The sequence below is a fragment of the Oncorhynchus clarkii genome, chromosome 26 (assembly GCF_045791955.1).
Source record: "Oncorhynchus clarkii lewisi isolate Uvic-CL-2024 chromosome 26, UVic_Ocla_1.0, whole genome shotgun sequence".
NCBI lineage: Eukaryota > Metazoa > Chordata > Actinopteri > Salmoniformes > Salmonidae > Oncorhynchus > Oncorhynchus clarkii.
This window is the reverse complement of record NC_092172.1, coordinates 30741638-30875823: the sequence shown is the minus strand read 5'-3', so window position 1 is coordinate 30875823 and position 134186 is coordinate 30741638. Positions and strand designations below refer to the sequence as shown.

The window sequence follows — 134186 nt, the reverse complement described above, 5'->3', positions numbered from 1 at the left end:
TTTTAGGGTTGGTCAGGACGTGAGCTGGGTGGGCATTCTATGTTGGATGTCTTGTTTGTCTATTTCTATGTCTGGCCTGATATGGTTCTCAATCAGAGGCAGGTGTTAGTCATTGTCTCTGATTGGGAACCATATTTAGGTAGCCTGGGTTTCACTGTGTGTTTGTGGGTGATTGTCCTTGTTCCTGTCTGTGTTAGTTTGCACCAGTTTAGGCTGTTTTGGTTTTCACATTACGTTTATTGTTTTTGTACAGTTTGTGTATAGCCACGCAATAGCCACGCTGCATTTTGGTCCAACTCTACTTCACCTATAGAAAACCGTTACACCTCCCTCCTAGACCGACCTATCAGGTCTTTGTGTTCCTCTTCTGAGCCGAGCCCCCAGAACACACACACACACACACACACACAGCTCTCTTAAAACACATTGACACAAAACGCATCTCTTGCAGTCCAAGAAGTCTACAATGAAATGAAGCCTTGATTTCTGTTGTTCTACATTCTTAAAAGGGAAATTCCACCAATTTTCAACCTATCTCCAATACCAGTGTCTACATATGTTAAAACTGCACATTTCTACATTTTGTAGAATAAAATAAAGTAAACAAGTTCTACTCGATGACATCATCAAAATTGAAAACAATTGAAAAACATTGATTTTCAAACACTAAGATTCACGGTGATATGGGGAGCAAGAAAACACCCTTCCACTGAGCACACCGGGCAATTCCAATGTGGATAATTGGGTAATATTTGGTTGAGACATTGATCAATGAGATTGCAATTTATATTCACCCACTCAAAAAGAAAGCCATAAGTTGAGTTTCCAATGTGTTTTCACTATGCTTTCAACCATCTAAAAGCACAACCAAACAATGTCAGATTTTTGGTTTAGTTATCACCAAAATGTCTATCACTGCACTTTTAACCATTTAAAAGCACAGCAAAGTTCAAATGAGAATACAATGTCAAATATTTTGTTTATTTATACAACAGATTGTGTTTATCCCTGTGCTTCATCTAATAGCAGAACCAAATGACCTGGATTACAGTTGAGATTACATTCAAAGTACATGGTGCAAGTGATCAACGCTGTTTGAGATTCTGCACAGATTATTACAGCAATTGTGAAGATCTCCACAGACCTGAGAATACCTCTGCATGCTATCTTCAACATGCATGCTTTATATGATTGAATAAGAAGAAGTGCATATTTACAGTAACCTCTAAATGTGGCCATGGATGTGCTACTCACTTTAAGGTTAAACGTTAGGTTAGATTGTAAAATAGCCTTACATTTATGCTATTTACTGCAGTGGTTCCAAACTGTAGGGCACAGTTTTTTTTTTAATGAACTCAGTCCAGCTTTCAACTTACTCTAGAAGGTTGTAATAGTAGAATGCACAAGGTGCAATTTTGAAATTGAAGTGCATCATCAGTTATCCTCCCTCTTGTCATGTCAGGCAATGGGCTCCCAAGTGGCTCAGCGGTCTAAGGCACTGCATCTCAGTGGTAGAGGTGTCACTACAGACACTGGTTAGATTCCAGGCTGTATCACAACCGGCCGTGATTGGGAGTCCCATATGGCGGCCCACAATTGGCCCATCGTCGTCCGGGTTAGGGTTTGGCTGGGGTAGGCCGTCATTGTAAATAAGAATTTGCTCTTAACTGACTTGCCTAGTTAAATAAAGGTTAAATAAATACCTGAGAGAACTATTTCTAACTTGTCAGAAATGTCCAGCTCAACCAGCCCATGTCAGCTAGGTTTCTCAGCCAACAGATTTTGTTGTAATGTTTGAGTCACTCATATCACATGAATAAACATTAGACATAGCAAAATGTATAGCAAGAAAATAAGCTTTAAAACGGCAACATTTTCTCTCCAAGGGGTGTGAACAGTTTGAGTCACGAACAGTGCTTGTTCCCATAGACATAGATGTGGCCGGCCACATGGATTCATGTCTCCATCTCATCCAAAAATGTAAGTGAAAGAATAAGACTAAATCAACCTTTAAATTCCCTTTAATTTGATGTAGTCCCATTCTTTCACTTTGGTTTTTGGTTGAGATGGAGACATGAATCCATCATATCAATTATTCATTTGAAAACAAACTGGAATTGAAGATGGATAGTCACATCTGTGCCACTGACTTAGTCTAAGCAGAGGATACATCTTCAAATGTTGATTTAGGTTGCGTTGACAACCAAACACAATATCACTAAATATAATGTTTTGAAATAATAAACCCTAGGCTATTGAATTGTCTAATTTTAGTTAAATTGAAACAATAGCTGTTAATGACTTTGCTAATGCTACATAGTCCTAAATAGTGTCACGGCTTTCTTCTGTTGAAGGAGAGGCGGACCAAAACGCAGCGTGGTTATTGTGATACATCTTTAATAAGGATGAAAATAGAACAATATACAAAAAAAAAAAAGAAAACATGAAAAACCAAAAACAGCCCTATCTGGCGTAACAAACACAAAGACAGGAACAATCACCCACAAACCCCAACACCAAACAGGCTACCTAAATATGGTTCCCAATCAGAGACAATGACTAACACCTGCCTCTGATTGAGAACCATATCAGGCCCAAACACAGAAACAGACAAACAAGACATCCAACATAGAATGCCCACTCAGATCACACCCTGACCAAACAAAACATAGAACATACAAAGCAAACTATGGTCAGGGTGTGACAAATAGTATCATTAATGACATATGATTGATACATTATGGTCACATGTAATTTCCTCTCTTAAACCTACCCTTTAGAATGGGTTCAATAGCAACAGTGAATCTATTTAGTTTTTAGTTGGAGAGCTTTCAACAATCCTTCTCACGATAGCACATTGGTAATAGTCAGTGACAAATATCATAAGTAACCAGTGCTGGGCATGGTTAAAACCCTGGATTGGATTTCTTCCCTGTACTATCTCATCTGGTGTGATGAAATAATCCTCGTTCTGTGCATCAGTTTACACATCTAAATGTACAGTATCTAGCTATATGTGATGATGGCATACACTTAAACACTCCATGCGTGGTGTAACCTATAATTTAGCCCAAACAACTACCTCTTTCCCAACTGTATTTAATTAATTAATTTATTTTGCTCCTTTGCACCCCATTATTTTTATTTCTACTTTGCACATTCTTCCATTGCAAAACTACCATTCCAGTGTTTTACTTGCTATATTGTATTTACCTTGCCACCATGGCCTTTTTTGCCTTTACCTCCCTTCTCACCTCATTTGCTCACATTGTATATAGACTTGTTTATACTGTATTATTGACTGTATGTTTGTTTTACTCCATGTGTAACTCTGTGTCGTTGTATCTGTCGAACTGCTATGCTTTATCTTGGCCAGGTCGCAATTGTAAATGAGAACTTGTTCTCAACTTGCCTACCTGGTTAAATAAAGGTGAAATAAAAATAAATAAATACATAAAAAACTGTTCCAGAGTCAAGTTATGCCCAGTTGGAGTCATTGTGTAGTGAGTGAGAGATTGCAATACACCTTGTTCTGCTTGGCAACAAACTTTTTTTTAAATTATGTGAGTAGATCTGCCCTCTGCTGGGCAATATTGAGACACCACTAGTGACATGAACTTGATGAGGCTTGCCTTGCTGTCACCCGCTTTAAAGGTACAATATGCAGAAATCGCTTCACCATTTCCTGGTCGCGAAAACTCTAATAATTTTCCTAATTTCAGTTTGTGAATCATTGTACAATCTAAACAGTTGTGAAATATATTTTCAATAACCCAAAATGTTCTATGTTCAGCTGTTTGAAGCTGGTGTACAAAACCAAAAGTAAAAGATGCAAAAATGAAACATAAGAACGGGAAGCGTAGAAATGGCATACATAGAACATATCTACTGCTTGTTAGAATTGCTTTCAATTATGACAAATCTATAACTCACATTTCTATGTAAATTTCATGGTCAGCACAAAAACTTATATACTCATCTTTAATAGACCTCAACTTGTCTTTCTTTTCCCTCAAACTCAATTAAGCCAAAACCACGCCTGTTATCAGAGAGGCGTTCTACAAGGCTTTGAGCGCTCTCCAAGTCCGGAAGTGAATATGCGACATTTTCAGTCACTAATTAATAACATTTGCCCTTGTATTTCAAGATTAAAAAATATAATAAAATAATGTAGTGGACAGAGCTAGCCATTAAAATCAGATTCAATGGATGTAGCATAGCGTATTCGACTGAATTGATTAGCTCAAATATTTTAGAATAATAAGCATATGCTTTTACCTGATAATAGACTACAAATGATAATATAACTTCAAATGTCGAGCTAGTAACATTAAGTAGCCTAGGTAAACTTAGCTGACCTTCAATTGAGGGAATTCAGCAGAGTTCTGAGACATGTTTACAAGTCATTGAAACTCTGAAAATGAATACGTGGGCAAATGTTACCAAACATTATTATAATAGGACTGCATTATGGTAGGCAGCTAATTGTTAAATTACATTTTTCATCCTTACCTTGGAAGGCAACTGTCTCTGCACTGATCGCCTGTGAGTGAAACAACGCTAGCTAGCCAATGGGAGCGTAGCAGAACCCCCTCGTAATAACGGGCGTAGTTTTGGCTTAACTGCGTTGGGAAAAAGAAAGACGCGAGCTCACCTGCTTGAAGACCTAAAACCCGGAAATTAGTTACCATTCATATGGCGAAAATGAATGAGGAAAGAGTAGGCTTTTGGGATAAACGCGAAAATAAGGTCTGAGGTTAATACAGGCTTAGGATATCATATACGTTTTGTTCTACGAGATAATATTAGTCAGTTAACATTACCTTTATTAATTATGAAGCATTTATGTGCTTTTTCAAATGCTCAACATTGGAAAAATGGCCCATTTATATTAGTAAAAAAAACAACAAAGAAGCACGAGAGTTTCGCAAGAATTGTCTGTTTTTTCTTGAATAAGTCTGCTTTTATGTAATATTGTGAACATTGAACACTATATCCCAGAAAGCCTTGCGCCAAGGCAAAGCAGGAAGATATTTTTTCGTCTGCAACTTCGTGAATTTAGCCAGAAGGTATGTCTCTTTTACCTTCTTTTTTTACACCCACAAATCTATCTAATTAATTTAAAGCACATTTGAAGTTAGTTCCAACCTTCAAAGTTCACAGCTACGTGTAGATGTATTTCCAAAATCGGTCCTCTTTCAAGTTTCAGAGTACAGTTTACTGATTTAGCAACCGGTAGCGGTTAGCTAGCTAACTTACTTAGCTGTCAGTTTGAAAACCACAACCTCGCTCTTTCCTGCTTGTGTCTTCAGGCCGCTCTGCGCTAGAGAAACCCTGAAATAAGTTGAATCTTCTTGGCCTATTTCAATTTGGCAATGAAATAGCTATTGAGAGTAAGTATCTTCTACTGTAAGACTTTATCGAACTAGTGGCAGTACTACAAATATGGTCCCTCCCTAGTTAGTGAATTGTTTGTAATCAATACAACCCACAGTTCAGTGTCATTTGGTTAATATCTGAGATCAATGGTTCTAAACCTGTTTGGGCTTCAATGTCATTAACAACACCTTAGATCATTGAAGTCCATACAAGTATTTTTAGCTACTCAACAACACTTATCCTGGTCTTTAATTAAACATGTAAATAGTTAGTGGATTTGTAGACTTCTCTAGTTTGTAGTAGAGATTGTAAAAACACTATAGTAGAGAAGATGGTATCGAGTAATGACATTGTCTCAGTCTCAACTGTTCCAGGGTGAAATGAATAGCCTAGTTCCCTGAGTAAACAAAAGTATTTTATTCTAACTCAATCACCACCATCTGTGGAGGGTGAGGCAGAGGCGTCTGAGCTCACACTGCTCTGGGTATTTTTATAAAGTGGTCATGTGAAACTACAGACAACAAATGAGAGATGTCTACTGTCTTGTCTTCCTGGGCCACAAGATGAAGGGCTGGTCTGTGTCTATCGAGTCATGGTTTATCCTCCACTATGGGTAGCACTATTATAGAGTGGTATTTATTAGACTGTTTTACAACTGAGAAGACGGCATGTTATTAAATATAGAAGAATACAAGTTTTGAATGTTGAAAACTGACCATCTGGACCAGTTAAACTTGCAATGAAATCTATCTATGCCAGATTTTTTCCCCCAGTGTTGGTGGTAAGGGTAGCATGGGGCGGGGGGACGCACTGCTGCTAAATTAATATAATTGAAATAGTGTATGCTATTTTACTGTCCATCGCTGTACTTTCACTCGGTCCCCCCTCAGTCTCCTAGTGTGATATTGAAGGGTTTTGCTAGGAAACATTTCAGGGGAAATATACAGTTTTTCTAGTAGGCAGGTACAGTAATGTGTTACTGGTGCTTGGTGCATGTTGCTCGAGTTCCTTCCTCTTATGACTTGGTTAGTTTCTCTCTTTTCCAGACCCACCTCTGTCCTTTTTATCTTTACCACAACTACCAATGCAACACTGTCTAGTTAGAATACCATGCTACTACTAGGACTACATAGCCAGGTCACAGAATCTTCTGTCCATCACCAAATTTCACTTGATATTTAACATAACTAATGCAAAAATTTGTCAACTGTTCTCTGATTCTTTGTGTCCACAGGAGTGTGTTGCTCAGGCCCTGGGGAGAGTGGTCTGTGTCAGTGTGTGTTACAGAAACACCAGCAGTGAGTGTATGTCTGTCTGTAATCTGCTTCCGCCGGCTGTTTGTGGCATCGGCTGTGAAGTGAACAGGAAGACAGAGGGTTGAAAAGAGAGAAAAAGAAAGAAAGAGAAGAGAGAGGAAGCTGCCGTCAGCATGACTGAGTTCTGGGTGTGTTTCAGCTGCTGCATTGGAGAGCAGCCTCAGCCTGTGAGTACACACACATACATACACACAAGAAATCACTGTTTTGTTTACTCCTGATCTTTCAGTCTATGAAGTGTGGACACTAAAGGTCAAGGTCCTAGATACTGAAATAGAACCAGGCCTTCTCATCTTCTGTACTTCTTATCAGCCTGTGTGTGAGTGTCTGTTCATAAAGCAGTTGACTGTTGTTGCCTTTAGTAATACTACAATTTCATTAATGCTTTACAGAAGAGGCGGCGGAGGATAGACCGTTCAATGATCGGAGAACCAACCAACTTTGTTCACACAACACACGTAGGCTCAGGAGACATGGGCGTTGGGCTCTCATCAGTACGTACTGACCACCTACCCTCACACAGAAAACAGAGCCTTATGTCATATCAACTAGGTAAAGATTCCAAGCAGTTACAAACCGTTATCCAAGTCTTCTGTTCATTATGACTGTGTGTATGTATAGGTGAACTCAGTTCAGGCCCAGATGAAATCTAAAGGAGGTTATCAAGGAGGGTCTGAGAGCAATCAGGAATAATGAGGTGAGACACTTGCTGTTATAATGTGTTACTATTGTGTTACTACTGTAATATCAACGTGTTATCAGTACTGTGTTAATACTATGATCTCAACGTGTTATCAGTACTGTGTTGCTACTGTGATATCAGTACTTTGTTACCGGCCAACAGCTCTGCACCCCCCGCAGCAACTGGCCCAAGACCCCCCCCCCCCCCCCTCAGCTGGGCTAGACAATCTGGACCCTCTCTTTCTAAAATTATCCACCGCCATTGTCGCAACCCCTATTACTAGTCTGTTAAACCTCCCTTTCGTATCATCTGAGATTCCTAAAGATTGGAAAGCTGCCGCGGTCATCCCCCTCTTCAAAGGGGGAGACACTCTAGACCCACACTGTTACAGACCTATATCCATCCTGCCCTGCCTTTCTAAAGTGTTCAAAAGCCAAGTGAACAAACAGATCACCAATCATTTCGAATCCCACCGTACCTTCTCCGCTGTGCAATCTGGTTCCTGAGCTGGTCAAGTGAGCACCTCAGCCACACTCAAGGTCCTAAACGATATCATAACCACCATCGATAAAAGACAGTACTGTGCAGCTGACTTCATCGTCCTGGCCAAGGCTTTCGACTCTGTCAATCACCGTATTCTGCCAGGTCGCAGTTGCAAATGAGAACTTGTTCTCAACTAGCCTACAGTGAGGGAAATAAGTATTTGATCCCCTGCTGACTTTGTACATTTGCCCACTGACAAAGAAATGATCAGTCTGTAATTTTAATGGTAGGTTTATTTGAACAGTGAGAGACAGAATAACAACAAAAAAATCCAGAAAAACACATGCCAAAAATGTTATAAATTGATTTGCATTTTAATGAGGGAAATAAGTATTTGACCCCTCTGCAAAACATGACTTAGTACTTGGTGGCAAAACCCTTGTTGGCAATCACAGAGGTCAGACGTTTCTTGTAGTTGGCCACCAGGTTTGCACACATCTCCGGAGGGATTTTGTCCCACTCCTCTTTGCAGATCTTCTCCAAGTCATTAAGGTTTCGAGGCTGACATTTAGCAACTCGAACCTTCAGCTCCCTCCACAGATTTTCTATGGGATTAAGGTCTGGAGACTGGCTAGGCTACTCCAGGACCTTCATGTGCTTCTTCTTGAGCCACTACTTTGTTGCCTTGGCCGTGTGTTTTGGGTCATTGTCATGCTGGAATACCCATCTACGACCCATTTTCAATGCCCTGGTTGAGGGAAGGAGGTTCTCACCCAAGATTTGACGGCACATGGCCCCGTCCATCGTCCCTTTGATGCGGTAAAGTTGTTCTGTCCCCTTAGCAGAAAAACACCCCCAAAGCATAATGTTTCCACCTCCATGTTTGACGGTGGGGATGGTGTTCTTGGGGTCATAGGCAGCATTCCTTCTCCTCGAAACACGGCGAGTTGAGTTGATGCCAAAGAGCTCAATTTTGGTCTCATCTGAACACAACACTTTCACCCAGTTGTCCTCTGAATCATTCAGATGTTCATTGGCAAACTTCAGACAGGCATGTATATGTGCTTTCTTGTTTTCTTGTTGACTATGGTCCCAGCTGCCTTGAGATCATTGACAAGATCCTCCCGCGTAGTTCTGGGCTGATTCTCATGATCATTGCAACTCCACGAGGTGAGATCTTGCATGGAGCCCCAGGCCGAGGGAGATTGACAGTTCTTATGTGTTTCTTCCATTTGCAAATAATCGCACCAACTATTTTCACCTTCTCACCAAGCTGCTTGGCGATGGTCTTGTAGCCCATTCCAGTCTACATTCTTGTCCCTGACAGCCTTGGAGAGCTCTTTGGTCTTGGCCATGGTGGAGAGTTTGGAATCTGATTGATTGCTTCTGTGGACAGGTGTCTTTTATACAGGTAACAAACTGAGATTAGGAGCACTCCCTTTGAGTGTGCTCCTAATCTCAGCTCGTTACCTGTATAAAAGACACCTGGGAGCCAGAAATCTTTCTGATTGAGAGGGGGTCAAATACTTATTTCCCTCATTAAAATGCAAATCAATTTATAACATTTTTGACATGCGTTTTTCTGGATTTTTTTAGTTGTTATTCTGTCTATCACTGTTCAAATAAACCTACCATTAAAATTATAGACGGATCATTACTTTGTCAGTGGGCAAATGTACAAAATCAGCAGGGGATCAAATACTTTTTTCCCCTCACTGTTCCTGGTTAAATAAAGGTGAAATAAAACATTCTTATTGGCAGACTCAACAGCCTTGGTTTCTCAAATGATTGCCTCGCCTGGTTTACCAACTACTTCTCTGATAGAGTTCAGTGTGTCAAATTGGAGGGCCTGTTGTCCGGACCTCTGGCAGTCTCTATGGGGGTGCCACAGGGTTCAATTCTCAGGCCGACTTTTTTCTCTGTATTTATCAATGATGTTGCTCTTGCTGCTGGTAAATTGTAATTATTTCGCCACTATGGCCTATTTATTGCCTTACCTCCTTACTTCATTTGCACACACTGTATACAGATTTTCTATTGTGTTATTGACTGTACGTTTGTTTATCCCATGTGTAACTCTGTGTTTTTGTCGCACTGCTTTGCTTTATCTTGGCCAGGTCGCTGTTGTAAATAAGAACTTGTTATCAACTGGCCTACCTGGTTAAATAAAGGTGAAATAAATAAAAAGACTACTGTGATATCAACGTGTTCAGTACTGTTACTACTGATATCAACGTGTTTTCAGTACTATTGCTACTGATATCAACGTGTTTTCAGTACTGTGTTGCTACAGTGATGTCAACGTGTTATCAGTACCGTGTTGCTACAGTGATGTCAACGTGTTATCAGTACCGTGTTGCTACAGTGATGTCAACGTGTTATCAGTACCGTGTTGCTACAGTGACGTCAACGTGTTACCAGTACCGTGTTGCTACAGTGATGTCAACGTGTTATCAGTACCGTGTTGCTACAGTGATGTCAACGTATTATCAGTACCGTGTCGCTACAGTGATGTCAACGTGTTATCACTACTGTGTTGCTACAGTGACGTCAACGTGTTATCAGTACCGTGTTGCTACAGTGATGTCAACGTGTTATCAGTACCGTGTTGCTACAGTGACGTCAACGTGTTATCAGTACCGTGTTGCTATAGTGATGTCAACGTGTTATCACTACCGTGTTGCTACAGTGATGTCAACGTGTTATCACTACCGTGTTGCTACAGTGATGTCAACGTGTTATCACTACCGTGTTGCTACAGTGATGTCAACGTGTTATCACTACCGTGTTGCTACAGTGATGTCAACGTGTTATCACTATCGTGTTGCTACAGTGATGTCAACGTGTTATCAGTAGTGTTGCTACAGTGATGACGTGTTATCAGTAGTGTTGCTACAGTGATGTCAACGTGTTATCACTACCGTGTTGCTACAGTGATGTCAACGTGTTATCACTACCGTGTTGCTACAGTGATGTCAATGTGTTATCAGTAGTGTTGCTACAGTGATGTCAACGTGTTATTAGTACCGTGTTGCTACAGTGATGTCAATGTGTTATCAGTAGTGTTGCTACAGTGATGTCAATGTGTTATCAGTACCGTGTTGCTACAGTGATGTCAATGTGTTATCAGTAGTGTTGCTACAGTGATGTCCGCGTGTTATCAGTAGTGTTGCTACAGTGATGTCAACATGTTATCAGTAGTGTTGCTACAGTGATGTCAACATGTTATCACTACCGTGTTGCTACAGTGATGTCAACATGTTATCAGTACCGTGTTAACATGCTCCTTGTGTCTACGAAAGCTTCATTCAACGTAAATTTGCCAGCTGCATATACACTGCTTTACATGAATGTGATGTGTATTATTTGTCCACAGACCGATAAGAAGCCTGTGCTAACTACTGCTGTAGATCTGAAGAGGAGGCGTTGTAAAGACTCTTACCTGAACCAGACAAAGGACCAAACAATGAAACCACCCAGGAACGTGTATATAATTCATTTATATTAAATCACTGCTATCTGTCTGTCTGCCATGCTGTTGCACTGTAATAGTAGAAAACGGATCACAATCGTGTGTGTGTGTGTGTGTGCGCCTGTGTGAACAAATGTTTTACTCAACTGTTCAGGAGTGTGTGGTCGTGTTTTTAGGCCTTGCCTGTATTTATAGTCGGATTTGTGGAAAAATTACCTTTCATGTGGTGGCTGGGCCATTGTGGAGATATGAGGCACATGATTAGTAGTATCTGCTTCATTATCAAATCATAAACTACAGACTTGAAATGTCTATCTGTTTGTGTCCCAAATGGAACCCTAGTCCTTATATAGTGTGCTACTTTTGACCAGAGACACATGGGCCCTGGTCAAAAATAGTGCACTACATAGGGCATAGGTTGAAATTGGGGACAGAGACCATGTTAACCGCTTTATTCTGTTAAACATCCCATGTTCTTTGAGTTGCCTTCAGGAGTAAGTAAAGAATGCTGTTTTCCAATAAACTTGAAATGTGTAGGTAGGGCACACTGGACCATTTTGTTTCTTGTACACTTGTTCAGAAGCTTTTAAGCTTTTGTATTGATTTCGGCCAATGTGTTTTTATACATGTAGTATTTTTCTCATTCATTAGCTAGAATCTTAATAAAAAAATGTTCTATGCCATCTTAGAGAAGTCTTTCTTTGTCAGGTTTGACTAGCTATATATGATCGTCCTCTCCTGGAACACTCAAATGGCACCCTATATTCCCTATATAGTGCACTACTACCATATGGACCCTGGCCAAAAGTAGTGCACTATAAAGGAAATGGTGCAATTTGGGAAACATAATCAGTTTAATGACCCATCACTATGATAAGTAGATGTTATTAACACTTACCCCCTTCCATGGTCAATATGTGGACAAGGAGAAAATCTTGTCGTTTTGACCCGCCTCCTCAAAACCCATTGGAGAAGGTCAGAGAGTAGGGACCCTGGGCTTTCTCGTCCAATGGATTTTGAGGAGTCGAGGAGAGGACGCAAGGAGTATGCATTTAGATTCTACCACTGTCATCTGGCATGACTTTGACATTTGACTCACAAACCAGAGACAGGCTGTGGGTTGAAATGCTGCATTCAAAACAACTGGGATCTCAGGGATCTCTCACTTCTGAATGGTCAACCAACTTGGAATTCCATGTCGGAAACTAGGCCATCTTTCTAGAGCTCCTTCTTCTGACCTGAAGATCACTGACGTCATGATTTGACAGCGTTTTTTCCCCAGTTGTCTTGAAAGCACAATAATCATAGTCATTGGTTGTAATGGATGCCTTAGTTTCCCTCTACACTCACAAACAGAAGGTGTAACCAGACACATCACAGGTGAACTATCTTGGGTTAGTTATAATTACCTTCGGTAAACTTGAAGACAGTTACATAAACATTTCCCATGATATTGAAACTGAGAAGAGATATTGACATCTAATGATACGGAAACAATGAAAGCATTGATAAAATGCAGTGCATGTCAGCGTTTGCCAAGATTTGGTCAGCTATCACGAGATCCACCAGCATGAGGAACCGGAAGGGAATGGCTAACTAAAAAACGATGATGCGAGTACAATAAAAGGGACGATATTGAAACTAATGGTGTGCCAAACCACCGATTATAGTTTTTTTTTCTTGTGAATACGATTTTTACTCAATTCCGTATGTTACCGACATGGCAAAAACTCCGTGGATTATTATTTTATCAGTCATTCTCCGGTCATCTCAGGTAAAATAGGCAGTTAGCTGTTATGCTAGCTAAAGCTAGCTAGTTAGCTCACGGTATTTATCATAACAGTACAGAGATAGATGTAGCTAGCTAGCAAGCAAGCCAGGTCCAACTATGTCGACAACTATGTGATATTTATTTCACAAATAATATTGACAACTGGATAATATCACCTTTACAATTGTCATTTCGAGTGTCTATCCTGTTAGGCAAGTTTGCCATGTTAATGTAGCTAGCTAGCCAATCGCCACCAGCTAAGTTTGGCAGCTGAGTTCTTTCATGGCTTGTCTATGGGGAAGTACCCAACTTTCCAGGCAAGCTTCAGAGTGGAACAGATACTGACAGTGTAATGAAAAAGTGTTACACAGCTAACACTGATCAGTCTCTGAACAAACGATATGTTGTTGTTTCTTATACTTTGTTTACTTTGAAATACATGTTGGTTGTATGTATTTCACTTAGTTACTGTTTTTATTCCACACAGGTGATCTGTCAAGAGGCAATCTTGCACATCTCAAATGGAGCCACAGATAAAGAATACTGCCTGGTCTACAACTCCCTATGGACCAACCTGTCACTCTCACTCAGCGCTGCTGTAAGTCCAGTACAACAACGTCACCATTCTGATATTCAGCTGCCCTATGCCCCCATTTGCTCCAGCTTCAACTGTGTTAGAGTTTAGTATCTGTTGGTGAACCCACAGAACTTTGTGAACCTCACCTGACATCCAGCCTGCTGTTAGGTGGCTCTGGGATTCAGCCTTGCTACAGTGACAATACATCATAGCTATTAATATATGGATTGTCTAACTGTACCTGTTGTCCTGTGTTAGACTGCGTATCCCCTGGTGAACTTGTCGTCCAGGCTACTGTGTAGCTCTGCAGGGGTGAGCCCAGCCATAGTGAGAGGCAAGGCAGTGGTGGTCATGAGAGGGGGGTGTAACTTCAGCCAGAAGGCTGAGATAGCCCAAGACCTGGGGGCTGCCGCTCTGATCGTTGCCAGCACTAAACCTATGGTAATACTTTGATAATGGATCTACAATGTATTTACAATATATCAATAGTGTTACCTCCAATGTGTTTATGATGCAACACTTAATTTACATCTATGGCATAACATGATAGGCCTACATCTTTGTGTGTTCTTTTTAAGACGTGTTTTGTTTTATCTCTCATTTGATTGCTTCTAAAGAGTCCCCCGGGAGCCAATGTGACAGAGTATGAGAAGGTCCAGATTCCGCTGGCTCTGATGAGATACATGGACTTCCTGGACGCACAGAATGTGAGTTCTCTGATACTGTAGGTCCTCTGGTATAGAGGTCACTACAACTCACTATAAGATATGGTATAGTGCTTATTCATGCCTTCTAATTGACTTGTCATCTACAGTATTTCTTTCAATCAATAAGAATAGACACGAGACACTAGTGTGTGTGTGTGTGTGTGTGTCTCAGGTGTGTTAGTGTTTGATCTCTCTGTGTTTCTCCAGGTGTTTGGTGAGGAGATGCAGGTTAGGCTGTATGCCCCGGCGGTGCCTGTGTTTGATGCCAGCATTGTGGTCATGCTTCTCATAGGAGTGGTGACTGTTGCTCTGGGAGGCTACTGGAGCGGAGCCTGTGAGAGGTCAGACACACACAGGTTTCTTTATTTCCTTCGGAAAGGACAGCCATGCATGCTGTCCACTCTTCAGCCACTCTACACTCTGTGTAACAGTATGTGTGTTGTGTGTGTCTGTGTGTCAGAGAGAGGCTGAGTGCGTCTCGAGGAAGAGGAGGAGAGGAGAAGAGTGACAGTGGGGACTTGGCTCTGTACTCTCCCCTAAAGGTGGTCATTTTTGTAGGTCTGATGTGTCTGATGCTGGTACTCATGTACTTCTTCTACAAGTACCTGGGTGAGTCTTTCACTCTGGACAAACACTGATTAATACATTTTCATAACGTATTACGTTTATTAACAGTTTATTAACAGTTTTATATGCAAAGCAAACATACCACCCCAGAAGTTGTTAGACACTCAGTGATCGTCTCATAATGAGTTCGTTCAGGAGTATTTTGACACTTAGTGTGTGTGTGTGTTTTCCAGTGTATGTGATCATCGCCATATTCTGCTTAGCGTCAGCCACCGCCCTCTTCAGCTGTCTGGACGCCCTGTTGGACCTGGCCAAGTGTAGCCCCATGAGGTACACATACACACCACACACAGAGAGTCACCATTTTCCTGGGGTTTTCATCCCAATTCAAAAAAAAAAATCCCCATAACAACATAGTCCCCCCCCCCCCCCCCCCCCCCCCAAACAATGAAAACAAAGTATTGTCTGACAAATGTCACAGCTCGTTACAATCATGGTATTTACAGAGACTCAAGGTTTTCTATAGTAACAACGTACAGTATGATTTCACTGTTCCACATACATCTGTCCTCCCTGTCTGTTTCTCTGTCTGTTCCATAGACATCTGTCCTCCCTGTCAGTTTCTCTGTCTGTTCCATAGACATCTGTCCTCCCTGTCTGTTTCTCTGTCTGTTCCATAGACATCTGTCCTCCCTGTCAGTTTTTCTGTCTGTTCCATAGACATCTGTCCTCCCTGTCTGTTTCTCTGTCTGTTCCACATACATCTGTCCTCCCTGTCAGTTTCTCTGTCTGTTCCACATACATCTGTCCTCCCTGTCAGTTTCTCTGTCTGTTCCATAGACATCTGTCCTCCCTGTCAGTTTCTCTGTCTGTTCCATAGACATCTGTCCTCCCTGTCTGTTTCTCTGTCTGTTCCACATACATCTGTCCTCCCTGTCAGTTTCTCTGTCTGTTCCACATACATCTGTCCTCCCTGTCAGTTTCTCTGTCTGTTCCATAGACATCTGTCCTCCCTGTCAGTTTCTCTGTCTGTTCCATAGACATCTGTCCTCCCTGTCAGTTTCTCTGTCTGTTCCATAGACATCTGTCCTCCCTGTCAGTTTCTCTGTCTGTTCCATAGACATCTGTCCTCCCTGTCTGTTTCTCTGTCTGTTCCATAGACATCTGTCCTCCCTGTCAGTTTCTCTGTCTGTTCCATAGACATCTGCCTTCCGTCTGTTCATCTGTCTGTCATAAACAACTCATAGGTCATAGTTTCATATGGAAGTTTTGAGAAGTAAAAAATAAAGAAGTGAATCAGACACATACCAGTCTCCTTGAACATCTCTCTCTCTCACACACACACACACACACACATGCAGACCTTTCTGTGGTTGCTTGCGGTCTTTCTCTCTTCTCTCATGTGTGTTGTGTTCTTCCAGTGTGACGGTCCTGGGTGGGAGTGTATCTGTGAGGTCGGTGCTGCTGTCTGCTGTGTGTGTCACTGTAGCCGTGGTCTGGGGAGTCTACAGGAACGAGGACAGGTACTGTCCGTCTCTCTCTCACGCACACACACTGACACACACACACACTGACACATCCCTTGGGAATTCTGTGGGTGGGACAGGAAGCAGGAAGTGGTGTTTGGGGTGAGGGAGTCTGGAGGACTCGGACGTCATCAGCAGAGTAGAGGTGTGTTGTTGCTGTTAGTTTTAGTTTAGTTCAGCATCACTCACTGCCTCATTGACTCTGACTACTGTCTCTGAATGTGTCTCAAATGGTTGGTATAGTGCTACTTATGCTGGTCAAAAGTAGTGCACTTGTAGGGTGCAATTTGAGACTCACATTCTGACAGACAGAAACTCTTAGTCTCTCTAATTTCCAATAACAGAATAACATCATGGTGGGTAATGTTTGTGTGTGTATTCATACAGGCCAATGACTGTCCTTAGACCTTAGCACAGTAGAAGTATTAGTGGACAGGATAATTAAATGTCCCCAGTCTACAACAGCAACACACGGTCCACAGCTAATCTCCTATGAAACCTTTCCATGAGCGAAAGCATGGTGGATAATTCTAATGTTCTAGAGAATGTGGTTTCACTTCCCTTTCCACCCCCACACATTATAACTCACTCAGATTATACATTTACTCATTCACTGGATCTTTACTTGGAAAATGCTCCCATTTTTGCATTTATAAAACTCAAACTAAAACTAAACTAACAATGAATTCCTGGGCCATTTCAGGGTCAAGCACAGGAACCATTGTCAATGGTTGTCCTCATGTTTGTGAGGATGCTAAGCTTGACATGCACTTTATAACCTTTTTCTTTATTCCCTTTATTTAATCAGTTTGGTTATATTTAATAGTTAGTTGACAGGCTGAAGTGTGTTGTTGAAAAAAATGAAGACTTGTACTCTACTTTATTGGCAGGTGGATCTGGATCCTGCAGGACCTCCTGGGTGTGGCCTTCTGTCTCAACTTCCTGAAGACCATCTCACTGTCCAACTTCAAGGTGAAATCATCACTCTGACCCTCTGATTTCTCATCTTCAGTCACAAAGAGGGCCACTCTCTGGCTGAGGTTGGACACGTCCATAGAAATAGATCACAACTTGGAAATAAACTGTTTTTACATTGACATACACATTGAGGACTTCCACCATTTTAAAGTAGTCAACTGGGTGGGATCAGCCAATGAATTATACTTGTGAGCAAACATTCCATAACTGCAGGTGGCAGTAGATCACCAACCTTGACTTTATACCTGTTCAGACAACACACTCCAAGTAGCAGTATGCACCATTTCAGTCTGTTTACCAACTCATAGAAGTAGTAGAAGAAAAAGTACTACTTCAAAATGGAGATGGCCTCAATGGCGCTGCCTATACTCTCACAGACGCCATAACGGGTCAGGTAAAAATATGTTGTCTAACTAAGTCTATGGACACGTCTCTAAACATCTGTTCTCTCTTTCCCTCTCTCTTTCTTCTCTCCCCCCCTCACCTCTCCCCCTCACCTGTCTTCCCCTCAACTGACTTCCATTCCATCCCTCCTCCACCCCCCCTCTCTCTCCCCCTCACCTGTCTCCCCCTCACCTGACTTCCATTCCATCCCCCCTCTCTCTCCCCCTCTCTCTCCCCCTCTCTCCCCCTCACCTCTCCCCCTCACCTGTCTTCCCCTCAACTGACTTCCATTCCATCCCTCCTCCACCCCTCACCTGTCTTCCCCTCACCTGTCTTCCCCTCACCTGTCTTCCCCTCATCTGTCTCCCCCTCACCTGTCTCCCCCTCAACTGACTTCCATTCCATCCCTCCTCCACCCCCCTCTCTCTCCCCCTCTCAGATCTGTGTGATCCTGTTGAGTCTGCTGCTGTTATATGATGTGTTCTTTGTCTTCATCACTCCTCTGTTCATGCCGGTGAGTCACTTTCCCCGTTAAATACAGGGCAATGTTATTGTCCTATTTTTTTTACTAGAAAGGTTAAATACATTGTCCCACGTTTTAAATGTTTTATATTTACAGAATGGAGAGAGCATCATGGTCCAAGTGGCCCTGGGTCCAGATGCAGCAGGAGAGAAGGTAACCACTCATCTGTCTGCCTGTCTGTCTGTGCCTGCCTGCCTGCCTGTCTGCCTGTATGTCTCTCTCTCTGTGTCTGTCAACTTGAATCTTCAATCTGTGAATGTTAAGATGGCTTGATTAACAATCAGTAGGGTCAGGAGTTTTCCTTGACTGAGTGTTCCCCGACCCAGTAAACACTCCTGCCCCTAACTAGAATCAGGCTACGTAGCTGGGATCTCCTCTGCTGTGTACCGTTGCAGCATTGTGGTGTAGATTAGATTCCCCTCTGGGTCTGAATGGCTGACTGTCTGAGGATGCATCCCAAATGGCACCCTATTCCTTACCTAGTGCATTACTTTTGACCAGAGCGCTATGGGCCCTGATTAAAAGTAGTGCGCTATGTAGGGAATAGACTGCCATTTGGGATGCAAACTGACTGCGTCTGGTTGGGGTGTTCTGTCTCGACGCAGGGTAACACGGTGGAGGTGCCAGCCGAACCCTCGACTCCATATGAGAAAGTAAGACCCCAGCTTTACTACTCAGCTTCATATGTACTGTTAATTATCATATCAATTCATCTCTTTACTACACAGCTTCATATGTACTGTTAATTATCAATTCATCTCTTTACTACTCAGCTTCATATGTACTGTTAATTATCATATCATCTCTTTACTACTCAGCTTCATATGTACTGTTAATTATCATATCATCTCTTTACTACACAGCTTCATATGTACTGTTAATTATCATATCATCTCTTTACTACTCAGCTTCATATGTACTGTTAATTATCATATCATCTCTTTACTACACAGCTTCATATGTACTGTTAATTATCATATCATCTCTTTACTACTCAGCTTCATATGTACTGTTAATTATCATATCATCTCTTTACTACACAGCTTCATATGTACTGTTAATTATCATATCATCTCTTTACTACTCAGCTTCAAATGTACTGTTAATTATCATATCATCTCTTTACTACTCAGCTTCATATGTACTGTTAATTATCATATCATCTCTTTACTACTCAGCTTCATATGTACTGTTAATTATCATATCATCTCTTTACTACACAGCTTCATATGTACTGTTAATTATCATATCATCTCTTTACTACTCAGCTTCAAATGTACTGTTAATTATCATATAATCTCTTTACTACTCAGCTTCAAATGTACTGTTAATTATCATATCATCTCTTTACTACTCAGCTTCATATGTACTGTTAATTATCATATCATCTCTTTACTACACAGCTTCATATGTAATGTTAATTATCATATCATATCATCTCTTTACTACACAGCTTCATATGTACTGTTAATTATCATATCAATTCATCTCTTTACTACTCAGCTTCATATGTACTGTTAATTATCATATCATCTCTTTACTACACAGCTTCATATGTAATGTTAATTATCATATCATATCATCTCTTTACTACACAGCTTCATATGTACTGTTAATTATCATATCAATTCATCTCTTTACTACTCAGCTTCATATGTACTGTTAATTATCATATCATCTCTTTACTACACAGCTTCATATGTACTGTTAATTATCATATCATCTCTTTACTACACAGCTTCATATGTACTGTTAATTATCATATAATCTCTTTACTACTCAGCTTCATATGTACTGTTAATTATCATATCATCTCTTTACTACTCAGCTTCATATGTACTGTTAATTATCATATCATCTCTTTACTACACAGCTTCATATGTACTGTTAATTATCATATCATCTCTTTACTACACAGCTTCATATGTACTGTTAATTATCATATCATCTCTTTACTACACAGCTTCATATGTGCTGTTAATTATCAATTCATCTCTTTACTACACAGCTTCATATGTACTGTTAATTATCATATAATCTCTTTACTACTCAGCTTCAAATGTACTGTTAATTATCATATCATCTCTTTACTACTCAGCTTCATATGTACTGTTAATTATCATATCATCTCTTTACTACTCAGCTTCATATGTACTGTTAATTATCAATTCATCTCTTTACTACTCAGCTTCATATGTGCTGTTAATTATCATATCAATTCATCTCTTTACTACACAGCTTCATATGTACTGTTAATTATCATATCAATTCATCTCTTTACTACACAGCTTCATATGTACTGTTAATTATCATATCATATCATCTCTTTACTACACAGCTTCATATGTACTGTTAATTATCATATCATCGCTTTACTACTCAGCTTCATATGTACTGTTAATTATCATATCAATTCATCTCTTTACTACTCAGCTTCCTATGTACTGTTAATTATCATATCATCTCTTTACTACTCAGCTTCATATGTACTGTTAATTATCAATTCATCTCTTTACTACTCAGCTTCATATGTACTGTTAATTATCATATCATCTCTTTACTACTCAGCTTCATATGTACTGTTAATTATCATATCATCTCTTTACTACTCAGCTTCAAATGTACTGTTAATTATCATATCATCTCTTTACTACTCAGCTTCATATGTACTGTTAATTATCATATCATCTCTTTACTACTCAGCTTCATATGTACTGTTAATTATCATATAATCTCTTTACTACACAGCTTCATATGTACTGTTAATTATCATATCAATTCATCTCTTTACTACACAGCTTCATATGTACTGTTAATTATCATATCATCTCTTTACTACACAGCTTCATATGTACTGTTAATTATCATATCAATTCATCTCTTTACTACACAGCTTCATATGTACTGTTAATTATCATATCATCTCTTTACTACTCAGCTTCCTATGTACTGTTAATTATCATATCATCTCTTTACTACTCAGCTTCATATGTACTGTTAATTATCATATCAATTCATCTCTTTACTACACAGCTTCATATGTACTGTTAATTATGATATCATCTCTTTACTACTCAGCTTCATATGTACTGTTAATTATCATATCAATTAATCTCTTTACTACACAGCTTCATATGTACTGTTAATTATCATATCAATTCATCTCTTTACTACTCAGCTTCATATGTACTGTTAATTATCATATCATCTCTTTACTACTCAGCTTCATATGTACTGTTAATTATCAATTCATCTCTTTACTACTCAGCTTCATATGTACTGTTAATTATCATATCATCTCTTTACTACTCAGCTTCATATGTACTGTTAATTATCATATCAATTCATCTCTTTACTACACAGCTTCATATGTACTGTTAATTAATAAAATCAATTCATCTCTTTACTACTCAGCTTCATATGTACTGTTAATTATCATATCAATTCATCTCTTTACTACACAGCTTCATATGTACTGTTAATTATCATATCAATTCATCTCTTTACTACTCAGCTTCATATGTACTGTTAATTATCAATTTATCTCTTTACTACTCAGCTTCATATGTACTGTTAATTATCATATCTCTTTACTACACAGCTTCATATGTACTGTTAATTATCATATCATCTCTTTACTACACAGCTTCATATGTACTGTTAATTATCAATTCATCTCTTTACTACTCAGCTTCATATGTACTGTTAATTATCATATCATCTCTTTACTACACAGCTTCATATGTACTGTTAATTATCATATCAATTCATCTCTTTACTACTCAGCTTCATATGTACTGTTAATTATCATATCATCTCTTTACTACACAGCTTCATATGTACTGTTAATTATCAATTCATCTCTTTACTACTCAGCTTCATATGTACTGTTAATTATCATATCAATTCATCTCTTTACTACTCAGCTTCATATGTACTGTTAATTATCAATTCATCTCTTTACTACTCAGCTTCATATGTACTGTTAATTATCATATCTCTTTACTACACAGCTTCATATGTACTGTTAATTATCAATTCATCTCTTTACTACTCAGCTTCATATGTACTGTTAATTATCATATCATCTCTTTACTACACAGCTTCATATGTACTGTTAATTATCATATCAATTCATCTCTTTACTACTCAGCTTCATATGTACTGTTAATTATCATATCATCTCTTTACTACACAGCTTCATATGTACTGTTAATTATCATATCAATTCATCTCTTTACTACTCAGCTTCATATGTACTGTTAATTATCATATCATCTCTTTACTACACAGCTTCATATGTACTGTTAATTATCATATCATCTCTTTACTACTCAGCTTCATATGTACCGTTAATTATCATATCATCTCTTTACTACTCAGCTTCATATGTACTGTTAATTATCATATCATCTCTTTACTACTCAGCTTCATATGTACTGTTAATTATCATATCAATTCATCTCTTTACTACACAGCTTCATATGTACTGTTAATTATCATATCAATTCATCTCTTTACTACTCAGCTTCATATGTACTGTTAATTATCATATCATCTCTTTACTACACAGCTTCATATGTACTGTTAATTATCATATCATCTCTTTACTACACAGCTTCATATGTACTGTTAATTATCATATCATCTCTTTACTACACAGCTTCATATGTACTGTTAATTATCATATCATCTCTTTACTACTCAGCTTCCTATGTACTGTTAATTATCATATCATCTCTTTACTACACAGCTTCATATGTACTGTTAATTATCATATCAATTCATCTCTTTACTACTCAGCTTCATATGTACTGTTAATTATCAATTCATCTCTTTACTACTCAGCTTCATATGTACTGTTAATTATCAATTCATCTCTTTACTACTCAGCTTCATATGTACTGTTAATTATCATATCTCTTTACTACACAGCTTCATATGTACTGTTAATTATCATATCAATTCATCTCTTTACTACACAGCTTCATATGTACTGTTAATTATCATATCATATCATCTCTTTACTACTCAGCTTCATATGTACTGTTAATTATCATATAAATTCATCTCTTTACTACTCAGCTTCATATGTACTGTTAATTATCATATCATCTCTTTACTACACAGCTTCATATGTACTGTTAATTATCATATCAATTCATCTCTTTACTACTCAGCTTCATATGTACTGTTAATTATCATATCATCTCTTTACTACACAGCTTCATATGTACTGTTAATTATCAATTCATCTCTTTACTACTCAGCTTCATATGTACTGTTAATTATCATATCAATTCATCTCTTTACTACTCAGCTTCATATGTACTGTTAATTATCAATTCATCTCTTTACTACTCAGCTTCATATGTACTGTTAATTATCATATCTCTTTACTACACAGCTTCATATGTACTGTTAATTATCAATTCATCTCTTTACTACTCAGCTTCATATGTACTGTTAATTATCATATCATCTCTTTACTACACAGCTTCATATGTACTGTTAATTATCATATCAATTCATCTCTTTACTACTCAGCTTCATATGTACTGTTAATTATCATATCATCTCTTTACTACACAGCTTCATATGTACTGTTAATTATCATATCAATTCATCTCTTTACTACTCAGCTTCATATGTACTGTTAATTATCATATCATCTCTTTACTACACAGCTTCATATGTACTGTTAATTATCATATCATCTCTTTACTACTCAGCTTCATATGTACCGTTAATTATCATATCATCTCTTTACTACTCAGCTTCATATGTACTGTTAATTATCATATCATCTCTTTACTACTCAGCTTCATATGTACTGTTAATTATCATATCAATTCATCTCTTTACTACACAGCTTCATATGTACTGTTAATTATCATATCAATTCATCTCTTTACTACTCAGCTTCATATGTACTGTTAATTATCATATCATCTCTTTACTACACAGCTTCATATGTACTGTTAATTATCATATCATCTCTTTACTACACAGCTTCATATGTACTGTTAATTATCATATCATCTCTTTACTACACAGCTTCATATGTACTGTTAATTATCATATCATCTCTTTACTACTCAGCTTCCTATGTACTGTTAATTATCATATCATCTCTTTACTACACAGCTTCATATGTACTGTTAATTATCATATCAATTCATCTCTTTACTACTCAGCTTCATATGTACTGTTAATTATCAATTCATCTCTTTACTACTCAGCTTCATATGTACTGTTAATTATCAATTCATCTCTTTACTACTCAGCTTCATATGTACTGTTAATTATCATATCTCTTTACTACACAGCTTCATATGTACTGTTAATTATCATATCAATTCATCTCTTTACTACACAGCTTCATATGTACTGTTAATTATCATATCATATCATCTCTTTACTACTCAGCTTCATATGTACTGTTAATTATCATATAAATTCATCTCTTTACTACTCAGCTTCATATGTACTGTTAATTATCATATCATCTCTTTACTACACAGCTTCAAATGTACTGTTAATTATCATATCATCTCTTTACTACTCAGCTTCATATGTACTGTTAATTATCATATCATCTCTTTACTACTCAGCTTCATATGTACTGTTAATTATCATATCAATTCATCTCTTTACTACACAGCTTCATATGTACTGTTAATTATCAATTAATCTCTTTACTACACAGCTTCATATGTACTGTTAATTATCAATTAATCTCTTTACTACTCAGCTTCATATGTACTGTTAATTATCATATCAATTCATCTCTTTACTACTCAGCTTCATATGTACTGTTAATTATCATATCAATTAATCTCTTTACTACACAGCTTCATATGTACTGTTAATTATCATATCAATTAATCTCTTTACTACACAGCTTCATATGTACTGTTAATTATCATATCAATTAATCTCTTTACTACACAGCTTCATATGTACTGTTAATTATCATATCATCTCTTTACTACACAGCTTCATATGTACTGTTAATTATCATATCAATTCATCTCTACTACACAGCTTCATATGTACTGTTAATTATCATATCAATTCATCTCTTTACTACACAGCTTCATATGTACTGTTAATTATCATATCAATTCATCTCTTTACTACACAGCTTCATATGTACTGTTAATTATCATATCATCTCTTTACTACTCAGCTTCATATGTACTGTTAATTATCATATCATCTCTTTACTACACAGCTTCATATGTACTGTTAATTATCATATCATCTCTTTACTACTCAGCTTCATATGTACTGTTAATTATCATATCATTTCATCTCTTTACTACTCAGCTTCATATGTACTGTTAATTATCATATCATCTCTTTACTACTCAGCTTCATATGTACTGTTAATTATCATATCAATTCATCTCTTTACTACTCAGCTTTTTATGTACTGTTAATTATCATATCAATTCATCTCTTTACTACACAGCTTCATATGTACTGTTAATTATCATATAAATGAATCTCTTTACTACACAGCTTCATATGTACTGTTAATTATCATATCAATTCATCTCTTTACTACTCAGCTTCATATGTACTGTTAATTATCATATCAATTCATCTCTTTACTACACAGCTTCATATGTACTGTTAATTATCATATCATCTCTTTACTACACAGCTTCATATGTACTGTTAATTATCATATCAATTCATCTCTTTACTACACAGCTTCATATGTACTGTTAATTATCATATCATCTCTTTACTACTCAGCTTCATATGTACTGTTAATTATCATATCAATTCATCTCTTTACTACACAGCTTCATGTGTACTGTTAATTATCATATCAATTCATCTCTTTACTACACAGCTTCATATGTACTGTTAATTATCATATCATCTCTTTACTACTCAGCTTCATATGTACTGTTAATTATCATATCAATTCATCTCTTTAGTACACAGCTTCATATGTACTGTTAATTATCATATCAATTCATCTCTTTACTACTCAGCTTCATATGTACTGTTAATTATATCAATTCATCTCTTTACTACACAGCTTCATATGTACTGTTAATTATCATATCATCTCTTTACTACTCAGCTTCATATGTACTGTTAATTATCATATCAATTCATCTCTTTACTACACAGCTTCATATGTACTGTTAATTATCAGATAATCTCTTTACTACTCAGCTTCATATGTACTGTTAATTATCATATCATCTCTTTACTACTCAGCTTCATATGTACTGTTAATTATCATATCATCTCTTTACTACTCAGCTTCATATGTACTGTTAATTATCAGATAATCTCTTTACTACTCAGCTTCATATGTACTGTTAATTATCATATCAATTCATCTCTTTACTACACAGCTTCATATGTACTGTTAATTATCATATCAATTCATCTCTTTACTACTCAGCTTCATATGTACTGTTAATTATCATATCATCTCTTTACTACACAGCTTCATATGTACTGTTAATTATCAGATAATCTCTTTACTACTCAGCTTCATATGTACTGTTAATTATCATATCAATTCATATCTTTACTACACAGCTTCATATGTACTGTTAATTATCATATCATCTCTTTACTACTCAGCTTCATGGTTTAGAGCTATATGTTGTTAGTTTTACAAAGACATTGTTTAAAAACAATGACGTAAAACAGCCATTTATGTTATGCTGCGGTAAGACAGTTCTACTAATTTCATAAGGTTAATTCTTATTCTTGTATTCTTCAAGAATAAATGGGCATTTATATCAATATTGGAGATTGTTCCTTGCTTTGGAAATGTAAACATATGTTTACTATGCCAATAAATACCCTAAAATTGAAATGGAATTGAATTGAGAGACAGAACACACAGTACATACCAACCAACTGTCACATGACCGGCTCTTATGTCACAGCTGTGTTAACGTCTGATTCGTCATGTGTAGGGCCAAGGGTTTTATCAAGTAATCCTGGCTCTAACAAACTTTATGATACTATTATACAATATTACACAATCTCAAGTCATTGCATTGTAGCTTAAGTGTTTAAGTAATGAGAGGGCTTGATCTAAATTTAATTAAACATTGATTTATTTGTTGTGTGATTTGGTGATGAACTGATTGCTTTCCTGTGTGTCTCATGTTCATGTCATTAACAAACCCTACGGCTTGACAGTTGGCATATTGACATTACATGTATGTCTGTTTTCTGTTTTGTAATGGAAGTACTGTAATTGGTTTTGATATAGAATCTATCATAGTGAATCCTCAGTATGTCTCTCTGTGATTGATTTGAGTTTTAGTTAAGTTTTGGTTGAGCTTTAGTTAACTGTTAGTCAATTGTTATTTAACAGAGTGTTAGATGGTTTTTATTTAATCATTAGTTGACCGTTAGTTGACTGTTACCTGTGTTGTCTCCCTGGTAGCTCCCGGTAGTGATGCGTGTTCCACGGTTCTCTGCGTGGACACAGAACCTGTGTGGCATGCAGTTCTCCATCCTGGGCTATGGGGACATCATCGTACCAGGTGAGATAAACATGCTTGCATCCCAAATGGCATCCTATGCCCTATATAGTGCACTACTTTTGACCACAGCTAGGGTTGCAAAGGGGGGGGGGGGCGGTATATTACTTTAAACTTGAAAAGTTTACATTTTTATTTTATCAAATACCATCTAGTGGGCTTTTTGGGTACTTCAGATTATATATATACAATAAAATATATACAATGACAAAATAGAATGACAACTATAAAACATTATCCTAAATATGAACCATCAACTTAGTGAATACCATTAGTGTTTATCAGGAGGGTTTCAGCATGAAATATCCTTCTATTTATTTAACTATGCTAATATGTCTTTGTTGTCAATGTTTTGGCGCCAAACTGGTGACAGTTGTGAAGAAAGTCAATAGTTGGAAGAGTTGCAGAGTTAATTGAAAAAAAATGCCATTGTTGTTGAAATGCTTTTCTCATTATTATTATAATTTTTTTCTTGAACTATATGGTCTATCCACTGGAAACTCATGGACAATATGGACACAGAAAAATTACCATAGATTACCTATTAATTACCAAAATGACAGATTCTGGTAACTTTGGTAAATTACCGGTAGCTTTGCAACAATAACCAGAGCCCCTATGTCTCCATGTTTCTAGACAATGATCTAAGGTCAGTATTATGCTTCCCTCTATAATGGTTATAATTAGGATGTGTGGAGTGTAAGCTGATGTGTAAGCTGATCCTAGATCTGTTTATAAGGTAATTTTCTTCCTGGTGCGATCTAAAGCTTCAGAATCAGCTCCATCTTCACACCCTTCTGTTCTGCCTTCTCATTGGACGATAGCTTCAGACCTTCATATATTATGTTTGCTGATTTGTCCAACAGGTCTTCTTGTGGCCTATTGCAGCAGGTTTGATGTGTGGGTCAACAGCCCCAAGAAGATCTACCTTTTCTGCTGCTGCATAGGTAACGACATGGACATGATCAATATGTTACTGATCATTATCATTATCGTGTTGATCATCTCCTCTCCATCTTCTCTCCACCCCTCCCCCAGCCTATCTGTGTGGTATGGTTTTGACGTTTGCGGTGATGTTGGTGACTAAGATGGGGCAGCCAGCCCTGCTCTACCTGGTTCCATTCACCCTGCTAGGATCTGCACTGTTGGCCTGGAGGAGAGGGGAGATGAGGCAGTTCTGGAACGGGACCACATACGAGGTGAGAGGACAAGACACTTTTCCTTAGCTGGTGGGGATTCTATTTATTTGATTACATTTATTCAAATATTTGATAACTTCAAAGGGTTTGGGCCTAATTCAATTTGAATTCACACAACTCAGGAAATTAATTTAAATTTGATTATACATGTTTTTGTTCTCATTATGTATTTCTAATATGGAGGGTTGTTATACAGTAGTGTGTGATGTAATGATGATGATTTAATCTCCATCAGGTGTTGGACTCCACCAGGGAACCCTTACTGCCAGGTGTGCTTTCACCCCCTGACCTCTAACCCTGAGGCCAGTAAGGGCTACTCACGCACTCTTCTACTGCGTCCTCCCCGCCATCTAGCTACCCTGTGTCTCTAGACTAGCATTATGTTTTCTTCTTACACAGCCTTTCAGCCTTTACCTCAAACCTTTTGCAAATCAAAAACATAACACTGGAATGTCAACTTGAGTTATGTGTAATATCATGTTACATACTCAGACCAGCAGTACCCGATGTGGTCACTAGATGTCACTAGAGTCCTGGAAATGCCAGTGGCGCCACAGATTTCACTCTAGCTTGGACACACACACACACACATCTTGGTTAGAAAGTCTGTTTCTATTGTTTTATTTCTTTAGTCTGTTTGTCAATGTCTGCATCCCTTAATTTTTTTCCCAACAGCCGTCCATCTCTCCTAACCAGAGTACAACCATCTCATAACGTTTTTATGAGTTTGAATTTTCCCCGTGCAGCTGTGTTTTATTCAGAGGGGGAGTTGCCACGTGGGAGCTTTGTTTGTTGTTTATGTTTTGTCATGTGCGTGTCGTCATGCTTTCTGTAAACCTGTGGTTTGCTTCTGTTCAGAAGGGTGAACATTTCAGAACGTTGCAGTTACAAATGCAATGCATAGAACAGACACAATAAACTATCTATGATAACAAAGATAAATGTCTGTTCTACATGAACGTTCTGTACAGTTTCACCCTCCTGAATAAGCTGTGCAAAGCAGACTGTCTGTTGGCTACTGGACTAAGCTTTATGTTGTATGACATATGTCTGTCTTATACTGATAAACTCCTCCTCCTCTCTGTTCCCTCTCCTCCACTCCCTCTCCTAGATGGAACACCTGACTCTGGCAGCGGAGGAGGAAAGTGCTGACTGCAGCTGATCTGAGCCAACTAACAAACCAATCGCAGGGGCTCTTTTCTACTCTTCAAATCAAGCATCTAGTTTATCATCCATGGAATGCAAGGGAAATACTATAGCTAGTCTATCAATCAATAAGGATGTATACTGGGGAGGGGTAAGGGGTTAGGGGTATGGGTTGTACAGTGTGGGTCTCTGTTGATTGGACAGTGAGACAGTTTAATTTGAGAGGCTTACTAGTGGCTAAGAATGCAGTGGCTAACTAGGGGCTATAATATTAAATGATGCCTAAACTGTGTTGCCTTGGTAAATGATGCAAGTGATTTATTGAGAAAGCACTTTAATACTCATGTTGGCAGGTATTGGGGGATTTTAAATTCAAAGTTAGACTGTAGGTGAAGATAGATTTTTTTTGTTTTCTTCGATAACAGCTGTTCTGGGGTTTTCTGTATAACTTGTTTGTTTTATTGAAAAACACGATCTTTGATTGCTTTTGTTGCCTTAAATGAGTCCAATCTGATTTGAGCTCTGTGTGTTCTTATTATGTGTTCTATGGCCTGTACTTTATCTAACACTTCATGTCTTTTTAAAGCTCACAGTTAACTATGACATAACTGATTGAAATAATTATAGACTCTAACAAAAACTCACTGTATAAGTTGAATCAGCTGTGTTACTGCCTGGCTGGAGCAAAAGCCTGCACCCACACTGGCCCTTTGCAGATATCTTTGTCCACCTGTGAGCTAGGTCACTGTGGGGATGGGGCTGGTCAGTATTACATGGCTCTGTACCTGTACTTGTTACCACCGGTACTTTAGAAAGAGCAAATATTGAGTTAGTGATCTGAGTTTAGAAAGGCACTGACTGACTGCTGAGCCCATGGTACCCATTAATGAGAGTGAGAAAGAGGGAGGGTGGGGAGGAAGGCCTGGGAAGAGTGAGGAGGGTGGGTGAGGAAGGCCTGGGAAGAGTGAATTGGGAGGGGGAGGAAGGCCTGGGAAGAGTGAATTGGGAGGGGGAGGAAGGCCTGGGAAGAGTGAATTGGGAGGGGGAGGAAGGCCTGGGAAGAGTGAGGAGGGTGGGTGAGGAAGGCCTGGGAAGAGTGAATTGGGAGGGGGAGGAAGGCCTGGGAAGAGTGAGGAGGGTGGGGGAGGAAGGCCTGGGAAGAGTGAATTGGGAGGGGGAGGAAGGCCTGGGAGGAGGGAGGGGGAGGAAGGCCTGGGAAGAGTGAGGAGGGTGGGGGAGGAAGGCCTGGGAAGAGTGAATTGGGAGGGGGAGGAAGGCCTGGCAAGAGTGAATTGGGAGGGGGAGGAAGGCCTGGGAAGAGTGAGGAGGGTGGGTGAGGAAGGCCTGGGAAGAGTGAGGGGGAGGAAGGCCTGGGAAGAGTGAGGAGGGAGGGGGAGGAAGGCCTGGGAAGAGTGAGGAGGGAGGGGGAGGAAGGCCTGGGAAGAGTGAGGAGGGAGGGGGAGGAAGGCCTGGGAAGAGTGAGGAGGGAGAGGGAGGAAGGCCTGGGAAGAGTGAGGAGTGAGGGGGAGGAAGGCCTGGGAAGAGTGAGGAGGGAGGGGGAGGGCGAGAATAGCAGGGAAAGAGAAAGGGAGGGAGATGGAGAGATCAAACTTGGACAGTACAGTAAAGAGGGAGAATGAGTTAGGGAGGTGGCTTTTTGTACTGTTGCAAAATGTTATTTTTTGGGGTTTATCTGTGGAGTTCGTCATGTTTCAGCCTGTTGTAGCTTATTACTGGTGACTTGCCACTTATTGCCTACGTACCAGTCAGAATGCGAAGTATGTAGATCTACCACATTGACCTAGAAACCTGTTTACAGTACACGCTTACGCCTGTTGCAAAATATACTTATCAAAACACTCATCCCATGGCAATACACTTTAATATCAATGCGGGTATTAATCAATCAAATAATAGATCAATATTCAGGTATTTGACCCCCCCCCCCCCCCCCCCCCCCCCCCCGGTCATGTGACGTGCTCAGTGCTGGGGGGGTGACTCAGCTGGCTTCGTCACGCAGCGGCGTCAGTTCAGAGTCGCACAATTATGAAAAGGCAACCTTCCGCTGGAGCTGCAGCTAGGGCAGATTTCACCAGCGACAACTGGACTTTCCTTCCAAGGCTAACAGAAAAGAACACCGCCGATAGATGGATAACGACATCGGAGAAGCTCTTCCTGAGTCTCAACGGTGAAAAGAATGGTACGAGATCCAACCAAAGTGTTCTTCTGCGGGTTTTTTTGTTATCCAGTAGAATGTTTGAGGTAGAATGTGAGCTTCTAGAATGTCAGGTCGGAGGATCGTGTGAGTCAAGGAAGGAGATATGAGTAGTTGGCAGTTATTTACATGCTACGTGATTGTCAAGAAGATCATGATCAGTTGGTATTGCGTACTTGTGTTTAACTATCTATCTACAATAACGTTGGATATGGTTCAGTGGCTAGCCTTTGCCACTGACATCTGGGTAAAACATCTGGGCACCTTTTGCATTGGTAGTAAAAAGGCATCGGCCGAACGTTCGCTGAAATGCAAACTGTGGCTGGCTGAGTAGCGATGCCGCGGCTAGGTAGTTGAGCTAGCTAACGTTCGCATTACCATCCATCCACAATGGCGTTAGATGCTAACTAGTGAGCCAGCTCCAGTTAGCTCTGTCCGTCAACGGACTTGAGTACAAAGCGATGTGACTGCAGAGCCATGCCAACTCGTGCGTGCACTCGTGCGATGACTTGACAAAGTTGGATTCCAAGAAAAGGGGTGGAGATGACATTGTCCCGACGAGACAGTACTGGGACCCAACATTCAAGGCTTGCCTTTATCAGTCTTGACTAGATAGCAAATTAGCCTACTAGTTTTCATTTTGCGTAAATTATCAGAGATTGTGTCGCTAACTCGTGGGATTGTTGTCTTTGCTATGGCATGTTGTCATTAAACAATAGCTTAGCCAGCTACATTAGCTTACGAATTTCTGTCTTTGTGGAACCCCCGAGGGGAATCAGTCTCTGGATTGTTCCTCATCTAGTTAACCACCACAGACTAGCATAGTTAAGCTATATATAATGGTTTGAAGCTTCTGATCAGCTTGTCATCAGACCGCTAAAAGTCAGTTGAAAACACACCAGACACCAGGCATCTCTCTTGAAGAGTTTCAGGCTACATCGGGCCACTGTCAAGTCGCCGCCGGTTCGCGGTTTGGCCAGACAGACAGACGCTGCATGTGGCGTCACTAATTGTGCGCGGTGGTCTGGTTGTCATGCTGCTGTGTGTGATGCTTTGTTGTAGTCCGCATGTGTTCACTGTCCAGCGGTTTACCAGGCCAGATGAATGCATGCAGGCTACAGGATATAGAACGGACACCAGCAAATGGTCCCCGATATAATAAAAGATAATTTAATGAAACAATATAACCACATAAGTCCTACTTCCATTTGTTTTAGACTACAGGGGATCATTAGACCACGCATCATTTTTTTTGCAAGTGTCAAAGGCCTTTATACAGCTCTGTCCATTCTATACTGAACAAAAATATAAACGCAACATGTAAAGTGTTGGTTTCATGAGCTGAAATAGAAGATCCCAGAAATGTTCCATACACAAAAAGCTTATTTCTCTAAAATGTGTTTACATTCCTGTTAGTAAGCATTTCTCCTTTGCCAAGATAATCCATCTACCTGACAGGTGTGGCATATCAAGATGCCAATTAAACAGCATGGTCATTACACAGGTGCACCTTGTGCTGGGGACAATAAAAGGCCACTCTAAAATGTGCAGTTTTGTCACACAATACAATGCCACAGATGTTTTAAGTATTGAGGGAGCAAGCAATTGGCATGCTGGCATGCAGGAATGTCCACCAGAGCTGTTTCCAGAGAATTGAATGTTAATTTCGCTACCATAAACTGCCTCCAACATTATTTTAGAGAATTTGGCATTACGTCCAACCGGCCACATAACTGCAGACCACGTGTATGGTGTTGTATGGGCGAGCGGTTTGCTGATGTCAACATTGTGAACAGAGTGCCCCATGGTGGCGGTGGGGCTAGTGTATGGGCAGGCTTAAGCTACGGACAACGACACAATTGGATTTTATCGATGGCAATTTGAATGCACAGATACTGTGATGAGATCCTGAGGCCCATTGGTGTGCCATTCATCTGCCGCCATCTTGTTTCAGCATGATAATGCACAGCCCCATGTCGCAAGGATCTGTACAGAATTCTTGGAAGTTGAAATTGTCCCAGTTCATCCATGGCCTCACCCGTCGAGCATGTTTGGGATGCTCTGGATCGACGTGTACGACAGCGTGTTCCAGTTCCCGCCAATATCCAGCAACTTCGCGCAGCCATTGAATAGGAGTGGAACAACATTCCACAGGCCACAATCAACATCCTGATCAACACAATGCGAATGAGATGTGTCGCGCGCTGCATGAGGAAAATAGGGGTCACACCAGATATTGACTGGTTTTCTGATCCAGCCCTACCTTTTTTTTAAAGGTATCTGTGACCTACAGATGCATATCTGTATTCCCAGTCATGTGACATCCATAGATTAGGGCCTTAAACATGTATGTCAATTGAAGTTCTGGCCAGGGCAGGTGTTGTGGAACTGCTCCTTGTTTCCCTCAGTCCCTGTCCCCTTTCAGCCTGTCACATGCCTCAGCTTACAGCCACTTAGCACGTTGTAGCAGTAGGGTGGTTTACCGTAGCCCTGCTGCAGTCAGGCCAGCGCTGCAGAGACATGCTGAGTAAGTGTGACTGTCTCGAAGATCGGCCAACCTGATTTAAATTTTAAAAACTCACTGATCTACAAATAATTTTGCATCGCAAATAAATGTGTTTAAAATGTATGGGACCTGGACAGTAACTTGCGTAGGGCAAGCCCCCTGGAATGCACCCCCTGACTGTCAGTTTGCTAGAGGGCTAAACATGGACCAAAGGAGACTACTACTGTATAGGAGTCTGGCCTGTTCTATATACAGTAAGTAGTGTATAGACTGTTATCACTGCCTTCACTACTTCACGCAGTGACACAGTATAGTAGTGAAGGCGGCAGTGTTCTTGTGAAGTAGCAGTAGCATCACTAGCTATCCTCCTCCTGTTCTACCTTATTCACTCTGAGAGAAGAGTCTCTTATATTACACTACTATGCCTACAAGGGCTCCCTGGGAGTGTGAACTGAAGGCTCATCACACTGCTGTCCCGTGACTTTTCACATGGCTCCACACTTGGCTTCGTTTCAAGTTTTATTAGTCACATGGACAGGTACAGCGAAATGCTTAACTTGCCAGCCCTACCCAACAGGGCAGTATTCAATGTCAAAATAGTATCATTAATAGGAATAAATAAATAGAAGAATGTAAGTTATATACAGGGTCAATGCCAGTACCACATTTACAATGTGCAGGAATAGTGGAGTAGTTAAGGTTGATATGTACATGTAGGCAGGGATCAGGAGGAAGTGACTGGTAGCAGGATGAAGAATAATAATAATAGTAAACAATATGGCAGTCGTATAATGATGTGTGTGTGCTAGAGTGTCAGTGTATGTGTGATAGGTGAATATACATGTAAATAAGAGTAATAGTGACCAGTAGCAGGATAAATATACAGTACCAGATACACCTACTCATTCAAGGGTTTTTCTTGATTTTTACTATTTTCTACACTGTAGAATAATAGTGAAGACATCACCTGGATTTCTGCATAAATTTGACATTGTCACAACAAACACAGTGCGCTTAAACTAGTATTGTATATACATCATTTAAACTTTCACGTTGTAGGTTGGGAAAAGTATATGAACCCCTAGACTAAGACTTCTCCAAAAGCTAATTGGAGTCAGGAGTCAGCTAACCTGGAGTCCAATCAATGAGATGTTGGTTAGAGCTGCCTTGCCCTATAAAAACACTCACAAAAGAGTGAGTTTTCTATTTACAAGAAGCATTGCCTGATGTGAACCTGATGCCTCGAACAAAAGAGATCTCAGAAGCCCTAAGTTTAAGAATGGTTGACTTGCATAAAGCTGGAAAGGGTTACAAAAGTGTCTCTAGGAGCCTTGATGTTCATCAGTCCACGATAAGACAAAATGTCTATAAATGGAGAAAGTTCAGCACTGTTGCTACTCTCCCGAGGAGTGGCCGTCCTGCAAAGATGACTGCAAGAGCACAGCACAGAATAATCAATGAGGTTAAGAATCCTAGTGTCGGCTAAAGACATGCTAACCTCTCTGTTGACGAGTCTACGATATGTAAAACACTAAAGAAGAATGGTGTTCATGGCAGGACACCATGGAAACCACTGCTGTTCAAAAAAAACATTGCTGCATCTCTGAAGTTTGCCAAAGCGCACCTTGATGTTCCACAGCGCTACTGGCAAAAGGAAAAAAGGCACAGCACACCAACATCAAAACATCATCCTAACTGCATCCCAAACTATGGTTGAGGGAGCATCATGGTTTGGGGCTGCTTTACTGCCTCAGGGACTGGACAGCTTGCTATCATCAACGGAAAAATGAATTCCCAAGTTTATCAAGATGATTTGCAGGAGAATGTAAGGCTTATCTGTCCGCCAATTGAAGCTCAACAGACGTTAGGTGATGCAACAGAATGGCTTGAACAGAAGGAAAATAGGCTTTCTGGAGTGGGCCAGTCAATCCTGACCTCGACCCGATTGTGATGCTGTGGCATGACCTCAAGAGAGCAGTTCACACCAGACATCCCAACAATATTGCTGAACTGAAACAGTTTTGTAAAGAGGAATGGTCCAACATTCCTCCTGACCATTGTGCAGGTCTGATCCGCAACTACAGAAAACATTTGGTTGAGGTTATTGCTGCCAAAGGAGGGTCAAGCAGTTATTAAATCCAAGGGTTCACATACTTTTTCTTTCCGCTGTAAGTCCTGGGTCCTGGGTCGCCCCCTGTAATGCACTGAGCTGTCTGCACAACCCTCGGTAGGGCCTTCCGTCTGCAGTTGCAATAGTAGATGGTAATACAAGCAGTCAGGATGCTCTCCATAGTGCAGCTGTAAAAGTTCCCAAGGATCTGAGTGGCCATTCCAAATGGTTTCAACCTCTTAAGGGAGAGGAGGTGCTGCCGTGCCTTCTTCACCACTGTGCTGGTGTGAGAGGACCATGTTAAGTCCTCAGTGATGTGGACACAGAGGAACGAGACCCTCTCCACTGTGGATGAGGGGTGTGCTCCCGCCCCAGTTTCCTGTAGTCCACGATCAGCTCCTTAGTCCCGCTGACGTTGAGGGAGTTTAACCTGCCTGAGGCAGCCATCTACAGCCAGCTATAGATACTTTAACAACATTATCATCATGTAGCTACAGTTAATATAAATAACATTATCATGTCGTGTGGTAATAGGACTTATAACAACATTATTATGCCATGTTGATGATTGTAGTACTTTTTGCTTTAGCTATGAGATCAATCATAGTGACAGCCTGAATCTTATCTTTTCCAATGTCAACGTTTATTGACCTTCATTAATGCTGTAAAATGTCAGGCAATGATTGTAGTTGTATCACAACTCTGGGTCATTGAGGGCAGTAGTTTATGGTGTTTTATGAAGAGCAGTGCAGACATTTAAGGACATGTTTATGGTAGTCTCTACAATAAATGTTGATTTATTATGAAGGGAGGAGAGTGATAGTTTCCTTAGAGTAGACTCCACTGTGCAACTGTTACGGACCGTACCACTACCTACCCGGTGAAGTGGGGCCGCGCCACTACCTACCCGGTGAAGTGGGGCCGCGCCACTACCTACCCGGTGAAGTGGGGCCGCGCCACTACCTAACCGGGGAAGTGGGGCCGCGCCACTACCTACCCGGGGAAGTGGGGCCGCGCCACTACCTACCCGGGGAAGTGGGGCCGCGCCACTACCTACCCGGGGAAGTGGGGCCGCGCCACTACCTACCCGGGGAAGTGGGGCCGCGCCACTACCTACCCGGGGAAGTGGGGCCGCGCCACTACCTACCCGGGGAAGTGGGGCCGCGCCACTACCTACCCGGGGAAGTGGGGCCGCGCCACTACCTACCCGGGGAAGTGGGGCCGCGCCACTACCTACCCGGTGAAGTGGGGCCGCGCCACTACCTACCCGGTGAAGTGGGGCCGCGCCACTACCTACCCGGGGAAGTGGGGCCGCGCCACTACCTACCCGGGGAAGTGGGGCCGCGCCACTACCTACCCGGGGAAGTGGGGCCGTGCCACTACCTAGTGGTGTAGGGTGAAGAGGGACTGGGGAGAGGTTGACAGCGTTGTTAAGGACAGACAAGGTAGGTCCTACAGGTCCTAGTTGTCGTACCTGGACTACTGTCCAGTTATGTGGTCAGATGCCACAAAGAGGGACTTAAGAAAATTACAACTGGCCCAGAACAGGGCAGTACGGCTGGCGCTTAAATGTACACGGAAAGCTAATGTGTCAATCTCTCCAGGCTCAGGTAATTGGACTGATTTGAGTAGAGGAAAGATTGACTTCATCACTACTTGTATTTGTGAGAAGTGTTGACATGTTGAATGCACAGAGCTGTCTGTCTAAACTACTAGTACACAGATCAGACACCCATGCATACCCCACCAGACATGCCACCAGAGGTCTCTTCAGTCCCCAAGTCCAGAACAGATTATGGGAGGAGCGCAGTACTACAAAGAGCCATGACAACATGGAACTCTATTCCACATCAAGTAACTGATGCAAGCAGTAAAATTCAATAAAATAAAGATAATAATACACGTTATGGAACAGCGGGGACTGTGAAGAGACACACACACCGACACACACACACACAATATCATACTCACTATACACACATGTACACATGGATTTTGTGTTGTGGGTATGTGGTAGTAGAGTAGTGGCCTGAGGGGGCTGTTGTGAAATGTATTTTGATGTTTAAATTGTATTATAATGTATATTACTGCCTTCATGTTGCTGGACCCCAGAAAGAGTAGCTGCTGACTTGGCAGCAGCTAATAGGGATCCTTAGTAAATACAAATACTGGTGTATGTTGAAGTTGCCCCTAGACGCTAGTTTGGGGTCAGTTTTTCATTTTCTGTCCCTCACTAATGGCTAAGTTTGGGATGGGCCCGTAAGTAAGCATTAGTTACTCTACACCCGTTGTTTACAAAGCATTTGACAAATAACATTTGATTTGATTGGAGGAGGGGAAGCTAATCCTACATATTCACCGGGGGGATACTTCACCCCAGCGTGTACCTACTCTAGGTATCCTGTTGTCTCTTGTGACAGGCTAGTTACATGGGCCTACATGTTAACATGTTGCGTATCTCAAGTGGGTTGAGGTCGTGTGATTGTGGAAGCTAGATCATCTGATGTATCGCTCCATCACTCTCCTTCTTGGTCAAATAGCCCTTACACAGTCTGGAGGTGTGTTGGGTCATTGTTGAAAAACAAATTATATTCCCACTAAGGGCAAACCAGATGGGATTGTGTATCGCTGCAGAATGCTGTGGTAGCTATGCTGGTTAAGTGTGCCTTGAATTCTAGTTCATTAGAGTTATCGGCCATAATCGGTGTCCAAAAATGCCGATTGCAGTCAGCATGCCAATTGCACACTCCCTCAAACCTTGAGACATTTGTGGCATTGTGTTGTGTGACAAAACTGCACATTTTAGAGTGGCCTTTTTATGTCCCCAGCACAAGGTGAACCCGTGTAATGATCATGCTGTTTCATCAGCTTCTTGATATCTGTCACCTGTCATGTCACCTGTCATGTAGATGGATTATCTTGGTAAAGGAGAAATGCTTACTAACAGGGATGTAAACGGATGTGTGCAAAATGTGAGAGCAATAAACCTCTAGGATTTTTTATTTCAGCTCATGAAACATGGGACCAACACTTTACATGTTGCATTTTATATTTTTGTTCAGTGTAGTTCCTCCCCTCTGTTATCTCCTTATCTCTCCCTTGTGGTGTGTCCACCTAATCCTTCTGTCTTTGTTTTAGTAATATTAATAATGCCTATTTAGAGGTGAGAAAGATAGCGGTCTGTCTGTGTCTGCTACAGAGGCACGGCCAGTGTGAAACCACTATGTGAGAGGTAAGCCTATTCACCCAGCCTCTCGTAGAGGACAAAGGAATTTGATTTGAAGCATTTTCAATTATCTTTATTGTAAAATAAAAAAAAAAACCGCAGAGCATTTTTCAATCAACACTGACCTTCTGAAGATGACTCCACACCTCTTTTACACTTAATTTTTGTTGTCATATAGCAGACGCTGTTATCCAGAGCAACTTACACAAGCAATTAGGGTTAAGTACCTTGCTCAAGGGCACAACGACAGATTTTTCACCTAGTTGGCTCTGGGATTTGAACCAGCGACCTTTCAGTTACTGGTCCAACGCTCTTAACCAATAGGCTACCTGCCTTTTACACATTCTCCTGTTTGACCCTGAGCTTCTCAGCTTTGTCATGCACCTTGCCGGGCCCGCCAGCCTGGCAGGTAACAACAGTATAAACTGTCTCTTGTTATTAACACCCCAGCACCACTACTTCATGCTAATGTCTTCTCTCTCCCCCAGTTTATAGACTCATTATGAGTGTGAGAACAGGCTGGCTGGCCAGATGTTATCTGGAATTCTATGAGTCAGTCAGGCATGTTGGCCAGAGGAGTGCAAGAGGAGAGGTTAACTAGGGCTGCAGGCCAGGGCTGTGGTGTGCATTTAGCCACCTTTCTCTGTCACTGCCACAGCCCTCCGACCTAGGAAACGGGTTGGAGAGTGGGTGGGGAGTTGGGTGCTTCGTGAAACCGACTCATGTCGTCAGAAGGTAAAGGGTCAACAGAGGTGTGTGTGTGTGTGTGTGTGTAAATGGGGCTGGTTAATTTCCTACAGGAAGACTAAGTGGCCAGAAAGAGCCCTTCCTCTGTTTGGCAGAGAAAGAGGGAGGGAGGTAAGGGGAGAGCTAGTGACGAGGGAGGTAGAGAGGGATATAGAGGTAGAGAGAGAGGGGGAATGAGGGAGGTAGAGAGAGGGGAACGAGGTAGAGCGAGTGAGGGATGAGGAGAGGGAGAGGTAGAGGGAGAGAGACGTGTTTGTGTTCCTGGCTGGGGCTTTAAAGTGCATCTAAATTGAGTCTTTTGTTGCCTGACATTCTCAGGTACCATGGATACAGGTCAGCGGGGACCAAAGCCTCTCTAACAACCCTCTGTTAACACTTATTAACCATCAGACCACCTGAATGAATGAGACGTCCTGTGTTCATTATCTGAAGCATTCAAATCTTCTCCTGTTATCATAATATCACCATCCTATTGAAGATAGTTTTACCATAATGAATAGTCCTGGGAATTGCCAGGGACTCACGATACAATATTATCACGATACTTAGGTGCCGATAAGATATGTATTGCGATTGTCACTATTCTATATTTATTGCGATTCGATACTGTGATTTTGTGCTTTGACGTTCTAAACATGTTGACTCACTATAGAGTGTCTGCTGCAGAGAGACAAGAAGAGAGCATGAGAACGAGATCTGATCAGTCAGGGAAATAAAAGAGCTGAAAACATGTTGACTCACCATTTAAAAAGATCGAAAACAAGCTATAGGATGAAAAATACAGGAGTTTTGGTGCAGGTACAGCCGACTAGCGCTAGCTAAGCCTACCTACTATAGCATAAATAAATATATTATACAGTACATGTCAAAAGTTTAGACACCTACTCATTGAAGGGTTGTTCGTTTAAAACATTAAAAAAAAAAAAAAAATTTTACATTGCAGAATAATAGTGAAGACTTCAAAAATATGGAATCATGTAGTAACCAAAAGAAAGTTAAGTTAAAATATATTTTTTATTTGAGATTCTTCAAATTAGCCACCCTTTGCCTTGATGATAGCTTTGCTTACGCTTGGCTTTCTCTCAACCAGCTTCACCTGGAATTATTTTCCAACAGTCTTGGAGTTCCCACATATGCTGAGAACTTGTTGGCTGCTTTTCCTTCACTCTGCGGTCCAACTCATCCCAAACCATCTCAATTGGGTTGAGGTCGGGTGATTGTGATGGCCAGGTCATCTGATGCAGCGCTCCATCACTCTCCTTGGTCAAATAGCCCTTACACAACCTGCTGTTGTGTTGGGTCATTGTCCTGTTGGAAAACAAATGATAGTCCTACTAAGTGCAAACCAGATTGGATGGCGTATCGCTGCAGAATGCTTTGGTAGCTATGCTGGTTAAGTGCCTTGAATTCTAAATAAATCTAAGACAGTGTCACCAGCAAAGCCCCCCCACATCACACCTCCTCTATGCTTTACGGTGGGAACCACACATGCAGAGATAATCCGTTCATGTACTCTGAGTCTCACAAAGACCACAACGGTTGGAACCAAAAATCTAATTTGGACTCTAAACAAAGGACAGATTTCCACCGGTCTAATGTCCATTTGCTCGTGTTTCTTGGCCCAAGCTAGTCTGTTCTTCTTATTGGTGTCCTGTAGTAGTGGTTTCTTTGCAGCAATTTGACCATGAAGGCCTGATTCATGCAGTCTCCTCTGAACAGTTGATGTTGAGATGTGTCTGTTACTTGAACTCTGAAGCATTTATTTGGGCTGTAATTTCTGAGGCTGGTAACTCTAATGAACTTATCATCTGCAGTGGAAATAACTCTGGTTCTTCCTTTCCTGTGGCGGTCCTCATGAGAGCCAGTTTCATCATAGCGCTTGATGGTTTTTGCGACCACTTTTTTTGCGACTGAAACATTCAAAGTTCTTGACATTTTCAGCGTTGACTGACCTTCATGTCTTAAAGTAATGATGGACTGTTTCTCTTTGCTTATTTGAGCTGTTATTGCCATAAGCTCTATTTGGTAAAAGACCAAGTCCATATATCTTCTGTATACCACCCCTACCTTGTCACAACACAACTGATTGGCTCAAATGCATTAAGAAGGAAAGAAATTCCACAAATGTACTTTTAACAAGGCACACCTGTTAATTGAAATGTATTCCAAGTGACTACCTCTTGAAGCTGTGCCAAGAGTGTGCAAAAAAATCTATTTTGTTGTTTTGGTTACTACATGATTCCATATGTGTTATTTCATTGTTTTGATATCTTCACTATTATTTTATAGTGTAGAAAATATTAAAAATTAGAAGAAACCATTGAATGAGTAGGTGTGTCCAAACTGTTGACTGGTACTGTATATAGGCCTATACATATAATTTTTTTTTACAAATCGATACTTGGAGTCAAATATCTATATAATATTGCAATATGTAACTGTATATGTCCCCCAGAGATAGCCTTGTGAAACCAGCTTGATTTTGCGATCGCTCACATTCTGGGTCACGTCACGTCAACGTGAACACAGCGGACAGTCTGCTTGACCAGGCTAGAACAGATTTGAATAGCAGTAATGCCATTGACCAGAGAGTTGGGCCTAGTTTCAGTGGGAAGTGAGTCGCTCCCAGTGGCTATTAGTTGCCTAGTAATGGTAAGCCTAACCAAGTCGTCCTATAAGTACCTAACCTGTGGTCCCTGTGTATATAGCGGAGGAGGTTGGTTGAGTGAAACATGCTCACGTGACGAGTGAGACTGTCTCAGCAGGTGGTCTGAAGAAGATCTAAATTACTGAGGCCTCTACCATCCTGCCCCTCTCTCTCTCTCTCTCTCGGGTAATAAGCAGTGTGTCTCCGACACATTCATCAGCCCTCTGAGTGTCTCTGTCTTACAGATTAACTCCTATTCACAGTTAGAGTAACACAAGGTTTCTCTCTACTGCTCACTGATCACTCAGCTTTTAACAGACACGGATTTGCAATTTTCCATCACCTTTTAGACTTTGAGACTGGAGCGATTATGTGGTGAGGGACAGAGCGTGAGAGAGGAAGATATAGAGTGACAGATGGTATCTGTGGAGATCTGTTGATACTGTGCTGCTGGTCTGCAGTGCTGGTGTGGTTGGTTGGCCAGGAGATGCGTGAAGGTTATTTGGTATGTTCCTGTACTCAGCCCTTGAACACCACCGCGATGAAGAAGAGGACAACTTCCAGGTAGACGACCTGTTTTATCTGTGTTCTAGAACTTCTGTTGTTCTAGAACTTCTGGTCTTCTACCTCCTGTTTTAGAATTCTGTCCTACTTCTGTTGTTCTAGAACTTCTGGTCTTCTACCTCCTGTTTTAGAATTCTGTCCTACTTCTGTTGTTCTAGAACTTCTGGTCTTCTACCTCCTGTTTTAGAATTATTTTCTACTTCTGTTGTTCTAGAACTTCTGGTCTTCTACCTCCTGTTTTAGAATTCTGTTCTACTTCTGTTGTTCTAGAGCTTTTGATGTGCCACTGCTGTGTTACAACTTCCATTTGACCTTTGATCTTAGCTCTCTGCCAGTAAACCACTGTACCCAGTACTTCTCTGAGTTAGGAGGAGGTGAAGAATTTCAGCCTGTTCCTTTGTGAAGGGAAGGATTATTGGTGCTAATCGTCTGAGGCCCTGTGTTGTTTAGAACCAGGAACAAAAAGCTATCGGAACGACGGAACCCTGAAAAATAATTGAAAATTCTTCTGACATAAAGCCCTCACTCTCGCTGGACGCTCGCTCGGCCGCCTGTCTCAGGAGAGTGAGAGAGTTTGTGGTTGTGAACGGACCGCTGCTGTTCACACACACACTGCTGTCCACTTGGCAGCACTAGCAGCTCTGGTCTAATACACAGCAGGATTTAGTCTGATTACATTTATTAGTTTATCAATCAGAATACTGAGCCTCCTGGATTAGGGGGTCACTAGGAGCTCCTGGCTGACTAGTTTGGGGTGCCCCTGAGGGGAGCTCGGCTCTGTGGTTACTGGTTAGTTACCACAGCAAACATTGATTGGACTGCCTTTAACTGTGAAAATATTGTCTTGTATTATTTTGTGTTGACATGAGTTCAAATTGTATGTATGTACAGTCGTGGACAAGTTTTTGAGAATGACACAAATATAAATTTTCACAAAGTCTGCTGCCTCAGTTTGTATGATGGCAATTTGCATATACTCCAGAATGTTATGAAGAATGATCAGATGAATTGCAATTAATTACAAAGTCCCTATTTGCCATGCAAATTAACTGAATCCCAAAACACATTTCGACTGCATTTCAGCCCTGCCACAAAAGGACCAGCTGGCATCATGTCAGTGATTCTCTCGTTAACACAGGTGTGAGTGTTGACGAGGACAAGCATGGAGATCACTCTCATGCTGATTGAGTTTGAATAACAGACTGTAAGCTTCAAAAGGAGGGTGGTGCTTGGAATCATTGTTCTTCCTCTGTCAACAATGGTTACCTGCAAGGAAACACATGCCGTCATCATTGCTTTGCACAAAAAGGGCTTCTCCCAACCGTTCAGGAACAGTTTGGTGACGAACAATGCATTTTCCAGCATGATGGAGCAACTTGCCATAAGGCAAAAGTGATAACTAAGTGTCTCGGAGAACAAAACATAGATATTTTGGGTCCATGGCCAGGAAACTCCCCAGACCTTAATCCCATTGAGAACTTGTGGTCAATCCTCAAGTGGTGGGTGGACAAACAAAAACCCACAAATTCTGACAAACTCCAAGCATTGATTATGCAAGAATGGGCTGCCATCAGTCAGGATGTGACCCAGAAGTTAATTGACAGCATGCCAGGGCAGATTGCAGAGGTCTTGAAAAAGAAGGGTCAACACTGCAAATATTGACTCTTTGCATCAACTTCATGTAATTGTCAATAAAAGCCTTTGACACTTCTGACATGCTTGTAATTATACTTCAGTATTCCATAGTAACATCTGACAAAAATATCTAAAGACACTGAAGCAGCAGACTTTGGAAATTAATATTGTTATTCTCAAAACTTTTGGCCAAGACTGTATGTATGTTCAGGGTAAGTCAATTAAGCAACCAAGTAGACCAGCTACAGCCTCGTTTGAACTGTACATTGGCCCATGGTGTCCCTACTATAGTGATCTCTGATACAAGGAGCCAATTTGTAACGTTGTGATTCATGATATTTCTGTCTCCTCTCTCCACAGTCCCAGAAATCCTGGATAGAAAGCACTTTCACCAAGAGGGAATGTGTCCACATACTTCCAGTGTCGAAAGACCCCCACAGGTATCAATCAATCAATCAATCAAATGTATTTATAAAGCCCTTTTTACATCAGCCGATGTCACAAAGTGCTGTACAGAAACCCAGCCTAAAACCCCAAACAGCAAGCAATGCAGATGTAGAAGCAAGAGGAAGAAACCTAGAGAGGAACCAAGCTCTGCGGAGTGGGCATTCCTCTTCTGGCTGTGCCGGGTGGGGATTATAACAGTACATGGCCAAGATGTTCAAACGTTCATAGATGACCAGCAGGGTCAAATAATAATAATCAGTGGTTGTAGAATGTGCAACAGGTCAGCACCTCAGCAGTAAATGTCAGTTGGCTTTTCATAGCCAATCATAGAGAGAGAGTCGAATGCAGCAGGTCCCGGGACAAGGTATCACATCCGGTGAACAGGTCAGGGTTCCATAGCCGCAAGTAGAACAGTTGAAACTGGAGCAGCAGCAGGTGGACTGGGGACAGCAAGGAGTCATCAGGCCATGTTGTCCTGAGGCATGGTCCTAGGACTCTGGTCTTCCTAGAGGAGAGAGTTAGAGGGCGCATACTTAAATTCACACAGGATACCGGATAAGACAGGAGAAATACTCCAGATATGACAGAGTATGTCTGTCTGTCTTCTGTCTCTTTCTCTCGCATGTATCTCTCTCTCCCATCCCTCCATCCTTGAGTGTTTATTACCTGCATGGTGGGGTTAGTACACTGCAATCTGTAATTACACTGAGTGTGTCTGTAAAGGCCAGAAGGTGAAACTTAACCACTACTGTAGTAAGTAAGAGTTGGTGTTAGGGCAGGGTGTAGCCCAACTACTAGGTTATCCTCCAACAGCCAGCCAGCCAAGGGGGTAACTTTGTGTTGGATATTGGAATGGTCAGGGTCAATTGGTTCCAGTGTCAACACCCCTCTACAGGGGGTCCGGGGGCTTGGGAGATTTTATTTTATTTGCTGTGAAATGGTTGTTTCTGTTGACTTTCTAAGGGAAAATGCATCTAAAAAAATCCTGATAATTTGGTCAATATACCCCAATCACAACTGCAAAAACCAATATTTGTCTATATTACTTCCTACTCTTAACAGTTAACAAAAAGCCACCACCACACCCATTATTTAACTACATTTGAATGTCAAAGCCCATTATTCTATTTGTGTACCCTTCGCCACGCTTGGCTAGTACATGGTCTTGAATAAATCATTTCTTATACCCAACTAACTTGTTGTAGCACTTGGGCTATAGTCTGCAAAGATGAGGAGTTGAACTTATAGTGCCTTATAACTCATTCTCACCTGATGACCTGTTCGTCCTCTCCCTGCCTCAGCATGTGGGATGCTCACTCTCTATGTTGCCTGTCTTTGAACCCTGCCATAATCAAATGACGAAAATGTCTGGCCTTAACAATGATGGGGTTACCCTATAAAGACGAATTACATTCTGCTTTTATTAGCTAAATTATTGATTTACTGTCTGGGAATAAGTATAGCTAGCTAGCTGACTGCATAGTACCAGTCTATTGTAAATTGTACAGTGTAGATGGCTATGTAGCCATTCATTTACTTAGTCTACTGCACTCCTTCAATCTTATGTCCGGCACTTTTTTTGTCTTTTGTATTGGCACCTCCATTAAGCTACTTTTTCACTAGGGTGACCACTGACTCACTGAGTGCTGCTCATCTGAAACTGCAGCTGAAAAGATGAAAGGGAAGATCAAGATACTGTGCTAGCTTGCTAACGTTAGCCTAGCTAAAATAGCCAACCTAGCAGTGCATCACTTGGTATAAAACTGTTTTTATACTATTATCTCATCACCAATAGTTTGCTAAATAGACAACAACCTAGGACTACATTTTGTAAAATGTTCATGAATTTTTACTCTTTTTAAACTTTCAAAACATTTCTACATTGGAGCGCTCGTGAATATAGCTTCCCAGGGCTCAAGACTAATGTTGATTCAGGAGTGGCACCGGAGACAGCGTCTTCCATCAACAAAGCACCAAATTATGGAATTTCTTGTGGAAGAATGGTTTGGCATCCCTCCAATAGAGTTCCAGACACATGTAGAATCCATGCCTATGCACATTGAAGCTGTTCTGGCAGCTCGTGGTGGTCCAATGGCCTATTAAGACGCTTTATGCTTTTTCTCCATGTCTCCCATCCCACCCATGGCATTATTAACCGAAGCTAGCAGAGCGGAAACCAAAGCCTACTGGAGGCACGGTTCGTTCAAATCGAACCCAAGAGCGGAGAGAAAGGCCAGTGCCTGTTGTGCACCGCGTATCATCCACCTTGCACCTCTGAGCGGAGAGAAAGGCACCGCGTATCATCCACCTTGCACCTCTGAGCGGAGAGAAAGGCACCGCGTATCATCCACCTTGTACCTCTGAGAGGAGAGAAAGGCACCGCGTATCATCCACCTTGTACCTCTGAGAGGAGAGAAAGGCACCGCGTATCATCCACCTTGCACCTCTGAGAGGAGAGAAAGGCACCGCGTATCATCCACCTTGCACCTCTGAGAGGAGAGAAAGGCCAGTGCCTGTTGGGCACCGCGTATCATCCACCTTGCACCTCTGAGCGGAGAGAAAGGCACTGCGTATCATCCACCTTGTACCTCTGAGCGGAGAGAAAGGCCAGTGCCTGTTGGGCACCGCGTATCATCCACCTTGCACCTCTGAGCGGAGAGAAAGGCACCGCGTATCATCCACCTTGCACCTCTGAGAGGAGAGAAAGGCCAGTGCCTGTTGGGCACCGCGTATCATCCACCTTGCACCTCTGAGCGGAGAGAAAGGCACTGCGTATCATCCACCTTGTACCTCTGAGCGGAGAGAAAGGCCAGTGCCTGTTGGGCACCGCGTATCATCCACCTTGCACCTCTGAGCGGAGAGAAAGGCACCGCGTATCATCCACCTTGTACCTCTGAGAGGAGAGAAAGGCACCGCGTATCATCCACCTTGCACCTCTGAGAGGAGAGAAAGGCACCGCGTATCATCCACCTTGCACCTCTGAGAGGAGAGAAAGGCACCGCGTATCATCCACCTTGCACCTCTGAGAGGAGAGAAAGGCCAGTGCCTGTTGGGCACCGCGTATCATCCACCTTGCACCTCTGAGCGGAGAGAAAGGCACTGCGTATCATCCACCTTGTACCTCTGAGCGGAGAGAAAGGCCAGTGCCTGTTGGGCACCGCGTATCATCCACCTTGCACCTCTGAGCGGAGAGAAAGGCACCGCGTATCATCCACCTTGCACCTCTGAGCGGAGAGAAAGGCACCGCGTATCATCCACCTTGTACCTCTGAGAGGAGAGAAAGGCACCGCGTATCATCCACCTTGTACCTCTGAGAGGAGAGAAAGGCACCGCGTATCATCCACCTTGCACCTCTGAGAGGAGAGAAAGGCACCGCGTATCATCCACCTTGCACCTCTGAGAGGAGAGAAAGGCCAGTGCCTGTTGGGCACCGCGTATCATCCACCTTGCACCTCTGAGCGGAGAGAAAGGCACTGCGTATCATCCACCTTGTACCTCTGAGCGGAGAGAAAGGCCAGTGCCTGTTGGGCACCGCGTATCATCCACCTTGCACCTCTGAGCGGAGAGAAAGGCACCGCGTATCATCCACCTTGTACCTCTGAGAGGAGAGAAAGGCACCGCGTATCATCCACCTTGTACCTCTGAGAGGAGAGAAAGGCACTGCGTATCATCCACCTTGTACCTCTGAGCGGAGAGAAAGGCCAGTGCCTGTTGGGCACCGCGTATCATCCACCTTGCACCTCTGAGCGGAGAGAAAGGCACCGCGTATCATCCACCTTGTACCTCTGAGAGGAGAGAAAGGCACCGCGTATCATCCACCTTGCACCTCTGAGAGGAGAGAAAGGCACCGCGTATCATCCACCTTGTACCTCTGAGCGGAGAGAAAGGCACCGCGTATCATCCACCTTGTACCTCTGAGCGGAGAGAAAGGCCAGTGCCTGTTGGGCACCGCGTATCATCCACCCTGTACCTCTGAGCGGAGAGAAAGGCACCGCGTATCATCCACCTTGCACCTCTGAGAGGAGAGAAAGGCCAGTGCCTGTTGGGCACCGCGTATCATCCACCTTGCACCTCTGAGCGGAGAGAAAGGCCAGTGCCTGTTGGGCACCGCGTATCATCCACCTTGCACCTCTGAGAGGAGAGAAAGGCACCGCGTATCATCCACCTTGCACCTCTGAGAGGAGAGAAAGGCACCGCGTATCATCCACCTTGTACCTCTGAGCGGAGAGAAAGGCCAGTGCCTGTTGGGCACCGCGTATCATCCACCTTGCACCTCTGAGCGGAGGCAGTCAGCAGTTGGAAAGTAGCCTAGACAAAATCAGACCATAGAAATTGAGGGAATTATTTGATAAATACTTCCATTGAAAACAGCTTTCTTTCATTGTTCCAGCAGCCAAAGACACAATCCTAGTCATATTAGCAACCCATGCTAGTTGTTGCATCTTTAGATCTCCCCTCTTTCTAAATGCTTTTTAGTGTCTTCCAGCTACTTGCAGTCTGGAACATTCATGCAGAGCCTACTGCTGCGTGTGCATTGTTGCGCTTATTCTGATCTGTTGCATCAGCCTAATTGCTTTGTATTTATTTTTTTATATACAGTGGTTATATGAATTTTGGATCTGTTGTCCCAGAACAGTCCTAAGGTCTGTTTTGAACCGTCCCAGACATCTAATTTTTAACGTCCCGGGGCGAGAGGGACACCTTTTTAATTTTGAGCCCTGTAGCTACGTCTCCTCAGCAAACAGCACAAAGAGAGAGAGGTAGTGCATGCTGCTGAACTGTTACTGCAGGGCTGCAACCTCTGGGGACCGAGCGCAACCTAAAGCGTTTTGAGGCTGGGGGATCCAATTGTAAAATGAGGAGCAGGTGTTGTCTGTTTATAATCTGACAAAATAATATGATGGTGTGACGTGTAGGCTAGGTTGTGTGTGTTGTGTTTAAGGCTTGTATGAACTTGAAGGTCTCCTGCCGCTTAGTACTGTAGTATTTCCTACTTGAACTTGCTGGAATGTGACATTGCAGTGCTGGAATTCTACAGAGGTCCCGTTTGTACACTTTTCACACTACTGAACTATGCTGGCCGGGTTACAATGCTGCAACTGTGTTGGGAAAGACAATCTGAAAAGAAAAATCCAAGCACAGTACGGTTTGGGTTCGAGGCAGTGTGATAGGGTGCTAGTGTGTGTGGTGTAAGTGTGTGGTAGAAGTGTGTGGTAGGTTAGTCATTCAGTTCACCACGTCTACTGGCCAGCTGGACACTCAAATAAGTTGGCTCTTTTCAAAACATGTATTTTATTGTGAGGTACTAACAAAAGATTTCACACTGGCTATTTTTCCAAATATGACATCAATCGTTGCCAGTTTACCCTCAGTGACACGCATTCTATCCCCACACTCTAAAAGTAGTGGTTCCCAACCTGGTGTCTTGAGAGTTCCTTAAGGACCTTCAATGCTGCAGACATTTTTTGGTACCCTTCCCCCAGATCTGTGCTTCGAAACAATCCTGTCTCGGCGCTCTACGGACAATTCCTTCGACCTCATGGCTTGTTTTTAGCTCTGACATTCACAGTCAACTGTGGGACCTTATATAGACAGGTGTGTGCCTTTCCAAATCATGTCCAATCAGTTGAATTTACTCCAGGTGGACTCCAGTTGTAAAAACAAGGATGATCAATGGAAACAGGATGCACCTGAGCTCAATTTCCAGTCTCATAGCAAATGGTCTGAATATGTTTTTATTTTTTATACATTTGCAAAAATGTGTATCTGTTTCCACTTTGTCATTATGGGGTATTGTGTGTAGATTGCTGAGATTTTTTATTTTTATTTCATCCATTTTAAAATAAGGGCTGTAATGTAACATGTGGAAAAAGTGAAGGGGTCTGATTGCTTTCCGAAGGCACTGTGTCTATATACACATCAATTACACGAAAAGCAGAACACAAACATATGAAACAAACACTTTCTTCAGTAAAAAGGCCATCTAACGTCTTCCTGAATTTCACCTAGAGCCACCAAATCCACCCACTTTTGGAGATAATTCCTAACTCGGTGGAGATCATATCCAATATCAGCTTTCTGTATAAACTAGAGGAGTCTGTTGGCCCGACCAACCAGTGCTCCTGCACATTGGCTAACCGGACTATCTGCATTGTGTCCCGCCACCCCCAAATTGCCAACCCCTCTTTTACGCTACTGCTACTCTCTGTTCATCATATATGCAGTCACTTTAACCATATCTACATGTACATATTACCTCAATCAGCCTGACTAACCGGTGCCTGTATGTAGCCTCGCTACTTTTATAGCCTCTCTACTGTATATAGCCTGTCTTTTTACTGTTGTTTTATTTCTTTACCTATCTAGGGTTCACCTAATACCTTTTTGCACTATTGGTTAGAGCCTGTAAGTAAGCATTTCACTGTAAGGTCTGTATTCGGCACACGTGACAAATAAACTTTGATTTGATTTATATATCGGTGTGAGTGTTACTCAATCAATGCTAGCTGGTTTACTTATTGATCATCCTAACAACACTACTGCTTCCTGTGAAGTACAACCCCGAGATGGGCTAACAATGGGTACATGATGAACGTGTCTTCAAACAAGACTAGATAGAAACTATTGTCTGGGTTCATCTCTCTTATTTTATAAGGCCAGGTTACAGCTAAACTATATATGCAAAAGTATGTGGACACCCTTTCAAATTAGTGGATTTGGCTATTTCAGCCACACCCGTTGCTGACGGGTGTATAAAATCTAGCATACAGCCATGCAATTTCCATAGACAATCATTATCAGTAGAATGCCTTACTGAAGAGCTCAGTGACTTTCAACATGGCACCGTCATAGGATGCCACCTTTCCAACAAGTCAGTTAGTCAAATTTCTGCCCTGCTAGAGCTGCCCCATTCAACTAAGTGCTGTTATTGTGAAGTGGAAACATCTAGGAGTAACAACAGCTTAGCCGTGAAGTGGTAGGCCACACAAGCTCACAGATCGGGACCACCGAGTGTGTAGCATGTAAAAATCATCTGTCCTCTGTTGCAACACTCCCTACCGAGATCCAAACTGCCTCTGGAAGCAACGTCAGCACAAGAACTGTAAGTCGGATTTCCATGGTCAAGCAGCAGCACACAAGCCTAAGATCACCATGCGCAATGCCAAGCGTCGGCAGGAGTGGTGTGAAGTTCGCCACCATTGGACTCTGGAGCAGTGGAAACGCGTTCTCTGGAGTGATTAATCACCATCTTCACCATGGCATTCTCTTAACCAGCTTCACCTGGAATGCTTTTCCAACTTCACCTGGAATGCTTTTCCAACCGTCTTGAAGGAGTTCCCACATATGCTGAGCACTTGTTGGCTGCTTTTCCTTCAATCTGCAGTCCAACTCATCCCAAACCGTCTCAATTGGGTTGAGGTCGGGTGATTGTGGAGTCCAGGTCATCTGATGCAGCACTCCATCACTCTCCTTCTTGGTCAAATAGCCCTTACACAACCTGCAGGTGTGTTGTCATTGTCCTGTTGAAAAACAACGGATAGTCCCACTAAGCCCAAACCAGATGGGATGGCGTATCGCTGTGATAGCCATGCTGGTTAAGTATGCCTTGAATTCTAAATAAATCACAGACGGTGTCACCAGCAAATCACACCTCCATGCTTTACGGTGGGAAATACACATGCGGAGGTCATCTGTTCACCCACACCGCATCTCACAAAGATGCAGCGGTTGGAACCAAAAGTCTCCAATTTGGACTCATCAGACCAAAGGACAGATTTCCACTGGTCTAATGTCCATTTGCTCAGGTTTCTTGGCCCAAGCAAGTCTCTTCTTCTTATTGGTGTCCTTTAGTAATGGTTTCTTTGCAGCAATTTGACCATGGAGGCCTGATTCACACAGTTGATGTTGAGATGTGTCTGTGACTGGAACTCTGTGAAGCATTTATTTGAGCCGCAATTTCTGAGGCTGGTAACTCAAATTAATTTATCATCTGCAGCAGAGGTAACTCTGGGTCTTCCATTCCTGTGTCGGTCCTCATGAGAGCCAGTTTCATCATAGCGCTTGATGGTTTTTACGACAGTATTTGAAGAAACTGTCAAAGTTCTTAAAATGTTCAGTATTGACTGACCTTCATGTCTTAAAGGAATGGTGGACTGTCGTTTCTCTTTTGTTTATTTGAGCTGTTCTTTCCATAATATGGACTTGGTCTTCTACCAAACAGGGCTAACTTCTGTATACCACCCCTACCTTGTCACAACACAACTTAATGCGTTTGAGCCAATCAGAAGGAAAGAAATTACACAAATTAACTTTTTAAAAAGGCACACCTGTTAATTGAAATACATTCCGGGTGACTACCTCATGAAGATGGTTGAGAGAATGCCAAGAGTGTGCAAAGCTGTCATCAAGGCAAAGGGTGGCGACTTTGAATAATCTCAAATCTAAAATGTAATGTTGATTTTGCACTTTTTTTTGGTTTCTACATGATTCCATATGTGTTATTTCATAGTTTTTTGAGGTCATCACCATTATTCTACAATATAGAAAATAGTAAAAATAAAGACAAACCTTTTGAATGAGTAGGTGTTCTAAAACTTTTGAATGGTAGTGTAGGTATATAATGTATGTATAATACTTATATTTTACTTCATACTCTAATGTGAAGATGTGTTTGTTGATGTTGTTTCAGATGCCTTCCAGGATGTCAGATCTGCCAGCAGTTGGTGAGGTGAGTCTTTGGCCCTATTCTGATCTCTCAGCCAGACGTGAGCCCAGTCCTTGACTCAAGACCCTGGGACCTCCTCAATTCAACCAACCTCTTCTAAAATACTGTACTGACATAAACAATAACTGGTATTAAAGTTCTGTGTGGAAGTGTCACCTAGTCTCTATTCCACTCCACGCCTATGGTTCTTCACTGTATGTAGTGCTGTATCAGTGGCAGTCGGTGCCGTTTTAAGATGAGGAAGGACGATTTTTACTATATTTTTATGAGCATGCCGTTATTTCTGTTACAGCATATTTGATGACTGTCATTCATATTCACCCAACTCAATGTAACATCGTTTAGGTTACTACATGATAGTCCAATAGTTGCAAACAAGAGTTTCTATTGGACAAATTAATGTATGTGTATCCCCGTTTCGTTACGTTTGCTCCAGTTTAAGAACGTTTTTAGGCGGAATGAATACACCCCTTATCACACGCAAATACAGTTCACTTTCATAGCAGCCACATACAAACAGCATGATCACTTTGCTCGTTAATTCCTTCTCAAATCTATGTGCTTTCTTCATCTCACCTTTCCCCTTCATTTGTGGGCTTCAGTGCACAACACATCAGCTGTCTGTGACCAGGCGAAAAAACCTTTCCATGCCAAATCTTTATATCATAACCGCTAACCTCTACATATAGCCTACGTCGTTGTCACCATATTAGCCAATATCAGTCAACATAGCTACTAGATCTAACGTGTTAGTAAACCCGCTACAGTCATGCAGTACAGTTAGCAAGCAGTTTAGCAGTTACACCGGCGGGCCCCGGTGGCAATACATTTATAAAGCTTACCCTGACTTGGAAAAGTTCCAGTGTTGAATAGCCATACCCAGCTAGCTAACATGGCATCCCTCTCTGTTTGAGCCAGGTGTTTTGAGTAGGCTAAACTAGCTAGCTGCATTCGCTAGCTAAAGTAAGCAAAAGTAAAAAATATAAAATGAATATAGTTTGTTCTCTCGATCTCTCTGGCTTCTCCTTCATTTTAAAATAAATGTAATTGTTCATAACTGTTCAACTATTGTCTTTCTCTCTCTTTGAGTCAACTATTCACCACATTTTAAGCAGTGCTAGCTAGCAGTAGCTTATTCTTTCAGTACTAGTCATTATCTGATCCTTTGATTGGGTGGACTATATTTCAGTTCAAGCTGCAAGAGCTCTGATAGGTTGGAGGAAGTCCTCCGGAAGTTGTCATAATTACTGTGTAAGTCTATGGAAGGAAGTGAGAACCTTGATAATCCTAGGTTTTGTATTAAAGTCAATGTACTCTGAGGACGGAAACTAGCTGTCCTCCGGCTACACCATGGTGCTACACTACAGAGTTCTGCTGAGGCTACTGTAGACCTTCATCGCAAAACCGTGTGTTTTAATCAATTATTTTGTGACACGTGAATATATTTAGTATAGTTTTATCTAAAAAGGATAACATTACTATTATTTTTTTTATTCACTGAGGATGGTCCTTCCCTTTCTCCTCTAAGGAGCCTCCACTGTACTGTATATAGTACTCCACTGTATATTACTGTGTATATAGTACTCCACTGTATAGTACTGTATATAATACTCCACTGTATATATTACTCCACTGTATAGTACTGTATATAGTACCCCACTGTATAGTACTGTATATAGTACTCCACTGTAAATGTCTGTGTATATAGTGCTCCACTGTGTATATAGTTCTCCACTGTATATTACTGTGTATATAGTACTCCACTGTATATTACTGTGTATATAGTACTCCACTGTATAGTACTGTATATAATACTCCACTGTATATTATTGTGTATATAATACTCCACTGTATAGTATTGTGTGTATATAGTACTCCACTTTATATAGTACCCCACTGTATATAGTACAGTACTACACCCCGGTCCTGAAAAGAAACAATTACCTTCCAGGCTTTGTGTGTCAGGAGGAACACATCATCTCTCTGAGAGAGGGTGTAGCAGGACCTAGACTGCCCTGTGTGTGTGTGTCACTTTATAGAAATGTAGAGGGGTAAAGTTGATGATTCATATGGGGCTCTGATGCGTCTGTGTGTAAAATAATATTTATCTCTGTGTGTCCCCCCCCCCCTTCCTCTAGATGCTGCTGTGGTCGGCTGGTACGGCAGCATGCTGGGTTTACAGCCAGCCTGGCCATGAAGTACTCAGACGTGAACTTGGGTGGGGGGGCAGAGGGTGGGGTGCAGCCGGAGTTGGAGGAGTGGGCTGTGGACAAACACACACAGGAGAGCCCTACAGACGCTTACGGCATCGTTAACTTCCAGGGAGGGTCGCACTCTTACAGAGCCAAGGTAGGGTGGAGAGAAGCTTACACACACACACACACACACACACTCTCACATCTCCATGGTGGACCTCACAGAGATAGACACTCTCTAAGCGCTTAGCTCAACAAATCAAACCAGTGTCTCAGTCACATTGTCTCTGGCCATCGCCACCAGCTCCAAAGGTATACATTATTAGACATCCTTTGACCTGGCCTAGCATTCTGGAAACTCTTCCCTGAGCTGAGCAGCCTAGCCTGTCTAGTCTGCCTCCATAGCCAGCGGGTGAGTCCCAAATGGCATCATATTCCCTATATAGTGCACTACATTTGACCATGGCCCATTGGGCTCTGGTCAAAACTAGTGCACTATGTAGGTAAAAGGGTGACATTTGGGATGTAGACACTTATACAACACCTAGGAAAACACTTTTACCTCAGACTAACTTACTTACTTAGGCCTGTGTATTCCTTGCAAAACATACGCAATGTTTTTGATGAGTCACCTCCATCCCTTTTGGGCTAAACTAAGTGTTTATTATTGGTTATTCTACATGAAGTAGGTGAATATAATCACACAACGCCATTTAGTCTACTATTTTAGAAACAGCAGTGACTGTAATACGGGCAAATCCCCCTGTTAAAACTCCAGGTTTATTATGCCTTGGAACAAGAGAAGGGGTTGTGTGGCTGTGAGACTGAGAATATCCTTTACTGTACGTTCAGGACCGCTTTCCACGGCCCAGATTGACACATTTAATGGTGACGATGTATCAAGCATGTCCATGTAGGTCTGGGAAATCCACCCTCCAAGACCCCAGTGTTGACATTGGAACATCATTAATAGTCATCTTAAGCTCGAGTTCAAACTTAAAATCAAAGATGGGTGTATTTTGAAAGGACTGCAACATTTAGTTTGTACAAGAGAAGTTCAAACCCTCCAATCTCTCCTTTCCTCCCCTCCTCTCCACTCCTCTCCTGTCCCCAGTATGTGCGTCTGTCCCATGACAGCAGGCCAGAGAGCATCCTGAGGCTGATGCTGAATGAGTGGCAGATGGAGCTTCCTAAGATCCTCATCTCTGTCCACGGAGGCATCCAGAACTTTGACCTGCACCCCCGAATCAAACAGGTGGTGGGGAAGGGCCTGATCAAAGCTGCTGTCACCACCGGGGCATGGATCCTGACAGGAGGGGTTAACACAGGTGATACACATACACACGGGCATAGAAAAACGCACATACGCACAGATTCGAGCAAACTCTCTCACACACAGTGACTTACTCTTCTTATTAGGTAAAATACACACAAGTCGGGTGTTCTGTCTTAGCAGAGTTGTGTGTCTCTATCCCAGCGCTACTGGGACCTATATACTGTGTTTAACTCATTATGGAGACCTAATGATAATGGTTGACTCCTTACTTAATGACAGTGTTTAACTGATTACATAGTGGGTTAATTAACCAGACTGGTGTTTATTCTGACTGGTCCTGATAGTAACACTCAGCTACAGCAGACTGGTTGTCCAGACAACTACACTAGTCTGTTTTGATCCATTACTTGGTGTTGATTGGTTGTATTTTAACCCCTGACCTCCAGGTGTTGCCAAACATGTGGGTGATGCGTTGAAGGAGCACTGTTCTAGATCGTCAAGGAAGATCTGTACAATTGGAGTCGCTCCCTGGGGCGTCATTGAGAACCGCAATGACCTCATCGGGAGAGACGTGAGGAACACACACTCACACACACAAAAGTTTGTTTTTTACTATCCTTGTGGGGACCAAACAATTGATTAAAATCCTATTTTTCCCTAACCTTTAACCTCTAAACCTAACTCTCAAACCTAAAAGAGCCTTTTACCCTGTGGGGACCGAAGAAATGTCCTTTTCCTTGTTTTACTATCCTTGTGAGGACTTCTGGATAGTGAAACCTAAACACAAACAAGCACATCACAATACTTATTTACCCAGTATTTATTTTAAGTGGTCAAAAATATCTGCTGTCCAGTCTGAGTAAAGTGTATGTTCCAGGTTGTAGCCCCCTACCAGACGTTGCTGAACCCCCTGTCCAAGCTCAACGTGTTGAACAACCTCCACTCCCACTTCCTGCTGGTGGATGATGGGACGGTGGGGAAGTACGGAGCTGAGGTCCAACTACGCCGCGAGCTGGAAAAACACATCCAACTGCAGAGGATACACGCACGTAAGAGACACACACACACACGATAAACACATCCAACTGCAGAGGATACACGCACGTAAGAGACACACACACACACACACACGATAAACACATCCAACTGCAGAGGATACACACACGTAAGAGACACACACACACACGATAAACACATCCAACTGCAGAGGATACACGCACGTAAGAGACACACACACACACACACACGATAAACACATCCAACTGCAGAGGATACTTTAGCAATAAAGCATGAGAATCGTGGATTATAGTGAATTACACACAATTCTGGGCTGTAGTTAGGCACAGTGGGAAGCTGCGTGCCGGGAAACAACCCTTGAGTATTATTCATGATCGTCTACAGGTTTGAGTCTGTTATTCATGATCATCTACAGGTTTGAGTCTGTTATTCATGATCATCTACAGGTTTGAGTCTGTTATTCATGATCATCTACAGGTTTGAGTCTGTTATTCATGATCGTCTACAGGTTTGAGTCTGTTATTCATGATCGTCTACAGGTTTGAGTCTGTTATTCATGATCATCTACAGGTTTGAGTCTGTTATTCATGATCGTCTACAGGTTTGAGTCTGTTATTCATGATCGTCTACAGGTTTGAGTCTGTTATTCATGGTCATCTACAGGTTTGAGTCTGTTATTCATGATCATCTACAGGTTTGAGTCTGTTATTCATGATCGTCTACAGGTTTGAGTCTGTTATTCATGATCGTCTACAGGTTTGAGTCTGTTATTCATGGTCATCTACAGGTTTGAGTCTGTTATTCATGATCATCTACAGGTTTGAGTCTGTTATTCATGATCATCTACAGGTTTGAGTCTGTTATTCATGATCATCTACAGGTTTGAGTCTGTTATTCATGATCATCTACAGGTTTGAGTCTGTTATTCATGATCATCTACAGGTTTGAGTCTGTTATTCATGATCATCTACAGGTTTGAGTGCCTTATTGCTTATATAAAATGATGTTTAACATGTTTTCATAAAACAAAAAAATGAGAATTCATTTTATTCATCTTTCCACCCAGTTATAGTGTCTGGACAAACTCCAGTTGTGTGTTCTATTTATGTGGTTGCTTGCCAAAAGCACATTTTTTTTTGTTTGTTTTATTGGCACATTAGCTAGCCAAGTGGACTGGTCGTCCGTTCTAATTGATAAAGGTTACTATGCAGGCTAGCAATTTTTCCTTTTCTAGCTAAGCAACTAAAGCTAACACAATCACACCAAGCAGCTGGAATGACAGCAAACTAGCTACATTTTTGTATGTTTCACCTTTGTTTCTATTGCCATTTCTTTGGATATATCCATAATAATTATGCTGATGCATGAACAGGGCCGGCCCGCCCATTAGACAGGATTAGGTGGTTGCCTAGGGTGGCAGATTGACGAGGGCGGCATTTTACGAGCTAAACTGACCAGGAATCACCTCCAACAACACATAACGCCTCACATAATTCTGCCCAAAAACAATGAAAACGTATCTCGCCCAATGGCATACGGGCTATTTAGGTGAGTGCTGATACCACCCCATGATAAGGAGTGCCCACTTTGCCAAAGTCAGGGTTGCAAAATATTTAGCTTGTCCATTCCCAGCATGCCTCTCCAGGGTGCTGTTGGAGATGAGCAGAGCGGCGGTGCTCCACCAACACTCAAGTCACATAACATGAATCATGTAGCCTATAGTAGAAAGAGTAGTAACCTGTGGTTTTTCTGTTGCCTACAGACTGGAGACCATATTTATGACAATGTTATGAGACAGACACTTTTTTTTTACATCAAGCACGTCTCTTTGACCAAATAGCCCTATTAAATAAAAATGCAATTCAATATCCTAAAACCAGGATGTGTCCAAATAAAATGTACAATATGGAATTAAATTAGGCTTCTCACGACTGCTGTCTGGGAGTTTTACTCCGTGGGCTAAATGGTCATGAATCAATTGTAGGCCAATTTGTCCATTTTTTTACGAGCTGATCATAGCAAAGAAGAAAATACTTGTGTATTTCCGGCTGTGTAAACACACGGATTCTCACTGAAATGGACTCATAACTCCTGATAATCTTGGGTATCTCATATGCAGATCTTAAATAGACAAAATGATTAGGCTTCAGCCTTGGTCAGGAATCCGGATTAGGCTAATAAAATGCTGCTACCTGTTTTACAATCAGTAGTACATGGATGGGCATTCATAAAATTGCATTGTGGGCTGTCACTGTAGGCTACACTATTCTAGTTTTTCTGGGATAGGAGGAGGGCGGTAATTTTTTCTCGCCTAGGGCGGCAGAACGGCCAGGACTGGGCCTGCCTGAATTCACCTGGCTCAGAGAAGCTGTCTGTCTCGTCCAGACACGTTCAGTCTCATTTTGCACGTTGAAGGTTGCATTCCAACATTGTTGCAGAGATTGGAGAGGCAGACTGCAGGGTTTAGACAAACCCCCACTGTTGCAAACCAAATGTTAGGCTAGAAACATGGGGAAACAATGTCAAGATGCTGTTTCCGGTAGAGAGAAAGGTTTGGAATTGCCTGGCTGGGCTGTGGGACAGTGAATGCGCAGTGATAATTCAAATTGAACTGTTAACAAGCATTACCTGAGGATTATCGTAAATAAATAATGACTTATCAACCAATTAACATCCAGGATCCAAACGTAACGTTTTATAATGATTATTTCCACCCCAGGCGTCTTCTCTGCGGCTGTGTGTTGAGAGTACTTTAACACCTGAAGGCAATGTCTGAGAATAATGGTCAGGTCCAAAATTATTGGCACCCTTGATAAAGATTAGCAAAAGAAGTCTATCAGTCAGTGTCTACTGTAGTTGCTGTATCTCCGCCTTTTCTGTCTCTGTGTGGTGCTTCTAAGTGCCAGTGTGTGACAGAGGCAGTTACCAGAGACCGGCTATTATCACAATAACCTTAGATCCCCTATTATTAAAATAGCCTAGGCAGACACCCATACAGAATGCACACCCACTGTTATTATGGTGTGGCAGTCTGCTGACCTGCTGAAACACCCTCTTAAAATGGAGCTTTAAGACCTGTCACATGTCTCTCTGTTAACCCTTTACTGCTTTCCTGTTGTCATCACAAACAGAGACCAATAGAATACAGCATCTCGATGAACATACAGTGTTGATATTTGAGATGTTTCCAATGTTCTTAACAGCATATTTAGTGATATTCTGGCTTTCTCTCTCTTTCTCTGTCCTTTGTTTCTCCCTCCCCCCCAGGAATTGGTCAGGGTGTTCCTGTGGTAGCGTTGATATTTGAGGGGGGTCCCAACGTAATCCTGACAGTGTTGGAGTACCTTCAGGAGACTCCACCTGTTCCTGTGGTGGTCTGTGAGGGGACTGGGCGTGCTGCTGACATACTGGCCTACGTCCACAAACAGACTGAGGAGGGGGGGTGAGACACACATTCTTCTAACAGATTGCATCACATATAATGGGGTTCCACAGGGTTCTGTGCTAGAACCGTTACTTAGAGGAATGATCGTGGATGTAACTTCCTTTAACCCTTCAGGGGTCTACCTGACGGTGTGGAGATAGAAATCATCGCTACGATCAAAAAGACGTTCAACTTCAGCCACAGCGATGCTATACACCTCTTCCAGACCCTTATGGAATGTATGAAGAGCAAAGAACTGGTAAACACATGGTTAACTCACAGTGAATACATGGAAATCTATTCCACATCAGGTAACTGATGCAAGCAGTAGAATCAGATTTAAAAAACAGCTAAAAATACACCTTATGGAACAGTGGGGACTGTGAAGAGACACACACACAGGCACAGACACATTCACATAAGACACACACGTACACATGGATGTTGTTTTGTAAATATGTGATAGTGGACTAAATGTATTGGGTAAAGTGTTCTGACATGTAATGTCATGTAATATTTCAAATTGTATATAACTGCCTTCCTGGACCCCAGGATGAGTAGCTGCTGCCTTGGCAACAGCTAATGGGGATCCTTAACAGATACTGAATGAATTTTAAGAAAAAGCTGAATCCTACAATGCATACTGTGTCGTCTGTTCATAGTCTGATTAATATAATGATACTGATGACGCTTATCGTTTTTCATAAATACCAGAACGTATTGCATTACTTTAGATTTTTTAATGACCATGTGGGTTTTTCTCCACCTCTCCTTCCTCTGGACGACAGATCACGGTGTTTCATATCGGCTCTGAGGACCACCAGGATATTGACGTGGCCATACTGAGGGCATTACTGAAAGGTGTGTTGGGTAACTTCATCTCAGTGTCCTGTTGTTTGACTGACAGAAGATCTGTGCCCATGACTCCCCTCTGACCTAGAGAAAGGGAGAGGGCAAATGAAAAGATCCCAATAATAAAACAAACAGAAGGGCGAGACAGTGGGTTGTGTAACCAAAGTTTTCATTTTGAAACTGATACTATAGATATGTTTTGAGAAGTCAACACTCTCCTCCCTCCGTCTGTCTGTCTCTCTCGTCCTGCTCTCTCCCTCTACTCCTGAGCTCTCCTACTATCTATCACTCTCTCGTCCTGATCTCTCTCGTTGTCCTACTCTCTCGCTATCTCTCTCGTCCTCTGTTTCTCTCACTATCTCTTGTCCTGCCGCTATCTCGCGCTCTTTCTCTCGCTCTCTCACTTGCTCTCTTTTGGGGTTTCCCTGTGGGTCTCAGAGGGGCTTATTGCTAGACACTCCGAGACCCCATTCTCACAATACATAAAGCTGTCCTCTTCTCACTTTTCTCTATTCTATCCGATCTGGCTCTAACACAGAGGGAAAGAGAGAGCTCTGAAAGGATAGGTATTCACATGAACTAGTCTGTCCCTGTCTATTCAGTAGTTGTGTGTCTATCTATCAGTGGTCTTCTGTCATTGAATAAGAAGTTCAGACAAATGCAGGAATGTGTTCAAAGTCCGCCCCACGCAGCTTGTCTACCAGCTATGTAGATCCCGTAGTAGAGGAACCAGTCCAGTCAGTTAAGAGTTCAGGACATTCTGACTGAGCATAATAGATCCCCAGCCAGCAGGACAATATAAGCCTGTCAAACCAGCATTAGTCTTGGTACACCAGTAACACATCCTCAATAGAAGGCCTCAATAGCTCATTCGACCCTTAAGGATACATACACAAGCATATGGAAATACCTTTAAAATAGCTGTCCAGTGTTTCCAGATTTCTATGAAATATGACCTACACTGCTCAAAAAAATAAAGGGAACACTAAAATAACACATCCTAGATCTGAATGAATGAAATATTCTTATTTAAATACTTTTTTCTTTACATAGTTGAATGTGCTAACAACAAAATCACACAAAAATGATCAACCCATGGAGGTCTGGATTTGGAGTCACACTCAAAATTAAAGTGGAAAACCACACTACAGGCTGATCCAACTCTGATGTAATGTCCTTAAAACAAGTCAAAATGGGGCTCAGTAGTGTGTGTGGCCTCCACGTGCCTGTATGACCTCCCTACAACGCCTGGGCATGCTCCTGATGAGGTGACGGATGGTCTCCTGAGGGATCTCCTCCCAGACCTGGACTAAAGCATCCACGAACTCCTGGACAGTCTGTGGTGGATGGAGCGAGACATGATGTCCCAGATGTGCTCAATTGGATTCAGGTCTGGGGAACGGGCGGGCCAGTCCATAGCATCAATGCCTTCCTCTTAGCCACATCAGCTAATGAGCCAGCGCGGTGATAATGAGAAGTCTCCTCTATGAGGAAATATGAGACGTGTCCACTATGAGGAAATGTGAGAAGTCTCCTCTATGAGGAAATATGAGACGTGTCCACTATGAGGAAATATGAGACGTGTCCTCTATGAGGAAATATGAGACGTGTCCTCTGAGGAAATATGAGACGTGTCCACTATGAGGAAATATGAGACGTGTCCACTATGAGGAAATATGAGACGTGTCCACTATGAGGAAATATGAGACGTGTCCTCTATGAGGAAATATGAGACGTGTCCACTATGAGGAAATATGAGACGTGTCCACTATGAGGAAATGTGAGAAGTCTCCTCTATGAGGAAATATGAGACGTCTCCTCTATGAGGAAATATGAGACGTCTCCTCTATGAGGAAATATGAGACGTGTCCACTATGAGGAAATATGAGACGTGTCCACTATGAGGAAATGTGAGAAGTCTCCTCTATGAGGAAATATGAGACGTGTCCACTATGAGGAAATGTGAGAAGTCTCCTCTATGAGGAAATATGAGACGTGTCCTCTATGAGGAAATATGAGACGTGTCCTCTATGAGGAAATATGAGACGTGTCCTCTATGAGGAAATGTGAGAAGTCTCCTCTATGAGGAAATATGAGACGTGTCCACTATGAGGAAATATGAGACGTGTCCTCTATGAGGAAATATGAGACGTGTCCTCTATGAGGAAATGTGAGAAGTCTCCTCTATGAGGAAATATGAGACGTGTCCTCTATGAGGAAATATGAGACGTGTCCTCTATGAGGAAATATGAGACGTGTCCTCTATGAGGAAATATGAGACGTGTCCACTATGAGGAAATGTGAGAAGTCTCCTCTGAGGAAATATGAGACGTGTCCTCTATGAGGAAATATGAGACGTGTCCACTATGAGGAAATGTGAGAAGTCTCCTCTATGAGGAAATATGAGACGTGTCCTCTGAGGAAATATGAGACGTGTCCACTATGAGGAAATGTGAGAAGTCTCCTCTATGAGGAAATATGAGACGTGTCCTCTATGAGGAAATATGAGACGTGTCCACTATGAGGAAATGTGAGAAGTCTCCTCTATGAGGAAATATGAGACGTGTCCACTATGAGGAAATGTGAGAAGTCTCCTCTATGAGGAAATGTGAGAAGTCTCCTCTATGAGGAAATATGAGACGTGTCCTCTATGAGGAAATATGAGACGTGTCCTCTATGAGGAAATACCAAGCATGTTTGAAATACAACTTTGAGGTGGGGTTTTTGAAGAGCTTGTGTTTTTCCCTGTATTTTATGCTTTGGTCACATGAGTATAGGAAGAGTATAAGTCAACAACATGATTTGTGTTTGAGTTAACAGATTATGAGCTGTTAAATGTGAGATTTTCTTTGGACAGTTACTTTAAGATGTCCTCCATAAACATATCAGATGAACCGTAAGGTTACAGAGACATGTTTGTAAATATGGAAATGTCCCGTCTCCCACATCAGGATTTACATCCTGAAAATACAACTTGAACTTTAAACTTTACCAAAAGGAAATCCTGTAGATTAGAGTGTACATTGGATCCCATGTTAGGATATGGTTCTGTGTAAAACAGTAGTGGTGATTTAGTATGGTAATTCATCTGTATTATTCTGTATGGTTGTTTCTGTATTGTCCTTCCCCAGCCCTGTTCTCTAAATCCTGCTGCTAAGTCAACAGGAAACACACAATTAATGTGGCTTTGCCTAGCAATTAGTTTGTGTGTGTTGTGTGTGGTGTGTGTGTGTGTGTGTGTGTTGTGTGTGTGCTTACGCTGCTGCTACTCTGTTTATTATATATCCTGATACCTAGTCACTTCTAACCCTATCCACATGTACATACTACAAACTACCTGGTACCCCTGCACATTGACTCAGTACTGGTACTCCTCGTATATAGCCTCGTTACTACCTGGTACCCCTGCACATTGACTCAGTACTGGTACTCCTCGTATATAGCATCGTTACTACCTGGTACCCCTGCACATTGACTCAGTACTGGTACTCCTCCTATACAGCCTCGTTACTACCTGGTACCCCTGCACATTGACTCAGTACTGGTACTCCTCGTATATAGCCTCGTTACTACCTGGTACCCCTGCACATTGACTCAGTACTGGTACTCCTCGTATATAGCATCGTTACTACCTGGTACCCCTGCACATTGACTCAGTACTGGTACTCCTCGTATATAGCCTCGTTACTACCTGGTACCCCTGCACATTGACTCAGTACTGGTACTCCTCGTATATAGCCTCATTACTACCTGGTACCCCTGCACATTGACTCAGTACTGGTACTCCTCGTATACAGCCTCGTTACTACCTGGTACCCCTGCACATTGACTCAGTACTGGTACTCCTCGTATACAGCCTCGTTACTACCTGGTACCCCTGCACATTGACTCAGTACTGGTACTCCTCGTATATAGCCTCGTTACTACCTGGTACCCCTGCACATTGACTCAGTACTGGTACTCCTCCTATACAGCCTCGTTACTACCTGGTACCCCTGCACATTGACTCAGTACTGGTACTCCTCGTATATAGCCTCGTTACTACCTGGTACCCCTGCACATTGACTCAGTACTGGTACTCCTCGTATACAGCCTCGTTACTACCTGGTACCCCTGCACATTGACTCAGTACTGGTACTCCTCGTATACAGCCTCGTTACTACCTGGTACCCCTGCACATTGACTCAGTACTGGTACTCCTCGTATACAGCCTCGTTACTACCTGGTACCCCTGCACATTGACTCAGTACTGGTACTCCTCGTATACAGCCTCGTTACTACCTGGTACCCCTGCACATTGACTCAGTACTGGTACTCCTCCTATATAGCCTCGTTACTACCTGGTACCCCTGCACATTGACTCAGTACTGGTACTCCTCGTATATAGCCTCTTTACTACCTGGTACCCCTGCACATTGACTCAGTACTGGTACTCCTCGTATACAGCCTCGTTACTACCTGGTACCCCTGCACATTGACTCAGTACTGGTACTCCTCGTATACAGCCTCGTTACTACCTGGTACCCCTGCACATTGACTCAGTACTGGTACTCCTCGTATACAGCCTCGTTACTACCTGGTACCCCTGCACATTGACTCAGTACTGGTACTCCTCGTATACAGCCTCGTTACTACCTGGTACCCCTGCACATTGACTCAGTACTGGTACTCCTCGTATATAGCCTCGTTACTACCTGGTACCCCTGCACATTGACTCAGTACTGGTACTCCTCATATACAGCCTCGTTAATGTGTTTGTTACTATTTCCTTTTTATTTAGCAAATATTTGTCTTTCTATCTCTGCATTGTTGGGAACGGGCTCGTAGGTGAGCATTTTCCTGTAAAGTCTACACCTGTTGTATTTAACGCATGTGACCAATAACATGTGATTTGTGTGCTGCTCCTCCAGGCACCAATGAGTCTGCGTTTGACCAGCTGGTTCTGACTCTGGCCTGGGACCGGGTGGACATCGCCAAGAACCATGTGTTTGTCTACGGACAGCAGCTACTGGTACGTCTATCTGTGGCTGGCTGGCTCTCTTCGGCTCTTTCTCTGGCTGGCTGGCTCTCTCTGTTTATGTGGCTGGCTGTCTGTGTGGCTGGCTTTCTGTCTGTCTGTGTGGCTGGCTTTCTGTCTGTCTGTGTGGCTGGCTTTCTGTCTGTCTGTGTGGCTGGCTTTCTGTCTGTCTGTGGCTGGCTTTCTGTCTGTCTGTGTGGCTGGCTTTCTGTCTGTCTGTGTGGCTGGCTTTCTGTCTGTCTGTGTGGCTGGCTTTCTGTCTGTGTGTGGCTGGCTTTCTGTCTGTGTGTGGCTGGCTCTCTGTCTGTCTGTGTGGCTGGCTCTCTGTCTGTCTGTGTGGCTGGCTCGCTGTCTGTCTGTGTGGCTGGCTCGCTGTCTGTCTGTGTGGCTGGCTTTCTGTCTGTCTGTGTGGCTGGCTTTCTGTCTGTCTGTGTGGCTGGCTCTCTGTCTGTCTGTGTGGCTGGCTCTCTGTCTGTCTGTGTGGCTGGCTCTCTGTCTGTCTGTCTGTGTGGCTGGCTCTCTGTCTGTCTGTCTGTGTGGCTGGCTCTCTGTCTGTCTGTGTGGCTGGCTCTGTCTGTCTGTCTGTGTGGCTGGCTCTCTCTGTCTGTCTGTGTGGCTGGCTCTCTCTGTCTGTCTGTGTGGCTGGCTCTCTCTGTCTGTCTGTGTGGCTGGCTCTCTCTGTCTGTCTGTGTGGCTGGCTCTCTCTCTGTCTGTCTGTGTGGCTGGCTCTCTCTCTGTCTGTCTGTGTGGCTGGCTCTCTGTCTGTCTGTGTGGCTGGCTGTCTGTCAAGACTGCATCTATTATGAACGTGCTTTTCATCAGTATCAGCCTAAATGGAATAAATGTCATTTAAACCCCAAATATCTCCTAAGCTAGCCACTCCAGAGTCAGTGGTCCTATATGACCCAAGGGACAGGCTACAGGAAGGCTGCCAGTAGACTGTTTATTTTGACTAATTTGAACTGGTCTGGTGTATTTATTCATTGTTAGTGCAGTCAATGTTGGATCCATGTTGAGGTGTGTGTGTGTGTGTGTGTGCGCAGGTGGGTTCGTTGGAGCAGGCCATGCTGGATGCCTTAGTGATGGACCGTGTGGAGTTTGTGAAGCTCCTGATTGAGAATGGAGTTAGCATGCACAGGTTCCTTACCATCACACGGCTGGAGGAGCTATACAACACGGTAACACACACACAGCTCACCAATTTCACACACATACATGTAATGATGCTCCACAGGGCTCTATGCTGGTACCATTTACTGTTCTCCTCACACGTGCAACCTCTCAATTCTAACGTTTGATTCGTATTCTGTCAAAATCATTTCTAAACGGTCTGTTTATCCATGGTCCTGCTGGGCATCGTGTTTTATCTGTGTCTCTTCTGTTCCAGAAACAGTCCCCTACCAATCCCACGCTCTTCAACCTCGTAAGGGATGTCAAACAGGTACATCTTTGACTTCTTGTCAACCATTGATTGTCAAAGTTTGAATTAATTTGAACAATAGTAATTGATGATGATGGTGTTGTTGATTAGTATGACTCACTATGACTCGTAATTGTTTCCAGGGTAATCTCCCCCCTAACTACAAGATGACCTTAATTGACATTGGCCTGGTGATAGAGTACCTGATGGGCGGGACTTACAGGTGCAACTACACCAGGAAACGCTTCAGGATCATCTACAACAATCTCCATGGCAACAGCAGGGTAAGGGTTAACGGTTAGTGTTAAGGGTTGAAGATAAAAGGTTAAAACGTAAGTTTGCTTCAGGGTCAAGGGTTAAACTCATTGTTCACACATTGTTTTGATCTTTCACTGATTGATTCATTTAGAGTAATGGTGAAAGTAAACTGTTCTCTATCTTTTTCTCTGTCTCTCTCCAGAGGTCAGGTCGCCACTCTGCAGGGCCTGGGTCCCACCTGAGGAAGAGCCAAGAGTCGTTCAGTATCCAGGCCGACAAGAAGGAGAAGACCAGGCACAACCACTTCATCAAGACTGCACAGCCATACAAACCCAAGGTACACACACACACACACGCACAACATGGAGAGTCATATTTGAGAACACACTGTGACTTGTGTGATGGCAAGAAACAGCCTGTCCACTGATGACCTTGTGGAAATCTATACCAATGTAATTTGACCATGCCTGGAGTATGACAGTGTGTTGCTGGTAGGCTGCACCAAGATGCAGCAAGCTGCACTGGATAAGGTACAGAAAAGGACAAGCAAGATAATAACAAAAACAGAGACATCCCACTGACCCTTCCACCACTACAGCCATGGAGAGAGCAAGCAGCAGTAAGATTGATCACTGACATGCACCAACCTGACCACCGTCTACAGGATCTCCTACCACAGAGAAGGGGAGAGTACTGGCAGAGTCCTCCACAACCAGAACCAACTGTCCAGCATCAATGCAAGGAAAAATGGGCTGAAAAATTCTACCATTGACATCTGCCATCAGACTTTTTAATAACAAAATGTGACTCTTTAAACTGTAATTTCTTGTAAGATGGAACCTTTTTTATTTAATGTAGTATCTTGTTTTTGAAGTATTGTCTGAATGTAACTGTGCATTCTGCATTACTCTTGTTGACTGCGAGCATGAATGAAATAAATCAATCAAATCACTACAAACCCAAGGTGTGTGCGCACACACACACACACACACACACACACACACACACACACATACACACCCACAGAACTGAGCCATCAGATTATTCAAATCGCCCTCTTGACGCCCACCCCTCTCCCTCTTAGTTGGAGTCGGCGACAGACCAGTCCAAGAAAAAAGCCAAGGAGGAGATAGTTGACATCGATGACCCAGAGACACGCAGGTTCCCGTACCCGTTCAATGAGCTGCTGATGTGGGCCGTCCTGATGAATAGGCAGAAGATGTCTCTGTTCTTCTGGCAGCATGGGGAGGAAAGCATGGCCAAGGCCCTGGTGGCCTGTAAACTCTGTCGCTCCATGGGCTATGAGGCCAAGAAGAGTGACGTGGTCGACGACACCTCCCAGGAACTCAAGGACTACTCCAAGTATGACACATTACACACCAAATAACTAGGACACTTCAATCCTCACTAATACTCAAGACTACTATAATATGTGACAGATTACATACTAATACTTTAAGTACTCCAAGTATGATGCATTACTACTAGTAGTCACTAATACTCAAGGCTACTTGAAGTATGAGTATTACTGAGTATTAGTATGTGATGTATCAGACTATTTTTGTGAGTGAAGTGACCATGAGGAGCTGTGTTGTGGTGACTGATGAGGATGTTAATGATGGTGTTTTCAGTGAGTTTGATACCGTGGTATGTGTGTGTCATGTTCAGAGGGATGATGTCTGGAGTAATGTAAGGTTGATGATGATTATTATTTCATAGTGAATTTGGCACCCTAGCAGTGGACCTCCTGGAGCAGTCATTCAGACAGGATGAAACCATGGCGATGAAACTGCTGACCTACGAACTGAAGAACTGGAGTAACAGCACCTGTCTGAAGCTGGCCGTGTCGTCGCGGTTACGACCCTTCGTGGCTCACACCTGTACCCAGCTGCTGCTGTCAGACATGTGGATGGGACGACTCAACATGAGGAAGAACTCCTGGTACAAGGTGACACTGCCCAGCAATGCAGTGTATATATATATATATACACACATATACACACTCAATAGTGTTCCACATGGCTCCACATGGCTCCACATGGCTCTGTGCTTGGTTGGTTATTATAGATGTGTTATGTTTTTCCAGGTGATTCTCAGTATCCTGGTCCCTCCTGAGTAAACATAAATAAACATATACAATAAATACATTTAAAAACTAAATATAATAATGTATATATCTCTAGGTGATCCTCAGTATCCTGGTCCCTCCTGAGTAAACATAAATAAACATATACAATAAATACATTTAAAAACTAAATATAATAATGTATATATCTCTAGGTGATCCTCAGTATCCTGGTGCCTCCTGCAATCCTCCTGTTGGAGTACAAGACAAAGGCAGAGATGTCCCACATCCCTCAGAGTCAGGACGCCCATCAGATGACCATGGAGGACAGCGAACACAACTTCCATAACACCACCGACAACATACAGATGGTCAGAATCAATATGACAGAGTTCATCTCATCTGTTTTCTTTTCTTATCTTACTGTGTCTGTTCTGGCAAGTACACTGGTGCTACTGGTATTCTGATGATCCTGGGATTTAGCTATGAGGGTCCTGGGGTTTAGCTATGAGGGGAAGCTATGATGATCCCGGGGTTTAGCTATGAGGGGAAGCTATGATGATCCCGGGGTTTAGCTATGAGGAGAAGCTATGATGATCCTGGGGTTTAGCTATGAGGAGAAGCTATGATGATCCCGGGGTTTAGCTATGAGGGGAAGCTGATGATCCCGGGGTTTAGCTATGAGGGGAAGCTATGATGATCCCGGGGTTTAGCTATGAGGGGAAGCTATGCTGATCCCGGGGTTTAGCTATGAGGGGAAGCTATGCTGGTCCCGGGGTTTAGCTATGAGGGGTAGCTATGAGGGTCCTGAGATTTAGCTATGAGGAGAAGCTATGATGATCCCGGGGTTTAGCTATGAGGGGAAGCTATGAGGGTCCTGGGATTTAGCTATGAGGGGAAGCTATGATGGTCCTGGGGTTTAGCTATGAAAGTTAGCTATGAGGGTCCTGGGATTTAGCTATGAGGAGAAGCTATGCTGATCCCGGGGTTTAGTTATGAAGGGAAGCTATGCTGATCCCGGGGTTTAGCGATGAGGGGAAGCTATGAGGGTCCTGGGATTTAGCTATGAGGGGAAGCTATGAGGGTCCTGGGATTTAGCTATCAGGGGTAGCTATGAGGGTCCTGGGATTTAGCTGTGAGGGGAAGCTATGAGGGTCCTGGGATTTAGCTATGAGGGGAAGCTATGATGATCCCGGGGTTTAGCTATGAGGGTCCTGGGATTTAGCTATGAGGGGTAGCTATATGAGAGAGAGAGAGAGGGTTGGACTGCAATGCTCTCTTCATTCATGGTTTCTTAATTTCTGGTGCTGTGGTCTGTTTTCAGTCTGCATGTATATATATGGCATATACATGTCTATACAGTCTATTAAAGAGGCGTTATTAAACATGATTCTTCTCCAGGATGTGTTCCAGGAGGCGAAGGCGGATGACAACGTGGAGGTGAAGGATGAGGCGGAGACACAGGTCCGCTCCCGAAGACTTCCTCTAACCAGGAAGTTCTACGCCTTCTACCACGCCCCCATCGTCAAATTCTGGTTCAACACGGTATGAATCCCTAGCCCCTGGCTCTACCCCCTCCATGTGAGCTGACTAGCAGACACTCTGGGCCCTACTATGTTTAATGGTACAGCAGAGTTCTGACTACCAAGGTTTTCCCTGTGGAGCCGCCAAGCAGCTTAAATGGAAGGGATGTTTCCTTTCTCCTCCTGGGATATTTCCTGTATCCTGCCCTGTGTGTGTGTGTGTGTGTGTGTGTGTGTGTGTGTGTGTGTGTGTGTGTGTGTGTGTGTGTGTGTGTGTGTGTGTGTGTGTGTGTGTGTGTGTGTGTGTGTGTGTGTGTGTGTGTGTGTGTGTGTGTGTGTGTGTGTGTGTGTGTGTGTGTGTGTGTGTGTGTGTGTGTGTGTGTTCATTTTGAATCGCTTTGTGTCCCGGGTGGGTGGAGATTTCCCTTTTAGAAACAATGTAACGGTCTAAAACTGAGCACCACTTGCCCAGTGTGTGTACTCTGAGACCAGGGAGGGCTGGCATGAAACGTGTTCATGTTGAGAGGACAGGGGGAGGCTGGGGCGTGTGTGTACTTTTCCAGAGCTCTACTTCCCACACCCTGCATACTACACACACACACGTACCCTCAGGTGGTGTTCCAGGTGCCCTGGCTTCATTTGCATGTCCTGATAGCATCAGTAGAACAGTCCTTAACATAACTATATCTGCTGTACCCAGATCGATGCTCATCTACCCCACAATCAACATCAACATAAATATGCTGCCTGCCACACAATGATCCATCTCTCACTGCATGTCTGTCACATCATGATCTCTGCTTCCACATAATAACCCTGCCTGCCCCAGTCAGCACTGATCCCCACACTGATCAGTCTCAGTTTAGTCACGGCCCTCCAACAGCCACACACACCCTACCTAACCCCCGGGCCATAGTTAGAATGACTGATGTCTAGGGGGGGGGGGGTCTGTATAATGGCTGAGAGGTGTTGTTGAATGCTGTAGTTTCCTTCACTTCATGCTTCGCTAGTCAGGCTCACAGCGTTCACCTCTAAAAAGACCTGGGGGTATGTCACAAAGCAGGAACAAAGTAGGACTGCTGATATAGGATCAGTTTAGCCTTTTAGGTCATAATGACCCCTACAGATCAGACTTTTTCAAACCTCTCCTCTAACGGCCCTAAACTAGCACACCGGTTTTACCTGGTCGAGGGCTTGATGATAAGTTAACTAGTTGATTCGGGTGTGCTAGTTCTGGAATAGTTCAAATACATGGAATATCTGGGGGTCTCTGAGAAAAGGTTTGAGAAGGGTTGATATAGATTTTAAATAAATAAGATTATATGGACGGGGGGGGGACACTTTTTAAATATGGGCCCTGGGCATTGTCTTGGACAAGGGTTTAGTAACAATAAAGAAGCATTTTCAATCAGCTTTACGCTTACCTGGTTCTTTCTGTATTAGTGTGTGTGTGTGTGTTACCAGTATCGATACTGGTATCACAATACTACAATACCAGTATCACAATACTACAATACCAAAACAAGCACAAAGCAGACTTCACTCTGTGGTGCTGTTGTACAACCGTGCGTGCTATTGATTGCTAAATAAACAAATGTGACTCAGTGACAACATAAGGCAGTTCTTTTCCAACATTAGGACTGTTTTCCTCAAGTAATTAAGTCTGCTTCATTTTTCCTTTCCTTCCTTACTTCCTAGTATCGTGGTACTGGTATCTTGATAACCCTAATTTAAGGTGTATGTGTGTGGTGTGTGTCTCCTGGCTAGCTGATGTACGTTTGTGGGTCTGTATAATAGCCTGTGTATGGTATGTAAAGGTGTGTGTGTTGTGGGTCTGTATAATAGCCTGTGTATGGTATGTAACGGTGTGTGTTGTGGGTCTGTATAATAGCCTGTGTATGGTATGTAACGGTGTGTGTTGTGGGTCTGTATAATAGCCTGTGTATGGTATGTAACGGTGTGTGTTGTGGGTCATTATAATAGCCTGTGTATGGTATGTAAAGGTGTGTGTGTTGTGGGTCTGTATAATAGCCTGTGTAAAGGTGTGTGTGTGTGTGTGCGTTTTCCCCTGGATAGCTGGCGTACCTGGGTTTTCTGATGCTTTACTCATTTGTCGTTCTGGTCCGGATGCCCGAGTTTCCGTCTCCTCAAGAGTGGGTGGTCATCCTCTACATATTTACCTCCGCCATTGAGAAGATACGAGAGGTACGCTAATGCTGCTCCCTGCTCTCTACATCAATAGGGTTATGTTCCAATTGGCACCGTATTTGCTATATAGTGCACTGCTTTTGCCATTTGGATTGGACCCTATGACTGTATGAGAAGGACAAGACACTTACCCAGCTATCTTTGTCTCTCAGAGGATTCAATACCATTTAGTTTAGTTCAATTTGCTTTAAACAAGCTCATTCTTCTAGGTGACAGTTTAAACAGAGAAGTACTGAGTCCACATTCACGTTGATAGAATATGTTTCCATTGTTGATTTGAGCTCTCAGTTCACTGGATGCACTCATGTCCTATTGTCTGTTCTGTATCTTTCTTTGTAGATGTTTATGTCTGAAGCTGGGAAGATTAGCCAGAAGGTTAAAGTCTGGTTCAGTGACTATTTTAACCTCTCAGACTTCCTGGCTATTGTCACCTTCTTTGTGGGCTTTGGATTGAGGATCGGAGGAGAGGATGTGCTTGTCCCAGGCCGGACTGTGTATTGCTTGAATATCATCTTCTGGTACGTGAGACTCCTAGATATTCTGGCAGTCAACCAGCAAGCAGGACCGTATGTGATGATGATCGGTAAAATGGTGAGTGTTCTTTTTTCCCCTAATGCTTTACTAATCCAAATTCGTTCTTCAACTGTGTCAAATCAAATTGTATTTGTCACATGCGCCGAATACAACAGGTGTAGGTAGACCTTACAGTAAAATGCTTACTTACGAGCCCTTAATCAACAATGCTTTAAGAAGTTAAGAAGAAAAATGTGTTAAGTAAAAATGGATAAGTAGAAAAAAAGGAAATTCAAGTAACAAATAAAGGGCAGCAGTAAAATAACAACAGCGAGGCTATATACAGGGAGTACCACCAATACAGAGTCAATGTGGATGCTATATACAGGGAGTACCAATACAGAGTCAATGTGGAGGCTTTATACAGGGAGTACCAATACAGAGTCAATGTGGAGGCTTTATACAGGGAGTACCAATACAGAGTCAATGTGGATGCTATATACAGGGAGTACCAATACAGAGTCAATGTGGATGCTATATACAGGGAGTACCAATACAGAGTCAATGTGGAGGCTTTATACAGGGAGTACCAATACAGAGTCAATGTGGAGACTTTATACAGGGAGTACCAATACTGAGTCAATGTGGATGCTATATACAGGGGGTAACAGTACAGAGTCAATGTGGAGGCTATATACAGGGAGTACCAATACAGAGTCAATGTGGATGCTATATACAGGGAGTACCAATACAGAGTCAATGTGGAGGCTTTATACAGGGAGTACCAATACAGAGTCAATGTGGATGCTATATACAGGGAGTACCAATACAGAGTCAATGTGGATGCTTTATACAGGGGGTACCGGTACAGAGTCAATGTGGAGGCTTTATACAGGGGGTACCGGTACAGAGTCAATGTGCGGGGGCACCGGTTAATTGAGGTAATAAACAAAAAAATAAACGTCATCGCACTGTCAACTGCTTTTATTTTCAGCAAACTTAACATGTGTAAATACTTGTATGAACATAACAAGATTCAACAACTGAAACATAAACTGAAAAAGTTCCACAGACATGTGACTAACAGAAATTGAATAATGTGTCCCTGAACAAAGGGGTGGTCAAAATGAAAAGTAACAGTCAGTATCTGGTGTGGCCACCAGCTGCATTTAGTACTGCAGTGCATCTCCTCCTCACCAGAGTTGCCAGTTCTTGCTGTGAGATGTTACCCCACTCTTCCACCAAGGCACCTGCAAGTTCCCGGACATTTCTGGGGGGAATGGCCCTCACCCTCCGATCCAACAGGTTCCAGACTTGCTCAATGGGATTGAGATCTGGGCTCTTCGCTGGCCATGGCAGAACACTGACATTCCTGTCCTGCATGAAATCACACACAGAACGAGCAGTGTGGTTGGTGGCATTGTCATGCTGGAGGGTCATTTCAGGATGAGCCTGCAGGAAGAGTACCACATGAGGGAGGAGGATGTCTTCCCTGTAACGCACAGCGTTGAGATTGCCTGCAATGACAACAAGCTCAGTCCGATGATGCTGTGACACACCGTCCCAGACCATAACGGACCCTCCACCTCCAAATCGATCCCGCTCCAGAGTACAGGCCTCGGTGTAACACTCATTCCTTCGACGATAAACGCAAATCCGACCATCACCCCTGGTGAGACAAAACCGTGACTCGTCAGTGACAATCACTTTTTGCCAGGCCTGTCTGGTCCAGCGACGGTTGGTTTGTGCCCGTAGGCGACGTTGTTGCAGGTGATGTCTGGTGAGGACCTTCCTTACAACAGACCTACAAGCCCTCAGTCCAGCCTCTCTCAGCTTATTGCGGGCAGTCTGAGCACTGGTGGAGGGATTGTGTGTTCCTGGTGTAACTCGGGCAGTTGTTGTTGCCATCCTGCACCTGTCCCGCAGGTGTGATGTTCGGATGTACCGATCCTGTGCAGGTGTTGTTACACGTGGTCTGTCACTGCGAGGACGATCAGATGTCGGTCCTGTCTCCCTGTAGCTCTGTCTTATGCGTCTCATAGTACCGACATTGCAATTTATTGCCCTGGCCACATCTGCAGTCCTCATGCCTCCTTGCAGCATGCCTAAGGCACGATGAGCAGGGACCCGGGGCATCTTTCTTTTGGTGTTTTTCAGTCAGTAGAAAGGCCTCTTTAGTGTCCTAAGTTTTCATAACTGTGACCTTAATTGCCTACCGTCTGTAAGTTGTTAGTGTCTTAACGACCGTTCCACAGGCGCTTGTTCATTAATTGTTTATGGTTCATTGAACAAGCATGTGAAACAGTGTTTAAACCTTTACAATGAAGATCTGTGAAGGATCCTGAAAAGGGATGTTTCTTTTTTTTTTTTTGCTGAGTTTATGTGCATGTAGGTAGAGTTAAAGTGCCTATGCATAGATTATAAACTGAGAGTAGCAGCAGCATAAAGAGGCAACGGCTCCACTTGGGCTGCTCTGCTCAATGAAGAGAACAGTTAGCTGCTTTTCATCACTCTAAACTCTGACAAACCTCAAGAAACAGTATTTTCTCTGAAATAATCTCTCCTGTAGTATATATTTGACAAGGTTGAAGCACTTCTGACACCATGTTATGATCTTAGTCAGATATGACTGTGCTGCGTAGCAGAGCACGAGTAAATGGCTCACAAAAGGTTAGTGATCAATTTAGTGAGAGGAGCTCTACCCATTTTATATGTACAGTGGGGCAAAAAAGTATTTAGTCAGCCACCAATTGTGCAAGTTCTCCCACTTAAAAAGATGAGAGAGGCCTGTAATTTTCATCATAGGCACACTTCAACTATGACAGACAAAATGAGAAGAAAAAAATCCAGAAAATCACATTGTAGGATTTTTTTATGAATTTATTTGCAAATTATGGTAGAAAATAAGTATTTGTTCACCTACAAACAAGCAAAATTTCTGGCTCTCACAGACCTGTAACTTCTTTAAGAGGCTACTCTGTCCTCCACTTGTTATCTGTATTAATGGCACCTGTTTGAACTTGTTATCAGTATAAAAGACACCTGTCCACAACCTCAAACAGTCACACTCCAAACTCCACTATGGCCAAGACCAAAGAGCTGTCAAAGGACACCAGAAACAAAATTGTAGACCTGCACCAGGCTGGGAAGACTGAATCTGCAATAGGTAAGCAGCTTGGTTTGAAGAAATCAACTGTGGGAACAATTATTAGGAAATGGAAGACATACAAGACCACTGATAATCTCCTTCGATCTGGGGCTCCACGCAAGATCTCACCCCGTGGGGTCAAAATGATCACAAGAACAGTGAGCAAAAATCCCAGAACCACACAGGGGGACCTAGTGAATGACCTGCAGAGAGCTGGGACCAAAGTAACAAAACTTACCATCAGTAACACACTACGCCGCCAGGGACTCAAATCCTGCAGTGCCAGACCCCTGCTTAAGCCAGTACATGTCCAGGCCCTTCTGAAGTTTGCTAGAGAGCATTTGGATGATCCAGAAGAAGATTGGGAGAATGTCATATGGTCAGATGAAACCAAAATATAACTTTTTGGTAAAAACTCAACTCGTCGTGTTTGGAGGACAAAGAATGCTGAGTTGCATCCAAAGACCACCATACCTACTGTGAAGCATGGGGGTGGAAACATCATGCTTTGGGGCTGTTTTTCTGCAAAGGGACCAGGACGACTGATCCGTGTAAAGGAAAGAATGAATGGGGCCATGTATCGTGAGATTTTGAGTGAAAACCTCCTTCCATCAGCAAGGGCATTGAAGATTAAACGTGGCTGGGTCTTTCAGCATGACAATGATCCCAAACACACTGCCCGGGCAACGAAGGAGTGGCTTTGTAAGAAGCATTTCAAGGTCCTGGAGTGGCCTAGCCAGTCTCCAGATCTCAACCCCATAGAAAATATTTGGAGGGAGTTGAAAGTCCTTGTTGCCCAGCAACAGCCCCAAAACATCACTGCTCTAGAGGAGATCTGCATGGAGGAATGGGCCAAAATACCAGCAACCGTGTGTGAAAACCTTACGAAGACTTACAGAAAACGTTTGACCTCTGTCATTGCCAACAAAGGGTATATAACAAAGTATTGAGATAAACTTTTGTTATTGACCAAATACTTATTTTCCACCATAATTTGCAAATAAATTCATTAAAAATCCTACAATGAGATTTTCTGGATTTTTTTTCTCCTAATTTTGTCTGTCATAGTTGAAGTGTACCTATGATTAAAATTACAGGCCTCTCTCATCTTTTTAAGTGGGAGAACTTGCACAATTGGTGGTTGACTAAATAATTTATTTAGGTAATGTGTGACGGTTGATCAGATGGTTTTCAGTCAATAGCACATCTCTAGGGTTCCATGCTAGTTTGGTTTGAAAGAGGCTAATGATTGCAGGTGGGGGTGTTTTTAAAGGGGTAGCCCCGCCTCTCAGGTGGATGGCAGTTACCTCTATATATCAACATGTTTTACATAGTGGCAGTAATGTCTATATCAACAACATGTTTTACATAGTGGCAGTTACCTCTATATATCAACATGTTTTACATAGTGGCAGTTACCTCTATATATCAACATGTTTTACATAGTGGCAGTTACCTCTATATATCAACATGTTTTACATAGTGGCAGTTACCTCCTATATATCAACAACATGTTTTACATAGTGGCATGTTACCAGTTACCTCTATATAACAACATGTTTTACATAGTGGCAGTTACCTACCTCTATATATCAACATGTTTTACATAGTGGCAGTAATGTTTACTATCAACAACATGTTTTACATAGTGGCAGTTACCTCTATATATCAACATGTTTTACATAGTGGCAGTTACCTCTATATATCAACATGTTTTACATAGTGGCAGTTACCTCTATATATCAACATGTTTTACATAGTGGCAGTTACCTCTATATATCAACATGTTTTACATAGTGGCAGTTACCTCTATATAACAACATGTTTTACATAGTGGCAATGTCTACTACATGTTTTACATAGTGGCAGTTACCTCTATATATCAACATGTTTTACATAGTGGCAGTTACCTCTATATATCAACATGTTTTACATAGTGGCAGTTACCTCTATATACATGTTTTACATAGTGGCTATCTATATATCAACATGTTTTACATAGTGGCAGTTACCTCTATATATCAACATGTTTTACATAGTGGCAGTTACCTCCTATATATCAACATGTTTTACATAGTGGCAGTAATGTCTACTATCAACAACATGTTTTACATAGTGGCAGTTACCTCTATATATCTACTATCAACATGTTTTACATAGTGGCAGTTACCTCTATATATCAACATGTTTTACATAGTGGCAGTTACCTCTATATATCAACAACATGTTTTACATAGTGGCAGTAATGTCTACTATCAACAACATGTTTTACATAGTGGCATGTTCAACAACATGTTTTACATAGTGGCTATATATCAACAATGTTTTACATAGTGGCAGTTACCTCTATATATCAACATGTTTTACATAGTGGCAGTTACCTCCTATATATCAACATGTTTTACATAGTGGCAGTTACCTCTATATATCAACATGTTTTACATAGTGGCAGTTACCTCTATATATCAACATGTTTTACATAGTGGCAGTTACCTCTATATATCAACATGTTTTACATAGTGGCAGTTACCCTATATATCAACATGTTTTACATAGTGGCATATCTATATATCAACATGTTTTACATAGTGGCAGTTACCTCTATATAACAACATGTTTTACATAGTGGCAGTTACCTCTATATATCAACATGTTTTACATAGTGGCAGTAATGTTTACTATCATACAACATGTTTTACATAGTGGCAGTTACCTCTATATATCAACATGTTTTACATAGTGGCAGTTACCTCAACATGTTTTACATAGTGGCATATTAACAACATGTTTTACATAGTGGCAGTTACCTCTATATATCAACATGTTTTACATAGTGGCAGTTACCTCTATATATCAACAACATGTTTTACATAGTGGCAGTTACCTCTATATATCAACATGTTTTACATAGTGGCAGTTACCTCTATATATCAACATGTTTTACATAGTGGCAGTTACCTCTATATATCAACATGTTTTACATAGTGGCAGTTACCTCTATATATCAACATGTTTTACATAGTGGCAGTTACCTCTATATATCAACATGTTTTACATAGTGGCAGTTACCTCTATATATCAACATGTTTTACATAGTGGCAGTTACAACATGTTTTACATAGTGGCAGTTACCTCTATAACAACATGTTTTACATAGTGGCAGTTACCTCTATATATCAACATGTTTTACATAGTGGCAGTTACCTCTATATATCAACATGTTTTACATAGTGGCAGTTACCTCTATATATCAACATGTTTTACATAGTGGCAGTTAGTGGCCTCTATATATCAACATGTTTTACATAGTGGCAGTTACCTCTATATATCAACATGTTTTACATAGTGGCAGTTACCTCAACATGTTTTACTATATATCAACATGTTTTACATAGTGGCAGTTACCTCCTATATATCAACATGTTTTACATAGTGGCAGTTATCAACATGTTTTACATAGTGGCAGTTACCTCTATATAACAACATGTTTTACATAGTGGCAGTAATGTCTACTATCAACAACATGTTTTACATAGTGGCAGTTACCTCTATATATCAACATGTTTTACATAGTGGCAGTTACCTCTATATATCAACATGTTTTACATAGTGGCAGTTACCTCTATATATCAACATGTTTTACATAGTGGCAGTTACCTCTATATATCAACATGTTTTACATAGTGGCAGTTACCTCTATATATAACAACATGTTTTACATAGTGGCAGTTACCTCTATATATCAACATGTTTTACATACTAGTTACCTCTATATACAACATGTTTTACATAGTGGCAGTTACCTCTATATCAACATGTTTTACATAGTGGCAGTTACCTCCTATATAACAACATGTTTTACATAGTGGCAGTTACCTCTATATATCAACATGTTTTACATAGTGGCAGTTACCTCTATATATCAACATGTTTTACATAGTGGCAGTAATGTCTACTATCAACAACATGTTTTACATAGTGGCAGTAATGTCTACTATCAACAACATGTTTTACATAGTGGCAGTAATGTCTACTATCAACAACATGTTTTACATAGTGGCAGTTACCTCCTATATATCAACATGTTTTACATAGTGGCAGTTACCTATATATATCAACATGTTTTACATAGTGGCAGTTACCTCTATATATCAACATGTTTTACATAGTGGCAGTTACCTCTATATATCAACATGTTTTACAGTGATGTCTACAGTTATCTATATATCAACATGTTTTACATAGTGGCAGTTACCTCCTATATATCAACATGTTTTACATAGTGGCAGTTACCTATATATATCAACATGTTTTACATAGTGGCAGTTACCTCTATATATCAACATGTTTTACATAGTGGCAGTTACCTATATATATCAACATGTTTTACATAGTGGCTATCAACAACATGTTTTACATAGTGGCAGTTACCTCTATATATCAACATGTTTTACATAGTGGCAGTTACAACTCATATATATCAACAACATGTTTTACATAGTGGCATTTACCTCCTATATATCAACATGTTTTACATAGTGGCAGTTACCTCCTATATATCAACATGTTTTACATAGTGGCAGTAATGTTTACTATCAACAACATGTTTTACATAGTGGCAGTTACCTCTATATATCAACATGTTTTACATAGTGGCAGTTACCTCTATATATCAACATGTTTTACATAGTGGCAGTAATGTCTACTATCAACAACATGTTTTACATAGTGGCAGTTACCTCTATATATCAACATGTTTTACATAGTGGCAGTAATGTTTACTATCAACAACATGTTTTACATAGTGGCAGTTACCTCCTATATATCAACATGTTTTACATAGTGGCAGTTACCTCTATATATCAACATGTTTTACATAGTGACAGTTACCTCTATATATCAACAACATGTTTTACATAGTGGCAGTTACCTCTATATATCAACATGTTTTACATAGTGGCAGTTACCTCTATATATCAACATGTTTTACATAGTGGCAGTTACCTCTATATATCAACATGTTTTACATAGTGGCAGTTACCTCCTATATATCAACATGTTTTACATAGTGGCAGTTACCTCTATATATCAACATGTTTTACATAGTGGCAGTTACCTCTATATATCAACATGTTTTACATAGTGGCAGTTACCTCTATATATCAACATGTTTTACATAGTGGCAGTTACCTCTATATATCAACATGTTTTACATAGTGGCAGTTACCTCTATATATCAACATGTTTTACATAGTGGCAGTTACCTATATATACAGTTACCTCCTATATATCAACAACATGTTTTACATAGTGGCAGTTACCTCCTATATATCAACATGTTTTACATAGTGGCAGTTACAACATGTTTTACATAGTGGCAGTTATATATCAACAACATGTTTTACATAATGGCAGTTACCTCCTATATATCAACATGTTTTACATAGTGGCAGTATCAACATGTTTTACATAGTGGCAGTTACCTCTATATATCAACATGTTTTACATAGTGGCAGTTACCTCTATATATCAACATGTTTTACATAGTGGCAGTTACCTCTATATATCAACATGTTTTACATAGTGGCAGTTACCTCTATATATCAACATGTTTTACATAGTGGCAGTTTTACATAGTGGCTATATATATAACAACATGTTTTACATAGTGGCAGTTACCTCCTATATATCAACATGTTTTACATAGTGGCAGTTACCTCTATATATCAACATGTTTTACATAGTGGCAGTTACCTCTATATATCAACATGTTTTACATAGTGGCAGTTATCTATATATATCAACATGTTTTACATAGTGGCAGTTACCTCATATATATCAACAACATGTTTTACATAGTGGCAGTTACCTATATATATCAACATGTTTTACATAGTGGCAGTTACCTCTATATATCAACATGTTTTACATAGTGGCAGTTACCTCTATATATATCAACATGTTTTACATAGTGGCAGTTACCTCTATATATCAACATGTTTTACATAGTGGCAGTAATGTTTACTATCAACAACATGTTTTACATAGTGGCAGTTACCTCCTATATATCAACATGTTTTACATAGTGGCAGTTACCTCTATATATCAACATGTTTTACATAGTGGCAGTTACCTCTATATATCAACATGTTTTACATAGTGGCAGTTACCTCTATATATCAACATGTTTTACATAGTGGCAGTTACCTCCTATATATCAACATGTTTTACATAGTGGCAGTTACCTCCTATATATCAACATGTTTTACATAGTGGCAGTTACCTCCTATATATCAACATGTTTTACATAGTGGCAGTTACCTCCTATATATCAACATGTTTTACATAGTGGCAGTTACCTCTATATATCAACATGTTTTACATAGTGGCAGTTACCTCTATATATCAACATGTTTTACATAGTGGCAGTTACCTCTATATATCAACATGTTTTACATAGTGGCAGTTACCTCCTATATATCAACATGTTTTACATAGTGGCAGTTACCTCTATATATCAACATGTTTTACATAGTGGCAGTTACCTCCTATATATCAACATGTTTTACATAGTGGCAGTAATGTCTGCTATCAACAACATGTTTTACATAGTGGCAGTTACCTCTATATATCAACAACATGTTTTACATAGTGGCAGTTACCTCCTATATATCAACATGTTTTACATAGTGGCAGTTACCTCTATATATCAACATGTTTTACATAGTGGCAGTTACCTCTATATATCAACATGTTTTACATAGTGGCAGTTACCTCTATATATCAACATGTTTTACATAGTGGCAGTAATGTTTACTATAACAACATGTTTTACATAGTGGCAGTTACCTCTATATATCAACATGTTTTACATAGTGGCAGTAATGTTTACTATCAACAACATGTTTTACATAGTGGCAGTTACCTCTATATATCAACATGTTTTACATAGTGGCAGTAATGTTTACTATCAACAACATGTTTTACATAGTGGCAGTTACCTCTATATATCAACATGTTTTACATAGTGGCAGTTACCTCTATATATCAACATGTTTTACATAGTGGCAGTAATGTTTACTATCAACAACATGTTTTACATAGTGGCAGTTACCTATATATATCAACATGTTTTACATAGTGGCAGTTACCTCCTATATATCAACATGTTTTACATAGTGGCAGTAATGTTTACTATCAACAACATGTTTTACATAGTGGCAGTTACCTCTATATATCAACATGTTTTACATAGTGGCAGTTACCTCTATATATCAACAACATGTTTTACATAGTGGCAGTTACCTCCTATATATCAACATGTTTTACATAGTGGCAGTTACCATAGTCTATATATCAACATGTTTTACATAGTGGCAGTTACCTCTATATATCAACAACATGTTTTACATAATGGCAGTTACCTCTATATATCAACATGTTTTACATAGTGGCAGTTACCTCTATATAACAACATGTTTTACATAGTGGCAGTAATGTTTACTATCAACAACATGTTTTACATAGTGGCAGTTACCTATATATAACAACATGTTTTACATAGTGGCAGTTACCTCCTATATAACAACATGTTTTACATAGTGGCAGTTACCTCTATATATCAACAACATGTTTTACATAGTGGCAGTTACCTCCTATATATCAACATGTTTTACATAGTGGCAGTTACCTCTATATATACATATATATCTATATATCAACATGTTTTACATAGTGGCAGTTACCTCCTATATATCAACATGTTTTACATAGTGGCAGTTACCTCTATATATCAACATGTTTTACATAGTGGCAGTTACCTCTATATATCAACAACATGTTTTACATAGTGGCAGTTACCTCTATATATCAACATGTTTTACATAGTGGCAGTAATGTCTACTATCAACAACATGTTTTGATAGACTACGGGGATCCAGCACCAGTTCTGTTCATTCTGAGGCGCCGTAGCTGTGAGTCCGGAAATTCTATCAGTATTTCCCAGGAACTTGGACGTTTATTCTCAGACCTGGTTAACTGCATGCACATACCCTTAAAATAGTGGTGGTAATGTCTCTATTCATACAGATGGCTGTTTTGTATTGTTGTGATAATGTATAGGACAATGTATATATTCCTCTAGGTGGTGCTGGTGTTGAGTTATGGCATGCCCCAGAAAGCCATCCTGTAATGTGTGTATGTAATATACATATTATTCCTCTAGGTGGTGCTGGTGTTGCGTTATGGCATGCCCCAGAAAGCCATCCTGTAATGTGTGTATGTAATATACATATTATTCCTCTAGGTGGTGCTGGTGTTGCGTTATGGCATGCCCCAGAAAGCCATCCTGTAATGTGTGTATGTAATATACATATTATTCCTCTAGGTGGTGCTGGTGTTGAGTTATGGCATGCCCCAGAAAGCCATCCTGCAATGTGTGTATGTAATATACATATTATTCCTCTAGGTGGTGCTGGTGTTGAGTTATGGCATGCCCCAGAAAGCCATCCTGTAATGTGTGTATGTAATATACATATTATTCCTCTAGGTGGTGCTGGTGTTGAGTTATGGCATGCCCCAGAAAGCCATCCTGTAATGTGTGTATGTAATATACATATTATTCCTCTAGGTGGTGCTGGTGTTGCGTTATGGCATGCCCCAGAAAGCCATCCTGTAATGTGTGTATGTAATATACATATTATTCCTCTAGGTGGCCAATATGTTTTATATTGTGGTGATCATGGCGGTGGTGTTGTTGAGTTATGGCGTGCCGCGGAAAGCCATCCTGTACCCAAATGAGGAGCCCAGTTGGACGCTGCTCAAAGATGTGGTCTTCCAGCCGTACTGGATGATGTACGGGGAAGTGTATGCGTATGAAATTGACGGTAAGGAAGACGAGCCTGGTATAAACGACTACGATGGTAAGAGTTTTCTTAAGGATTCTCACCACGGCATGAGAAGCTGATTAGCACTGGAAATCAATCAAAAACCCAGGTTTGGTCTAGTCAACGCGTCCTGCACCGCACCACAGTCACCTCACACAGTCGCTGTGTTTAAATGATTTTGATTTAGAGTACAGAATGAGACCCTAGACCCTTGATTGGATATGCATATGTTTTACTATGCCTATCCAGTTCTTTCATAAGTAATCAAGTCCTTAGGAGGTAGAGGCTAGGAGTTGATTGAGGACACAGCCAGTCGGCCCCTGTTAGGGAAGGTATAGCCAGCAATGGTAGAGAACAGCAGCTTTTAACCAATCAGGGCTTTAGTTTAGATTATTGGGTCCAGATTTCTCTTGAGGCATGTCAAATGTAAGTGATTTGCTTAAAGTACAGGCTCAGAGCTTCAAAATGGCGTATCCTACACTGTAGTTTGAGTAAACATGGGAGTCAGCATGGAACTGTCCTCCAGAAAGTAGTCTCTCTACTTAAACCCTGCTAAATTCAGGGCAGCAATGTTTTTGAGAGCTGTAGGAACACTTTTGCAGTTTTCCATAGTTTTATCTTTCCAAAAAATCTGTGATTTAAAGATGATCTGTGAATTTATCAGAGAAAAGCCCATTCTGTTATATCCAGAAGCCTGTGACATGACAAACCAAACAGGGATCATATCTCGGCATACCCAACCATTATCTCAGCCAATCATGACTAGCCAGGAAATATCCTGTCTTTCTCCCAGTATAGCTCAGTGCTTTCTCCTTGGCTAAACTAGGCACATTTGACATTTTTATTCATATTTACCAATCCCATACAAGTTTGTATTTAAGGCACATGAAAGGTCACATGTTCAAGAAGCCATTTCTGGGGGGAAAAAACGTATTTTGAATCGGCCCTACTGTGAAGTAGGAACCAACGTCAAATGCCTCATCCTGTAACATTTAGTAAACATTGTTGTACACATGGGGATAATTCTTAACTTCCAGTTAAGGGAACTTTTCACTTAGTCTCGCAATTATGTCAATAGGAGACTAAGTGACATTCAGATTTGCTGCATAGAGCACATTTGAGATAGTGTGTTTATGATATTGAGTAATGATATTTACGGAAGATACATTGTGTAATATACAGTGAGGGGAAAAAGTTATTTGATCCCCTGCTGATTTTGTACATTTGCCCACTGACAAAGAAATGATCAGTCTATAATTTTAATGGTAGGGAGTGCTCCTAATCTCAGTTTGTTATTTGTATAAAAGACACCTGTCCACAGAAGCAATCAATCAATCAATCAGATTCCAAACTCTCAACCATGGCCAAGACCAAAGAGCTCTCCAAGGATGTCAGGGACAAGATTGTAGACCGACACAAGGCTGGAATGGGCTACAAGACCATCGCCAAGCAGCTTGGTGAGAAGGTGACAACAGTTGGTGCAATTATTTGCAAATGGAAGAAACACATAAGAACTGTCAATCTCCCTCGGCCTGGGGCTCCATGCAAGATCTCACCTCGTGGAGTAGCATTGATCATGAGAACGGTGAGGAATCAGCCCAGAACTACACGGGAGGATCTTGTGAATGATTTCAAGGCAGCTGGGACCATAGTCATCAAGAAAACAATTGGTAACACGCTAGGCCATGAAGGACTGAAATCCTGCAGCGCCCGCAAGGTCCCCCTGCTCAAGAAAGCACATATACATGCCCGTCTGAAGTTTGCCAATGAACATCTGAATGATTCAGAGGACAACTGGGTGAGTTGTGGTCAGATGAGACCAAGTGTTGTGGTCAGATGAGACCAAAATGGAGCTCTTTGGCATCAACTCAACTCGCCGTGTTTGGAGGAGGAGGAATGCTGCCTATGACCCCAAGAACACCATCCCCACCGTCAAACATGGAGGTGGAAACATTATGCTTTGGGGGTGTTTTTCTGCTAAGGGGACAGGACAACTTCACCGCATCAAAGGGACGATGAACAGGGCCATGTGCCGTCAAATCTTGGGTGAAAACCTCCTTCCCTCAGCCAGGGCATTGAAAATGTGTCGTGGATTGGTATTCCAGCATGACAATGACCCAAAACACACAGCCAAGGCAACAAAGGAGTGGCTCAAGAAGAAGCACATTAAGGTCCTGGAGTGGCCTAGCCAGTCTCCAGACCTTAATCCCATAGAAAATCTGTGGAGGGAGCTGAAGGTTTGAGTTGCCAAACGTCAGCCTCGAAACCTTAATGACTTGGAGAAGATCTGCAAAGAGGAGTGGGCCAAAATCCCTCCTGAGATGTGTGCAAACCTGGTGGCCAACTACAAGACACATCTGACCTCTGTGATTGCCAACAAGGGGTTTTCCACCAAGTACTAAGTCATGTTTTGCAGAGGGGTCAAATACTTATTTCCCTCATTAAAATGCAAATCAGGCCTCCCGGGTGGTGCAGTGGTTAAGGGCTCTGTGCCACTAGAGACCCTGGGTTCGCGACCAGGTTCTCTGTCGCAACCGATCGCGACCGGGAGGTCAGTGGGGTGACGCACAATTGTCCTAGCGTCGTCCGGGTTAGGCCGGTATGGATATCCTTGTCTCATTGCGCACCAGCGACTCCTGTGGCGGGCCGGGCGCAGTGCGCGCTAACCAAGGTCGCCAGGTGCACGGTGTTTCCTCCGAAACATTGGTGCGGCTGGCTTCCGGGTTGGATGTGCGCTGTGTTAAGAAGCAGTGCGGCTTGGTTGGGTTGTGTATCGGAGGACGCATGACTTTCGACCTTCGTCTCTCCCGAGCCCGTACGGGAGTTGTAGCAATGAGACAAGATAGTAGCTACTAACAATTGGACACCACGAAATTGGGGAGAAAAGGGGGGTAAAAATTCAACAAAAAATGCAAATCAATTTATAACCATTTTGACATGCGTTTTTCTGGATTTTTGTTGTTGTTATTCTGTCTCACTGTTCAAAAAAACCTAACATTAAAAATATAGACTGATCATTTCTTTGTCAGTGGGCAAACATACAAAATCAGCAGGGGATCAAATACTTTTTTCCCTCACTGTATAGTAGTCGCAGCTACCTGTCTCGCTCATCAGACTCAGGGAGGAACCAACTCCACCACAGTTGTGTGGGAGATACAGCAGCTGTGGGAAGAGACTACCTATTGATATATAGAGCAGAATGTATACAGTAGCAGTAGATACTGTGCAGTATAATGAAATGTTATTCTACAAATTAGATGGTAGTCGCTGGTTTTACTGACCCAAATTATGTTTACTCCTAGACAAAAACAAAAAATCTGGAGAGACAAAGACAATAGAAAGCTTAATTTGGCTGTACAAAACCAGTGCTTGGAGTTTAGAGGTGTGTGTGTGTGAATGATCTACACTTGTCACTGTGTGTTGTTTGGGATGTGTGTGTTATTTGTGTTGGGATGTGTGAAACACTGTGTGTGTTTCTCTGACCCTGTCCCCTCTCTCCACAGTGTGTGCCAATAATACTGATACGAATGTGAAATCCCTGTGCTCCACTTCAGTGTGGATCACTCCTTTCCTACAAGCAGTCTACCTCTTTGTCCAATACATATTGATAGTTAACCTTCTCATCGCCTTCTTCAAGTAAGACTACACACACAATGGTGTTCCACAGAGCGCTGTTCTGTGACCAATACTATTCTAATTATTCATTAATAACAGTATGTTTTTCCCCAATTTTCTACATCACTGTGTATATCTATTTTTGCCATCTCTCTCTTCTCCTCAGTAATGTGTACCTCCAAGTGATGTCAATCAGTAATCTGGTATGGAAGTACCAGAGGTATCATTTCGTCATGGCCTACCATGAGAAGCCAGTCCTCCCTCCTCCCCTCATCCTCCTCTCCCACCTAGTCTCTTTCTTCTCCTGCATCTGTCACAAGAGGAAGAAGGACAGTCACTCTTACGGACCAAGTACGGGAACTACCATTTATCGCTCTAAAATGCGGATATGACAGAACCACTTGGTGATCAGAGAGAACAAGAGAGGCCCTAGTACTGAGCTCTGGGGGACACCAGTAGTGTATGAACAGACTATAAAATGTATAGGTGTCTCTGGGATCTCTAGTTTATCAGTAAAAATATATGCAGCTACAATAACTTATTTGAAAATGTGTACTAGTAGTTACGTTGATCTGTAAAAGAGGTGAAATGCCTTGTTGAAACTAGAAAGCTCTTCATCCTCTCCCTTCCCATCTCCCCATCTTTCCTTCCCTACCTTCCTCCCTCCAGAGTTGTTTCTAACGGAGGAGGATCAGAAGAAGCTCCATGACTTTGAGGAGCAGTGTGTGGAGACGTACTTCCATGAGAAAAACGACCAGTTCCACTCAGGGAGCGATGAGCGCATCCGCCTCACATCAGACAGGTAACTGTTACATTAGTTACCATTCACCCCAGTTTTTATTTGACCCTTGCGCTGACAGTAACAGTTATAGTGTATATATAACATAAGAGGATTAGGAGGTTAATTGAATATTGAACTCTGTGGCAACATAGACGTGTTTCTCCTTTCTCTCCTCAGGGTTGAGACCATGTGTATCCAGCTGAAGGAGGTCGGTAATAGAGTGAACTTCATCAAGCGTTCCCTCCACACGCTGGACTCTCAGATCGGCCACCTTCAGGACCTGTCAGCTCTGACCGTGGACACCCTGAAGACCCTGACCGCCCAGAGGGCCTCTGAAGCCAGCAAGGTCCACAACCAGATCACCAGGGAGCTCAGTCTGTCCAAAAACTTTGCCCCCAGCCTGGCCCCCACCCCCCAGGACCCTACCCCCCAATCCAAGGGGGTAAAACGCAGCGTGGGCGCCTACTTCGGTTCCTCCTTCCCCCAGGTGTCCGGGGTGGTGGTGGGGGGCAACATGGCTGATTCTCTGTTTGGGAGTGGGGTGGACCCAAACCCGCCACTGACGCTCAGTCCCCCAGAGCGGAGAGGAGACTGGGCTGGGCTGGGGCACCAAGCTACTGCTGCTATAGAGGCTGGATCCTCCACGGGTGGCAGTGCTAGTCACAGTGCCTTCTCCCTCTGCCCAGCTCCGGCGCCCCCTACTGTCAGTCCTCCAGAGCTGCGGCTACGCGGCCACTCCTTCACCCAGTGGCAGCTGACCCGTCCAGTGCAGGTGGGCATCTCCGACTGCCCCTCCAGCCTGCCCAGCGTGCCCTCTGCTAGGGCTGCTTTCTACGTCAGCTCTACCCCCTCCCAGCCCTCGGTCTCCAGCCACCCAGAACTCAGCCTGGCTGGGCCAGACAAAGACAGAACCTCTGCTTCCACCTCTGCCTTTGCTGTAGAGTTTGGTGCGTTTGTTGGTAAGTATAACTGTGAGGAGAAAGACGAGGACACTAGCTGTGTGTACCCCACTGTTGTTGTTGTTGTGTCCAAGACTTCTGACATTGCTCGCCCCGTTTGCTTGCCTGCTTCCATTGAGAAACGGGAAGCAATTGGTGAGAAGGAGGGGAGGGGTGAGGGAGGGGAGAGGGCGAAAGGGAGGTGTGAGAGGGAGGGGAGGGCAGAAGGATATGTGAATGAGGCATTTTCCGATGACGAGGGAAGACCGGAAGGAGTTCTGATCGGTGGGCAGGGCAGAAATGCTGAGCTTCCGTTGGCTCCTGAGACCGCCCGTCAGGCCGCACCCTCGCCGCATGCTGACGCTCACAGGAACAGCCCCCTCCCTGGCTGCGCCCTGGCCTCTGCAGTGGTGCCCAGGAGACCCCGCGGCTGTAGAACCAGAGAGGTGGGGTCCTCAAGCCCCATGGCCCAGCCAGGGTCCCCTCAGCAGGGGGAAAGAAGGACTGAAGCCCCCCTGAGAAGTGACAGCAGGGAAACTACCAGAGACAGAGGTTTGAGTCAGAGTTTGAGTCAGAGTTTAAGTTGGCAGTGGGGAAAATCTCAGATCACACTCTACCTTTCACCTGTAACACACCTTTTCCTAACCAGGGTGAAGTATGGTTGTTAGTGGTCTAATGGGGTGGTATGGGGTCTAACTAAAATGAAATAACCACAGGTGTGTTCTCAAAATTCAAAAACCCTGAGCATAACCTGATATGGCACCTGCTCAATCAAGTCTTCAAAATAAACCAATCAGTATGGCACCATGCTCAATCAAGACTTCAAAATAAACCAATCAGTATGGCACCATGCTCAATCAAGACTTCAAAATAAACCAATCAGTATGCCATCATGTTCAATCAATAGACTTCATAAACTCATAGCAACAACTCATTGTCATTCGCCAGTAAAACATACACATTCGATAAGTCAATAAACGGTTGCAAACTTTAAGGAATAACCTGTGGTACCCTTACAGTGGCTTGCGAAAGTATTCAGCCCCCTTGGCATTTTTCCTATTTTGTTGCCTTACAACCTGGAATTAAAATAGATTTTTGGGGGGTTTGTATCATTTGATTTACACAACATGCATACCACTTTGAAGATGCAAAATATTTTTTATTGTGAAACAAACAAGAAATAAGACAAATTGAACTTGAGCGTGCATAACTATTCACCCCCCCAAAGTCAATACTTTGTAGAGCCATCTTTTGCAGCAATTACAGTTGCAAGTCTCTTGGGGTATGTTTCTAGAAGCTTTGCACATCTAGCCACTGCGATTTTTTTTTTTGCCCATTATTCAAGGCAAAACTGCTCCAGCTCCTTCAAGTTGGATGGGTTCCGCTGATGTACAGCAATCTTTAAGTCATACCACAGATTCTCAATTGGATTGAGGTCTGGGCTTTGACTAGGCCATTCCAAAACATTAAGATGTTTCCCTTAAACCACTCGAGTGTTGCTTTAGCAGTATGCTTAGGGTCATTGTCCTGCTGGAAGGCGAACCTCCGTCCCAGTCTCAAATCTCTGGAAGACTGAAATAGGTTTCCCTCAAGAATTTCCCTGTATTTATCTCCATCCATCATTCCTTCAATTCTTACCAGTTTCCTAGTCCCTGCCGATGAAAAACATCCACACAGCATGATGCTGCCACCACCATGCTTCACTACTGTGGGGATGTTGTTCTCGGGGTGATGAAAGGTGTTGGGTTTGCGCCAGACATAGTGTTTTCCTTGATGGCCAAAAAGCTCAATTTTAGTCTCATCTGACCAGAGTACCATCTTTCATATGTTTGGGGAGTTTCCCACATGCCTTTTGGTGAACACCAAACGTGTTTGCTCATTTTTTTCTTTAAGCAATAGCTTTTTTCTGGCCACTCTTCCGTAAAGCCCAGCTCTGTGGCGTGTACGGCTTAAAGTTGTCCTATGGACAGATACTCCAATCTCCTCTGTGGAGCTTTGCAGCTCCTTCAGGGTTATCTTTGGTCTCTTTGTCGCCTCTGATTAATGCCCTCCTTGCCTGGTCTGTGAGTTTTGGTGGGCGGCCCTCTCTTGGCAGGTTTGTTGTGGTGCTATATTATTTACATTTTTTAATAATGGTTTTGATGGTGCTTCGTGGGATGTTCAAAGTTTCTGATATTTTTTTATAACCCAACCTGATCTGTACTTCTCCACAACTTTGTCCCTGACCTGTTTAGAGAGCTCCCTGGTCTTCATGGTGCCCCTTGCTTAGTGGTGTTGCAGACTCTGGGGCCTTTCAGAACAGGTGTATGTATACTGAGATCATGTGACACTTAGATTGCACACAGATGGACTTTATTTAACAAATTATGTGACTTCTGAAGGTAATTGGTTGCACCAGATCTTATTTAGGGGCTTCATAGTAAAGGGGGTGAATACATATGCATGCACCAGTTTAATTTTTGGGAATTTTTGGAAACAAGTAATTTATTACATTTCACTTCACCAATCCAATGCAGGCGATGGTGGTCCTTAGCCAGTGCGGCAGTGGGAAACAGAGGGCTAGTGTTGCTAGTTAGCAGGATGATGTTTCTTCACAAGACTCAGAGAAAACCCTAGAATTTCCTGGTGTCTAGGGTTGCTATCTGAGCTCGATATAAACTATGGTAGCGTACATACAATATACATGTATTTGCCTCTTATGGAGATGGCTTGCTACGCTAGTTATCTGGTGTTGGCTAGCTAGTGGCTAATATTAGCTAGTGTTGCATCGTACCTTCAGACGGGACCCAAAGCAAACTGTAGAATTGCCCGTTTCTAGAGTCGCTATCTGAGAGGTATACTACGATTTGAAACTAGATCTACTCAAGACTTTTATAAAGCTAGCCAGCTTCAGTTAGCTTCACATTCAAGCCCAGGCTTCATCCATACTAAGGTGGATTTTGATCATGCAGCTAATGCAAGCAGGCTCAGAGGGGATTTCCACATAACACAATAATTTGGATAGCCACTCAAGCTTCCCCTTATGTGGGTGCTAGAAAGTTAAATATCAAGCAAGGTTGTTTCATTGCCCCCCATCGTGTTATGTGGAAATGCACTGTCGGTATGTTTGTTTTTTTAACTACACTTGTATGCCGCCTCGCCATGCTAGCTTCGCCCTCGTGTGGGTGCTAGCAAGCTAGGTAGTGCTCGGTATCAACAGCCAATCCAGTAGGGACTGGAAGCTATGCTGAGCTTTAAATTGGTCAAGTACATCGCAAAGTATTTGCATAAAGTTCCGGTTTCCTCATCTTTGGTCCCATCCTGTTCACGTCCCTCGCCCATGCTCGCATCGCCCAACAGTCCCCCGCCCACTTAGCTTCTCTTCCATTGGAAATGAATGGCGTATAGTAGTTTCATCGCCCACGTCACTTCAGTTAACTGTACGTGCATGTTGCACATGGCTAGTCGAACACCGAACTCTTAATTGAGACAATGTTCGCATTTTTATGTTTTAGGCTGAAATCAACATGAAAGAAAAGTTATTTTGCCACTTCAGCAGGCTATGCTGTGACATAGGCTATTAGAAGTGCCGTTTAGTTAGTGCCGTCTTTGTGCTTTCGAATGCTTATCAATGCACAAGTCCCTTTTTCCCTACCTATCAATAAAATCATTTTAGAAAATCATACAAACGTTTCACTATGCGTCAACTTTCAAATGCATGCTGTGATTACTAAATGTGTAATGTGGTATTTTTAATATTACTATAGAAAAAAATACAGTTAAAATTGTATAAAATAGTTCATCAGTCGTCCTAAAATGAAGGGGATGACAACGTAGTCTTGGTGAGAGGGGGGACTCTAATTTCATTGGTCCTCAACTCACGGCTCAGACGCTTCATTCAGATAAATGGAGTTAGCCCTGAGTTAGCCTGCCCTTGATCAGGTTAGTTCTGAGGGATTCCTTGCAAAATGTTACTCCGAGTTGACCACACTTACCTCGCTAACTCCTCTTTGTAGTATAGGGCTCTGGTCTCGTCACTCAGTCATCAACTCTTCTTAGCTACTTATACAGGTTCACATGCTAGTATGCTACATATACAACAGCTACTTACATTACAGCTAAACGGTTACAGAAGTCTGCCTTAAACTGGGAATCAAAATCACCTCAGAACTAACTCCGCCCTCCAACTATTGTAATTTGTTCCCTTCACTTTCCCTACTGACCCTCTGATTTGGCTAAGGGGGATCTTTAAAGGCGTTGCATGGTCAATCCTACGTCTGCATTGGCCATGTAGCGTTTATGGTAATACGGCCTAGGAAGAGGTGCCTGGGCTGTAGGGTGCTAGGATCAGATTTGTAATTAACTCGTCGTTGTTGTCTCAATTTCAGATTTCTCTCTTTCTCTTGCTCTACCTGTCAATTATTATGTCAACCTTTTGTCTTGTCTAATGTCATTGTTGTGTTGGGGTGTTGGTTGATGGTGACAGAGTTGTGACTGTATCGCCATGGATTGATTGATTGGTTGAAATTTGCAACCTTTCCTGAAATTGTCTGTATTGGTTAAAGGGTTTGTCACATGGAAAGGTTGAGGCACCTACCCTCTGTCCATCTGTCTTTCAGTGACTGTCCCAGAGGTCTAAGATGTTCTCTCTAAGGCACAGAACCAGGTTTGGCCAACTCCTGACCTGGATCAGGGTTTGGGTCAATTCCATTTTAATTCAGAAAGTTATCAAATTGAAATGACCCCAACAAAAAAGCCTGCAGCCTTCCAGGACAAGTGTTGGCCACCCTTGGTGTGATGCTGTCTCTGTATCTGTCTAACAGTGTTCCGGTCCTCCAGGTCATAAAGACAACCTTCACCTGGACCTGCAGCGCTCCTTCCCCAGAGACATCTCCTCCAGACAGCTCAGCCCAGCCACGCAGCCCAGGGAACAGGTGAGACAGTATGTGGGGTTATGTGTGTGTTCCTCCTCCTAGGTATTGAGGCAGTTATTTACTTGATCTTAGTTCCTGGTTGGGAAGTGGTTGTTGGTTGGTAGAATGTCAGTCAATGTTATGACCATTTAAAAAAACAACCTGTTAGTTCTAGTTCCCAGGGCGGAGCAGTTTATTTACATGAAACATCACAGAGACACTTCCACAGAACAAACAAGAATTCCTTAATGGCTTCCTGTCCAAACACATTGTCCCCACATATCCTAACCTTAGCCTCACTATGTGAAAAACAGGAAAACAGATCTCATCAGCTGAGCCCAGTAGGAGGAAGTTGCTCCTAGACACTGATGCCAGTGTGTCTTTCTCTGTGTCTTTCTCTCTGTCTACAGGGTCATCCTGAAGGCCAAGGTAATATGAGGACGGTCAACTCATATGCTGGCTTCACTGAGTTTGACCGGAGTCCCTCCTTCCTCCATCCAGACTCCTGTAAGTCCAGGAAGATAGACCTGTGCTGCTAGACACATGAATACACTGCAGAACCCTGACAAGACCTGCCAGAGGTCATGACATGTATACTATGTGTGCTAACTGAAAGGGTCTTTGGTTGTTGTGGGTCTGCAGCTCTCAGTAAGCGAGAGAGGAGCGGCGTGTCAGCGGAAGACATCCTCATCCACGAAGACCCCAGAGCTGCACTACTACTGGTGAGAACTGTCCCATAACTGTATGATGTCTCACACCCCTTCAGGTTCTGAAATCAGTACTGACTCACTGTACCACTGACTGACTCACTGTACCACTGACTCACTGTACCACTGACTCACTGTACCACTGACTGACTCACTGTACCACTGACTGACTCACTGTACCACTGACTGACTCACTGTACCACTGACTGACTCACTGTACCACTGACTGACTCACTGTACCACTGACTGACTGACTGACTGTACCACTGACTGTACCACTGACTGACAAGTGATTGACTACAAGTGACTGACTTTACCACTGGCTGACTACGACTGGCTGACTACGACTGACTGAGTGAGTGAGTGACTGACGACAGCCGACTGGGTGACTGACGACAGCCGACTGGGTGACTGACGACAGCCGACTGGGTGACTGACGACAGCCGACTGGGTGACTGACGACGGGTGAGTGATTGACTGACGACAGCCGACCGACTGGCTTGACTGTACAACCGACTGACTGTGTGACTGACTGTGTGACTGGCATGTTTTCCTCTCTCCTCAGGAGAGGGCTCAGGTCAAGACAGCTCAGGCCAGCAGTCTGTAAGTACCTGGCATGCATTCCTACCATCATCCTGGTTTTTCAGCTGGGGTCAACTTACACTTACAGCCCTGGAAGAGTAGAGTAGATGAACTCACTTGCAGCTGTGGGTCTAGTAGATCTCTTGGTTGTTGATCAGTTCAGTGTTCCCACAGTTTGGTTCGTAACCCTGGGCCAAGCCTGGCTTACCGTTACCATGGTGACCGGAAACAATGTTCCAATCACATTCCCAACACAGCTATTAGGGGGAGTGGGTGGTTGCCCGTAGTGTTAGTATGTGTTAATTAATAGGTGAACGGTGTTTTACTACTGTTCTACTGTATAGTGTCTGTGAGAGTATAGGCAGCGCCATTGAGGCCATCTCCATTTTGAAGTAGTACTTTTTCTTCTACTACTTCTATGAGTTGGTAAACAAACTGAAATGGTGCATACTGCTACTTGGAGTGTGTTGTCTGAACAGGTATAAAGTCAAGGTTGGTGATCTACTGCCACCTGCAGTTATGGAATGTTTGCTCACGAGTATAATTCATTGGCTGATCCCACTACTTTCAAATTTTGGAAATCCTCATTGACGATGCACATGCAAAATGGGTTATTTCTACGTTTTTTTATTTATTTAACCTTTATTTAACTAGGCAAGTCAGTTAAGAACAAATTCTTATTTACAATGACGACTTACCAGAGGGCAAAAGGCCTCCTGCGGAGATGGGGGCTGGGATTTAAAAAATCACGTCAAGAGAGACAGCACTACATAAAGAGAGAATTAAGACAACAACATAGCATGACAGCAACACATGGAAACACTGCGTGGTAGCAACACAACATTACTACAACAACATGGTAGCAACACAACATGGCAGCAGCACAACATGGTACAAACAATTATTGGGCTCAGACAACAGCACAAAGGGCAAGAAGGTAGAGACGACAACAAATGTAATGATCTCTATCTCTGAGGTGGATGTTAATGTCTGTTGTGTGTTCTCTCTCTCAGCAGGGCACCAGGGGAGGACTCAGGTATAAATGGTATGTGTCCATTGGAACTTGCTTTCTGTACTATTACTGTAACTTGATAGTTCCTGATTTCTTTCTCTGAGATGAACAGGCGGTTCACCTCTCTATTCGCCTCTTTGACAAATTATATTTTCTCTCCTTCCTCTCAGCTGCATCATGTCTCTACAGACACGCCCATCTGGGGAGCAGGAAGGATTGTGAGTGGCTGTAACTTTCCCTTTAACTACTTCTAACTCCTTGAGATGTGAACCATCCCTGTAACTCCATCTAACTCATTGTGATGTGAACTATCCCTTTAACTACGTCTAACTCATTGTGATGTGAACTATCCCTTTAACTACGTCTAACTCATTGTGATGTGAACTATCCCTTTAACTACGTCTAACTCATTGTGATGTGATCTATCCCTTTAACTACGTCTAACTCATTGTGATGTGAACTATCCCTTTAACTACGTCTAACTCATTGTGATGTGATCTAACCCTTAAACTACGTCTAACCCATTGTGATGTGATCTAACCCTTTAACTACGTCTAACTCATTGTGATGTGATCTAACCCTTAAACTACGTCTAACTCATTGTGATGTGATCTAACCCTTTAACTACGTCTAACTCATTGTGATGTGAACTATCCCTTTAACTACGTCTAACTCATTGTGATGTGATCTAACCCTTAAACTACGTCTAACTCATTGTGATGTGATCTAACCCTTTAACTACTTCTAACTCCTTGAGATGTGAACCATCCCTGTAACTCCATCTAACTCATTGTGATGTGAACTATCCCTTTAACTACGTCTAACTCATTGTGATGTGAACTATCCCTTTAACTACGTCTAACTCATTGTGATGTGAACTATCCCTTTAACTACGTCTAACTCATTGTGATGTGAACTATCCCTTTAACTACGTCTAACTCATTGTGATGTGATCTAACCCTTAAACTACGTCTAACCCATTGTGATGTGATCTAACCCTTTAACTACGTCTAACTCATTGTGATGTGATCTAACCCTTAAACTACGTCTAACTCATTGTGATGTGATCTAACCCTTTAACTACGTCTAACTCATTGTGATGTGAACTATCCCTTTAACTACGTCTAACTCATTGTGATGTGATCTAACCCTTAAACTACGTCTAACTCATTGTGATGTGATCTAACCCTTAAACTACGTCTAACTCATTGTGATGTGATCTAACCCTTTAACTACGTCTAACTCATTGTGATGTGAACTATCCCTTTAACTACGTCTAACTCATTGTGATGTGATCTAACCCTTAAACTACGTCTAACTCATTGTGATGTGATCTAACCCTTTAACTACGTCTAACTCATTGTGATGTGATCTAACCCTTAAACTACGTCTAACTCATTGTGATGTGATCTAACCCTGTACCACTAAAATGAATTCACCTCTTCACCTCTGTACTTTTTCATCCTTATTCTCTTCCCTACATGCTTATTTTTTATTGTACTTTTATTAGCAATAGTCATGAGAGGAGAGCTTGCAAGTAAGCATTTTGTTGTGTTGTGTACACTTCCTGTAACCATGCATATCACAAATACACTTTATATTTAATTGGATTTGAATAACTGACCATTTTATTTTTCTTAGCAATTGGTTCCCCTTTCAAGCCAATGGAAAGCTACCAATACTCGGGTGAGGTTTGGACCTTAAAGCATACTGTAGTCAGTCTCAAGTCACACCCTATTCCCCACTACATGGAGTAGGATGTCATTTGACTACTGTAGCCTCCTGCCAATGTTGTGTGTATTTGACTCTGTGTGTGTTTCCCTCCCTGTAGCTGTGGAGCGTAACAACCTGATGAGGCTGTCTCAGAGCATCCCCTTCACCCCAGTGCCCCCTAGAGGTAAAATACAGTATTTACACGTCCCCTTCACCCCTGTGCCTCCTGGGTCCATTTCATCAGGCACCACACCGAGTCAGGGTTTCAATTTCTTTCACAGACTGGGTCCCAGGTGTGAATTGGAAATGTGTTTTTGCATACCTCAACTCCCCCTGACACACCCAAACCAGTTGAACCTATAAACCATCTATCCTGTGTGGCTGCAATTATGTATTTAATACACACCCACACTCTCTCTCTGTCTGTGGGTGCTGCTCCCTGTAGGTGAGCCAGTAACAGTGTATCGTCTGGAGGAGAGTTCTCCCAACACCATCAACAACAGCATGTCCTCCTGGGCTCACAAAGGTCTCTGTGCCAAGATAGAGTTCCTCAGTAAGGAGGAGATGGGAGGGGGGCTGCGACGTGCACTCAAGGTACAGTTGGTGTGTGTGTGGTCACTACTGTCTAGTGTCTTCACTACATGTAACAGAGATGGAACTGAACATTAAAAAGTATTGGTTTGTTGCTTTTGTTGTTGTTGCATTGTTGTACAATAATGTATTTCTCGGGAGGACAATAAACTATAACTATTGTATTGTACTCTAGGTGCTGTGTACGTGGTCGGAGTATGACATTCTGAAGCCAGGTCACCTGTATATCGTTAAGTCCTTCCTACCAGAGGTGGTCCAGACCTGGCAGAGCATCTACAAGGAGGACACTGTACTGCTGCTCTGTCTCAGGGTAGAGGAGAACACACACTCACACACACTGCGCTTCACCCAATGATATATATATATACACACACAGTCGTGGCCAAAAGTTGAGAATGACACAAATATTAATTTCCAAAGTCTGCTGCTTCAGTGTCTTTAGATATTTTTGTCAGATGTTACTATGGAATACTGAAGTATAATTACCAGCATTTCATAAGCATCAAAGGCTTTTATTGACAATTACATGAAGTTGATGCAAAGAGTCAATATTTGCAGTGTTGACCCTTCTTTTTCAAGACCTCTGCAATCCACCCTGGCATCCTGTCAATTAACTTATGGGCCACATCCTGACTGATGGCTGCCCATTCTTTCATAATCAATGCTTGGAGTTTGTCAGAATTTGTGGGTTTTTGTTTGTCCACCCACCTCTTGAGGATGGAACACAAGTTCAATGGGATTAAGGTCTGGGGAGTTTCCTGGCCATTGACCCAAAATATCTGTGTTTTGTTCTCCGAGACACTGAGTTATCACTTTTGCCTTATGGCAAGGTGCTCCATCATGCTGGAAAAGGCATTGTTCGTCACCAAACTGTTCCTGGATGGTTGGGAGAAGTTGCTCTCGGAGGATATGCTGGTACCATTCTTTATTCATGGCTGTGTTCTTCGGCAAAATTGTGAGTGAGCCCACTCCCTTGGCTGAGAAGCAACCCCACACATGAATGGTCTCAGGAAGCTTTACTGTTGGCATGACACAGGACTGATGGTAGCGCTCACCTTGTCTTCTCCGGGCAAGCTTTTTTACGGATGGCTTCTTTGCTGCCCTTCTTGACACCAAGCCATCCTCCAAAAGTCTTCACCTCACTGAGTGTGCAGATGTACTCACACCTGCCTGCTGCCATTCCTGAGCAAGCTCTGTACTGGTGGTGCCCCGATCCCACAGCTGAATATTTTTTTGTTTGTTGATGATCCGATAAATGGTTGATTTAGGTGCAATCTTACTGGCAGCAATATCCTTGCCTGTGAAGCCCTTTTTGTGCAAAGCAATGATGACGGCACATGTTTCCTTGCAGGTAACCATGATTGACAGAGGAAGAACAATGATTCCAAGCACCACCCTCCTTTTGAAGCTCCCAGTCTGTTATTCGAACTCAATCAGCATGACAGAGTGATCTCCAGCCTTGTCTTCATCAACACTCACACCTGTGTTAACGAGAGAATCACTGACATGTCAACTGGTACTTTTGTGGCAGAGCTGAAATGCAGTGGAAATGTTTTTGGGGGATTCAGTTCATTTGCATGGCAAAGTGGGACTTTGCAATTATTTGCAATTCATCTGATCGCTCTTCATAACATTCTGGAGAAAATGCAAATTGCCATCATACAAACTGAGGCAGCAGACTTTGAAAATTAACATTTGTGTCATTCTCAACTTTTGGCCACGACTGTGTATATATACTGTGTGTGTATGTATATATATATATATTTTTTTTACACTCAGGGTACAAAACATTAAGAACACCTTCCTAATATTGAGTCTCCCCCCACTTAAATCTTTTGTCTTGCCCATTCACCCTCTGAATGGCACACATACACAGTCCATGTCTCAAGGCTTAAAAATCCTGTTTTAACATGTCTCCTCCCCTTCGTCTACACTGATTGAAGTGGATTTAAAAGGTTACATCAATAACAGATCATAGCTTTCACCTGGTCAGTCTATGTCATGGAAATAGCCATGTTTAGTACACTCCGTGTGTTTGTTCCCTGATTCATTCCCATTACTTAAAGCCCTGAAAGGAGGAGTATGAATATGGCGTCCTGGTAGCTTCAAAGGCTCTTATTGGCCAAGACATATTGTCAACTTTCCAGGGTTTACAGTGTATTTGAAAGTATTCAGACCCCTTGACTTTTTCTACAACTTTATTTTCAAATTGATTCAATTATTATTTTTCCTCATCAATCTCTACATAATACCCCATAATGACATATCGAAAACAGTTTTTTAGAATTTTTTGCGAAATGTATTAAAAATGTAAAACAGACACCTTATTTACATAAGTATTCAGACCCTTTGCTATGAGGCTCGAAATTGAGCTCAGGTACATCCTGTTTCCATTGATCATCCTTGATGCTTCTACAACTTTATTGGCGTCCACCTGTGGTAAATTCAATTGATTGGACATGATTTAGAAAGGCACACACCTGTCTATGTAAGGTCCCACAGTTGACAGTGCATGTCAGAACAAAGACCAAGTCATGAGGTCGAAGGAATTGTCAGTAGAGCTCCGAGACAGGATTGTGTCGAGGCACAGATCTGTGGAAGGGTACCAAAACATTCCTGCAGCATTGAAGGTCCCCAAGAACACAGTGGCCAAACTGAGCAATCGGGGGAGAAGGGCCTTGGTCAGGGAGGTGACCAAGAACCTGATGGTCACTCTGACAGAGCTCTAGAGTTCCTCTGTGGAGATGGGAGAACCTTCCATAAGGACAAACATCTCCTCAGTAAGAGGCACATGACAGCCCGCTTGGAGTTTGCCAAAAGGCACCTTAAGGACTCTGACCATGAGAAACAAAATGATCTGGTCTGATGAAACCAAGATTGAACTCTGGCCTAAATGCCAAGCGTCACGTCTGGAGGAAACCTGGCACCATCCCTACGGTGAAGCATGGTGGTGGCATCATCATGCCGTGGGGATGTTTTTCTGCGGCAGGGACTGGGAGACTAGTCAGGATCGAGGGAAAGATGAATGGAACAAAGTGCAAAGAGATCCTTGATGAAAACCTGCTCCAGAGCGCTCAGGAACAAAGTCTGTGGCGAAGGTTCACCTTCAACAGGACAACGACCCTAAGCACACAGCCAAGACGACGCAGGAGTGACTTTGGGATAAGTCTCTGAATGTCCTTGAGTGGCCCAGCCAGAGCCCGGACTTTAATCTGATCGAACATCTCTGGAAAGACCTGAAAATAGCTGTGCAGTGACACTCCCTGTCTAACCTGACAGAGCTTGAAAGGATCTGCCGAGAAGAATGGGAGAAACTCCCCAAATACAGGTGTGCCAAGATTGTAGCATCATACCCAAGACGACTTGGGGCTCTAATCGCTGCCAAAGGTGCTTCAAAGTGTCTGAATACTTATGTAAATGTTATATATGTAAATGTTATATTTCAGTTTAGAATTTTAATACATTTGCAAACACTTCTAAAGACACTTTTTTTGCTTTGTCATAATGGAATATTGTGTGTAGATTTGATGAGGGAGGGGGGGAACAATTGTATCCATTTTAGAATAAGGCTGTAACGAAACAATGTGGAAAAAGTCAAGGGGTCTGAATCCTTTCTGAATGCACTGTATAAACTGTACGTCATTGGCTTCACCTCTGTGTACACACACTCTTCATAATGACACCATAGCAGGACAACTATGTTTAGTTTTCCTTTTTAATATATGATCATTTCCACCACCCTCTTCCTCCATTCTATTCATCCTTCCTTCCTTCTCTATCCTTCCTTCCTCTGGTTTATTCAAGGCTATTCAATGTGGAAATACCTCATACACTGGTATCATCTCTCTTGACAGGAAATTCAACAGCAGAGAGCTGCTCAGAAACTGACATTTGCCTTCAACCAAATGAGGCCCAAGACAATCCCTTACTCTCCCAGGTAAACTAACACACCAGAGCCACACTTCTCATTTAGCTGCTTGTTTTCAGCTGCTATCCATTTAAAAATGTATGTCTTTTGACATTTTGAAACAAGAATTTTAGAAGACACAGTGCCTACCTCTCTCTCTGTAGGTTTCTGGAGGTGTTTCTGTTGTACTGTCACTCAGCAGGCCAATGGTTCGCTATAGAGGAGTGTATTACTGGAGAGTTCAGGAAGTTTAACAATAACAATGGGGACGAGATTGTCCCAACCAACCTTCTGGAGGAGACCATGCTGGCCTTCAGCCACTGGACATATGAGTACACCCGGGGAGAGCTGTTAGTGCTGGACCTACAAGGTAATACTGACATTCAACCCTTAACCTTTAACCCCTGATCCTTCAGTAGGGTTGCAAAGGGTCTGAAACTTTCCAGTAAATTTCCAGAATTATTTCGGACATTTTCCATGGGAAGACTAAGCCCGGGTATTTTGCTTAAATTCATCAAAAAAAGTTAGCTTATAACAATGAACCTTTTTTGTGGGATACACATAAGGCAATTCTAGGTCTTGTGACATATTTTGTTTAACATATCCCCAATTCAATGGAATTGCAACCCTCTGCATGCACAGTGCATTCTTCCATCACATGTACAGTTGATTCTCATCTTGCACACTAATGAGATGCTATTGAGCCCACACTACTACACTGTCTGAGCCAAGGACTACATGCTTACTGGTAAGTTTTGATTACAATACTGAGTGGGGTGAATATATTTTATGACATACGTGATTTTTTGTTAACTAGTAAATAGTAGCCTACAGCAAAGTGTGTTTAAATCATTTCTAACTTGTTAACAATTTCTGCTAGTTAATTTTGCTACCATGTGGGTTTTAGCTTGCTTGTGCCTGTTAACTGAGGAGTGTTAATTCACCTGTTTCCATGCATGTTTCCTTTTAAAACATTTGTCTTACAAAGGAGTTGTTTAATCTAACTGCTTAACTATTTATCTGTACATGGAATTGTATTTGTTATTTTTTTACTCATTTTTTCTAATCTTTACAGGAAAATGCCACATCTATCTGATGTGTGGAGACATTACACTGCAGCTAATGTAGTAGGAAAATCTGTGTACATTGCAAATACTGTGCCAAATCATATGTGAAGAATGCAACAAAGATGCAGAATCATCTGGCCAAGTGCATAAAGTTCCCTCAGCACTCACAACAAGCAACCTCTGACAAAAGTCCCTCTACTTCTATTCAAGGTGAAAACGATGAATCAGACACCTTATCGATAGCAACAGCTCATGGTCCTCCTGGAATCAGACGTTTTTTTGACTCAATGGAGGAACGTAGTCAGAGAAATGCTGATGAATGACTTGCTCGAGCTGTGTAGGCAACTGGTTCACCTCTGATGCTCACAGGCAATGTGTATTGGAAGATATTTCTGAATGTTCTTTACTCAGCATACACCCCTCCAGCCAGACATGCTTTATCTACTCATTTGCTGGATGCAGAGTTCAACAGAGGTCAGGCAAATCATAGAGAAAGCAGACTGTATTGCAATCATCTCTGATGGGTGGTCGAATGTTTGTGGGCAAGGAATAATTAACTACATCTCCACCCCTCAACTAGTATTCTACAAGAGCACAGACACAAGGGACAACATACACACCTGTCTCTACATTGAAGATGAGCTAAAGGCAGTCATCAATGACCTTGGACCACAGAAGGTATTTGCACTGGTGACCGACAATGCTGCTAGCATGAAGGCTGCTTGGTCTAAAGTGGAGGAGTCCTACCCTCACATCACACCCATTGGCTGAATCTGCTCCTCATGGACATCATGGCACTGAAAACAATGGATACACTCGACAAGAAAGCCAAGGAAATGGTTAGGTATGTGAAGGGTCATCAAGTTATAGCAGCAATGTACTTCACCAAGCAAAGTGAGAAGAATAAGAGCACCACATTGAAGCTGCCCAGCAATACCTGTTGGGGTGGTGTTGTCATGTTTGACAGTCTCCTGGAGGGGAATGAGTCTCTCCAAGAAATGGCCATATCACAGTCTGTCGATATAGACAGCCCCATCAAGAGCATCTTCCTGGGTGATGTATTTTGGGAGAGAGTGGTAAGCAGCCTGAAACTCCTGAAACCTATAGCAGTAGCCATTGCACGGATTGAGGGAGACAATGCCATCCTGTCTGACTCTGCTTGCAGATGTAAGAGGAGAAATCCGTACTGCCCTGCCCATTTCACTGTTGCTCCAAGCAGAAAAAAATGCAGTTCTGAAGTACATCAAAAAGCATGAAGACTCCTGCCTGAAGCCCATACACGCCGCACCATACATGTTGGACCCCAAGTATGCTGGCAAGAGCATCCTGTCTGGTGCAGAGATCAACAAGGCCTATGGTGTCATCACTACTGTGTTTCACCACCTTGGCCTGGATGAGGGCAAGTTTCTTGGCAGTCTGGCGAAGTACACTGACAAGCAAGGACTTTGGGATGGAGATGCAATATGGCCGTCGTGCCAACATATCTCATCAGCCACCTGGTGGAAGGGACTTTGTGGATCTGAGCCTCTTTCCCGTTGCCTCCATTATCCTCCAAATCCCACCAACATCAGCCGCCTCAGAGCGTAACTGGTCCTTGTTTGGGAACACGCATACCAAAGCACGCAAGCACCAAGGCTGACCAATACAAGGGTTGAAAAATTAGTGGCCATATGGGGCAAATTTGAGGCTTTTTGAGCCTGACAACGAGTCATCCTCAACAAGGTTGGAAAGTGACAGTGAAGATGAGGCCTCAGAGTCTGATGTTCAAGAGGTGGACATTGAGGTCCAGGGAGAAGACATGGAAGCCTGAGAGGAAGACAACCAAAGCTTTCGTTTCTAGACTATCATTTTACAGATGTATGTTGAAAACCTTTTTGTTGTTCAGTGAAATCATCCCATGTGAAGAGTCAACTAATTTCATTAAAGTTCAATTCGTAACTAAATTGTTTTGGGTTTTTTTCTATTGGAAGCATTTAATCATTTGCAATTATGTCAATGTAAAATGTTTGTGTCTCCATATGATATGGTAAATGTATCCAATGCAAAAACATCTACATTTAAATGTTATTAATTTGCATATATTCCCATTAATTCCCACGGAAAGTTTCCACCTGAAATTCCCCAAAATATGCAACCCTACACTTCAGTGACTGGACATATGAGTATACTCAGGGAGCGCTGTTAGTGCTGGACCTGCAAGGTAATACTGACCCCTTTCTTCTGACCTCCAACCCCTAACTTTTAACCCCTGACCCTTCAGTGACTGGACATACGAGAACACCAGGGAAGAGTTGTGCTGGGCTGGTAGAAATCCTGTAAATACAAGTCCCTCCCATTAGTAACTGCTATATTTGTGTTTTTAGGAGTGGGGGAGATTCTGACTGATCCGTCTGTCATAAAGAGTGGAGAGAAGGGGTGTGTAAACCTGTTTTCTGTTCTCACATTCAAAAATCATGTTTCACTTTGTTATAAAAGATTTTACAACACTCACATTCTATTTTAATCCATAGATCATACAACACAATATTTGGACCTTTAGAATGATCACATAATTAATAATGTTCTCTTGACTAATCTGTAGGTCATATGACATGATATTTGGTCCTGCCAACCTGGGAGATGACGCCATCAGAAACTTCCGGGCCAAACACCACTGCAACTCTTGCTGCAGGAAACTCAAACTTCCCGGTAGGGAATTCTCTCTGTTTGTTTACCGTTTGCATCCAAGTGTGTCCATTACTATGGAGACGAGGTGAGCTTATATTTTGCTAATATAAGGCTCTAGGACAATGAAGTAGTGACATTGTTATTTCAGCTTTATGTAGTAGATGGATGCCTGGCTGTCTGCCTCATCTCTCTCCTCTTCCTGTGTCTGTTAAGATCTGAAGCGGAACGAGTACACGCCGGACAAACTGATGCTGCCTCAGGACGAATCACACGACCCCGGAAGCGGGACCCGCCATTCAATGAGGCTCATGCTCTGATCCTATAGGACACATCCAGAGAGAAGAGGCTGGTGCTGTTATTCTATTGGCCAATGCCAGAGAGGACAAAGGAAAAACTAGTGTGCACACCTCATGGCTAGAAGGGATCCAGCTTTTGTCAAATTAGCATCATATTTGACTTTTGGTAGCAGGTTGGGAGAATTATGTTAATGTTAGGAAAAGATTTAGGGTTAGCAACAAAAAATATATACTTTTTACATTAATTTGACAAAAGCTGGATAAGGTGGGTCTAGCCATGACCCATCTCATCCAATCAACTGGAAGAGCCATGCCTGTGTTTCCATGGAGACCCATGTATGCATGCAGAACTGTGTTACTTTTGTATCTGTCCAACCAATGCCAATCAGCAACCAACATGATTATTCAAAAAATGTGTAAATGGGGAACAAAACTTTTTAAATATGTTTTTTACTACAAGTTTATATGTTGTGTGTGTGTGTGTGTGTGTGTGTGTGTGTGTGTGTATATATATATATATATATATATATCTATATATATCTAAATGGCTATCAACAGGTACAATATCATTGCATAAAGAGACCAGTACTTATTCTGAACTATGAAAAGTTGCCTTGTATAAACTAAAGTGCATTGTCTGTCTGTAGTGCAGGACTGTAAGGGTCAACCTGCTGAGATACAATTTGCAACACTTTATACAGAATGTCACCTGATACTTTTTTTTATAAATGTAAAATACATGTATTATTATGGAATTAGTGGTTCATATTTAATGAGAAGACACATGAATTTGAAAATCTTGTAAAATATGGGCAGATTGCAATGCAACTTTTACAGTACATATATGTACTAATTGTGTTGAACTCTTCTGAAATGTGTCCACTGATTATTTCTGATAGTTTTTAAATGTTACAATGCTGGTACTATTATTGTTATTTCTTTGTCATCACGCAAATACCAATCTAGTGTATCTTATAGATACTTATATCTGCTACTGAGCAGAAGCAGATGCTGTTTTATTCAGGGGCGTGTAAGGGTCTATTACTCTATACATGTTCTACTGTATAACATTTTAAACTAATAAAATGACAGTTATGTCCCATTCCTTGTACAGTATGATGCTGATACTGTCTGGTGGGGATGAGGTCCCCACATTCTTCAGTAAGACTGCAGCTGCTGGCAGACAGGCCCACAGAGAGAAACACTCTCACACACACCTGTTGATGAGCCAGCTGATAAAGAACCCAGTAGCCAACAGTTATTCATCAGTTACTCGTCTGTAACCCGACACCTTTACCCTACAGTTAGGTCTGGATGGAAACTGTATATTTCATCCTTTTCACAAACCTCATCTCCACCTACATCTTTAGCAGTTTGGGAACATCGATCAACAGTGATGAAACTCTTCTTGGTGTTGTCACATACAAAGTCCAGTGGAAAGCAACATTGTGTAAAATAAGAGTATTGTAATGAAACAGCAGGGAGCAGGCCTTGAACCCTCGACCTTCTAGCCCGAGGTCCGGCGCGCTATCGACTGCCGCAAAAGCATGCTCATGCAGTCGATTTCCGCACTTATAAACCCAGGGTCGTTACAGTATGGACAGTAATATGTCAATTTTACATCCACATAGCTGCGTCAGAGCTGTCAAATCCACCAGTGGCTCCTGGCATTATACCTGAACTGGACATTGCCTTGGCTGCACGGAGTTGATGATAAAACCCTTATTTCATTGAATGATTTTTACATTTGAACGTAGTTAATTCTATACAGCCTACATTTTCGCGCTCTGAACTTCTAAAGCGAATGGGGGCAGGTGCAGAGCAGCTGCTCACCGATTTAACAGCTCCAAACGCAGTTCCACCACCAAGTCATCCACTATGCAGGTGTCTGCTGTCACTGGTTAATGCTCTGATTGAATCTAGGCCGCAGTAGTAGTAATAAGTTAGCAGTAGTAGTTATTAGTGATTGTAGGCTTCCATATGTTTGTTGTTTTTATGTCTTATGAATTTGTAGTTCGCAAATTTCTGTGAAAATAGACTAAATGCTTTTTGATCTTCGGCCAATAGAGAGAGCAGAGTACAGTATATTGAAAGTCTGTTGGTCGAATAGCAGATTATTTTAACCACTTCCTGTCTAGGCTTGATAAACCAGTCTACTTGTTACCTGAAGGGCGTGGTTATATGGGGGCCAGTGAATCTGCCGTTTACTCACATTATTCGTAACAGTGCTCACCTGCTCTCACTTTGTCTCTTTCCCATTGCTCTCACACACAAAAACACGTCCCAGAGAGGAGAAACTACCAAGAGAGAAGAATCATGTCTGTGGAAGTCCACATAGAATATTGGTAAGTTATTGTTTAACGTTGTACTACATCTGTTAATGTCTCCTCTACAATGTTAGGAGATCTGTTAATGTCTACTCTACAATGTTAGGAGATCTGTTAATGTCTACTCTACAATGTTAGGAGATCTGTTGTTATACTAAAGAAAACAACAGTGAGACAGTGAACAAACTGTCTGAATGTGTTGGTATTGGCTCAGGTTATTGATTTAAAGAGAGAGTTTGCAGACAAAAACAAAACATTGACATGATTTTCCAGTTAGAGAAACTCATTATTTACATCATCAGTCTAACATTTACCAACATTTTAACTACCCTCTCCATTTCTATTGTCCAGTGTAAAGTTATAGATTTGACATGCCATGTGCAGCCTGTGTGTGTGTTTACGGTGTGTGTGTGTAACGGTGTGATTGTGGTCTGCAGTAGTGGATGAGGGTACGAGTCTCGCTATCAGGACCTAGCATCTGCCATCAAGCGGAACGTTCCTGATGTGACTGTGACAGGAACCACGGGGCGGCGCTGTAAGTCACACACACACACACACAGCTTGAAGTTACCCTGTCAGATAGTGACCTCACAGCTGTGCTTTACACACAGAACGACGTTACAGATCTCATCGGATGTCAACTACACTCTAATGGTCCATCCATTAGATTTGATCAATACCTCAGTAGATTATTATGTTATATTCTAACTGATCATGGTTTGTCCCACAGCCAGTTTCGAGGTAACAGTGAATGGTAAACTGGCCTACTCTAAACTGGAGGCAGGAGGATTCCCAGACACCAAGGAGGTGGGTGTTACTCCTGTTCTGAACACCAGGTAACACCATACTCACAATGTATCTTCATGTATCGTCTGAGGTAAAGCCACAGTATCTGAACCTGAACAGTAGTTCAGAAGTGTTAAATTAGGGAGCATGGATAAATGGGATCCAATCCCAGTCAAGTCATACTATTTCTTTAAGCATTTCATTGTACTGTATAGTATACACCACGTGTATCCTGTGCATATAATATGACAAATATACCTTCATTTGATTTATCTCCTACACGCTCTCTCTGTAACATGTGCTCTACTGTCTGACCAGATGGTGGCGATGGTGAAGGAGGTGAGCCGTGGAGGAAAGGTCGAGAAAGTGAAGAAGAAGGATAATAAGTGTTTTCTCCAATAGATGAGTGGTTATTGAGAGAAGGAGAGTGTTTTTTTTTAAAGATCCTGAGTCCTGATCTGATTCTATTAATGATTGTTCACAATGAAACTAGGGATGTGAACATGAAGTCTACAGTCATTTCAACTCTGTGATCTGAGGGAAATACTCTCATCCTGTGTCTCCGTGTTATACTGTCATGTCTTATGTTATTCCTTGTCTGTTTTTCTTTCCTTATACAGACCAAGATATTATAGACTGACTAGCATTTCGTTTTACATTCTAGAAATATTGTACTCAATGTAGACCTCTGCAGTTGTATAGGCTGTACGTGTATTTTTAAATGATCAAATAAATTCTAGGAATCAATTAGTATTGAGTTTGTGTTGGGAGGGTGCTGTTGGACATTTACAATAATGCTGTTGGACATTTACAATAATGCTGTTGGACATTTACAATAATGCTGTTGGACATTTACAATAATGCTGTTGGACATTTACAATAATGCTGTTGGACATTTACAATAATGCTGTTGGACATTTACTGGTGTTGTTGTGTTATTATTGAATGTTGTGCCAGGAAATCTTTCCCATCTTCACTTTGCCTCTTTCACTTTCTTTCTTACCGGGTGTGATGATGCAATAGATATACTGCCACGGCCTTTATAGCGGTCAAGGGATTTTATTTGATCTTATCTGATTTTGTGTGTAGGCCGAGACTGGGTTCTATCCCCAAAAATGTTATTCCTCTGTGTGTTATATAATTGTAGAGGTACAAAGTCTTTAGTATTAGTTTTTATATGGCTGTATAAAGATGACAGTTTATTATCAAACTTGTGATAGAGATCACACTTCAGCCAAGAGGGGAATTTAATGCAGTTAATATGTGGGAAAGGGAATTACCACTCTGCCATCTGGAGTTTTACTACATTTTTACCAAAACTGGATTCCATGTAACTATGGGGTGATTGATTATTCATTATATCCACTCTATTAGCCTCTGTCAAATGCACTTTAAACTGTAATACATCTGTTCTGTGATGTCCTCCAGCATATTGGAGAATATTCTAGAATCTGACCCTTTCTACCCCTCTATCTCTCTGGCCCCCATCTAACCATGTCCTTCAGGTAACAGGTGAACAGGTGGATAGAGGGAGAGTCACACAGCTTATCTGTGACAGTGCCCACCTGCTCTCACATCTCTTTCGCATTGTTCTCTCTCTCTCTCTCTCTCTCACACACACACACACACACACACACACACACAAAGAGAAGAATCATGTCTGTGGAAGTCCACATAGAATATTGGGTGGTTATTGTTTAACGTTGTACTACATCTGTTAATGTCTACTCTACAATGTTAGGAGATCTGTTAATGTCTACTCTACAATGTTAGGAGATCTGTTAATGTCTACTCTACAATGTTAGGAGATCTGTTGTTATACTAAAGAAAACAACAGTGAGACAGTGAACAAACTGTCTGAATGTGGTGTGTGGAACCAATAGACTTCCTATTGGCTCAGGTTATTGATTTAAGGAGAGAGTTTGCAGACAAAAGCAAAACATTGACATGATTTTCCAGTTAGAGAAACTCATTATTTACATCATCAGTCTAACATTTACCAACATTTTAACTACCCTCTCCATTTCTATTGTCCAGTGTAAAGTTATAGATATGAAATGCCATGTGCAGCCTGTGTGTGTGTTTACGGTGTGTTTGTGTTGTGGTCTGCAGTAGTATATGAGGGTACGAGTCTATCAGGACCTAGCATCTGCCATCAAGCGGAACGTTCCTGATGTGACGGTGACGGGAACCACGGGGCGGCGCTGTAAGTCACACACACACACACACACACAGCTTGAAGTTACCCTGTCAGATAGTGACGTCACAGCTGTGCTTCACACACAGAACGACGTTACAGATCTCATCGGAAGTCAACTACACTCTGATGGTCCATCCATTAGATTTGATCAATACCTCAGTAGATTATGTTAATTTCTACATTCTGGGGACACCCCTGAGTGAACGTTTTTTGTTGCCCTAGTGTGACAGGTTAAAGGAAAGACTCATAGCCTGTTATACATTCAAAAGTATTAGTAAGTTCATAGTATGTGAGGATCTTAAAACATCTAAGGTTAAAATGATCATGCATTCAGTATTAGTTGATAGAGATTGATAATTCATATAATTGTGTTAAAGTTAAACTCTGTCAAGCGTACAAAGGGTACGAATTGTGAGAGGAATGTGTAAACGTTATATTGATTACTTTATTTTGTGGTGCCTAACGGAAGGGTAAAAATGTTCATCTGTGATCTACTAAATGCTCTTAATCTATGAGCCTAAGATCGATTGCTCTGGTCTCCACCCAAGTTCCCGGGAAAATCGCGGTCTTTTCTTTTTGCACTAAAAGTTATTATTGAGGAATAATAAGACCGTATCACTCTCGTGATTATTTCTCCCCTTTTTCAGGGACGTAACACTAGCACTACACAGCTGATTCAAATAATCAAAGCTTGTTGATGAGTTGGTTATTTGAATCAGCTGTGTAGTGCTAATGCAAACATCAAAACGTGCTCCCAGGGGGGGCCTAGGACCGAGTTCGGGAAACCCTGCTTCAGTAGATGAGTGGAGAGCAAGAGGTGGAAAGGAGAGAGGGGGAGGACAGTGTTTTATAAGATCCTGAGTACTGACCTGATTCTATTAATGATTGTTCACATTGAAACTAGGGATGTGAACATGGAGACTAGGGTTAGTTAAATAAAGCAAGGCACGTCAGTTAAGAACCAATTCTTATTGACAATGACGGCTAAACCTGGACGATGCTGGACCAATTGTGCGCCGCCCTATGGGACTCCCAATCACGGCCGGCTGTGATACAGCCTGGAATCTGTAGTGACGCCTCTTGCACTGAGATGCGGTGCCTTAGACCGCTGCGACACCAGGGAGCCCCTAGAGTAATTTCAACGGTCTGATTGAAGGAAAATACTCTCATCCTGTCTGGTTTATACTGTTATGTTATGATTCCTATGTTTTTCTTTCATGATACAGACAGGAATATTATTTAGACTAGCATTTAGATTTATATTCTAGAAGTTATATTCTACTCAATATAGATCTCTGCAGTTGTACTTTATTTTTAAATGATCAAATAAATGAAATCAATCCGTTGGTATAGCGTGTGTGTTGGGAAGGTTATAGGGGAGCAGGGCACACACACACACACACTGCACTTTACCAGGTAACATCCACACACTCCAGCAGCATCGCAGACTGGCCTACCAGGTGACAGTAGTGCGTGCACCACGGACAGATACAATCTCATACCGCCTGAGATCAGAGCACCAATCTACTGCAGGCTTCCTGTCCAGATCCTCATCTACCAATCTTTCGCTCTTTTTCTCCTTTTTCTCTCTATCCCAGCAGGTTCTGAATGATCAGAGAGGGATATATCTGCTCTATACACAAATCAACATCCTACTGCTATTACACAGTGACAAACTGGCAGTGCCAGCAGTGGTGTAAAGTACTTAAGTAGTACTTTAAATTATGTTTACTTAAAATGTTTATTTGGGGTATCTGTACTTCACTTTACTATTTCTATTTTTGACTTCTTTTACTTCACTACATTCCTAAAGAAAATAATTTACTTTTTACCCCATACATTATCACTTTTTTAAAGCTTAGCAGGCAGGACAGGAAACTGGTCAAATTCACGCAGGAGAAAATAAATCCCTGTTCATCCCTACTTCATCTGATCTGGCGGACCCACTAAACACAAATGCTTTGTTTGTAAATTATGTCAGTGTTGAGTGTGCTGTTTGCTTAATACAAGGAATTTTAAATTATTTTGATACTTAAGTATATTATAGCAATTACATTTAATTTGATACTTAAGGATATTTAAAACCAAAACCAACATTACGAACACACATACAGTGGAGCAAAAAAGTATTTAGTCAGCCACCAATTGTGCAAGTTCTCCCACTTAAAAAGTTGAGAAGCCTGTAATTTTCATCATAGGTACACTTCAATTATGACAGACAAAATGAGAAAAAAAATCCAGAAAATCACATTGTAGGATTTTTTATGAATTTATTTGCAAAATATGGTGGAAAATAAGTATTTGGTCAATAACAAAACTTTCTCTCAATACTTTGTCATATACCCTTTGTTGGCAATGACAGAGGTCAAACGTTTTCTCTAAGTCTTCACAAGGTTTTCACACACTGTTGCTGATATTTTGGCCCATTCCTCCATGCAGATCTCCTCTAGAGCAGTGATGTTTTGGGGCTGTTGCTGGGCAACATGTACTTTCAACTCCCTCCAAAGATGTTCTATGGGGTTGAGATCTGGAGACTGGCTAGGCCACTCCAGGACCTTGAAATGCTTCTTACGAAGCCACTCCTTCGTTGCCTGGGCGGTGTGTTTGGGATCATTGTCATGCTGAAAGACCCAGCCACGTTTCATCTTCAATGCCCTTGCTGATGGAAGGAGGTTTTCACTCAAAATCTCACAATACATGGCCCCATTCATTCTTTCCTTTACACGGATCAGTCGTCCTGGTCCCTTTTCAGAAAAACAGCCCCAAAGCATGATGTTTCCACCCCCATGCTTCACAGTAGGTATGCTGGTCTTTGGATGCAACTCAGCATTCTTTGTCCTCCAAACACGACGAGTTGAGTTTTTACCAAAAAGTTATATTTTGGTTTCATCTGACCATATGACATTCTCCCAATCTTCTTCTGGCTCATCCAAATGCTCTCTAGCAAACTTCAGACGGGCCTGGACATGTACTGGCTTAAGCAGGGGGACACGTCTGGCACTGCAGGATTTGAGTCCCTGGCGGCGTAGTGTGTTACTGATGGTAGGCTTTGTTACTTTGGTCCCAGCTCTCTGCAGGTCATTCACTAGGTCCCCCTGTGTGGTTCTGGGATTTTTGCTCACTGTTCTTGTGATCATTTTGACCCCACGGTGTGAGATCTTGCGTGGAGCCCCAGATCGAAGGAGATTATCAGTGGTCTTGTATGTCTTCCATTTCCTAATAATTGCTCCCACAGTTGATTTCTTCAAACCAAGCTGCTTACCTATTGCAGATTCAGTCTTCCCAGCCTGGTGCAGGTCTACAATTTTGTTTCTGGTGTCCTTTGACAGCTCTTTGGTCTTGGCCATAGTGGAGTTTGGAGTGTGACTGTTTGAGGTTGTGGACAGGTGTATTTTATACTGATAACAAGTTCAAACAGGTGCCATTAATACAGGTAACGAGTGGAGGACAGAGTAGCCTCTTAAAGAAGAAGTTACAGGTCTGTGAGAGCCAGAAATCTTGCTTGTTTGTAGGTGACCAAATACTTATTTTCCACCATAATTTGCAAATAAATTCATAAAAAATCCTACAATGTGATTTCTCATTTTGTCTGTCATAGTTGAAGTGTACCTATGATGAAAATTACAGGCCTCATCTTATTAAGTGGGAGAACTTGCGCAATTGGTGGCTGACTAAATACTTTTTTGCCCCACTGTACACACCCACCTGCCACATGTAACACAGCTACTGTAAGAGCAGATGTATAACTCACAGCACAAAACCCTGAAAGAAGTAAGTCCAAGGGAAGCAAACATCATTCACTGTCCCCTGTCCACAGTCTAGTGACATTCACTACTCCCCGTCCACAGTCTAGTGACATTCACTGTCCCCGTCCACAGTCTAGTGACATTCACTACTCCCCGTCCACAGTCTAGTGACATTCACTACTCCCCGTCCACAGTCTAGTGACATTCACTACTCCCCGTCCACAGTCTAGTGACATTCACTGTCCCCGTCCACAGTCTAGTGACATTCACTACTCCCCGTCCACAGTCTAGTGACATTCACTGTCCCCGTCCACAGTCTAGTGACATTCACTGTCCCCGTCCACAGTCTAGTGACATTCACTGTCCCCGTCCACAGTCTAGTGACATTCACTACACCCCGTCCACAGTCTAGTGACATTAACTACTCCCTGTCCACAGTCTAGTGACATTCACTGTCCCCTGTCCACAGTCTAGTGACATTCACTACTCCCCGTCCACAGTCTAGTGACATTCACTACTCCCCGTCCACAGTCTAGTGACATTCACTACTCCCCGTCCACAGTCTAGTGACATTCACTACTCCCTGTTCACAGTCTAGTGACATTCACTACTCCCTGCCCACAGTCTAGTGACATTCACAACTCCCTGTCCACAGTCTAGTGACATTCACTGTCCCCTGTCCACAGTCTACTGACATTCACTACTCCCTGTCCACAGTCTAGTGACATTCACTGTCCCCTGTCCACAGTCTAGTGACATTCACTACTCCCCGTCCACAGTCTAGTGACATTCACTACTCCCCGTCCACAGTCTAGTGACATTCACTACTCCCCGTCCACAGTCTAGTGACATTCACTGTCCCCTGTCCACAGTCTAGTGACATTCACTGTCCCCTGTCCACAGTCTAGTGACATTCACTACTCCCTGTCCACAGTCTAGTGACATTCACTGTCCCCTGTCCACAGTCTAGTGACATTCACTACTCCCCGTCCACAGTCTAGTGACATTCACTACTCCCCGTCCACAGTCTAGTGACATTCACTACTCCCCGTCCACAGTCTAGTGACATTCACTACTCCCCGTCAACAGTCTAGTGACATTCACTACTCCCCGTCAACAGTCTAGTGACATTCACTACTCCCCTGTCCAGTCTAGTGACATTCACTGTCCCCTGTCCACAGTCTAGTGACATTCACTACTCCCCGTCCACAGTCTAGTGACATTCACTACTCCCCGTCCACAGTCTAGTGACATTCACTGTCCCCGTCCACAGTCTAGTTACATTCACTGTCCCCGTCCACAGTCTAGTAACATTCAATGCTCCCCGTCCACAGTCTAGTGACATTCACTACTCCCCGTCCACAGTCTAGTGACATTCACTGTCCCCGTCCACAGTCTAGTGACATTCACTACTCCCCGTCCACAGTCTAGTGACATTCACTACTCCCCGTCCACAGTCTAGTGACATTCACTGTCCCCGTCCACAGTCTAGTTACATTCACTGTCCACGTCCACAGTCTAGTGACATTCACTACTCCCCGTCCACAGTCTAGTGACATTCACTACTCCCCGTCCACAGTCTAGTGACATTCACTGTCCCCGTCCACAGTCTAGTAACATTCACTGCTCCCCGTCCACAGTCTAGTGACATTCACTGCTCCCCGTCCACAGTCTAGTGACATTCACTACTCCCCGTCCACAGTCTAGTGACATTCACTACTCCCCGTCCACAGTCTAGTGACATTCACTACTCCCCGTCCACAGTCTAGTGACATTCACTACTTCCTGTCCACAGTCTAGTGGCTGGTAACATTACATAACATGCCTAGTGACATTCACTACTCCCTGTCCACAGTCTAGTGGCTAGTGACATTACATGACATACCTAGTGACACTCACTACTCCCCGTCCACAGTCCAGTGACATTCACTACTCCCTGTCTACAGTCTAGTGACATGCACTACTACCTGTCCACAGTCTAGTGACATTCACTACTCCCCGTCTACAGTCTAGTGACATTCACTACTCCCTGTCTACAGTCTAGTGACATTCACTACTCCCCGTCCACAGTCTAGTGACATTCACTACTCCCGGTCCACAGTCTAGTGACATTCACTGTCCCCGTCCACAGTCTAGTGACATTCACTACTCACCGTCCACAGTCTAGTGACATTAACTGTCCCCGTCCACAGTCTAGTGACATTAACTACTCCCAGTCCACAGTCTAGTGACATTCACTACTCCCCGTCCACAGTCTAGTGACATTCACTACTCCCCGTCCACAGTCTAGTGACATTCACAACTCCCCGTCCACAGTCTAGTGACATTCACTGTCCCTGTCCACAGTCTAGTGACATTCACTACACCCCGTCCACAGTCTAGTGACATTCACTACTCCCTGTCCACAGTCTAGTGACATTCACTACTCCCCGTCCACAGTCTAGTGACATTCACTACTCCCCGTCCACAGTCAGGTGACATTCACTGTCCCCGTCCACAGTCTAGTGACATTCACTACTCCCCGTCCACAGTCTAGTGACATTCACTACTCCCGGTCCACAGTCTAGTGACATTCACTGTCCCCGTCCACAGTCTAGTGACATTCACTACTCCCCGTCCACAGTCTAGTGACATTCACTACTCCCCGTCCGCAGTCTAGTGACATTCACTGTCCCCGTCCACAGTCTAGTGACATTCACTGTCCCCGTCCACAGTCTAGTGACATTCACTACTCCCCGTCCACAGTCTAGTGACATTCACTGTCCCCGTCCACAGTCTAGTGACATTCACTGTCCCCGTCCACAGTCTAGTGACATTCACTACTCACCGTCCACAGTCTAGTGACATTAACTGTCCCCGTCCACAGTCTAGTGACATTCACTACTCCCCGTCCACAGTCTAGTGACATTCACTACTCCCCGTCCACAGTCTAGTGACATTCACTACTCCCCGTCCACAGTCTAGTGACATTCACTACTCCCTGTTCACAGTCTAGTGACATTCACTACTCCCTGCCCACAGTCTAGTGACATTCACAACTCCCTGTCCACAGTCTAGTGACATTCACTGTCCCCTGTCCACAGTCTAGTGACATTCACTACTCCCTGTCCACAGTCTAGTGACATTCACTACTCCCCGTCAACAGTCTAGTGACATTCACTACTCCCCGTCAACAGTCTAGTGACATTCACTACTCCCCTGTCCAGTCTAGTGACATTCACTGTCCCCTGTCCACAGTCTAGTGACATTCACTACTCCCTGTCCACAGTCTAGTGACATTCACTACTCCCCGTCCACAGTCTAGTGACATTCACAACTCCCTGTCCACAGTCTAGTGACATTCACTGTCCCCTGTCCACAGTCTAGTGACATTCACTACTCCCTGTCCACAGTCTAGTGACATTCACTGTCCCCTGTCCACAGTCTAGTGACATTCACTACTCCCCGTCCACAGTCTAGTGACATTCACTACTCCCCGTCAACAGTCTAGTGACATTCACTACTCCCCGTCAACAGTCTAGTGACATTCACTACTCCCCTGTCCAGTCAAGTGACATTCACTGTCCCCTGTCCACAGTCTATTGACATTCACTACTCCCTGTCCACAGTCTAGTGACATTCACTACTCCCCGTCCAGTCTAGTGACATTCACTACTCCCCGTCCACAGTCTAGTGACATTCACTGTCCCCGTCCACAGTCTAGTTACATTCACTGTCCCCGTCCACAGTCTAGTAACATTCACTGCTCCCCGTCCACAGTCTATTGGCTAGTGACATTCACTACTCCCCGTCCACAGTCTAGTGACATTCACTACTCCCCGTCCACAGTCTAGTGACATTCACTGTCCCCGTCCACAGTCTAGTAACATTCACTGCTCCCCGTCCACAGTCTAGTGACATTCACTACTCCCCGTCCACAGTCTAGTGACATTCACTACTCCCCGTCCACAGTCTAGTGACATTCACTACTCCCCGTCCACAGTCTAGTGACATTCACTACTCCCCGTCCACAGTCTAGTGACATTCACTAGTTCCTGTCCACAGTCTAGTGGCTGGTAACATTACATAACATTCCTAGTGACATTCACTACTCCCTGTCCACAGTCTAGTGGCTAGTGACATTACATGACATACCTAGTGACACTCACTACTCCCCGTCCACAGTCCAGTGACATTCACTACTCCCTGTCTACAGTCTAGTGACATGCACTACTACCTGTCCACAGTCTAGTGACATTCACTACTCCCTGTCTACAGTCTAGTGACATTCACTACTCCCCGTCCACAGTCTAGTGACATTCACTACTCCCGGTCCACAGTCTAGTGACATTCACTGTCCCCGTCCACAGTCTAGTGACATTCACTGTCCCCGTCCACAGTCTAGTGACATTCACTACTCCCCGTCCACAGTCTAGTGACATTCACTACTCCCCGTCCACAGTCTAGTGACATTCACTACACCCCGTCCACAGTCTAGTGACATTCACAACTCCCCGTGCACAGTCTAGTGACATTCACTGTCCCCGTCCACAGTCTAGTGACATTCACTACACCCCGTCCACAGTCTAGTGACATTAACTACTCCCTGTCCACAGTCTAGTGACATTCACTGTCCCCTGTCCACAGTCTAGTGACATTCACTACTCCCCGTCCACAGTCTAGTGACATTCACTGCTCCCCGTCCACAGTCTAGTGACATTCACTACTCCCCGTCCACAGTCTAGTGACATTCACTACTCCCTGCCCACAGTCTAGTGACATTCACAACTCCCTGTCCACAGTCTAGTTACATTCACTGTCCCCGTCCACAGTCTAGTAACATTCAATGCTCCCTGTCCACAGTCTAGTGACATTCACTACTCCCCGTCCACAGTCTAGTGACATTCACTGTCCCCGTCCACAGTCTAGTGACATTCACTACTCCCCGTCCACAGTCTAGTGACATTCACTACTCCCCGTCCGCAGTCTAGTGACATTCACTGTCCCCGTCCACAGTCTAGTGACATTCACTGTCCCCGTCCACAGTCTAGTGACATTCACTACTCCCCGTCCACAGTCTAGTGACATTCACTGTCCCCGTCCACAGTCTAGTGACATTCACTGTCCCCGTCCACAGTCTAGTGACATTCACTACTCACCGTCCACAGTCTAGTGACATTAACTGTCCCCGTCCACAGTCTAGTGACATTCACTACTCCCCGTCCACAGTCTAGTGACATTCACTACTCCCCGTCCACAGTCTAGTGACATTCACTACTCCCCGTCCACAGTCTAGTGACATTCACTACTCCCTGTTCACAGTCTAGTGACATTCACTACTCCCTGCCCACAGTCTAGTGACATTCACAACTCCCTGTCCACAGTCTAGTGACATTCACTGTCCCCTGTCCACAGTCTAGTGACATTCACTACTCCCTGTCCACAGTCTAGTGACATTCACTACTCCCCGTCAACAGTCTAGTGACATTCACTACTCCCCGTCAACAGTCTAGTGACATTCACTACTCCCCTGTCCAGTCTAGTGACATTCACTGTCCCCTGTCCACAGTCTAGTGACATTCACTACTCCCTGTCCACAGTCTAGTGACATTCACTACTCCCCGTCCACAGTCTAGTGACATTCACAACTCCCTGTCCACAGTCTAGTGACATTCACTGTCCCCTGTCCACAGTCTAGTGACATTCACTACTCCCTGTCCACAGTCTAGTGACATTCACTGTCCCCTGTCCACAGTCTAGTGACATTCACTACTCCCCGTCCACAGTCTAGTGACATTCACTACTCCCCGTCAACAGTCTAGTGACATTCACTACTCCCCGTCAACAGTCTAGTGACATTCACTACTCCCCTGTCCAGTCAAGTGACATTCACTGTCCCCTGTCCACAGTCTATTGACATTCACTACTCCCTGTCCACAGTCTAGTGACATTCACTACTCCCCGTCCACAGTCTAGTGACATTCACTACTCCCCGTCCACAGTCTAGTGACATTCACTGTCCCCGTCCACAGTCTAGTTACATTCACTGTCCCCGTCCACAGTCTAGTAACATTCACTGCTCCCCGTCCACAGTCTATTGGCTAGTGACATTCACTACTCCCCGTCCACAGTCTAGTGACATTCACTACTCCCCGTCCACAGTCTAGTGACATTCACTGTCCCCGTCCACAGTCTAGTAACATTCACTGCTCCCCGTCCACAGTCTAGTGACATTCACTACTCCCCGTCCACAGTCTAGTGACATTCACTACTCCCCGTCCACAGTCTAGTGACATTCACTACTCCCCGTCCACAGTCTAGTGACATTCACTACTCCCCGTCCACAGTCTAGTGACATTCACTAGTTCCTGTCCACAGTCTAGTGGCTGGTAACATTACATAACATTCCTAGTGACATTCACTACTCCCTGTCCACAGTCTAGTGGCTAGTGACATTACATGACATACCTAGTGACACTCACTACTCCCCGTCCACAGTCCAGTGACATTCACTACTCGCTGTCTACAGTCTAGTGACATGCACTACTACCTGTCCACAGTCTAGTGACATTCACTACTCCCCGTCTACAGTCTAGTGACATTCACTACTCCCCGTCCACAGTCTAGTGACATTCACTACTCCCGGTCCACAGTCTAGTGACATTCACTGTCCCCGTCCACAGTCTAGTGACATTCACTGTCCCCGTCCACAGTCTAGTGACATTCACTACTCCCCGTCCACAGTCTAGTGACATTCACTACTCCCCGTCCACAGTCTAGTGACATTCACTACACCCCGTCCACAGTCTAGTGACATTCACAACTCCCCGTGCACAGTCTAGTGACATTCACTGTCCCCGTCCACAGTCTAGTGACATTCACTACACCCCGTCCACAGTCTAGTGACATTAACTACTCCCTGTCCACAGTCTAGTGACATTCACTGTCCCCTGTCCACAGTCTAGTGACATTCACTACTCCCCGTCCACAGTCTAGTGACATTCACTGCTCCCCGTCCACAGTCTAGTGACATTCACTACTCCCCGTCCACAGTCTAGTGACATTCACTACTCCCTGCCCACAGTCTAGTGACATTCACAACTCCCTGTCCACAGTCTAGTTACATTCACTGTCCCCGTCCACAGTCTAGTAACATTCAATGCTCCCCGTCCACAGTCTAGTGACATTCACTACTCCCCGTCCACAGTCTAGTGACATTCACTGTCCCCGTCCACAGTCTAGTGACATTCACTACTCCCCGTCCACAGTCTAGTGACATTCACTACTCCCCGTCCACAGTCTAGTGACATTCACTGTCCCCGTCCACAGTCTAGTTACATTCACTGTCCACGTCCACAGTCTAGTGACATTCACTACTCCCCGTCCACAGTCTAGTGACATTCACTACTCCCCGTCCACAGTCTAGTGACATTCACTGTCCCCGTCCACAGTCTAGTAACATTCACTGCTCCCCGTCCACAGTCTAGTGACATTCACTGCTCCCCGTCCACAGTCTAGTGACATTCACAACTCCCCGTCCACAGTCTAGTGACATTCACTACTCCCCGTCCACAGTCTAGTGACATTCACTACTCCCCGTCCACAGTCTAGTGACATTCACTACTTCCTGTCCACAGTCTAGTGGCTGGTAACATTACATAACATGCCTAGTGACATTCACTACTCCCTGTCCACAGTCTAGTGGCTAGTGACATTACATGACATACCTAGTGACACTCACTACTCCCCGTCCACAGTCCAGTGACATTCACTACTCCCTGTCTACAGTCTAGTGACATGCACTACTACCTGTCCACAGTCTAGTGACATTCACTACTCCCCGTCTACAGTCTAGTGACATTCACTACTCCCTGTCTACAGTCTAGTGACATTCACTACTCCCCGTCCACAGTCTAGTGACATTCACTACTCCCCGTCCACAGTCTAGTGACATTCACTACTCCCGGTCCACAGTCTAGTGACATTCACTGTCCCCGTCCACAGTCTAGTGACATTCACTACTCACCGTCCACAGTCTAGTGACATTAACTGTCCCCGTCCACAGTCTAGTGACATTCACTACTCCCAGTCCACAGTCTAGTGACATTCACTACTCCCCGTCCACAGTCTAGTGACATGCACTACTCCCCGTCCACAGTCTAGTGACATTCACAACTCCCCGTCCACAGTCTAGTGACATTCACTGTCCCTGTCCACAGTCTAGTGACATTCACTACACCCCGGCCACAGTCTAGTGACATTCACTACTCCCTGTCCACAGTCTAGTGACATTCACTACTCCCCGTCCACAGTCTAGTGACATTCACTACTCCCCGTCCACAGTCAGGTGACATTCACTGTCCCCGTCCACAGTCTAGTGACATTCACTACTCCCGGTCCACAGTCTAGTGACATTCACTGTCCCCGTCCACAGTCTAGTGACATTCACTGTCCCCGTCCACAGTCTAGTGACATTCACTACTCCCCGTCCACAGTCTAGTGACATTCACTACTCCCCGTCCACAGTCTAGTGACATTCACTACACCCCGTCCACAGTCTAGTGACATTCACAACTCCCCGTGCACAGTCTAGTGACATTCACTGTCCCCGTCCACAGTCTAGTGACATTCACTACACCCCGTCCACAGTCTAGTGACATTAACTACTCCCTGTCCACAGTCTAGTGACATTCACTGTCCCCTGTCCACAGTCTAGTGACATTCACTACTCCCCGTCCACAGTCTAGTGACATTCACTGCTCCCCGTCCACAGTCTAGTGACATTCACTACTCCCCGTCCACAGTCTAGTGACATTCACTACTCCCTGCCCACAGTCTAGTGACATTCACAACTCCCTGTCCACAGTCTAGTTACATTCACTGTCCCCGTCCACAGTCTAGTAACATTCAATGCTCCCTGTCCACAGTCTAGTGACATTCACTACTCCCCGTCCACAGTCTAGTGACATTCACTGTCCCCGTCCACAGTCTAGTGACATTCACTACTCCCCGTCCACAGTCTAGTGACATTCACTACTCCCCGTCCGCAGTCTAGTGACATTCACTGTCCCCGTCCACAGTCTAGTGACATTCACTGTCCCCGTCCACAGTCTAGTGACATTCACTACTCCCCGTCCACAGTCTAGTGACATTCACTGTCCCCGTCCACAGTCTAGTGACATTCACTGTCCCCGTCCACAGTCTAGTGACATTCACTACTCACCGTCCACAGTCTAGTGACATTAACTGTCCCCGTCCACAGTCTAGTGACATTCACTACTCCCCGTCCACAGTCTAGTGACATTCACTACTCCCCGTCCACAGTCTAGTGACATTCACTACTCCCCGTCCACAGTCTAGTGACATTCACTACTCCCTGTTCACAGTCTAGTGACATTCACTACTCCCTGCCCACAGTCTAGTGACATTCACAACTCCCTGTCCACAGTCTAGTGACATTCACTGTCCCCTGTCCACAGTCTAGTGACATTCACTACTCCCTGTCCACAGTCTAGTGACATTCACTACTCCCCGTCAACAGTCTAGTGACATTCACTACTCCCCGTCAACAGTCTAGTGACATTCACTACTCCCCTGTCCAGTCTAGTGACATTCACTGTCCCCTGTCCACAGTCTAGTGACATTCACTACTCCCTGTCCACAGTCTAGTGACATTCACTACTCCCCGTCCACAGTCTAGTGACATTCACAACTCCCTGTCCACAGTCTAGTGACATTCACTGTCCCCTGTCCACAGTCTAGTGACATTCACTACTCCCTGTCCACAGTCTAGTGACATTCACTGTCCCCTGTCCACAGTCTAGTGACATTCACTACTCCCCGTCCACAGTCTAGTGACATTCACTACTCCCCGTCAACAGTCTAGTGACATTCACTACTCCCCGTCAACAGTCTAGTGACATTCACTACTCCCCTGTCCAGTCAAGTGACATTCACTGTCCCCTGTCCACAGTCTATTGACATTCACTACTCCCTGTCCACAGTCTAGTGACATTCACTACTCCCCGTCCACAGTCTAGTGACATTCACTACTCCCCGTCCACAGTCTAGTGACATTCACTGTCCCCGTCCACAGTCTAGTTACATTCACTGTCCCCGTCCACAGTCTAGTAACATTCACTGCTCCCCGTCCACAGTCTATTGGCTAGTGACATTCACTACTCCCCGTCCACAGTCTAGTGACATTCACTACTCCCCGTCCACAGTCTAGTGACATTCACTGTCCCCGTCCACAGTCTAGTAACATTCACTGCTCCCCGTCCACAGTCTAGTGACATTCACTACTCCCCGTCCACAGTCTAGTGACATTCACTACTCCCCGTCCACAGTCTAGTGACATTCACTACTCCCCGTCCACAGTCTAGTGACATTCACTACTCCCCGTCCACAGTCTAGTGACATTCACTAGTTCCTGTCCACAGTCTAGTGGCTGGTAACATTACATAACATTCCTAGTGACATTCACTACTCCCTGTCCACAGTCTAGTGGCTAGTGACATTACATGACATACCTAGTGACACTCACTACTCCCCGTCCACAGTCCAGTGACATTCACTACTCCCTGTCTACAGTCTAGTGACATGCACTACTACCTGTCCACAGTCTAGTGACATTCACTACTCCCCGTCTACAGTCTAGTGACATTCACTACTCCCCGTCCACAGTCTAGTGACATTCACTACTCCCGGTCCACAGTCTAGTGACATTCACTGTCCCCGTCCACAGTCTAGTGACATTCACTGTCCCCGTCCACAGTCTAGTGACATTCACTACTCCCCGTCCACAGTCTAGTGACATTCACTACTCCCCGTCCACAGTCTAGTGACATTCACTACACCCCGTCCACAGTCTAGTGACATTCACAACTCCCCGTGCACAGTCTAGTGACATTCACTGTCCCCGTCCACAGTCTAGTGACATTCACTACACCCCGTCCACAGTCTAGTGACATTAACTACTCCCTGTCCACAGTCTAGTGACATTCACTGTCCCCTGTCCACAGTCTAGTGACATTCACTACTCCCCGTCCACAGTCTAGTGACATTCACTGCTCCCCGTCCACAGTCTAGTGACATTCACTACTCCCCGTCCACAGTCTAGTGACATTCACTACTCCCTGCCCACAGTCTAGTGACATTCACAACTCCCTGTCCACAGTCTAGTTACATTCACTGTCCCCGTCCACAGTCTAGTAACATTCAATGCTCCCCGTCCACAGTCTAGTGACATTCACTACTCCCCGTCCACAGTCTAGTGACATTCACTGTCCCCGTCCACAGTCTAGTGACATTCACTACTCCCCGTCCACAGTCTAGTGACATTCACTACTCCCCGTCCACAGTCTAGTGACATTCACTGTCCCCGTCCACAGTCTAGTTACATTCACTGTCCACGTCCACAGTCTAGTGACATTCACTACTCCCCGTCCACAGTCTAGTGACATTCACTACTCCCCGTCCACAGTCTAGTGACATTCACTGTCCCCGTCCACAGTCTAGTAACATTCACTGCTCCCCGTCCACAGTCTAGTGACATTCACTGCTCCCCGTCCACAGTCTAGTGACATTCACAACTCCCCGTCCACAGTCTAGTGACATTCACTACTCCCCGTCCACAGTCTAGTGACATTCACTACTCCCCGTCCACAGTCTAGTGACATTCACTACTTCCTGTCCACAGTCTAGTGGCTGGTAACATTACATAACATGCCTAGTGACATTCACTACTCCCTGTCCACAGTCTAGTGGCTAGTGACATTACATGACATACCTAGTGACACTCACTACTCCCCGTCCACAGTCCAGTGACATTCACTACTCCCTGTCTACAGTCTAGTGACATGCACTACTACCTGTCCACAGTCTAGTGACATTCACTACTCCCCGTCTACAGTCTAGTGACATTCACTACTCCCTGTCTACAGTCTAGTGACATTCACTACTCCCCGTCCACAGTCTAGTGACATTCACTACTCCCCGTCCACAGTCTAGTGACATTCACTACTCCCGGTCCACAGTCTAGTGACATTCACTGTCCCCGTCCACAGTCTAGTGACATTCACTACTCACCGTCCACAGTCTAGTGACATTAACTGTCCCCGTCCACAGTCTAGTGACATTCACTACTCCCAGTCCACAGTCTAGTGACATTCACTACTCCCCGTCCACAGTCTAGTGACATGCACTACTCCCCGTCCACAGTCTAGTGACATTCACAACTCCCCGTCCACAGTCTAGTGACATTCACTGTCCCTGTCCACAGTCTAGTGACATTCACTACACCCCGTCCACAGTCTAGTGACATTCACTACTCCCTGTCCACAGTCTAGTGACATTCACTACTCCCCGTCCACAGTCTAGTGACATTCACTACTCCCCGTCCACAGTCAGGTGACATTCACTGTCCCCGTCCACAGTCTAGTGACATTCACTACTCCCCGTCCACAGTCTAGTGACATTCACTACTCCCGGTCCACAGTCTAGTGACATTCACTGTCCCCGTCCACAGTCTAGTGACATTCACTACTCCCCGTCCACAGTCTAGTGACATTCACTACTCCCCGTCCGCAGTCTAGTGACATTCACTGTCCCCGTCCACAGTCTAGTGACATTCACTGTCCCCGTCCACAGTCTAGTGACATTCACTACTCCCCGTCCACAGTCTAGTGACATTCACTGTCCCCGTCCACAGTCTAGTGACATTCACTGTCCCCGTCCACAGTCTAGTGACATTCACTACTCACCGTCCACAGTCTAGTGACATTAACTGTCCCCGTCCACAGTCTAGTGACATTCACTACTCCCCGTCCACAGTCTAGTGACATTCACTACTCCCCGTCCACAGTCTAGTGACATTCACTACTCCCCGTCCACAGTCTAGTGACATTCACTACTCCCTGTTCACAGTCTAGTGACATTCACTACTCCCTGCCCACAGTCTAGTGACATTCACAACTCCCTGTCCACAGTCTAGTGACATTCACTGTCCCCTGTCCACAGTCTAGTGACATTCACTACTCCCTGTCCACAGTCTAGTGACATTCACTACTCCCCGTCAACAGTCTAGTGACATTCACTACTCCCCGTCAACAGTCTAGTGACATTCACTACTCCCCTGTCCAGTCTAGTGACATTCACTGTCCCCTGTCCACAGTCTAGTGACATTCACTACTCCCTGTCCACAGTCTAGTGACATTCACTACTCCCCGTCCACAGTCTAGTGACATTCACAACTCCCTGTCCACAGTCTAGTGACATTCACTGTCCCCTGTCCACAGTCTAGTGACATTCACTGTCCCCTGTCCACAGTCTAGTGACATTCACTACTCCCCGTCCACAGTCTAGTGACATTCACTACTCCCCGTCAACAGTCTAGTGACATTCACTACTCCCCGTCAACAGTCTAGTGACATTCACTACTCCCCTGTCCAGTCAAGTGACATTCACTGTCCCCTGTCCACAGTCTAGTGACATTCACTACTCCCTGTCCA

General features: G+C 42.9%; 2 protein-coding genes and 1 long non-coding RNA gene across 7 annotated transcripts; all 3 read left to right on the top strand.

Moving 5' to 3' along the window:
• Positions 1 to 12890: 12890 nt before the first annotated feature.
• Positions 12891 to 30760, top strand: LOC139384379 (signal peptide peptidase-like 2A). Of its 4 annotated transcripts, XM_071129124.1 has the most exons (17): positions 12891 to 13106; positions 13591 to 13701; positions 13939 to 14121; positions 14298 to 14387; positions 14595 to 14728; positions 14848 to 14996; positions 15188 to 15284; positions 16376 to 16477; positions 17371 to 17452; positions 18282 to 18356; positions 18462 to 18518; positions 18971 to 19018; positions 27805 to 27904; positions 28768 to 28848; positions 28940 to 29100; positions 29336 to 29369; positions 30212 to 30760. In XM_071129124.1, the coding sequence occupies exons 1-17, from the start codon at positions 13053 to 13055 to the stop codon at positions 30250 to 30252; spliced, it is 1599 nt and encodes a 532-aa protein (XP_070985225.1). In that variant the 5' UTR covers positions 12891 to 13052; the 3' UTR covers positions 30253 to 30760. The 4 variants fall into 4 exon arrangements, with proteins under 4 accessions (XP_070985225.1, XP_070985226.1, XP_070985227.1 ...); XM_071129125.1 differs by lacking the exon at positions 29336 to 29369; XM_071129126.1 differs by lacking the exon at positions 18971 to 19018 and having other exon boundaries at positions 12897 to 13106.
• A 1513-nt stretch (positions 30761 to 32273) lies between these two features.
• Positions 32274 to 112748, top strand: LOC139384339 (transient receptor potential cation channel subfamily M member 7-like). Its single transcript, XM_071129046.1, has 41 exons — positions 32274 to 32446; positions 46257 to 46336; positions 55033 to 55071; positions 57207 to 57417; positions 58378 to 58591; positions 58986 to 59110; positions 59417 to 59588; positions 62824 to 62998; positions 63116 to 63239; positions 63769 to 63841; positions 68743 to 68843; positions 69893 to 70027; positions 70237 to 70290; positions 70413 to 70553; positions 70730 to 70864; positions 71612 to 71889; positions 72247 to 72475; positions 72808 to 72963; positions 73994 to 74137; positions 76192 to 76320; positions 76663 to 76914; positions 88695 to 88869; positions 92373 to 92505; positions 92651 to 92835; positions 93154 to 93286; positions 93443 to 94224; positions 99022 to 99116; positions 99506 to 99602; positions 99738 to 99817; positions 100368 to 100405; positions 101398 to 101429; positions 101567 to 101614; positions 103038 to 103082; positions 103228 to 103293; positions 103555 to 103703; positions 103876 to 104010; positions 107555 to 107637; positions 107772 to 107977; positions 111038 to 111089; positions 111256 to 111362; positions 111555 to 112748. Exons 1-41 carry the CDS (start codon positions 32444 to 32446, stop codon positions 111656 to 111658), a joined length of 5715 nt encoding a protein of 1904 aa, XP_070985147.1. The 5' UTR covers positions 32274 to 32443; the 3' UTR covers positions 111659 to 112748.
• A 1087-nt stretch (positions 112749 to 113835) lies between these two features.
• Positions 113836 to 115666, top strand: LOC139385160 (uncharacterized). 2 transcript variants are annotated; one of them, XR_011628917.1, is made up of 4 exons: positions 113836 to 113982; positions 114402 to 114499; positions 114695 to 114771; positions 115069 to 115666. It is a non-coding gene; the product is annotated as an uncharacterized lncRNA (long non-coding RNA). The 2 variants fall into 2 exon arrangements; XR_011628916.1 differs by having other exon boundaries at positions 114695 to 114800.
• The last annotated feature ends 18520 nt before the right edge of the window (positions 115667 to 134186 follow it).

Bases quoted from the DNA above. Each gene is read 5' to 3' on its own strand.
- LOC139384339 (XM_071129046.1), top strand. The intron at 59,111-59,416 runs GTGAGGAACACA...TGTATGTTCCAG, and splicing joins ATGACCTCATCGGGAGAGAC to GTTGTAGCCCCCTACCAGAC. The intron at 63,842-68,742 runs GTGTGTTGGGTA...CTGCTCCTCCAG, and splicing joins ACTGAGGGCATTACTGAAAG to GCACCAATGAGTCTGCGTTT.
- LOC139384379 (XM_071129124.1), top strand. From the start codon at position 13,053: ATGGCAAAAACTCCGTGGATTATTATTTTATCAGTCATTCTCCGGTCA. The intron at 18,519-18,970 runs GTAACCACTCAT...GTCTCGACGCAG, and splicing joins CAGATGCAGCAGGAGAGAAG to GGTAACACGGTGGAGGTGCC. The intron at 28,849-28,939 runs GTAACGACATGG...CCCCTCCCCCAG, and splicing joins CCTTTTCTGCTGCTGCATAG to CCTATCTGTGTGGTATGGTT.